Source organism: Miscanthus floridulus, chromosome 6, assembly GCF_019320115.1.
Source record: "Miscanthus floridulus cultivar M001 chromosome 6, ASM1932011v1, whole genome shotgun sequence".
In the NCBI taxonomy this organism is placed as follows: Eukaryota; Viridiplantae; Streptophyta; class Magnoliopsida; order Poales; family Poaceae; genus Miscanthus; species Miscanthus floridulus.
The window spans coordinates 34857478-35001054 of NC_089585.1; the positions used below are offsets into that span (position 1 = coordinate 34857478).

Consider the following 143577-nt stretch of genomic DNA (forward strand, 5'->3'; position numbering starts at 1 on the left):
AGGCGGAGCCAGCCCCTGGACGTCGAGCAAGGCGGAGCCAGCCCTCGGGGGTCGAGCGAGGTGGAGTTTCCCCTCAAACGTCGGGCGAGGCGGAGCTAGCCCTCGGGAGTCAGCTTGAGGCGGGGCCCATGGTCTCGGTGGACGGATGAGGAGTGGTCTGGCAAGCGGTGTAGTCGCGCTCTTGATTGCGCGGATGAATCAACGCTGGTGGTCATTAGCTCCTTTTCTTTGGGTACCCTAATATTCGTCCCCGACAGTAGCCCCCGAGCCCCCGGACGATTCGAGTAGAATTGCCTAGGGGATTTTTTACTTGCCAGCGGGTGCGCGCGAGCGCAGCCGGTGGGTGTAGCCCCTGAGCCTACGGAGGAGTAGGATACTCCTTTGAAGGGTTTTCTGAAAGAGAGGATTCTGAGAGCCCTGGCCCTCTTATTGTCGCCCATGGCATGCCCTGAAGATGGTGATTTTTTCTTCGCCAAGGTCGGATCCTTCACGGGTATGGTCGTGAGATTTGGGGGTTTGTTTAGCCGGATAGCTCAATTGGGATCCTGGTATCCCATTCGCGGGGATCCGACCAGGGTCAGCTCGACTAGGACTCGATCATGGGCCGAGACTCCCGTGAAGCTCGTGCGCTAGAGTTTTGGCCGCTCGCGAGCCATCCTTCGTTGTAAGGGTGTCTTGGGACGGCCATCGAAACCGTTGATGGGCTAGCCCTTAAAGTCCTAGGCCTAGGTGGGCCAGAGGAATGCTTTTTGACCTGTATCCCTTTTACTGGAAAAGAGTCCTAGTCCGCCCGGGGAGGCGAAACGTCCGGCGCATCTTTGGAGGGAAAGGATAGGGATTGCGGGCGCATATCCCACGACGTGATGTGGTGGCGGATCGTGGTAGGCGCGGAGATTCAGGAGGACGGTTGCCTTCCTCGCATCCGTCGCCCCTATAAAACCAAAGGGTTCACCCTCAGGGTTTCGTACTTTTTCTCCTTGCCTTTGCATCTACAACCTCTGCCGCCAATCGCCTAAGCTTCCCGCATCCGCGTCCCAGCCATCGTCGAATTCGCATCCACCCACCCCAATCCTCCAATGGAGTCATGGTGCCACTCTAACATCACCCTCCAGTGCCTGGAGGGCCTCGTTCGCCACGGTCTTCTTTATGCGCGGACTGCTACCGAGGAGTGGCGGTTGCCCAGCGATGAGGATGCGTCGTCGCCACCCGATGGCTGTGTCATTTCGTTCACGCGCTTCCATGAGCGTGGGTTCGCCACCCCTGCCCATAAGTTCCTTCGAGGGCTGCTGCACTTTTACAAGATAGAGCTACAGCACCTCAACCCTAATGTGATTCAACACATGTGGCGTTTGTCACCCTATGTGAGGGATTCCTGGGGATCAGCCCCCACTTTGATCTGTGGTGGCACTTCTTTGCCGTCACCCTCTAGAAGAAGCGGGGGAAGAGGTAGGAGCTGGACATGCTGATGGGATGCGCCGACATCCAGCTTCGGAATAACTGGGTCGGCGACTACCCAGCAATGTGGCTGTCGACCTCCAACAAAGGGTGGCATTCGCATTGGTTTTACCTCAAGAACAATGTTGCCGCCTCCTTGCCAGAGTTTACCAGACGCTTAATCGAAGAGGCCCTAGATTCATGGAGGAAGTGGGTGTCCTAGAGAAGGACAAGAAGAGGATCCAGGCCCATCTCGCCACCGTCCGCTTCCTTAAGGAGAGGGGGCTGAAGGGGTCGAGAATCATCGGTGCCTACCATGCGAGGAGGGTGGTGCCACTAATGAGGCGCGCGCTTCCCCTGTATGTGATGGCGCTCAGGGCGTCATTCGAGGGGATCGTGCTTGCCGAGGAGGCGCTCTCCCTGTCTGAAATTGCACAGCGCATCAAGGAGGTGGTGGAGCCTTCTCAGGACAGCACAGGCGCCCCTTGTGAATTTGTGTACCCGGTGCCGAGGCATCCCCCGATGCGGCTGGAACCAGGGTACATTGTCCTTGTAAGTTTTCTCTTCCTCGTGCCTTCTTTTTCAATTGAACTTCCGACCCCTTGATACTGACATTGTGATTGGGGGACCAACCGAGGGACCTTATCCACATGGATCTCCTAGCTCTATTGCCGAGGGATCCATCCATGAGAGCGGTGAACCGCGCCGAGGCCGAGTGGTAGAGGAAAGCAAAGGAGGACAAGAGGAAGAAGAAACAGCAGAAATTTCATGCGTGGGAGCGCGGGGAGGAAACCGAAAGTGACAATGATGACGATGAGGAAGAAGATGATGAGGTTGTTGACGATTCCGAGCGTGAGGGTCAGGAGAGCGTGGATATGCTGATAGGTATCCACTCGTCCTTGTAGGGACCCTTTCCATTTCATGCAGGGGGAAGTGAGTCTGTGAGGCTGACGGAGATAGGCCAAACTATCGGCTCGTCCTCAGAACCAGTAGGGGCGCGCAGATCTACCATCGCGCCCAAGGTGCCAGCAAAGGGGGGGTGGCCCTGCAACTACGCCTCAAGAGTCAGCAAGGGCGGACGTATCTACCGCCGCTCCTGAGGTGCCGACGGAGGGGGGTGGCTCCGCCGCCATGCCCCAAGAGACGATAGAGGTGAGTGGGCCTACCGCTAGGTCCGAGGCACCAATGGAGGGGGGTGGTTCTACCGCCGCGCCCTGGGATGCAAGGGAGGCAAGCCCCTCTGCCTGAGAGCAGGGGTGGGCTCAAAACAGCCCTGCCCTAACGAGGCAGAGCAAGGACCTAGGGGTTCATCCCCCAAACGTATCCTATGCCCAACGGCGCCAATGTAAGTCATTGACTTCTCTGTTTTTCTATGTTTTTAGCATTACTCATGCCTTTTATTTCTTGTAGCATCCTGAGACGGGGCCACTCTTTGGCGTTGGCGCCCAAGAAGAGTGTCGCCATTCAGGCAAGACGGCGGCCGTCGCCCGACGTCGCTCCCATTTCAGGCGGGATCGGAGCTGGCGTCACAGCCTCGTCGGCCGGTCAGGAGCCGCCTATGGTGGTGTCCGTGCCCTCGGTGGGTCAAGCGGACGCCAGGGCTGAAGGAGCGCCATCGGAGGTCGCCGAGCAACCGGCGACGAAGGTGATACCGCTGCCGACATTGGAGCGGACGGAGTTGCCGCTCGTGCTTGTGGCGCCAACTGTGATGGTCATGATGCCACCGGTTGAGGCCCCACCAACATAAGCGGAGGTGACTGTGACCATGACAAGTCGGCGTAGCGAGACACAGCCGTGGTGGTGCTCGAGGATGCGGCATGATCCGTGCCACCGATGGCCCAAGTGATGGCGCCCGACGTGGGCTGGACAGAGGGGGACACGACCGAGGGATCCCCGGGCGTCATGGCGGTGGCAAAGAGGACCAACGGGGGGTCGCCCTTGGCCCTGACATTGGGGGGCAGCCACTCACCCACGCGGGGCGAGCCACTGCTAAAGTGGATGGATCCACGAGACCCAACGTCGATACTCTTCTCACTCAATGATGCTACTAAGAGCATAGAGCGGGAGAGTCTCAATGAGGGGATCTCGGCCGTGCTGGAAACTCTGAACCAGGCTAGGGGCACCCTGCGTGATGTCATCATTCCTACTAGTTGGGTACTCACTTAATCTCTCCTCTCGCTTTCTTCTTTCTTCATGTATTTTTGTGTTCTAACATTGATCTTCTTTCAGTCCCTTATTGCTCGTAGCCGGGAGAAATCCCGGTTCCTTCGCGAGCAGAGGGAGAAATGGGACTGCCTCACCAAAGAGGCCCAGCTGCACAGGGATGTGAGCGCCCAGCTTGCTGTCGCCCAATAGAGGGTGGCCGAGCTGACTCCCCTGGCTGAGGAGGCAGCCAATCTCCGGTTGTGGGAGGTCGACGCCCGTCGGGACATGGAGGATGTCGAGAAGGCATCTAGGATCTATCGGCAAGGGTGCGGGAGGATGAGGAGGCCACCAGAGTCTGGAAGGAGCGGGATAAGCTGCTCTAGAGGGACGCCGCGGCCTGCCAGTGGATCCTTGACCTCCTGGCCAAGGCAGAGAAGAAGCAGGAGCTCAAGCTAGGAGCCAAGGAGAGGTTCGTGGCCCTACAGTAGAGGACAAACCTAGATGCCAAGGTGGTTGCCCGGCTATGCAAGGAGCGGGACGAGCTACGCCAGACTGTGGAGAGGCTCCGCTCCGAGCACGGCGCGGCCCACGGGGAGCGTGACCAAGCCGTCCGAGAGCGCAATGAGGCACGGAGGAGCCTTCAGGCAGAGAGTGATGAGCACAATCTCCTGTGCGCTGTCCTTAGAGTGGTCTACGACTACCTAGAGTTGGCACGGCCAGAGGGGACCAGCTCACTTGTGGCCCATGCCGTAGATATCATGGCGTGGGTGCACTAGCTTGAGAGGGAAGCTCTTCACTCTAGGATCACCCAAGCCTTCTCCATCACCCGCTCTCACTACACGGATAGTATTGACTTGGAGACAATGAGCCTTGGCTTCGCGCCTAGCTATGAAGCCTTCGAGCTGGATGAGATAGAGACGGCGATGTCTCCTCTTGTATAGAACTTGGCGGATAAAGTTGAAGACATTGTTCTCCCCCGGAGGGGATAGTTAGTCAAATAGGTTGGGTGAATTCGAATGAACGTCATTGTACTCTGTGGACAATTGCCGATCCTTATGTATCACAAGAACATATTTGTAACTTTGTTATTTTGTTTTGTTTGATTGAATTTGTTTCCTTCCCATTTTGTATGCGAAATGAGAAGGCTCACGTATTCTGACCCTTCCATTCATTAAGACCATAGGGCCTGAGGTGTAAGGGGAGAACTTTGGTCACGCTGGTGAGCAAAGACACCGCAGCTGCCGAGGCATAGGCATTTTGTAGTCCAACCAGACATGATCAATTATTCATTTCCACAAACCTTGCCACTAGGCTTAGTGTGAAGAAGAGGTTTGATGCAGTGACTATTTCAGAAAAGATATACTTATGCTTTTATCATCCCCCAAGTGGGTTCGGACCCCTTGCCATTGCTGAGGTTGGATGTCACTAAAAATCGAGGGGAGGATAGCAAAACTTAGGAGAATGCATCTCTTGTATTCGCACGTACCCTCTCCCTAGGATCTTAGCTATCATTCTACGACCGTGCATTAGGTCTCCTTGCAAGTCCTACCTTCCTCGAGCCCCATGCATGGTAGGGATTTGGTCAAGGGTCAGCTCATTTTTGTGACTATCGCCCCATCCACGGTTCCCGCAACTAGAGGGGTTGAGTTAACGTTACTTGCCTCGGTGGCTCGAGTGACGTGCTCAGTGAGCTCGCTAACAGGCACATTCGAACAGAATCCGGTTTCGTCGCTTGTGATGGGGTCAACAAAGCCCTCGTGTGGCACTCCATTGCTCCTTAACCCGCCTTCCAACAGATTCCCCCTCAATGGCGATTCTATGGGCTCAGCTAGAGGCTAGGATTGAATGAGAAGGTTGAGATGACCTTGTCCGCTTCTAAACGGGACGAGCATAGGCCACTGAGGCTCATCTACATTTTCCTACCTGGCTCTTTGTTTGACATGAGGCAACCTCAGGCCATTCGGCCTTCGACCCTCGGTCTTTTGATCTAGGATTGGGCGGCTCGAGCTCCCGAGCCCTATCGAGTCGGTAGGGGTTGGCCGTGTTTCATGCGTCACCCCATCCTCAGTTTTTGCAACCAGAGGGGCTGAGCTAACGACGCTTGCCTTGATGGCTTGAGTGTCGCGCTCAGTGAGCTCGCTAACGGGCATGTTCGAGTGGAATCCGGGTCCATCATCTGCTGATGGGGTCGGCAGAGCCATCATGAGGCATTCCACTACTTCTTAACCCGTCTCCCAGTAGATGCTCGAGCCATTCGATAGGTCAGGTGGCCCGTTGGCCTCTCCTTGATGGAGATTTTGTGGGCTTGGCTCAAGGTTAGAATCAAATGAGAAAGGTTGAGATGTCCCTATCCGCTTCTGAGCGAGGTCGGGCAAGGCCGCTGGGGCTCATCTTAGTTTTTCTCCCCTGGCTCTGTTTGACATGAGGCGGCCTCGAGCCCTTCGCGGGCCGGCCTTTGAACCTCAGTCAGTTGCTACATATATCGAATGAGACGACTACCGCTTCATGATGCGACGCAAAGCATTGCGATGTAGCAATCGCATATGTGATGCTTGGATGTACGAGATAAGTGTGTGAACAATTATATAAAGAAATAGCAAGATCGGTAATGTTACCTCGATGGCCCAAGTGACGGGTTCTGGGAGCTCTTACCGGATATGTCTGTATGGGGATCTGGGTCCAATGTTCATGACAGAACCTGTGTAACCTGCATGAGCCCCCCATTCTTCCATATTTGTCATTCAGCAGCAGCTCGAGCTGTTCGATTGATTGGGGTGATCCGACAGCCTTGCCTTGATGGAGATTCCATAGGTAGGCCCCTCTAAATCCTTCTCAAGAAGGTAGAGGTTAAGGTTTGGAGTACGGAGACAAGGACTCTGATCACGCTGGTGGATAAAAAATGCCATAGCCACTGGGGCGTAGGGTCCTAGCGGTCTGACTAGGCTTATTGAAAGTTTGTGCCCGCACACCGTGCCTCTAGTTTTTTAAACGTAAGGAGGGGCTAGGCAAAGAGAATGTCTAGCGAATAGACACCCTCCCCATCCCCCGAGCAATCCCTGACCCTCTGCTATTGTTGGGGTCGGAGGCTCGGTAATGAAATTAATATGTAAAGTAAGTAAGTGAGGATACTTATCTTTTGGTAGCGGTCTTGAGCCGTCTGATCGACCTGGGCACCGGTTTTACCTCGATGGTAAGAGCGATGGGTTTGGAAAGCCTCCCTAGATATGAGCGTGATATTGTCTGCTCCTTATCTGCTTCTTGTTGGTGGCCAAGCCGTCCGATCGACTCACATTACCTATCGAGACAAGATTTCCCTACGGAAATAGAGGATGAGAACATCTCGCACAAGAATTTAGTTAGGCAGATAAGCCAAGTGTTGAATTTATGCAAAAATGGATGAGCTCTTTGTTATAGCAAACAGCTGTTTAGCTCTTCTCCCTCTTTTTGTAAAAGAGGTTTTAGTGCATTCCGACCCTTCCCATAATTAAGGTCATAAGAGCTCAGAGTGCGAGTGAGCTAGATCTGACCACGTTGGTGAGCAAAGGCACCATAGCTATTGGGGCATAGATTTCCCGTAGTCCGCCTAGTTTTACTCAGAGCATGTTCCCGACAACCCAACTCCTAGGACTTAACGTGAGAAAAGAGGGCAGGTACAGAGAATTTTTGCAGGATAAATGTACTCATATCAGCCCCCGAGTGAGGCCCGACCCCCTACTATTTGCTAGGATTGGCTGTCATGAAGGATCGAGGAGTTTTGATAATGAAACTGATAAGTAAAAAGTGTTCATTTATTAGGGGTAAAAGCGACATAGCTGCTTGATGTTCTAGGCATTGGTGAAGACCTCGTCGTTGAAGGTTTTTAGCTTGTAGGCGCCTGGTCGGAGCACCTCCATGACCACGTACGGTCCCTCCCACGGTGGGGAGAGCTTGTGGCAGTCCTTGTTACTCTATATGAGGTAGAGGACCAGGTCCCCGATGTTGAAGGCTTGGCCCTACACTCGTCAGCTGTGGTACCATCGCAATGCCTGTTGGTGCTTGGCCGAGCGGAGGAGGGCGACGTCGCGCGCTTCGTCCAACTGGTCCATGGCATCCTCGTGGGATGCCTCAGCTCCCTGTTCATCGTATGCTCTAATCCTTAGTGCTCCATAGTCGAGGTCGGTTGGGAGGACGGCCTCGGAACCGTAGACCATGAAGAAGGGCATGTAGCCAGTGGCTCGACTAGGGGTTGTCCTCAGGCTCTAGGGTACCAAAGGAAGTTCGGTGACCTAGCTCGCATTGAATTTGTTCAACCGGTTGAAGATCCTAGGCTTGAGGCCTTGTAGGACCATGCCATTTGCGCGCTTGACCTACCCGTTCGTTCGGGGATGCACGACGGCGGCCCAATCGACCCGGATGTGGTATTCATAGTAGAATCGAAGGAACTGAAGACTAGCCCCACGTTGGTGCCCTTCTTCATCAGCGACCCATCGAAGTACATTGTCCAGCACTCTTGATCGATGATCGCCGGTGGTATCTAGACCTTGGTCCATTCTGCGATGAAGTCAGCCAGCACCTGAGACTTGATCGCCGTTCAGGGGGCATACATGATGCCTTGATCCATCAGCTCGAGTGACAACTTTGCGGTTCTTCTTGTGGCATCCTGGCTATGGACGACCTCATCGAGGGGGAATGATGTTACGAAAGTCATAGGGCGTAGCTTCTTCTTGGTGATGAGCATGGCGTATAGGAGTTTCTAGATTTGGGAGTAGCAGGTTTTGGAGTCGGATAGTACCTCGCTGATGAAGTACACTGGGCGCTACACCCTAAGGGTGTGCCCCTCTTCTTCCCACTCTACTACCAGGGCAGTGCTGACAACTTGTGTGGTGGCCACTATGCATAGCAGGATGGGTTCTCCATCGCTTGGAGGAACTAGGACCGGGGTTTTGTCAGGAGTAGCTTGACCATGTCAAGCGCCTCCTAGGCCTCGGCTATCCACTCAAAGCGGTCGGCATTCATCAAGAGTCGATAAAGGGGGAGTCCTCGTTCACTGAGGCATGAGATGAATTGGCTGAGGGCGGTGAGGCACCCTGCGATCCGCTGAACCCCCTTTATGTTCTGGATCGGGCCCATCCTTATGATGGCTAAGATTTTCTCCAGGTTGGCTTCGATGCCACGCTCGGAGACAATGAAGCCGAGCAGCATGCCCCTCGGGACCCCAAAAACACATTTCTCAGAATTGAGTTTGATGCAATTTGCCCAGAGTTTTGCAAAGGTTTGCTCAAGATCGGCGACAAGGTGGTCAGCCCGTTTGGACTTAACTACGATGTCATCGATGTAGGCCTCAACGGTCCGCTAGATGAGGTCCCCGAACTAGTTGAGCATACAGCGCTGGTAAGTTACCCCAGCGTTCTTCAGACCGAATGGCATTGAGATGTAGCAGAACGATTCGAAGGGGGGCATAAAAGACATCATGAGCTGGTTGGACCCTCTCATCACAATTTGATGGTAGCCAGAGTACGCGTCAAGGAAGCAGAGGGTTTCGCAACCTAAGGTAGAATCGACTATTTGGTCTATGCGTGGTAAAGGAAATGGGTCCTTTGGGCATGCCTTGTTGAGACCCATGTAGTCGACACACATCCTCCATTTCCTGCTCTTTTTTCATACAAGAACGGGATTTGCTAACCACTCTGGGTGGTGTACTTCCGTGATGAATCCGGCGGCAAGCAGTTTTGCTATCTCTTTATCGATGGCCCTACGCTTTTCCTCGTCGAAGCGGCGTAGGCGTTGCTTCACTGGCTTAGAGCCTGGGTGGATTTTCAAGGTATGCTCGGCGACCTCCCTAGGGATGCCTAGCATATCTGAGGGTTTCCACGCAAAGATGTATTTGTTGTCGTGGAGGAAGTCGACAAGCGTGCTTTCCTATTCAGAGGAGAGCGTGGTACCAATGTGTACCGTTTTACCCTCAGAGCTATAGGGGTCTATGAGGACCTCCTTGGAGCCCTCTGCTGATTCGAACGACCTAGTTGATTTCTTTGCGTCGGGCGCTTCTTCGACGACCTCCTCCTTGAGGGCGGTGAGTTCTCTGGAGGCGACGATTGTTGTGGCGTGGCCGCAGCACTTGACTTCACACTCGTAGGCCCGCCGGAAGGAGGTGCTGATGGTGATGACCCCGTGTGGGCCTAGCATCTTCAGCTTGAGGTATGTGTAGTTGGGGATGGCCATGAACTTTGTGTAGCATGGTCATCCCAAGATGGCATGGAAGGTTCCGGGGAACCCTACTACCTTGAAGGTGAGGGTCTTAGTCCTATAATTGGACTGATCCCCAAAGGTAATGGGCAAATCAATCTATCCAAGTGGCATGGCCTGCTTTCCGAGGACAACACCATGGAAAGGTGCTCAGACTAGGCGGAGGTGCGTTCAGTCAACGCCCATTACGTCGAGCATCTTCATGTACATGATGTTGAGGCCACTGCCTCTGTCCATCAAAACTTTGGTGAGGCACTTTGGGCCTATGATCGGGTTGACAACAAGCGGATACCTTCTTGGATGTGGGATGGCATCCTGATGGTTGGTTTGATCGAAGGTTATGGCAGACTCCGACCACCGAAGAAAGAGATGTGTTGGGCCATGTAGACTTGGCGGCGTGCGACCTTCTGACGATGTTTAGAGTCATAGGCCATTGATCCTCCAAAGATCATGAGGCAGCCATCTGGCGTTGGAAAGCCATCATCCTTCTCCTCGGCGTCGTCGGCAGTGGGGGCGGGTTTCTTCCCCTGCTCCCCCTTGTTGGTGCTTCCAGCCAAGAACTTTCGCATGAGGCCGTAGTCCTTGAGCAGATGCTTTATGGGGAAGGCATGGTTTGGGCACGGCCCCTCAAGCATTTTCTTGAAGTGGTTCAAAGCGCCCTCCATGGGCTTCCGACCACCCTTGCGGTCAGCAGCAGCCACGAGTGGGTCCTCACACTGTTGCTTCTTGTTTTTCCTTTTGGCGGAACGATTGGAGGTGCCTTCGCCGGCACCCTCGTCCTGCCTTGCCTTGCCCTCGAGGTGATCAAAGATCGCTCTGACCGCCTCTTCTCCTGAGGCTTGGCTGGTGGCGATGTCTAGGAGCTCCTTGGTGGTCCACGGGCCCTTATGTCCTAGGTTATGAACCAAAGACTCGCAGGTTGTCCCGGACAGGAAGGCTCCTATCACATCGGCATCGATGACGTTAGGGAGCTCATTGCACTATTGGGAGAAGCATTGGATGTACCTACAGAGGGTTTCGCTGGCCTTCTAGTGATAGTTCTTAAGGTCCTAGGGGTTCCTAGGACATTTGTATGTGCCCTAGAAGTTCCCCACAAATATCTCCCTTAGGTCCGCCCAACCCTGGATGGCGTCGAACGGAAGGTGCTCCAACCACGCTCGTGCCGAATCGGCGAGGAACAGTGGAAGGTTGCGGATAATGAAGTTGTCATTATCTGCACCACCGGCTTGACAGGCAAGCCGATAGTCTTCAAGCAAAAGTCTGGGGTTTGTCTCCTCAGAGTACTTAGGGATATTGGTAGGTGGTCGATACCTTTGTGGCAACACAATGTTGAGGATGTGATGGCCGAAGGCCTAAGGGCCTGGCAGGTCGGGGCTCAGGCTCTAGTCCTCGCCACTATCGTAGTGTCCACCATGTCGAGGATGATACTACGGTGGGTTCCTTCCCTCGGGTCACCGTAGGTGCGCCTGCGGGCATCGATGGTGTTGCGCGCATTGCGGTTGTGGCCGAGACGTTGATGTACTGGGATTGCAGCGCGCTGTCTGCCGCCTTGCGGCGCATGGTGGACCGACGCATCCCTAGTGGGACGCATCGAGGGGGTACGCTGGCTGGCGTTGGGCTCATGTCACCAAGACATCGAGCTCTTCACCTGTTGTGCTGCCGCACGCTCAAGTAGCGTGCGAATCTCGCGGTGGACCCGGCGATCCTTTGTTGTTGCGGTCTCTGGAAGGCCATGAAGTAGGGCCATCATGGCGACGATGTTCTGGCTTGCACGAGCAAAGCAGGGAAGGGTTTCATCATCGGCGATGATCCTTTGGTTCACATCACGGGCCACGGCGCGTGCGTGCCCTCCATCTCCGTGGTGCCTGATCTCCTCATCGATCTTTTTGTACTCCCGAACAAGCTGTTGTCCGGCTTCATCTATTTCCCGCTTTCGGGCTTTCAGCTGCTCCACCCCTACATGAGGTGGGGCCGCTGCTCCCCCTTTGGCTCCATCGTTGAGGTTGCCCGCTGGGGTGACCTCCTCCTCAAATGCGCTTTCGACATGTCCCTTAGAGGTTTCCGCCATGAAGCATTCCCAAGAGGGATGATGGCTCCCCCTACCGGAGTTAGAACCAGAGTCTGACCTCGGGCCTTCCACGAGGAGGCCATGGAGGGATTCTATGACGCCTTCGATCATCCCCATGAACTCGTTGTTCATGGGAAACAGGATCACGCGCTAGGCCACCAGGTGGCTTATGGTCGCCATGGCGTTGCGGAGACCGAATAGAAACATTGTCGAGGCGCGCCATGTGGAGCATTCCAGAGAGAGGCTAATGCGGCGTAGGGCCTCCTTGGGCGGCTGGGGTCCAAGGGAGATGCCGAGCTGGCCCTCAAGCCTCTGGTAGCTGAAGTTGGCGGAGGGGAGAGACTGGACGGCCGTATGGGCCAGCGCCAACTCTCCTCCTAGTGTGACAACGAAGTCTAGGTCACCGAAATGCACGTGTGTGCCCGGGACCCAGCTAATTGCATGGTTAGCCATCTGATGCCAACTGTCGATGTTTCGAACAAACGCCGGCTAGTGAATTTATGATTACTGCGCGTGAGGCCTGGATGGTGCACTAAAGGACATGAGGTTTATACTAGTTTGGGTTGAACGTCCCTATGTCTAGTTTGTTGCGGCTACTCATGTTATTAATACCGAAAATGGTTCATAGTAGGGGGTACAAATAGTCGAGAGAGGGACGGGTCTCAAGTCTGATGGAATGGACGAAAAGGACGCTGAGAGCTTGGTCGCTGCTCAGCTGTATGTGAAGTGTCGTGTGTGTTCAACTTGTTCATTCAGAGTCGATCCCCTTAGTGGGGGGCCCTGCCCTCCCTTTTATAGACCAAGAGAGGAGCAGGGGTTATAGATGGTAGAAAGGAGAAAAACCAGAGGCCAAGAAGCCCTGCCGAAGGTGTTGAGCCCTCCTTTTCCACTGAGCCAGCCTTGCTGACATGGTCAGATGGTGTCAGGGATTGGCACATTTGTCGGGTGTCCATGTCCTTGCGACGCCATGACCTTACCGGATCAGCAAGTGGCCGCGTCCTGTCCTGCCCCTCCGGGCGGTGTGTCGGACAAGGGTGTCAGCCTGTGGCCCTATGGGGAGTGGGCAGCGCGGTAACAATACGTCTGTCACTATAGATGGCACGAGTCTCTTCCTGGACCATAGTGGTTGTCATATGCCGATGTTAGTATCCACGCCCGAGGGCTGGTGGCGGCGCCTACAACATTGTGGGACAAAAGTCGGCACCTACAACACTATTCGAGTACTGTTAGGTCGGATAGGGCTTAAAGCGCCCATCCCATTGTATCCTGACGGTACCTTCCCATAGGCATGCAGGGCATGGTCCTCAGTATGGCGGTTGACTCGAATGTCTTGTCATACCCTCTGCTTGTCAGCATGAAGGAGCAAGGTGCAGTCATTGGGTGAGGCAGAGCTAGCCCTCAGTCGTCGGGCGAGGCGGAGCCCACCCTCGGACATCGGGTGAGGCAGAGCCGGTCCTCAGCCATCGGGCGAGGCAGAGCCCATCCCTGGTCGCCGGGTGAGGCGAAGCTAGCCCTTAGGGGTCGGATGAGATGGAGCTAGCCCTTAGAGGTCAAACAAGGCAAAGCCAGCCCTTAGGGGTCGGGCGAAGCGGAGCCAACCCTTGGGGGTCAGGTGAGGCAGAACCAATCTTCTATCGTTCGGACAAGAAGCGTAGTAGCATTCTTGTCTGGCCGAAAGCGTCAACGTTCGATGGATATTTGTTCCACCTCATTGGGTACCCTAGTATTAGGTCCCTGACAAAGGGTTTCATCGTTGGCGATGGTCCTTTGAGTCACATCATGGGCCATGGTGCGTGCTCGCCCACCGTCTCCGCGGCGTTCGATCTCCCGATCGACCTCCGTGTATTCCCGCACAAGCACGAGTCTGGCTTCATCGATCTCCTGCTTTTAGGCTCTTAGCTGCTCCACCCCTACATGAGGTGGTGTCATGGTCCCCCTTCGATTTTGTCACTAGGGTTGCCTACCGGGGTAGCCTCCTCCATGGAGACGCTTTCAATGTGTCCCTCAGGGTACCCACCATGAAACATTCCTAGGAGGGGTGATGGCTCCCCCTGCTAGAGTCAGAGCTAGAGTCTAACCCCAGCCCCTCCACGAGGAGGCCATGGAGGGATTCTATGATGCTTTCGATCATCCCCACGAACTTGTTGTTCATGGGGGACGGGATCATGCGCTGTGCCACAAGGTGGCTAACGATCGCCATGGCGTTGCAGAGATCGAACGGAAGCGCCATTGGGGCGCTCTATGCAGAGTGTTCTGGAGAGAGGGTGAGGTAGCGCGGGTCCTCCCTAGATGGCTGGGGTCCAAGGGAGACATCGAGCTAGCACTCAAGCCTCCCGTAGTTGAACCTGATGGAGGGGAGAGACTGATGGTGGCGTGGGCCAACGCCAACTCTCCTCCCACCGTGACGATGAAGTCTAGGTCATCGAAATGCACATGTGCGCCTAGGACCTAGCTGATTGCGTGGCTAGCCATCCAAGGCTTGATCTGGAACGCGCAAAGGCCCCTACCTGGTGCGCCAACTGTCAGTGTTTCAAACAAACACCAACTAGTAAATTTATAATTGTTGCACGTTAGGCTCGGATTTTGTACTAAATGACATAAGGTTTATACTGGTTTGGGCAAAATGTCCCTACGTCTAGTTTGCTACTATTCGTGTTATTAATACCGAAAAAGGTTCGTAGTAGGGGGTACAAACGATCAAGAGAGGGACAGGTCCCAAGTCTCTGATGCAAAGGTCAAAAGGACGCCAAGAGCTCGGTTGCTACTTAGTTGTGTGTTGTGTGTTGAATTTATCCCTCTCCCTAGTGGGGTGCCCTGCCCTCCCTTTTATAGACCAAGGGGGAACAGGGGTTATAAATGGGAGAAAGAGGAAAAAACCAAAGGTAGAGAAGGTCCTTCGAGGGTGTTGGGTCTTCCTTTTCCCTTGAGCCTGCCCTGCTGACATGGTAGACCATGCCAGGGATAGCATGTTTCGCTGATCCTGATAGGGCCAGGCCTTGACTTCGTTTCAGCGAGTGGTCATGTCCCATCCTCCCCCAGCGGATGGTGCGGTGTGTCAGGGCACTGAGCCATGACTCTATAGGGAGTAGATGGGGAAATGACTGTACGCCTGTTACCATAGATGATGTGAGTTCTTCCTTGGATTGTAGCGGTTGTCATATGCATGTGTCAGTATCCATGCCTGAGGGCTGATGGTGGCGCCTACAACACTATGGGACAAAAGTTGGCGCCTACAACACTGTTCGGGCTCTATCAGGGCAGAAAGGGCTTAAAGCGCCCATCCCATCATATCCTAATGGTACCTTCGTATAGGCATGTAGGGCATGGTCCTTGGTACTACGGTTGACTCGAATGTCCAGTCGTACCATGTGCTTGTCATTATAAAGGAGCAGGGCATAGTCGTCTGGCGAGGCAGAGCCAACCCTCAACCGTCGGGCGAGGTGGAGCCAGCCCTCAGCCGTCGAGCGAGGCAGAGCCTACCCTCAGACGTTGAATGAGGTGGAACCTGTCCTCAGCCATCGGGCAAGGCGGAGCCAGTCTTTAGTCCTCTGGGCAAGAAGTGTAGCTATGTTCTTGTCTATTCGAGAGCATCAACATTTGATGGTTATTAGTTCCACCTCATTGGGTACCCTAGTATTAGGTCCCCGACATCGGCCTTCTTCAGAAGTCGATAAAGGGGGACCTCATTCACCGAGGCATGAGATGAAGCAGCTAAGCACGATGAGGCACCCCATAACCTGTTGTACCCCCTTTATGTTCTGAATCAGGCCCATCCTCATGATGGCTGAGATCTTCTCTGGGTTGGCTTCGATGCCACACTCGGAGATGATGAAACCAAGCAGCATGCCCCTCGGGACCCCAAAAACACACTTCTTGAGATTGAGTTTGATGTCATTGGCTCAGAGTTTTGCAAAGGTCTATTCAAGATCGACTACGAGGTGGTCAGTCCATTTGGATTTGACCATGATGTCTTCAACGTAGGCCTCAACGGTCTGCCCGATGAGGTCCCCGAAGCACTTGAGCATACAACGTTGTTATGTAGCCCTAGCGTTCTTCTAACCAAACGGCATTGTGACATAGCAGAACGATGCGAAGGGGGTGATGAAAGATGTCGTGAGCTGGTCGAACTCTTTCATCGCAATTTGATGGTACCCGAAGTACGCATCAAGGAAGCAGATTTTTTTGCACCCCGAGGTAGAATCAAATATCTAGTCTATGCACGGCAAAGGAAACAAATCCTTTGGGCATGCTTTGTTGGGACCCATATAGTCAACACACATCCTCCATTTCCCACTCTTTTTCGTACAAGAATGGGATTGGCTAACCACTCTGGGTGGTACACTTCCTTGATGAATCCAGCCGCCAAAAGCTTTGCGATCTCATTGATGGTCCTACGTTTCCCCTCATCGAAGCAATGCAGGCATTGTTTCACCACCTTGGAGCCTAGGTGGATCTTCAACACATGCTCAGTGACTTCTCTCAGAATGCCTGGCATGTCCGAGGGTTTCCACGCGAAGATGTCTTTGTTGGCACGGAGGAAGCCGACGAGCGCACTTTCCTATTCAGAGGAAAGCATGGTACCAATGCGCATTGTTTTGCCCTCGGTGCTTCTGGGGTCTATGAGGACCTCCTTGGAGCCCTCCACTGGCTCAAAGGACCTGGTCAACCGCTTGGGGTCGGGTGCTTCTTCGGTGACCTCCTTCTTAAGGGTCACGAGCTCTGTAGAGGCGACGATTGCTGTGGCGTGATTGCAGCACTCAACCTCGCACTCGTAGGCGCACTAAAAGGAGGTGCCAATGGTGATGATCTTGCCTGGGCCTAGCATCTTTAGTTTGATGTAGGTGTAGTTGGGAACGGCCATGAACTTCGTGAAGCATGGTCGCCCCAAGATGGCGTGGTAGGTTTTGTGGAACCCAACCACTTCAAAGGTGAGGGTCTCCATCCTATAGTTGGATGGACCCCCAAAGGTGACAGGCAGATCGAGCTGCCCAAGTGGCAAGGCATGCTTTCTAGGCACGACACCATGGAAAGGCACTCCGATTAGCTAGACACGCACTCGGTCGATGCCCATGGCATCGAGCATCTCGGCATATAGTTTGTTGAGGCTGTTGCCCCCATCCATCAATACCTTGGTGAGGCGCTTCATACCGATGATCGAGTCAACCATGAGCAGATATATCCCCGGTTGCAGGACGCTCTCTGGGTGGTTGGTCTGGTCGAAGGTTATGGTGGATTCTGACCACCGAAGGAAGGCGGGTGTGGCCGGTTCGGTCGCATAGACCTCGCGGCGTGCGATCTTCTGGCAGCGCTTGGAGTCATAGGCCTCTGGTCCTCTGAAGATCATGAGGTAGCCATCCAGTGTTGGAAAGCCATCATCCTTCTCCTCAGAGTCATCCATGGTAGGGTTAGGGTCCTTTCTGTGCTCCCCTTTGTTGGAGCCTCTGGACAAGAACTGCCGCATAAGGCTGCAGTCCTTGTACAGATGCTTGACTAGGAAAGCATGGTTTGGGCATGGCCCCTTGAGTAGTTTTTTTAAATGGTTCAGAGTGCCCTCCGTGGGCTTCCAACCACCTCTCCGATCGGTGGCGGCCATGAGTGAGCCCTCGCACCATTGCTTCTTGTTCTTCTTTTTGGCAGGACGATTGGAGGTGCCTTCACCGGCATCCTCGTCTTGCCTCACCTTGCCAATGAGGCGATCAAAGATGGCTCCGACCGCTTCTTCACCCGAGGTGTGGCTGGTGGCGATGTCTAGGAGTTCTTGGTGGTTCATGGGCCCTTACATCCTAGCTTGTGAATCAGAGACTCGTAGGTGGTCCCAGACAGGAAAGCTCCTATAACGTCGTTGGTGACGATGTTAGGAAGCTCGTTACATTGTCGGGAGAAGCATCGGATGTACCCATAGAGGGTTTCTCTGGCCTTCTGCCGATAGTTCTTGAGGTCCCATGGGTTTCCAGGGTGCTTGTATGTGCCCTGGAAGTTTCCCACGAAGATCTCCTTTAGGTCCGCCCAACTTTGGATGTTGTTGGACGGAAGGTGTTCCAACCAAGTTCTTGCCGAATCAGCCAAGAATAATGGAAGGTTGCGGATAATGAAGTCATCATTATCCACACCACCGGCTTGGTAGACAAGCCGGTAGTCTTCAGGCCATAGTTCGGAGTTTGTTTCCCTAGAGTACTTCAGGATATTGGTTGGTGGTCGAAACATTGGCGGGAAGGCTACATTGAGGATGTGTCAGCCAAAGGCCTGAGGCCTCGACAGGCCAGGGCTTAGGCTTTGGTCCCCTCGGTTGTCATAGCATCCGCCTCAACAAGGGTGATAGCCGTGTTTGGCTCCCTCTCTTGGGTCATCATAGGCGCGTCTATGGGCGTCGAGGGTGTTGCGCGCATCATGGTTGTGGCCGAGACGCTGATGCACTAGGACCGTGGTGTGCTGCCTACTTCCTTGTGGTTCCTAATGGACCGACGCGTCCCTACCGAGATGCTCCGAGGGGCATACGCTGGCTACCGTCGAGCTCGCGTCACTAAGACAATGAGCTTTCGCCCTGCTACGTCGCCGCACGCTCAAGTAGTGTGCGAATCTTATGGTAGGCCCGACAATCCTCGGGAGTCGCGGTCTCTAGAAGGCCATGGAGCAAGGCTACCATGGCAGTGATGTTCTGGCTCACCTGGACGAAGCAAGGGAGGGCTTCATTGTCGGCAATGATCCTCTGGTTCACGTCATGGGCCATGGCGTGGGGGCGCCCACTGTCTCTGTGGTGCTTGATCTCTCGATCGAGCTCCATGCATTCCTGCTCGAGCTAGAGTCATGCTTCCTTGATCTCTTGGTGTCAGACTATTAGCTGCTCCACTGGCATACGTGGTGGGGCCGCTGTATCCCTCTCAGCCTCGTCATCGAGGGCATTTGTTGGGGTAGCGTCCCCCTCGTGGATGCTTTTGATGTGCCCCTCGGGGTACCCATCATGAAGCATTCGTGAGAGGGGTGATGGCTTCCCCTACTGGAGTTAGAGCCAGAGGATAACTCTGGCTCCTCTGCCAGGAGGTCATGGAAAGATTCTATGACATGTTCAATTACTATGGCAGAACCTCCTGAGAAATCAAGCCCACGTGCACCTATCGTCGTCTCAACAGACCTTTGATAGCGTACACGAGTTCCCAACAACTTAAAAGGTCTATCGGGTGTCCTCGGGAAACCCGAATCATCCACGATTCTCTTTTCAAATAGGATCCCAATCACAGACATTGTAGATTACAACAGTTTATTCAAATATATACATCAGAGTAAAGATAGCAGAAGTCTTAAGGTAACATAGTTTACAAACCAGTTGTTTTCAAACTTACAATACCATAAGTGTCATACAACCATAGTAGCGGGATAATATTACATTAACTTTATTTATCATACAAACTAGTGCCTTGTCCAAAGGCCATTCATCATTCCTCATCGTCATTGATTTCAAACACAGACATGCAACAGGGACCAAAACAAACCTGCGCATGCGACTCACCTGCAACAAGGGTTAACAAACCCTAAGTACAAAAGTACTCAACAAGACTAACCCGACGTAAAGGGATGTAAGACTTTTAGAGATGCAGGGGGTTGGGTCAAGGTAAGGATGTAGCAAGATTCAAAAGTTCTTTGCCAAAAGCTTACTATTCTTGATTCTATTTTCAAGTTTTACCCCTAAGTACTTTAGTTCTTTATCTCAAACTAAGTGTTCATATCCCATGTTCCATTCCTTCTCATTCCATTCCTTTTTCTCATGTTTTAGTAATTCACTAGTCCTGCATTGCTTCTGTAATGAATCGAGTCTCCATATCCATGGAGCACCGACAATTCGAAGTGATTCAAGTCCCAGCTAGGGATTCCTTATCACACGACATATGTAGAACTTAATCTTGCATATATCAACCATGCTATCGAATCCTCCTATACTAAGCCATCTCCACGCCACCCGAGAGCACAGCACACCTCAAATCTGGCCACATTCTAGCCATGAGGGTACACGCTACTCCCTCCATCTCTCCACTCCCAGTGCACGGGCATTCGTCTTAGTATCGGATTAGCCGAAGTAGGCTTACCGGGGTATGTGACCAGTACTACAAAATGTCTCATTCAGAAAATCCACAATGAGTGGCCTTTAAGCGACATAGTCGGCAACATTACCCAACATTCAAGATAAGTCACCCGACTAGTCTCTAGTTCATTCTACCTTCTTTCTTTCTTTGGCCAGTATGCCATCTTTGATTGTATCAAAACTTGTACTTTGAAAGCCTACCATAAAGCATACTAAGCATACTACGCCTTTGTAAATGAAAACATCTTCAAGGATGGTAAACAATTAATAAGGTAGGCAATGCATCGAGTAGGTAACATTTGAATTAATCAACTTAATGCAATAGGCAACACATGTGATAAACTTTTTAAAGTAAACAAGGTAATGGTTTAATGCTTAAACCGGGGCTTGCCTTTGTTGACGATCTTAGGTTCCGGATCAGTACCACAATTATCGAATCCCGTGACAACCGGGGACTCTTCTAGAACTTGCTCAACTAGAATTGTTTCACTCTCGGGTTCTACATGAAATAATAGCATATGCTTCAACATGATGATAATGTAAACATGATGCTTTCATGGTGCATGAAATATAACAACACCTTGAATACAACTTTCCTTCATGGTACAGTTACAAGCCAAACTAACCAAACCATATTCGTAACGGATGTGACCACGCCAACACCGACCACTTCGGCGAGCTCTCCGACCACTTCGGTGAACTCTCTGACCACTACGGTGAACTCTTCGACTACTACGGCGAACTCTCCGACCACTACGGTGAACCCTCCGACCACTACGGCAATTCTCCGACCACTTCGGTGAATTCTCCGACCACTACGGTGAATTCTCCGACCACTACGGTGAACTCTCCGACCACTACGGCAATTCTCCAACCACTATGGTGAATTCTCCGACCAAACTATTCTTGAATCCTACTGGTCACAAGACATGACCAAAACAAGATCAAACACTAATCAAACACTTAGGGTTTGCTTTTATTTATTTTTGAATTAATTTGGAAATAAGCCCAAAAATGAACTTGTTCCAAATGACCTCAAAATTTTATGTAAGCTTCCTCATGACAAATTAGTGTACCAAAACAAATTTCATAATTTTTAGAATTATACAGTGGCCTACAAAAATCATGGAATATGCATTTATCAATTAAAGGTCTGAATATTTGAACATTAAAAATTTATTCAAATTTCAAGTTTCATATTTTTAAACCATACTAGAGCATGTACAGAAGCTACACACAAATTTTTAGAATTTTTGGAGCTATGAGTATTTTCCTACAAATTCCCAAAGATTCAGCACTATTCAAAATCAGAAAATATCAAAACCTTAGTGTTCTTCTCTTTCTCTCTCACTGACAACCCGACCCCACTCGTCAGTGTCACATAACAGGACACGGCGGCGCTGCCATCACTGACCGGCCCAAAATGCGCCGACGGTGACGCTCCAGCGAGGCAGACCGCACCCAAATGATCTACACCATCCTACGAATCCATGCCAGCCCTCAGATCGGTAGAAGGCGCACCGGAGAAGGCTCCACGCCGGCTATGGCGGCTCAGGCACGACGGCGCATGGCATAACCTCGGCAACGGTGTAGTAGAGTCTAAAACGAAGCGAGTATCGCATTCAGTAGCTCACCATGATCACGCCGGTGCGTTTGGTGAAGACGGAGACGGTCTGGAACAGCCTGGCCACGTCGAGTCGATGGTGGCGGAGCTTCAGCCGGTCTCGGGGAAGAAGACGTTGCGCCGCACGATTCTGGCCAACCCAAGCGACGTGAGCAAGCCGTAGAGAAGCGCAAGACCGAGGCGATCATGTTGGCGTAGCTGGGCACGACGGACGTGGCTCAACAGTGGCTATGGCGAGCAGTGGAGCTAGCTGGTGGTGGAGCAGAGCAGAGGGGAAAATGGAGAGCGACGGCGGCGGTTGCTGCTACTTATAGACAGGAAGGAGACACCCTGCGTCGACAGCGCACGAACAAACTCGCCACGGCACCGGCTGCGTGTCAACACACGAGGAAGTGGCGCAATTTGATCAGCGGTGACAACAGCGTGGCGCCGACGGCAAGCAGAGAGGTGGCGTTCAGCCGATTTTCAATTTTGAAGTATTTACATAATTGCCACTGTGTTAATTTTGCAAATTACTCACAAATTTTCTAAAGAAGTTGAAAATCTCCAAAAATGAAAGTTGCTCAACCTTTCAAACTTTACAACTTTGCTTCAAGGAACATTTTCAAATTCTACCCCCATTTTGAAATTTGAATTTGGGGTGCATTTGAGCATTTGAATTATTTCAAAATTACTCCAAATTTTATATGTAAACTTGAAAAACTTTGAATACCAAAGTTGATCCTTATAAAATAGTCTTCAACTTTGCTTTTTGCCTCAACCCCAAATTCCAAATGGATTTTGAATTAGTCAAAAGGGGCAAAAAGGACTTTTATGATTTGAATTTGAATTCAAATTTGATTTGTTTACCTTATTACTTTAACTTTGATTTTTGACCAGTAACATGGCCCATTAGGGTCATTTGAGTCAAATGACACATGGCCTCACATGATCACATGAAATTTGACCCTTGTTGTCATGATCTGTATTTAAAGTTTGAATCACATCACACATAAAATTACAACTTATGAAATAAAGCTTATTTAGTGAATGCATTCAAAATTTTTCTACTTCATGAATGCTTTGCAATGCATATCATGGCATGTCAAGTTTTAGTGCTAGGTCAGAACACCAGAGGTGTTACAACCCTTCCCCTTAAAGAAATCGCGTCCCGAGATTTAAAACCTAAGGCTAAGTAATGGAAAAGGAAATGTGTCAAGCTAACACATCATAACTTTATTCAAAAGGTTAGTGAGGGGGTTTTCCATTCTGTTGACAAACGAGACAAGTTATAATATAGACAAGGTATTGCAACTAGATAGAAGCAAAGAAGTCAGGAAAGTTTTCTTCTAAGTAATCCTCGGACTCCCAAGTAGCTTCATCTTCAGTGTGTTGATTCTATTGTACTTTGTAGAACTTGATTGTACGTCTTCGAGTGACTCGCTCTTTTTGATCTAAGACTCTAATAGGGTATTCTACATAAGTCAGATCAGGTTCTAGTTCTACATCACCAAAGTCGATCACTTGGTCAGGTACTTGAAGACACTTCTTTAATTGAGACACATGGAAGATATCATGCACCGTTGACATGTGATCTGGTAGCTTGACGCGATAGGCGACTGGTCCACATCGTTGTTGGATCTGAAAAGGACCGACATAACGGGGCGCCAACTTTCCCCGAATCCCAAAATGATGAACTCCTTTCATCGGTGATACCTCGAGGTAGACATGATATCCCACTTTGAATTCTAGCGGTTGTCTCCTCTTATTAGCATAGCTTTTCTGTCGTGATTGAGCTATCTTCATATTGGCTTGTATGAGTTTAACTTTCTCTTTAGCTTCCTTGACCACATCTGGTCCAAAGAACCAACGCTCTCCAGCTTCTGACCAATTTAAAGGGGTCTGACATCTACGGCCATACAGTGCTTCAAATGGTGCCATTTTAATGCTCTCTTGATAGCTATTGTTATATGAGAATTCAGCTAAGGAAAGACATTCATCCCATTTAGCACTACAGGAAAGGACACATACTCTTAACATATCTTCAAGAATTTGATTTACCCTCTCAGTCTGTCCATCTGTTTGCGGATGATAAGCAAAACTACGGATAAGTTTAGTTCCCAAAGACTCATGTAGACTTTTTCAAAACTTAGATATGAACAATGACCCTCTGTCAGAGACAATGGTCTTGGGTGCCCTATGCAGACTAAGGATTCTATCAAGATAAAGTGTCGACAAAATATGCTCGGCAGTCCACCGAGGGGTATCCCACGATGGTAGATTTATCGATGGGGATGCGCGTAATCAGGAACCAGATGGTGACACAAGGCGCAGAGACAGCAATTTAGACAGGTTCGGGCCGTCTGATCAACGTAATACCCTACGTCCCGTGTCTTTGGTGTATTGTATTGAATACATGATGATGAGTAGAGGATCCATGCCTCTCCTTATATACTCTGGAGGGGCAGGGTTACAAGTAAAGTATCCTATTTGGTACTATACAATGTCTTGCGGTGCACGCTGAGCAGTGCCATGCACGCCTTGATCTTATGGGCCAGGCCACCTCTGATGGTGCGGCCCAAGTCTTGGGGGCCATACCCCTATAGTTAGTCCCCAAGCCTGACAGTAGGTAATGCAGTCACGTGGTGCCAGGATCATAAAGTAGAAGACCAGCCGAGCAGGCAGCCAGTCTCCGAACATAGCCTCGAGATGAGAACAAACACATTCACCGTAAGGTGAAGTGTGCCCACTTAGTCCCCGAGCCTGCTAGAAGATGAAGAATGAATCTTGTAGCAGGGTCAAAGAAAAATAAGTCTGAAATCTTGCCAACGTCGTCTGACATGTACGTATCAAGACTCCAGATGTGCTGCCCAAGATCAGCACCCTGATCCGAATAGCATGGAGCAGCTTGATAGCACACCGATGAGACGTAACAAGATCCAAGCACCGAGGAGTCCCCGGTGTAGCTGGCGATATCCGACCAACCAGGGAGTTCCCGGCATAGTTGGCGGTGACTAAGAACCGAGGAGCGAGGAGTCCCCGGCGTAGGTGGTGATGACCGAGCATCGAGGAGCGAGGAGTCCCCGGTGTAGGCGGCGATGACCGAGCACCGAGGAGCGAGGAGTCCCTGGTGTCGCTGGCGATGACTGAGCATCGAGGAGCAAGGAGCAAGGAGTCCCTGGTGTAGGCGGCGATGACCGAGCACCGAGGAGCGAGGAGCGAGGAGTCCCCAGCATAGGCGGTGATGACCGAGCACCGAGGAGCGAGGAGCGAGGAGTCCCCGGTGTAGGCAGCGATGATCGAGCACCGAGGAGCGAGGAGTCCCCGACATCGCTAGCGATGACGGCGTATGCGGCGATGTCCGAGCACCGAGGAGCGAGGAGTCTTTGGCGTAGGCGGCAATGACCGAGCATCGAGGAGCGAGGAGTCCCCGATGTCGCTGGCGATGATGGCATATGCGGAGATGTCTGAGCACCGATGAGCGAGGAGTCCCCGGCGTCGCTGGCGATGACCGAGCATCGAGGAGCGAGGAGCGAGGAGTCCTCGGCATAGGCAGCGATGACCGAGCACCAAGGAGCGAGGAGCGAGGAGTCCTTGACGTAGGCGGCGATGACCGAGCACCGAGGAGTCCCCGGCGTCACTGGCGATGACCGAGCATCGAGAAGCGAGGAGTCCCCGACGTAGGCGGCAAGGTCCGAGCACCGAGGAGTCCCTGGCATAGGCAGCGATGTCCGAGCACTGAGGAGTCCCCGATGTTGTTGGCGATGACCGAGCACCGAGGAGCGAGGAGTCCCCGGCATCGCTGGTGATGACCGAGCACCGAGGAGCGAGGAGTCCCCGGCGTAGGCGGCAAGGTCTGAGCACCAACGTAGCTAACGACGTCCATGCGGTGAAGTGTGCCCACTTAGTCCTCGGGCACGAAGAACCCGAGGGCCGAGGAGTAACAGACGTAGCTGGCGATGAAGCATGAGCGGCGAACAGTCCGATCAACTAGTTGGCGACAGAGTCCGTGAACCGAGCAGGCCGACCAGTTGATCGGTGGGGAAGCCCGAGCACCAGGTGATTCGATCACCTAGACAATGATCCTGCAATGCAAATATGTAGAACGGGTAGTACATGATGCACAAATAAATAAACTCTGGAGAAAAAATAGCAATGGTGATGAAACGGCATATGCAGTTTGGCGATCAGTTTGCGAGAAAATATATTTATGTTTAATATAAATCGCCCGAACAGTTAGTGTGTAGCTGAGTCTCCAGCCCTAGCTAGCCCATAGTCCATAACATCGAGTGCGGAGCCCGTGCACATGTAGGAGGAACAGGCGTGACAAAGGAGCTGTTGCCGACCACCCATAACGCAGAGCGCGAAGCCCGTAGCACGTGTAGGGAGGAGCCGGAGACAGGGCCGTCTCTGGAGGCGTCCGAGCATCAACGTGACTGTTCGAGGGTTCAGAAAATCGTTTGGAGAGCAAATATGGAGAAAATAGTTCAGAAAAACATTATGGCGATATATGAAGATTGGAGAATATTTAGAAGAATATTAAAGCGTGACTTAGCTTTGGACGGAGCGTCTGGTCGGCGACGTATGATGCTATCTGGTCAGCATTGACGGCGAGCACCTGGTGGGTGGTGAGTTGTTGGTGAAGGCGACCTCGGAGGTGGTTCTGAGATTGAATCTGCTATCGCAGGGGCTGGTGTAGCAGCGATGAATCGTCATCGTGGACCGATATAGATCTCCACGAGATTGATGACGAGAACACGCTGTTGATTTGAGGTCCATCTGGCTCACCATGGATCAAGCGCACACCCCTACCTGGCGCGCCAACTATCGACAGAATATGCTCGGTAGTCCACCGAGGGGTATCCCATGATGGTAGATTTATCGGTGGGGATGCGCGTAATCAGGAACCAGATGGTGACACAAGGCGCAGAGACAGCGATTTAGATAGGTTCGGGCCATCTGATCGACGTAATACCCTACGTCCTGTGTCTTTGGTGTATTGTATTGAATACATGATGATGAGTAGAGGATCCATGCCTCTCCTTATATACTCTGGAGGGGTAGGGTTACAAGTAAAGTATCCTATTTGGTACTATACAATGTCTTACAGTGCACGCCGAGCAGCGCCGTGCACGCCTTGATCTTGTGGGCCAGGCCACCTCCGATGGTGCGGCCCAAGTCTTGGGGGCCATACACCCACATAAAGCTTTGCATACTGTTCCGCTTGATATTTATCTCTAACTGGTAAGAAATGAGCTATCTTGATTAGGCGATCAATAATAACCCATATTGAATTGTGGCCTACAGATGTCCTAGGCAATCCCACGATGAAGTCCATATAGATATCTTCCCACTTCCAAGATGGAACTAGTAATGAATGTAATGGACCTGTAGTCTTCATGTGGACCGCTTTGACTCTTTGACAAGTATCACATTTGGCCACATATTGAACTATTTCTATTTTCATTTTGGTCCACCAATATCTCTTTCTCAGATCATGATACATTTTGTTGCTACCTGGATGAATAGAATGAGCTTCATCAAGAATCTGCTTCCGCAGCTCCAGATTTTTGGGTACTACCAATCTATCCTTGAACCATACAACATCACATTCATCAATCTTGAAACATGTTGGCTTTCTAGATCTGACTTTATCTTTGATATGGACTATGCCCTTACTTTTCTGTTTAGCAGCAATGATCTGATCTTTGATAGTGGACTCTACTGCAATATTGGACAGGGAACCTTGTTCTATGATTTGTAAATTCAGATGCTCCATCTCTTGACACAATGTTCATTGCATAGGTTCTACAATCAGACAATGACAATGACTCTTGTGACTCAGGGCATTGGCAACCACATTAGCCTTGCCTGGATGATAATGCACTTCTAAGTCATAATCTTTGATAAGTTCTAACCATCTTCTTTGTCTCATGATAAGTTGCGTTACCACAAGTTGCCATCATGGTCTGAAGTTTAGTGTTCAGGCCTCTAAGAAAATGATTCTTCTTCTTCCTATCAGTATTCACATACTCAATAGCATACTACGATAGGTGATTGAAGCGCCCAACATAATGCATCACTGGATGCTCCCCTTGCTTAAGAGCCAAGAACTCTTCTAACTTCATGGTCATCACACCATCTGGAATATAGTGTGCCTTGAAGGCATCCTTAAACTCCCTCCAGGTGATTTGGTGACCATCGGGCTATACAGCTACCAAATTTGCCCACCAGGCACCAGTAGCTCCTCGGAGTTGCTGTGCCACAAACCTTGGTTTCTAAATCTCGGTATAGTGAATCAACTCAAACTTTTGCTCTATTGTCCTAAGCCAATCGTCAGCTTCTAAAGGCTCTACTGCCTTAGAGAACACAGGCGGACGTGTGTTAGTGAAATCAACATAGGTTGACTCATCATTTCCATTATTACGATGGCCACGATTAGGGTATGGTGCCTGTTGGTTATGCGCCAATTCCCTTAACAAGCTAGCATTCTCTGTTGTTGCATTGACGAGTGTGGCTATGGCATCTACCATAGTCGAAGGCATTGGTGGAGGATTTGGGCACTCATCATCGTCATGTGAGCCACTAGCACCAGTTCGGATGATAGGACGATGCATCTGTTAGAGAAACATGTTTACTTACATTATTCTTTATTGAAAGCATTTAAACGGTTTCATGCTACAAAGGGTTACTTATTTAAATTACATGTCTTGTATCCCACAAGACAACCCTGGTTTACTAGGAAGGCAGTAAAGGAATTATTACTACTCTAAGCTCTCAGTCTTCGGCATCCATGCCCATATCGGAAGAAACCTCATCTTCATCTAAGAAGTACACTAACTCCTCAGGATCCTCCTCCTCTTCTTCATTCTCGACTTCTCCTAGATCTACAATCATTTCTTCATCTATAACTTCACCATCCCCATGAGGAGGATAAAGTTGAGTGTACAGCATGTGGACATTCTCATGAAGAATGGCATTGTCCATCTCCAGGTCTTCTACGTAGAACTCCAACTCATGGACGCGTTCATTGGCCGCATCCTCTCATGTCTAGGCTTCATTCCACAGCTCCATGGTCATGGTGATGCCCCTTTGTATTTCTGCCAGCTCCTCTTGATCTTTGACATGAGCTCGATGAAGAATGTTGAGCTCCTTGGTAAGGTTCTTGATGTTGGCAGGATTGCTTGAAGATCCTTCATCTCCTAGGGTCTTGGAACTTCCTTCACCAAGCTCATGGTTTCACGGTGCCAACTGGTGACGAGGGACTCCATGAGGTCCGGTGGACTTGCGTGTGGTTACCTTGGTCTTTGCCATAGCCTATAGAATTTAGGGTAGGACTATAAGAATAGCTTCAGGATAATGGAGGTTCGCAAGAATGGGATTGACATTACTTACCCAACCACTATTAAGGGGAATTATTATGCAAGGTGCTCAAGCATGATGCATGAATCGATCTTACGAATCTAGGTACAAAAGATTTATATAATCATAAGTACTAGATTTTTAATACATAGGACAAACCTAAACATATTATCCGTCACGAACTTTCAAATAAGATAGGATTGAGTATAGATCAAAGGTAAGAAGAAAGAAATTTGAACTTTAAAATATCAAGTTTACTTTCTTTGTTCCAAATCAATTTGAAGGTTTTCCAAAGTAACCTACAACGATCTTAGATGGGAACTGCTCTGATACCAGCTGTGGCAGAACCTCCTGAGAAATCAGGCCCACGTGCACCTATCATCGTCTCAACAAACCTTTGATAGCATACACGAGTTCCCAACAATTTAAAAGGTCTGTCGGGTGTCCTTGGGAAACTCGAATCATCCATAATTCTCTTTTCAAATAGGATCTCAACCATAGACATTGCAGATTATAATAGTTTATTCAAATATATACATTAGAGTAAAGATAGCGGAAGTCTTAAGGTAACATAGTTTACAAACCAGTTGTTTTCAAACTTATAATACCATAAGTGTCATACAACCATAGTAGCGGGATAATATTACATTAACTTTATTTATCATACAAACTAGTGCCTTGTCCAAAGGCCATTCATCATTCCTCATTGTCATTGATTTCAAACACAGACATGCAGCAGGGACCAAAACAAGCCTACGCATGCGACTCACCTGCAACAAGGGTTAACAAACCCTGAGTACAAAAGTACTCAACAAGACTAACCCGACGTAAAGGGATGTAAGACTTTTAGAGATGCAGGGGTTGGGTCAAGGTAAGGATGTAGCAAGATTCAAAAGTTCTTTGCCAAAAGCTTACTATTCTTGATTCTATTTTCAAGTTTTACCCCTAAGTACTTTAGTTCTTTATCTCAAACTAAGTGTTCATATCCCATGTTCCATTCCTTCTCATTCCATTCCTTTTTCTCATGTTTTAGTACTTCACCAGTCCTGCATTGCTTCTGTAATGAATCGAGTCTCCATATCCGCGGAGCACCGGCAATTCGAATTGATTTAAGTCCCAGTTGGGGATTCCTTATCACACGACATATGTAGAACTTAATCTTGCATATATCAACCTCGCTATCGGATCCTCCTATACTAAGCCATCTCCACACCACCCGAGAGCACAGCACACCTCAAATCCAGCCACATTCCAGCCATAAGGGTACACGCTACTCCCACCATCTCTCCACTCCCAGTGCGTGGGCATTCGTCTTAGTATCGGATTAGCTGAAGTAGGCTTACCGGGGTACGTGACCAGTACTACAAAGTGTCTCGTTTAGAAGATCCACAATGAGTGGCCTTTAAGTGACATAGTTGGCAACATTACCCAACATTCAAGATAAGTCACCCGATTAGTCTCTAGTTCATTCTACCTTCTTTCTTTCTTTGGCTAGTATGCCATCTTTGATTGTATCAAAACTTGTACTTTGAAAGCCTACCATAAAGCATACTAAGCATACTATGCCTTTGTAAATGAAAACATCTTCAAGGATGGTAAACAAATAACAAGGTAGGTAATGCATCAAGTAGGTAACATTTGAATTAATCAACTTAATGCAATAGGTAACATATGTGATAAACTTTTCAAAGTAAACAAGGTAATGGTTTAATGCTTAAACCGGGGCTTGCCTTCGTTGACGATCTCAGGTTCCAGATCAGTACCACAATTATCGAATCCCGTAACAACCGGGGACTCTTCCAGAACTTGCCCAACTAGAATTTTTTCACTCTCGGGTTCTACATGAAATAATAGCATATGCTGCAACATGATGATAATGTAAACATGATGCTTTCATGGTGCATGAAATATAACAACACCTTGAATACAACTTTCCTTCATGGTATAGTTACAAGCCAAACTAACCAAACTATATTCGTAACAGATGTGACCACGCCAGCACCGACCACTTCGGCGAGCTCTTCGACCACTTCGGTGAACTCTCCGACCACTACGGCGAACTCTCTGACCACTACGGTGAACCCTCCGACCACTACGACAATTCTCCGACCACTTTGGTGAATTCTCCGACCACTACGGTGAATTCTCCGACCACTACGGTGAACTCTCTGACCACTACGGCAATTCTCCGACCACTATGATGAATTCTCTGACCAAACTGATCTTGAACCCTACTGGTCACAAGACATGACCAAAACAAGATCAAACACTAATAAAAAACTTAGGGTTTGCTTTTATTTATTTTTTGAATTAATTTGGAAATAAGCCCAAAACTGAACTTGTTCCAAATGACCTCAAAATTTTATGTAAGCTTCCTCATGACAAATTAGTGTACCAAAACAAATTTCATAATTTTTGGAATTGTATAGTGGCCTACAAAAATCATGGAAATTGCATTTATCAATTAAAGGACTGAATATTTGAATATTAAAAATGTATTCAAATTTCAAGTTTCATATTTTTAAACCATACTAGAGCATGTACAGAAGCTACACACAAATTTTCAGATTTTTTGGAGCTATGAGTATTTTCCTACAAATTCCCAAAGATTCAGCACTATTCAAAATCAGAAAATATCAAAACCTTACTGTTCTTCTCTTTCTCTCTCACTAACAACCCGACCCCACTCGTCAGTGTCACATAACAGGACACGGCGGCGCTGCCATCACTGATCGGCCCAAAACGCGCTGACGGCGACGCTCCGACGAGGCAGACCACACCCAAATGATCTACACCATCCTATGAATCCATCCCAGCCCTCAGATCGGTAGAAGGCGCACCGGAGAAGGCTCCACGCTGGCTATGGCGGCTCAGGCACGACGGCGCACGGCATAACCCCGGCAACGGTGCAGTAGAGTCTAAAACGAAGCGAGTATCGCGTTCAGTAGCTCACCACGATCACACCGGTGCGTTTGGTGAAGACGGAGACGGTCTGGAACAACCTGGCCACGTCGAGTCGATGGTGGCGGAGCTTCAGCCGGTCTCGGGGAAGAAGACGTTCCGCCGGGCGATTCTGGCCAACCCAAGCAACATGAGCAAGCCACAGAGAAGCGCAAGACCGAGGCGATCGTGTTGGCATAGCTGGGCACGACGGACACGGCTCGATGGTGGCTACGGCGAGCGGTGGAGCTAGCTAGCGGCGGAGCAGAGCAGAGGGGAAAATGGAGAGCGACGACGGCGGTTGCTGCTACTTATAGACAGGAAGGAGACACCCTGCGTCGACAGCGCACGAACGAACTCGCCACGGCACCGACTGCGTGTCAATGCACAAGGAAGCGGCGCAATTTGATCAGCGGTGACAACAGCGTGGCGCCGGCGGCAAGCAGAGAGGTGGCGTTCAGCCGATTTTCAATTTTGAAGTATTTACATAATTGCCACTGTGTTAATTTTGCAAATTACTCACAAATTTTCTAAAGAAGTTGAAAATCTCCAAAAATGAAAGTTGCTCAACCTTTCAAACTTTACAACTTTGCTTCAAGGAACATTTTCAAATTCTGCCCCCATTTTAAAATTTGAATTTAGGGTGCATTTGAGCATTTGAATTATTTCAAAATTACTCCAAATTTTATATGTAAACTTGAAAACTTTGAATACCAAAGTTGATCCTTATAAAATAGTCTTCAACTTTGCTTTTTGCCTCAACCCCAAATTCCAAATGGATTTTGAATTAGTCAAAAGGGGCAAAAAGGACTTTTATGATTTGAATTTGAATTCAAATTTGATTTGTTTAACTTGTTACTTTAACTTTGATTTTTGACTAGTAACATGGCCCATTAGGGTCATTTGAGTCAAATGACACATGGCCTCACATGATCACATGAAATTTGACCCTTGTTGTCATGATCTGTATTTAAAGTTTGAATCACATCACACATAAAATAACAACTTATGAAATAAAGCTTATTTAGTGAATGCATTCAAAATTTTTCTACTTCATGAATGCTTTGCAATGCATATGATGGCATGTCAAGTTTTAGTGCTAGGTCAAAACACTAGAGGTGTTACAATTACCCCCATGAATTCATCATTCATGGGAGGTGGGACCATGCGTTGTGCCATAAGGTGGCTAACGATCGCTGCGACGTTGCGAAGACCGAACGGAAGCACTATCGGGGCGCTTCGTATGTGGTGTTCCAGAGAGAGGGGTTCTCCTCCGGTGAGCCATGCCATGTTGTTGGCGTCAAAGAAGGTGAGGTGACGCGGGTCCTCCCTAGATGGCTGGGGTCCTAGGGAGATGTTGAGCTGGCGCTCAAGCCTCTCATAGTTGAGGCCGATGGAGAGGAGAGGTTGGATGGCGGCGTGAGCCAATGCCAACTCTCCTCCCACCATGATGATGAAGTCTAGGTCCCCGAAGCACACATGTGCGCCTAGGACCCAGCTGATACCGTGGCTAGCCATCCGTGGCTTGATGTTATTGTCGGAACACGCAAAGGTCCCCTACCTAACGCGCCAACTGTCGGTATTTCGAGTAAACACCAACGAGTAATTTTGTTTATTTGCGCATCTGGCCCGGATGGTGTGCTAAAAGACACAAGGTTTATACTGGTTTAGGCGGAATGTCCCTACGTTCAGTTTGTGGTTAGTGCTCGTGTTATTAGCATTGAAAAGTTTGTAGTAGGGGTTACAAATGGGCGAGAGAGGGACAGGTCTCAAGTCTCTGATGGAAAGGTCAAATGGGCGCTGAGAGCTTGGTTGCTGCTCAGCTCTGTGTGATGCGATGCGTGGTGTGTTGAATCGATCGGTCCCTTTAATGGGGTGCCCTGCCTTCCCTTTTATAGACCAGGGGAAAGCAGGGATTATAGATGGGAGAAAGAAGAAAAACCAGAGGCCAAGGAGGTCCTTCAAAAATGTCGGGTCTTTCTTTTCCTCTGAGTGAGCCCCGCTGACACGACAGACGGTGCCAAGGATAGCTCCATGCTAGATGCATGTCTGCTGATCCTGATAGGGCCGCGCTGGGCGCTTGTCCGCTGATGATGCCAAGTTCTGGCTAGATCAGCAAGTGGTCACATCCCATCCCACCCTAGCGGGCGGCACGACAGACCAGGGTGCTAATCCATGACCCTACGGGGAGCAGACTGCGTAGTGACCGCATGTTTGTTACTATAGATGATGCGAGTCTCCTCCTAGACTGTAGTGGTTGTCATGTGCTTCCATCAGGATCTGTGCCCGAGGGCAAATGGCGGGCGCCCACAACACTGTAAGACAAATGTCGACACCTACAACACTGTTCGGGCTCTGACATGCCTAGAAGGGCTTAAAGCGCCCATCTTGTCATATCCTGACGGTACTTTCCTACAGGCATGCAGGGTATGGTCCTCGGTATTGTGGTTGACTTGAGTGCTCTGCCTTATCTGCGCGCGTAGTTATGAAGGAGCAGCGCGCAGATGTCGGGCGAGGTAGAGCTAGCCCTCGGACGTCGGGCGAGGCAGAGTCTGCCCTCAGACGTCGGGCGAGGCGGAGCCAGCCCCCAGGCGTCCGGCGAGGAGGAGTCTGCCCTCAGACGTCGGGCGAGGCGGAGCCAGCCCTCGGGGGTCAGACGAGGCGAAGTCTCCCCTCAGACGTCGGGCGAGGCGGAGCCAGTCCTTGGGCGTCGGGCGAGGCGGAGTCTGCCCCCGGACATCGGGCGAGGCGGAGCCAGTCCCCGGACGTTGGGCGAGGCGGAGTTTTCCCTTAGATGTCGGGCGAGGTGGAGCCAGCCCACGGGAGTCAGCTTGAGGCAGGGCCCGTGGTCTCGGTGGACGGACGAGGAGTGACCTGGCAAGCGATATAGTCGCGCTCTTGATCGCGCGGATGAATCAACGCTGACGGTCATTAGCTCCTCTTCTTCGGGTACCCTAATATTGATCCCCGACGGTCAACTATGTCTATTTTCTTTTGTGACTTTAGACCATATATCATCTCATGGCATAGCCCTAGTGCCCTACGCCCCCTACCTTATCATCACATGCTCTCTCCGTTTTAACTAACTAATTTCACTTTCCGAGAAGTCAAACACACTCAATTTTGACTAAATATATATAAGAAAATATTAATATTTATAGTATTTATAGTACATAATTAATATCATTAGATTGATAGTTGAGTTTATATTTATAATAAACTTATTTGAATATATAAATGTTGCTAATATTTTTTATATGCCTAGTTAAACCTAAAAAATTTTGACGAGCATGACTACCATAGCAATACTTAAAAAGGCATTTAAAAAGGACAGAGGGAGTACAAATTAGAAAATTTAGGCTCCAAAATAGATATATCAATCTTAAAAGTCATTGTCTTAAAACCTCTGGAGACACAAAAATCCTGACAAAGCATTGTTCCAATGTGAAGTACAAATTTTGGGTGTTGGAGAGGGTTTTAAAACACCCGAACGAAGTTTCTGGAATCAATTAAATAAATCCTAAAATTCACTAAATATAAGGGCACTCCCTGCATTCCAAAACAAGTATCCATCTCATATTTTGAGGAGTCAACGAATCTTAAGGCCTCGTTTGGCAGGGCTTCTCCACCGACTTCAGGAGCCGTTTGGAGCCGTTTTTTACCAAACGGAGTAAAGTAAAATAGCTTCACTTGTGAAGTCTCTAAAAACATGCTCTCACAGTGATTTGGGGTGGGATGAAGCCAAAAAAAAGTGGCTTCTCCCGGCTCCTCCTCTAGGCCCCTAAAAACATGCTCACAGGGAAGCCATTTTGTCAAACGGTTTACCAAAACCGCTTCAGCTCCACCGGTGGAACTGTTCGTGGAGCTGAAGCTAAAAAAAATGGCTTCACTAGTGAAGTGAAACCCTGCCAAACGGGGCCTAAATTTAACTAAGTTTATAGAAAATAGTAACATCATTTGTATCTCCGAATATATTTAATATGAAAATTATATGATGTGATTAATCTAATAATATTTATCTCAATATCATAAATATTAGTATTTTTAAAATACATGGTCAAAGTTAAGATTGTTTTATTTCTCATAATGTGAGATGAAGACTTATTTTGAGAGGAAGGGAGTAAATTTGATAGAGATTAGATACCAAAACGAAAGAAAAATATATACAACGGGCTTGTTTGGTTTGCATGCTGAAGCAATTTTGCCTGGACCAACAGCTACAATATTGCCTAGTGCATTTGGTTGGAGCCTGGATACAGACGAGGGCACCCTCATCCAGGCCTCCGAAAACTATCGCCTGGCTGCAACACGTTGCTGCCTGAGCAAATCGATAGGATAATGTATTTTGTCTCTTTTGTTTTTTTTTCATTTTTTTGCTGCAGTCATTTACTCTTGTTTTTTTTTTCTGTTTGTCTCAACATCAAGATATAAAGTTGTGGCCATAACACCTTTCTATGTTTCCTTACATATCTATTCTTTAATTATATGATAAATAGTTATTAAGTAAAATAATAAACTTTTTATTTTTATATTATTGATTTATAAGAGTGTTTGACTGTGTATATTACTTGAATAATATAAGTAAAGTTATATACATAAGAAAATATATATCTCTTTATTAAACTTCTCAGACACAAGCTTTCAACTAAATCTAAACTATCTTTCTACTTACCTGGCAAGACAAATTTTATTAAAAAATCTGAGATAACTTTTAAGCAACACTTTGTACCGAGCAACTCTTCAACAAACAGGTCCTAATTCCTTCACTAAGTACCATGGAAGTGCCGTGCCTGCCTGCGTGGCGAGAGAAAATGGAAATTTTGCCATCTTCTCGCCCGTTTGCCATCCCACAGAAGCGATTCGTGCTGGGGCCATCCGGCAAAAAGGGATCCCGCAAAAGGTGGAGGTCGGTAATGTCGTGTAGCTGCGATGGGATGGCTCGAGCTAGGGCCCCGAAGGTGGACGTCTACTCAGTCATGGATGGCGCGTGCCTACTCGGGTTGGCGGCGGCGGCGGCGAGCTGGCGTTGGCCGATGGCGGCGCGGCGTCGGACGGCCGCGGCGGTAGGGTGGTGGCAGTGGGGCTGTGGGGGGCATGTGCGGCGCCGGCGAGCTGGCGTTGGGGCGAGCGGCGGCCTGGGGAAGAGCAGGCAGCAAAATGGCCAGGAGCAGCGCCGCACATGCTGGTGTCGGGGCGGCCGTGGCGGCCTTGCGTTGCTGCTGGCGCACGGCACACCGCCCAGTGTCGGGCGTCGGGGCGGCCAGGGAGTTGGCCACGGCCACATTGGCACACTCGGCAGTGGGTAAAACAGGAATGAAAAAAATAGATGTAATAAAAAAATTATTATATTTTGGAAGAAAACGGTTTAAGGGTCTGTTGGGATACGTGGAATTGAATTCATTCTAATAATTACAATTTAGCTATAGATTAATTAAGCTAATACGGTTATATATGGAATATATATGTATATTATTGTTAGCCATACAAGAGATATACTTTGTATGTTGCATTTCTATGGTAGGGAATCGATTGAAGAGTGTGCTATAAGTTGGAAAGTAGAAATATAGCATGACGATTTATAGAATTCATTTCTAGCTTTCAACCTATGAATTTGAGATAGGCTTGTTTGTGAGCTTAAAAAAGTTATGGAATATCAAATTTCAAGCAAAATAGCCTAATCAATTAAGTAGATTTTGATTTCTCTAAAATAAGGAGATCCAAACGGCCCATAAGAGTATTTCAGCAAGTAAACTCGGTTTGATAATGGTATTGTAGCTAATCTCTTATTACGGGATAGCAAACGGACGTTTAGTGATGGCAAAATTGCCATTTTCTCGCGTGGTGATGCCTTATCCCCCACCGCGGAACAAGCAAAACCCTCTTCTCCCTCCAAACCCGCTGTAGCCCTTCGAATTGGGGACATCTAATTATTTGCCACTCTTACGGAGGCCGCCTCTCTGATTGCCAACTTTATGGTGGCAACTACAAAAATGTCCTAAAAATAGTAACTCGTCTAATATTTTGCCATTTTTGCTGATGTGGCTTGCCAGATCAGCCAGCCAGCTTGGGAACGGGCCGTTGACGCTCGAAGACCGAAGGCAAAAGACCATTCTGCCCCCGCCGTGTATTGCTTAACAAGCGCCGTCTCCTCCCATCTGCTCAGTCCACTCACTATTTTCCCGTCCCTCCCCTTTCATTCCCCATGGCGGCGCGAGCTCGAGGTGGGCAGGCGGGAGCTCGACAGCAGCGCCAAGTCGCAGGACGGCACGACGCCTGCAAGGTTAGATCTACTTCCTTCTTCTACCTATGCACGACATCTGTGAATGGGGGGATTCCTGATGCTAGGGTTTCCTAATTTTCATGTGTTGATGTAGGATTCGGATGTAGAGCAAACCATTAGCCACGATGGTGTTGTCTCCGTGCCCCCCGTGGTATGTTTCATTGTTATGGCATGTATGTGAGGGGATCCCGTATGTGAGGGATGTCCTAAGTCCCAATTTGTTTGTTTTGCTTGTCACTGTCAGGATTGATCCTGGCAATGCTTTTAGAATCCATGTTAGCGTTGATAAATACACTTTGGTTAACGACTATGGAGTGGTTGACCTAGATGCTCAAGAACATGACATGTGGTTTGACAGTAGCAATGTCTACACACTAAATGGCTTTGTAGATGATATGGCCAGCAAGATCATTTAGGGCCGCAGTCAGCAACTGGTTATTTGGGGTGTTGACATTGACAGTGGAACATAGTGGAAGGTTACTAGTAGTGATCAGTTTGAGGAGATGATAATGTCTAGGATGGATGAGAAGGTAATGCATGTTAGCTGTGATGTTGTTGAGAAAGATGCAGTTGGTCTGAATGATGTTGTTAGCAGAGCAAACAAAGGTGGGTCTTCTACTACTACTACTGCCCAATCTGGTGTGACAAATGCAGGACATGCAGAGAATGCAAAAGGCTTAGGTGACACTTGTAGTACTCCTGAAGAAGGTAGAGCTGAAGAAAATGTGGTTGATTGGAACACATTGACTATATTGGCTGATGAGAACTGTGATGGTGAAGCTAATGCTATGGTAGATGAGGATCAAATCTATAAGGCTTTTGGATTCAAGGCAGCAGATGAGGCTCCTGCAGATGAGGTTCCTATTCCTAACATACCTGCTAATGTGGAGGATGAAATGAATGAGGCAGCAATCCCTGTTAATGATGACCTAGGAGATGAGTCAATGTTTGGTTGGGATAGAGACAACCCTGACATGAGTGTTGGGACACTGTATCCTTGCATGGATGATTTTAGGATGGCAATTAGGCAGCATGCTATTGTGAATGAGTTTCAATTGGGGACAGAGAAGTCTGACAAGGAGAGGTTTAGGGGCTACTGCAGTTCCAAGGGCTGCCCATGGAAAATTAGAGCTAGGACACAGAAGGATGGCAGTGTCAGGGTACCAATACTAACACTTTTTTTGTCCTTTTGATGTAACCTTATTTCTGATATTTGCATGTTGTATATGAATTTATCTTAACTATTTCTGACATTTCTTCATGTATGTGTAGATCCAAATCAATAAGGGTACCCACAAGTGTCCTTCAAAGAGTAGAGTTCTTGGGAGGATGGCATCCCAGAAGTGGATTGTTGAGAGGGCTATACCACTATTAAAGGATAATCCTGAGATGGATCCCAAAGCTGTGAAGGAAGAGTTAGAGAAGAAGTACAACATAAAGATTCCATATCAGACTGTATTTTATGGGAGACAGAGGGCTGCAGATAAATTATTTGGTAAGAGGAATGATTGTTTTGATTATTTGTTTAGATTCAAGGCTGAGATTGAGCTTAGGTCTCCTGGTAGTGTAGTTGAGATAGATACAGTTACTGTGGAAGCCAAGGTACACTTCAGTAGATTTTTTTGTGCCTTCAAAGCAAGTATAGATGGATTTAGAGATGGCTACAGACCCTATATTAGTGTAGATTCAACTACTCTCAATGATGAGTGGAATGGCCACATGCCTGCAGCCAATGCAATAGATGGCCACAATTGGTTGTACCCAATTGCTTTTGACTTCTTTGATTCAGAGACCAAGGATAATTGGACTTGGTTCATGGAACAGTTAGGGAAAGCTTTAGGGCCAATGAACCACTTGGCTATATGCACTGATGCCTACAAAGGGCTAGAAGCAGCTGTGAAAAAGGTTTTCCCTAGAGCAGAGCAGAGAGAGTGTTTCAGGCATCTCATGGAAAATATGAAGATAAGGTTTACAGGAAATGCCTATGCCAAGTACATGTGGCCAGCAGCAAGGGTATGCACAGTAGAGAAGTTCAATAAATTGATGGACAAAGTTATTGAAGCCTATCCAGGAGTTGTTCCATGGTTGAAGGATCATCACAATTTACTGTGGGCCAAGAGTGGATTCAAGGAAGAGATCAAGTGTGACCATAAATAACAATTTGGCTGAATCTTGGAATGCATGGATCCAAGCACACAAAGATCTACCATTACACATTCTAGCTGATGCTATCAGGCACAAGACAATGGTACTTTTTGAGAAGAGAAGGAAGATATCCAAGGCCCTAAAAGGATTCATACTACCAGCAATAATTCATCAGCTAAATGCAGCCTCAAAGGGACTGAACCATCTGAAGGCAACTAAGGGTGGACCCAACCAAGCAGAGGTGATAGTCATGTACAATGATGAAGTTGTCAAGAGGCATGTTGTCTACCTGGACCAACATGAGTGTACATGCAGAGAGCGGCAAGTGAGTGGCAAGCCCTGTCCCCATGCATCGGTAGTCATAACAGCTGAAAGGCAGCCAAATATGGAGCAATATGTGGATGTGGCCTACTCAGTGCACAAGTTCCAAGCAGCATATGCAGGAATGATTCCTGTCATCACTGATAAGAGCCAGTGGCCGGTAGTTGAGAAGAGATTCAAGCTTCTTCCACCAATTGGGAAGAAAAGAGGACTTGGGAGGCAAAGGAAGAAGAGGGTTAAGGGATGCCTGGAGAGAAGTGGCAAAGCCACAAGGCAGGTTACTTGCAAGGGCTATGATGAATTAGGCCATAGAAGGACTAGTTGGAGGTGCCCACTAAGTGGCACCAAAAAAAGGTAACTTACTAACCTACCTTTGCTGAAATCCTTTCACCATTGTTAACTAACTTAATGAAATTGTAGGAAGAGGACAAGAAAGACAAAGACCAAAAAGGGGCTAAAGAAGGGTGCTGACAAGGAGTATGAACCTGCTCCAGCTAGTGAAACTGCAGCAGCACCACCTGAGCCTTCACCAGCTCCACCACCAGCTAAGCCTGGGCGTTCGGGTTACCCGATTTTTTTGGGTCGGGTAATTCGGGTAATTCAAAATTCGGGTAATGAAAATTGCTACCCGATATTACCCCCGAAAAAACACTACCCGCAAATTCGGGTACCCGATAATTCGGGTTCGGGTTCGGGTATTACCCGATATACCCAAATTTACAGAAAACAACAAACTACACTAAATTTCAGTAGCGATCTATACATAATTTCAGCAGCAATTTGTATAGAATTTCAATAGCAATTTGTAGAGAATAATATATTACAGTCACTCATTCAAATAGAGAGAATTATATTCTAATAAAGTGATAAGTTAAATGGTTCAACTAACAACACATGATAAATACAAAGACAAAAATAAATCTTTGGGTAGTCGGGTAGTTTGGGTACCGGGGGATATTACCCGAATTACCCAAACTAATTTCGGGTAATCAAAATCGCTATCCGAATTTAGGATCGGGTACCTCAGGTTCGGGTAATTTGGGTCCGGGTTCGGATAATTCGGGTATGGGTAATGGGTATCGGGTATTTTGCCCAGGCTTACCACAAGCAGCAGCACCTAAGCCTTCACCAGCTCCACCAGCAGCAGCAGCACCTGAGCCTTCACCAGCTCCACCAGCAGTAGCACCACCATCACCAAGGACTCCAAGAACAAGGGCAGCAGTAGCAAGGGAAAGAGAGGGAGAGGAAGCAGCAGCAACAGCAAGGTAAAATCTAAACCTAAATTGTGACTCAAGAACTTGCCATCTTGACAATAGCTCACTAAACCACTTTCAAATGCAGGAGGTTGAACTTGGAAGCTCCACAACCCCTTGAAATGGTCATTCCAGAGGCTAAATCTCTGCCAAACCCTACACAGCCAAGAAGATGACTCCTAGGAGGAAGCAGCTAGCCACAAAGGTGAAGAAGTCTTCTGCCAAGGGAAACTGATGAAGCAATGAATCCTTGTGATCTATATTTTGGGAACTTTGTTATGTCATTGAAAGGTGCATGAACAATTTGTTATGGTATTGCAAGTTGAATGGACAACTTGTAATGTATTGCCTTATAGGCCTGAACAACTTGTGATGACTTTGCTAGGGTTGTGTCATGTATGCAGACTGAACTTGCTATGGTTGTTAAGAGCATATCAGTGGTCTTGTAGTGATGATTTTTGGATATCATGTACAAGTGGAATAACAGAAACAATATTCCATTAACCATTCAACATTTTCACACATATATGCCCACTGATTGGTCAGACTCATACTGAAACACAGAGCTCATTACTCAACTAAGATACAGCTTGAAGTAGTTCAACTAACAAACAAGGGAACTAACAACTAGTGAAACATACATAGCTCCAACCACTACACCAGCACCCATGACCAAGCTCAAAGCCTTCACTGCACCAACCAAAGCATCTAGCTTCACCTCCATTGAGTTCTGCTGCACACGCACCAGTGCCCTTGAATCAGCTTCTTCCTCTACTGCGCCATGTTGTTCTAGATTCATCACAATCTTCCCCTGGTCCACCAATATGGCCAGGTACTCTCGCTGCCACTCAAAAAACCTACAAGATCCTGGAACCTAAACATATGAAAACATATTTGATGTGACAATCGATTCAAAACCCTAACAATCGGAACCCAAAGAATGTGGCTTACCCCTTGCATGTTCCTGGGACATTTGAAGAAGACACGGCCCTTGTTGCCTTTCTCATCTGTCTGGGCCACGAGCTCGAGCACCCTTTACAGCCCACACTCCTCCACATGATGAGGGGGAGCCCTGTCTACCTCCCGAGTGGGTACTCCCCTATCCTATCCGGCAGCTACGGACGCCTATTGCGCATTGATGAGCTCACTCGAGACATGATGGCTAGGGTTGGGGAGGGCAATGGAGGGAGGGGCGGCGGCGACAAGGACAGGGAGACGAAAGAAGAAGAAGTGCGAAGAGAACCGTTCGGACTGAGCAGATGGGAGGAGACGACGCTTGTTAAGCAATACACGGTGGGGGCAGAATGGTCTTTTGCCTTTGGTCTTCGAACGTCAACGGCCTGTTTCCAAGCTGACTGGCTGATCTGGCATGCTACGTCAGTAAAAGTAACAAAATATTAGATGAGTTATTATTTTTTGAAACATTTTTGTAGTCGCCACCGCCAAGTTGCCAATGCGTCCCTTCGAATTGTGGCAGCTGCCGCCGCCGCGGCCGGAGCTGCATCGGCCGCGGTCGCCAACCAAGACCCCATGAATGCGCTCCGCACAGCCGTCCTCCGCCGCTCCGCGCCGCACTGGTCCGCAGCCGCCACTTCCTTCTTTTCCCCGCCCTTCCGCCCCCGCCGCTGCCGCTGCCGCTGCCGCCGCGAGCCCGCTCCTGCAGCCGCCGCGCGTACCCCGAGGTCCCGCGCGAGTGCCAAGGCCCGGGCGAAGCTCCTGGCGGAGGCTGAGCCCCGGGACCCCTGGCTCGCCTCCCTCTCGCTGCTGCCGACCGACGACGTAGCCGGTGCTGACGCCGCCCCCAACGGGTGGGCGATTGGGGTGGATCCCGACACCCGAGGCGCCATCGCCGTCCTCTCGCCTGACGGCTCCTCTCAGGTTTGACCGGCAGCCATGCTCGGATAGTCGTATAGGCTAGCATTGATATGTGTTTTGCGCAAGCGTGCTTTAGTTAGTAAAAGCAATTGGCATCATGCAGGTGTTCGACAACCCGTTTGTGCACATTGTGGTGTCAGATGTCATCCGTAAGCGCCTGGACACCAAGTCCATTATCCAACTGCTCCGCGGCCTTGATGCGCCTCCTGGTAACTGTCCCTGGAGAAAACTTAGTGGCATTATGGCCACCCTTATAAGACTCAGTAGTTGTAGTAAATCAGTGACCATATTCTCTCATCATTATACCCATTATGTCAATACACAGCTGTTTACAGTATTTTTCTGTCATTTTTGAAGGAACTATGGCATACATTGAGAAGTCTAGCCCATTTCCAACTGATGGAAAGCTGGTTTGTTCCTTGTCTCCCGAACAATATGCCACTAAATGCTCGTTCTTCAAGATTATTGTAGTTAGTAAACCGATTTTTTGTGCGTCAATTCTTGCAGAAGTTATTGTCAGGTAGTGCCTATGAGAGTAATTTTGAGGATTATAGTGCTATCTATATCTATACTTAGTGGAACAGGCTGATGACCAATACTACTGAACAATGTCCTTGGCATTTGTATATTCATGTTTTCTAAGCTAATTCTCGCATAAGCCGAAGCTAGGCATGCCACTAAGATAATGGGATCTAGCTACACCTGGTCCATGATTTTATTGAACATGGAACCTAGTCATGCTGATTGAATACTGAATTTCATGTGTTTTGAATTATTCCAGAATTTGCCAATAATCTCCCTTCTATTGTTTTCTGCCATACAGGGATGGTGGAGCACTGGTTTCTCATATGGCTTGTGGATTGCTTCTCTAGTGGCTTCTGGGTTTTCAGTTGTTCCAGTTGCATCCCAGACATGGAAGGCTTACTTTGGGCTATCCCGAAGTGAAACACCAAAGGTTTGTCACCCTTGTTATGTAGCATATACAATAGCTTCATGCCCCTCATTTAGTAGAAAGTTTGTCTGTTTTTGTTAATTAATATATGCCACTAAGGCCAACTCCAGCCTACTAGACCTGATCAAACTCCAGGTCGGGTCGGGCTAGAAAAAAAAATGTCTAGTCAAAATCTTTGGCCTGAGCCTGACCTGCCAGCTATTTCTCAGGTTTTCCTACTTTGGGTTGGGGTTTTTTCAGGTTGGGTCGGGTCATGGATTGAAAATCATGTCGGGTCACTTCAGGGTTTTTTTTTGGGGCGGGTCAGGTCAAGTGCCCCATGATCAGGTCTACTCCAGCCCAACCTTTCCTTCACTATTCTGGTTATATGTCAGTAAGGTTGTGCAGCAAGATGTCTACTTAAAAGAACATAAAGAGAAATGCTAGTTGAATGAGTAAACCTTATTGTAGGATAGCCAAGTCTTATAGAGAAAATGAATGTTTTAATCAAATTCTGGTGTAACCCATTCGTTATACATTGATGTCAGAGTCAGATAAAAACAAACGTATTTGTAGATTTTTGTTTACTTAGGCATCTGAACACAATTTTGTCCTTTCGTCTGAAGTGTTTGTCTTGCGGTCTTGCCAGCATCGATCTTCTGTTAGTCTGCTAATTCCAGATCCAACATAGTTCTCTTATATTTGCACTGTATAATTCTTACAGGATGATAGCAGACAAGCTGCTTCAATTTTGTTCCCTGACAAAGCTTGGTCCTTGAAGTTGAAAAAACACCATGGTATGCATCCTCCTAACGCTAACTGCCTATCTTCTTCAAGTAGTTTTGATACTGAGGGCTAACATTATTGTTAGCGTCTCTCTTTTCTGTTAATGCTTATTCTGCCTGACCATCTGGAAGAAATTTGATGCAAATATGTTGTATAAATGTTGCTTTTCTGTGTGCTGTCGTGCAATGTGCCCTGAAAAAGTAGTCAAACCAAAATTGGTCTGGTTTGCAATGCACATTAGCTAATATTTGTGACAAATTGGGAGGGAGGTATGCTCTTGTGGATTTAATGCACATTAGCCAAAGTAGAGATGAGTTATATAGTTTTTGACCAATGGGTAGCATAATCCATTTTATTCAAAGACACATCGAGAGTAGTTGGTAATATATTTTGTATAGTTTGACTGAGGTCGGTGATGTGTTTTTGTCCTTACACAGGGCGAGCAGAGGCTCTTCTGTTAGCAGCCTATGGGAAAGGCCTTGTGCTGCCATCGGGGAAGTTCAGCAAAGCCCCCGTTTGATGGCTATGGTGGTTGCCGATTGACTTGCCATTTGTAAGGGTGAGCAGAGGCTCTTCTGTTAGCAGCCTATGAGAAAGGCCTTGTGCTGCCATCAGGGAAGTCGAGCAAAACTCCAGTTTGATGTCTATGGTGATTGCTGATTGACTTGCCATTTTCTGTATTGAATTGATTGATGGTACTGCAAATATTTCAGTTCGCTTAGGAGGTCCCAATCAGGTACATAAGATATTGAGGTTGAATCTGCTGTAAGTTTGCAAACCGCAATAGAGATCATAGCTAACCCATCAACTTTCGTAAAATGCATTAGACATTTTCCATTGTGTACTGAGTGTGACAGGCTAGCGTAGATGAGATCTGGATGTTGTAAACATGTAATGACTGGAAGCTGGAACGAACTGATTCCCCGTTTCGGTTTGCTGAGTGAACATGTAATGATTGGGAGCCAGAACGAATTGACGCACCATTTCCGTTTGCTGATAGTGTTGGGAGTCTTTCCTTCACGTTTGCTCATTTTGCTAGACTGACATGATTGGCAATGCTGCGCTTATTTTGCTAGATGGACATAAATAGAAATCTACTAGCTCTGAGGGCAGAATTAAATTGCTGTATTTATTTGCTGCTGTCTTGAATAGCCTCAGTCTACTTATTAATGGGCGTACCCAGTGTAGAGAGCTCTCGCTCTGTGCGGGGTCTGAGGAAGGGTGTCAGTGGTAAGTCTTACCCTCACTTGTGTAATGCGAGGAGACCACGACTCGAACCCGAAACCTTCCGGTCACAGGCAGTAAGACTCTACCGCTTGCACCAGACACGCCCTTCCCTCAGTCTACTTATTACCTTTCGCTAATTTTACTGCAATTATCTGCAGTAGGGGATCATGGTAAATAGTCTAGCATCAGAGTTTCGAGGCGTTCGCGGTAACTTTGCTCAGAGCGGTCGCTGCTTTGGACCCAGACTGGCGTCCCAGGTGCTCGCAGATGAACTCGCCGGCGGCCATCACCTTGCCCAGGTCGACGCCCGTCTTGATGCCCAGCCCGTTGAGCATGTACACTACATCCTCCGTCGCCACATTCCCTGACGCACCCTTTGCGTACGGGCAGCCACCGAGGCCGGCGACAGAGGAGTCCACCACGCTGACTCCCATCTGATTGACAAGATGGCATGGTTTGGTCACGTCACTTTAGATTGTGTAAATGGTATTCTCAGTTTGTTACCTGGAGAGAGATGAGAATATTTGAGAGGGACTGGCCATAGGTGTCGTGGAAGTGGACAGCAAGCTTCTCCACGGGAACGACGGACATAGCTGCTTCAAGCATTGGAACCACGGTACCTGGATGGTAGATGAGAAAAGCTGAAATTGTTCAGAATCTTCACAAGACCACAAGGTTGCTGTGGTCTGTGCAGCTGGAAATGGAAATCAAGCAAAATAACAGAACTTGATCTGATATGAAAAGAAGATTGTGGTTGGCGCATGCTTGATGCTTTACCATCATGTTTTTCCAAGTGATGATATGTGGTCTTATAAACGGATCCATCTTTGAAATTATGTAAGGGTCGGCTTTGTTATTTGTTCAAGGATCTAATGAAATAGAGTAGCATCATACCAATAAGCATCTCCAAAGTCTAGCTCTAGTTATAGAAAGACGGCGTTATCTAAGCAAATCAATGTCTAACAGAAGCAGAAACAAATTAGCTCAGACGAAGAAAATATGAATATTTTTTAAAGAAACAAAACTAGGCATGCAAACTTAAGTAATATCACCTGGAGTACCGACTCCAATGGTATCACCAAGTGAAACCTCATAGCAGCCCATGTCATAAAGTTCTTTCGCTACATAAGCTACGTTTGAAGGTGGTACTGGTCCATCTACTGGGCATCCAACCACACAAGAAACATACCTACATTTTTGCCACACAGAGCAACATTATATCAACTTTAGCACATATCTAGCAAACCCAAATTATTGCAGTGACGTTAGTACAAACATCAAAACATATGTGGCACTATGCCAATAATTCTTTTTTAAAAAAAAATCCATGCACTCATCAAAATTCTCTCATGATCACATTAATATATGAGTTAAATGCATCAGCGGCCCTCAAACTTATAAGCTTGTGTTACATAGGTCCATGAACTTTGAAAATTCATTTCTAGACCCCCTAAACTTGTCAAGTGGTGCACCGCAGGCCCATACTAGCCATGTGGCTCTTTTTGCTGATGTGGCATGTAGCATGGCATGTATTTTTCCTTTACCCCCTCACATTTATTTTTCTCATTAAAAAAATAGACCTTTCCTGTGGGGGCAACTGGTTCAGGCACTTTAGGAAGTCCACGGCAATCCTCTTCTTGCCAAATTCCGGCCAGGACCCGCCGGAATTTTATGGAAAAATAGATGTGAGGGGCTAAATGAAAAATACATGCCATGCTAGCATGCCACATTAGCAAAAAGATGCCACATGGCTAGCATGGGCCTACGGTGCTCCACTTAACAAGTTCCGGGGTACAGAAATGCATTTCCAAAGTTCATGGACCTATGTGACACACGCTTACAAGTTCGAGACTAGCAGCGAAAGTGGGAAAGTAACATGGTTAGAAACATAAACATTATTGAAGATAGGTGCAGGCTGAAGAGTTAACAAACTGGGAGTAAAGATTGAAATCATGAATTGCTCAAACTAGCAGGATTAAAGGTGTTAGTGTGCCTCTTCTAAGGCAAGTTATATTCATGATTCATGCTAGTGTTTACTATTGGTTTGGCCCATGAGTTATTGTTTAGCATTTGTCTACAAAGTCTAGTAGACTGTATTTGCAGCAAGCAAATAATAAATCGTGTGCACAAAGTAGAAGAGCTCACCCTCGGACAAGAATTTCTTTCTCTTTTGCAGCAAGAGCAACATCATTATAGCGGGCAATGCTCTCTTTGATGGTGCAGTTTATGTTTGACTTGGAAAATCCTTCAGAAGCTGATGCAAATATTGCAATTTCTTTTGCCCCTGCTGCAATAGCTGACTCAAATCCCTGATGAGTGGTGACCGCAAATAACAGGGTACTGATGAGGCAAACGTACAATATATAATAATACCATAAAAATAGTAATAAAAGCCAGTTGAATGAACATAGTTCACCTTAAGGTTTGGGGTCAATACAGGAAGACGTACACCCTCAATAGTCCGAACTGCTTCCATAACATCCTTTGCATCAGCTAACTGTAATAATAAAAATAGTATTATTGAGATTGACTGGTCATGACATAGCAGCATTAAATTAACAGTCAAGAAAAAGAAAGGTAATTTTAGTGAAATAAGGACTGGATAGAAGAACTTAAGAAGACACCAATGCCTGTAAATATAAAAAGAATGATGAATCAATCATAAAAGAGTACAATCAAGAGATTCACTTCGATCCTTAATTCCGATAATTACCCTGCCCGAAACTTAATTCCAATAGTTTTCTCATGGTGCAGTGAAAGTATAAAAAGGGCGTACCCAGTGCAGAGAGCTCCCGCTCTGTGCGGGGTCTGGGGAAGGGTGCAGTGAAAGTATATGTTCAGTAAATGTAAATCTTTTCAGAGCTTGTGCATCATCCTTGTGATGTTTCCTCTATTTATATAATTCCTTTAAAACAATACAAGTGTCCACAATCCCAAGATTGTAGATCCATTTTATTGGAAACTCAAATTCATATCAGGGTACTTTGCCCAGGCAACAGTGCCAATCTCCAGCAGCACAACATATACAGAATCAATTAAACTGGAGAAGCTGTTTATTAGTTCACCTTTGAAAACAGATGTACTCTGTCTCAATGGCTACGATACCAAAGGAATATTAGTTGTGAAGGTTAGAAGTTCTATAGAAATAGGATCCAAGGTACCAACTGATTGTAATGGCATGACCTAACATCACAAATTCCATTCAACCTTTGGAGAGTTGCATATCCCTGCCAAGGATCCTCATATTCACAGACAAATCACCATATTGCAGCAATCTTCTGGTGACACTGGAATGGTTTGTGGCGCGCCTGTTTTAGTTAAGTGAGTGGGTGTGTGTTGGTGGTGTTTTTGTACTCGAGTAGGGTCTAACCAGACTCGTGTATTTTATTTCTACCTTAATGAAATGACGCATAGCTCTTCTGCTTAGTTCGAGAAAAAAACTAACAAATTTCCACGATGGAGACACTCCAATGAAAGAGTAAGTTTATGCTCACTCTCATTTAAGCAATGTAAACAAGTCAGAACCCAATCCAAATGACTGTTCTGATGTGGATGACCTCACCATTTCTAACTTTCTACTCAACAACAACAACAACAACAAAGCCTTTTAGTCCCAAGTAGGTTGGGGTAGGCTAGAGTTGAAACCCAACATGAGCCCCTAGTCACGGTTCAGACACGTCAATAGCTGTTTTCCAAGCACTCCTATCCAAACAAAGATCTCTAGGTATATCCCAACCCTTTAAATCTCTTTTAATTGCCTCCTCCCATGTCAGCTTCGGTCTTCCTCTACCTCTTCTCACATTGATATCTCGATTTAGAACTCCACAACGCACTGGTGCTTCTGAAGGTCTCCTTTGGACATGGCCAAACCACCTCAACCGATGTTTACTTTCTACTCATTAAAACAAAATACCATGCCAGTTTACTTTAGGAGGAAAAAATCTTTAATACTTTGGAAGAGATACAACAGTACTATGACATATTGGCACAAGAAAATCATGTTTATGATAAACAGGAGCATTAATTGTTTCACAACTCTGGAATGCTACACAACATAACTAGCAGCAACAAATATATCTCAAAAGATACAGCCTCAATCCTGCTTGCTCCATGAAAATTCAATAACATATTGAAGAAAAACCCAAGTTGTAAATTGGATTCCTGAGAAAACCAATGTGTATGATAGGTGCAGATAAAACAGATGTCTAATCTGTGCAATCTCGAGATCTTTTATAAAGCACTATACCTGAGGTACCCATTTTGGAGATACAAAACTTGTCGCCTCCACAACAGGTAATCCGGATGTGGCCAATCTTCGTATAAGCTCAACCTTTACAGGTGTTGGTACAATGTCCTTTTCATTCTGTAGACCATCTCGCGGCCCTACTTCCACAATTTTTACATACTCTGGCAGGTCATGTAGAACCTGGAATAGGAACTTACTTAAAATAATAATGATTGAAAGTCTAATGTAAAGCACATCATCAAGTTGTTTGGAACAAGTATCTCAAAACAACAGTCAAATCATCTCCGAAGTCTACAAAAGAATAGTAAGTAAACCAAACCAATGAATGGGTGTGGATACTTGAACACACCTTGCTCCCGGCCCATATCCTCCCTTGATGAGAAGACGATGAAAAATATCTGTAATTGTGCTGATTCCGTGAGGAACCACCTGCACCAAAAACATGGTGGCCCAATACAGCAGTCACTTTGCCTCGATGCAGCGTTGACTGCCTTTGATTCACCAGATTCGTCCATAAATAATATTCCCTATTACAAAGTAGTGCAGATTTAACTGAACGAAATAATGATGAGGAAACCAACTGTTCCGTCCCTGAGAAATCACTAAGCACATTTCCCTTGTTTGCAGGGTGTGAGTTAGGAGTTGATAAATTATTGGGAAGCTAATTCCTGGCACTACCCAAGTCTGGCCCTCGGCGGTTCTGAATTCTGAAGTTAGATGCTCACCTTGAATCGCCCGAGGAACTGCAAGGCGGCGGCGGCGGCGCGTCCGCCGCGTGATGACTCCCCGTCTCGCCGAACCCGGCGCCTGGGAGCATCCCAGAGCCCAGCACGGAGGAGCTCGCCAGGCCCGCCGCAGCAGCAGCAGCTGCGGCGGTGGACGAGGAGGCGTGCGGAGAGGCCAGCCTAGAGCCGACCTTGGTGGACGCCGCCAGCATCCTGCCCGCCGGTGAGCTCATTAGCTCGGGCTCAGCCGATGAGCTCCTAGAAGCTTCAGCGGGTGGGAATGGGAGGGAGGAAGCGAGGCGCGAGTCCAGGACGGAGAGGGCAGAGAAGGGGTTGGGTTGCGTCTGGGGTTTGGGCTCTGACCTCCGAGAGCAGCTTTTTGTTTTGCAGCACTGGGAGCCGTTACTACTGACGTGTGGAATCTGGCGGGGCAAGATAAAAGAAGATAAGCCATCCTTCTGATCTTGTGCAACTAGTCCCATACTCATCCCATGTTCCCGTGTCGTCCTACGATTATTCTTGTAGAAAACTGAACAGGTGCAACGCCGATCATTCAGAACTCATCAACAAACAAAAGACTATCAGGCTGAGAGATAAAAAAACGTCACTATAGGCTCGTGTAATGCCACCAAATTCTGCAAGGTGAAGACCAAAACCTCACCTGAAACAACCCAAAACAAAGAAATATACTGTGGAAACGAAGTCTGCGCACCGCTTTCGCCGTCCAAAAATACACTCAGCAGTTTAACTACCCTCAGGAGAAAAGAAGTCTTTTGAATACCCTTTTACCCTCTCTCTCGTTCAAATTACTTTACTGGGGGAATTATATCGAGCGTTCAGCATGTATCCCCAATTTGCTGTGATCCTGTGTACAACAAGGTTTGTGAGTCCATACGAGGCCATTTGCACCGAGCACTACACTCAGCATTTGGTGAATATGCTACCACATCCCTCCCTCCAACTGTTTCCTACTAATGCAATATATGACCAGCCAGTGGCCACCTGTACATTGGAAATCCGGCACAACTGTTCATCAAGCCCACAGGCCACAGGCTCCCCTTGCGACGCTCTTTTGCCCCATGAACTTCAAGGAACACCACGACGCAGAGGATGATGCCTTCATGCATCTTCAGTGACAGCGTTCTCCAACCAAATGATGAAGCCCTGTCAGTATTGGGGAAAAAATATATTTAGTGCGCAAAGGATATGTTCCACACAGCAGATTCTTAGCAATAAGCACTTTCATATTTTGCATTGGTCACAGCCTTGTTCTCAAGACAATATACAAAGATTCCAGGCATCCCAAGCTGTCAGTATCGCAGGCTGATGGTTTCTGCGGCTAATAAGTCGGCTGAAGCTGATTTGTTGTAAGAGAAAAACACTGTTCTATGGCTGCAACGGTGAGTTCACCCATTGTCGTTGTTCATCGTGCTTTAATTCTTATGCAGAAATGGAGCATTCTCCTCAAGGCAGAATAACAAGGCTGGGTGCAAAGGGTAACGGAGGACATGATGGATCGGCTATAATCCCTGCAGCCGGTTAGCTGAAGCTCCTGTTAGCTATAGTGGGAGTGTGTCAGCTTTGAATTCAATGTTGGGTATCTTATCTTTCAGGTTTTGTTTGAGGAAGAGGGAGTTTAGAGAGAGATCCCGTTTTAAACTTGTAATGGTATAACTTAATGCTACCCTTTGTAAGCTGGTCTGCCCAGCAAAATGTTGCTCTCTATAAAGCAGGGCCTATCGGTCTGGAGTCTAAAAAAATTGTTAAAAAATTTTAATCACCAAAATTTATAGCCGGTGATAATTTCATCAATATGAACAAATGGCACAAAGTTCAGCATGTTAAGACATTTATATTCCAATGAGCAAAGATACTAATATTTCCATATGCTGTATGTTGCATAGGAGCAAACATTGTCTCAGTATCAGAAAATATTTTCATATGTAATAAGTTAGAATGTGAGCTCCTAGTGAAAGTTCCATATGCAAAGCCGTACCTCTAGAAAGATGGTTTTACTCTGCAGAATCAGAGTCATCATCGGCATATACAGGAGCTGACTTTTTAGGTAAGAACTCTTCATCAGGATAGATACTTGCGAATAACTATAAATGAAAATAAGAAAACAAATTCATCAGGACAGAGCTAGTGGTTTAAATGAAGCATCATCCATTCTAAAGCTGTCACAAAAGAGCGTACTCTTGATGTACATTACGAAGAAAATTGTTATAACCATCTGATACTGAGAAGTACATATCACCCAGAGTTTCAGACCTAATTTCTCATGCAGGTACATGTGTACATCATACAAGAAGCAGAAAAAGGCCACAGAATGTAATACCTTTTTTGTTGATCCCAGTATGTTTCTGTAGTCCAGGTATTCATCAGGCATGGAGCATGACAATAAAGAACCGGATGTTCCCTGATTTTTTTCCTGATAGTGTAAGACAGGACACCAAATGCTTTAAATATAAAAACACATATATATAACCTGAAAAGCCAATGCGTTTCTAGTACTGAAACCAACATGAATACAGTCCATATTGATAACAAATAGAAATGCACCTGTGTGATATCTTGAACATACACACAGCTCCAGATTAGTGTTGGCTTCACATCCTCAGTGCTTTCACTGGCTGTCTCAAGATGGCCTTCTGAGCCATCTGAAGCCTGAGGACTGAAAAGAGCATCTATTGCTTTTTTTATGCATTGCTTTCCGGCTGAGACATCAGTACAGGGAGTAGACAGATATGACATAAACCTGCAAGTGAGATTAGCTTGTGAGGTAAGTTACTTGCCTACATTATAGGGCAATTTTGAACATACTGGTCCCTGGCGGTAGACCGGTAGATATAACAAGTACATGAGAAAATTACATTGATGCATACTATGATGATAGGATAGATAGCTTACATCCCAAGAGGGCATACTGCGAGATTGCTGCTCAACTGAAGAAGCCGAACAGCTGCGACCTGCTGCTCTTCTAGTGCTAAATTAAGAGTATGGGATCAACAAAGAGAAACAAATCACCAATACATCAACAAGATCTGGCATAAAGACAAGTAAAAGAATAGTTGTCCTTACATTTTGGAGGGAAAATAACCAAAACATTTGATGATCCCTGTTTCACAGACTTGCTAATTATGCATACCCCTCTCGCAACTTTTCTTGGAGAGTGAGAATCTGAACCATCAAATGGTACATCCAAGGTAGGAATCTCATAAGACGGGTCAATTATCAATTGTTGGCACAAAATATCCTGACCAGATGCCAATCTGGCACCTACAAAATGCTTCTTTTCCTGATCAATAAAATATAAATTATTTTGGGTTAGTAACCAAATAGAAGCTGTTCATAAAGATGAAATAAGCAAGACTTCAAAAGGATCCAGTGTATGATAATTACATCAGGCAAAAACAAATTTGCAGGAATATGGCCACCATAGATTTTAGTTTATTATCATACCTCATCCATAAGAAGTGCAGACACTGGAATCCGCAACACCTGAATAATAAAATGTGTTGTTAAGGCTAGGTATGAGGAAACCGGCACAAGTTATTAAAAAGAAAGAAGTAAAGAAGGTGTCAGATGCCATTCCAGCAGAGAGATGTCAAGCCCATGACTACCACATCACTGTTCCTAAATGTTTGGGTTGCAATCAAATAGCAATGTACCAATTACAGATAATTGGGATGAAAGATGCTAAAATCACGTCACAACAATAGCCAAAGCTAGAACACAAAAATCATTGCCACGCATACTTGTGAAGATCATCTTACATATAGGGCGCCCTTAACCGCAGCACAGCGACAGAAAGCTTGAGGCAGCTCACCATGCCCATACATAGGATAAATGAAAGCGCCTTTTGCATTAGCGAACCTGGTGTGGTGAAAAATAAGATGTAAAATTATACCGCCACAGCTATGTTATTTTAAGATTTTACATGTTAGATTACATCTCCAAAGCTAAATGAAAGATGGATTAATAAACAAAGCATTATATAATATGATATATATGGTTTTCCAAAGTGGACAAGGAAAAGTTCAGACAAGCTAATTCACCTCCCAATTGATGAGGAGTACAAAGCAATGGTCTGGATTCCCTCCCTCGTTGTAATTAATTTCTCACAAGGGTCAGCACCATCTTGATCATAATCCGCCATGGCAATCGCATACAGCACAACCCTGCAAACACCACACAGAGCCCAATCTTAGTCATGCTGCTAAAAATAGCACATACTCGACCAATTCAGAACACCCTTAAGCTCTCATCTTGGGAGGAAGCCCCTGTTTCTTGAGGAACTTAACAAAGGGAAGATCCAGGTCCCCCCTACCACCGGAGGAGGTCCACTGCCTCATCGGCGCAGTACAGCACCCGGGGGCCCACCAGGTCAATGGTGAACCGCCTCGCCGGCTCTGGCACCGCCCCCGACGTCTCAACATCGGAGTACACGCTCCGTCGGTGGAGATCGACGCCGGTGCGCGAATCAGAGGCGGCGGCCGCCGCGGACGAGGTGGGCGGGGAGGCCTCAGGGGATAGGAAGGAGGCGAGGGAGGAGAGAGGGATGGAAGAGTAGAGGGAGCCGTACAACGGGCTGGGATCGACGTGGAGGACCGTCTTCCCAGCGGCGGCGCAGGCGGCGGCGAGGACAGACTCCGGAAGGCCCGTGCCGCAGAGGACCACGTCGAACGAGGTTGGGTCAATGGTGGGGTAGTCGTTTTGGACGCTACCGCCGCCGCCGTCGACGACCGAGTTGGAGGAGTCGGCAGCCGCCTCCGCCATATTCGTTGGGAAATCTAGGGATCGATAGAGTACCGCAGCAACGAGCGGCAGTTCACCGTGCTGGCGGCACACTACCTCCCGCCGTCGCAGCACTCTGCCGCCAAATCGCGAACCCGTGCCACTATCGGCCACTGAGGCAGGCCCTGTTTGTAGTAGATTTATCTGACCACGCTTTGATTGGAAGCTGGCTTCGCTAGGAAGCGAGCTTTGAAACGAATCGTGGTCAAATAAAGGAGAAGACAAGCTCGGACTGGGGCACGCAGCTGGAGAGGAAGACGAAGAAGCGAGGTCGGACCGGATCTCGACCGCCGGTCATCCCTGGGGGCGGGCGCACGCGTCGTCAGCTTTGCGCGCCGAAAGCGGCCGAACACCCGATGAAGTCGACGCCGCGCCTGCTGACGACCCACGAATCCGTCTCCTACTCTCCTTTCCGTTGAGCAGGGCTCGAAACGGCTCGGCGACAGCCCAGATTCCGGCGCCTCCTCACCCGCGCTGGCAAGAAGGCCCCAACGGCGGCTACGGCGATGCAAGGGTCCGGTCCGAGAGGGCGGCGGCGACGGCGAGACAAGGGGCCGGGCCGCGAGGAGCAGCGGCGACGATGCGGCCGGGCGGAGGGGTGGTGCGGGGATGGCGAGGTGGGGAGCGGGACCGAGCGGGAGACGGGAGACGGGTCCGTGAGAGAGATTCAAGTGAACGTCCAGCCCTTCAATTCAGATCCAACGGTTCAAATCAGATTTAGCCCTTCAGCACATCAGACTTGGCTTAGGGCGTGTTTGTTTCACGCCTCCTAAAGTTTAACCACCTCAGCTTCTAAAATTTAATCACTCCTCTATTTGGTTTGGTGGACTAAAAAAATCTTTTAGTGCCTTTTAATTAGGGTGTTTGATCCAAAGTGACTAAAAAGTGAGACTAAAAGATGGGCTTTAATCTCATTTAGCAATACTTGTGTGACTAGTTGGCTAATGCACTTTTTAGTCTCATTTAGTCATAGTGTTTAGATAAAAGTGACTAAACGAGACTAGATAGAAGTAGATTTAGGAGGTGAGGAGTGAACCAAACACCCCCTTACAGCAATCAGAGTGTTTGATCCAGGGACTAAAGTTTAATCCCGGTCTCATCACACATTTAGATGATAACTAGAGTATCAAATATGAGCTAACTATAAAACTAAGTGCGCAGATGTAGTCTTTTAACACATAATATGTTGGCAATATCTTTATATTAGCTAAATCACAAACTTTCAAAACATGTGCACTCAATATTCCTGTCGTATTGAACATTGCACAACTACATCAAGCTGTTTGGCTCATCAAAGAATTGTTTGTGCTCATCCTCAAAACTCAAAACACCATGCAAATCTATTCCTATCCCTAATAATAAAAAGATTAAATTTTAGATATTTTTTCGTCCAGCCCATTCAATTAGGCCCACCAGTTCGATTCACTCCTTCGTTTCTGCTCTAGGCCTATTTGGTTGGTGATCAAAACTTGCCACGCCTAACCTTCGGTAAACTGTGTCTGTCCAAGAAAGTGTGGCGGCCAAAATTGAAGCCATACTTGTGATAAGGTTCGGCATAAAAAGAAGTCTACAACATGTGAGATAGAGTGCTAAAAAAGTTTGACATGCCATAAGTATGACAGTGAACCAAACATCTACCAACTTAGGCACACACACCCGGTCCGTCGTTCTCCCCTGCCCCGTCCCGTCGTTGCTTCGTCGTCTGAGAGTCGGAGGGCGTCGCTTCAACAGGTGGCCGGCGCGCGCGCCGGCAGATGGATGGCGGCGATGGACGTTGCTCGTCCTCTGGGTCCATGCGGCCTCCGCGACCACCCACGCCGCCATCGCGGCCACAGCCAGCTGCCCGCCCGCCCGTCTTGGAAGTTGGAACCCGCAGCCACCCAGGGCGGAGCCCACAGCCACCCAGTGACCCAGGGCGTTCCCCTGCAGGAACCCAGGCCTCCCGCCTAGGCTAGCCGACACCGAGGTCCGCCCCCGCTAACTGCTGCTGCTGGCTTCGCGCCTCCGGTCTGGTGCCACGCCGCGGCATTTGGGGTACTAATTAATTATGTCTTACTTCATTGACACGGCGTGCTATGACGAGCTAACTGATATGAGTAGTGCATTAGTGATTGTACAAGTTTTTGTGAGCATTGTGATTTATGTTGGTCTTTTCATTCTTGTATTATTATTACAGTTTTGAATCATGGTAAATGTTATTTTGTATATCGTTACCTTTATTCACACTATTATCATATTAGCGCATCTGATATACGTTCATACTTCAAAAACTTTAGGCACAAACGTGAGCCATGTTATTTTTTTTCCTCATTTGAGCACATGATTCGTGGTAGTAGGGTACCCGTAGCTGATTTGTCGTGAGAGAAAAAATATTAATAAGTTAGGCTGGTCTCTTAAACACATGAAGATGCATGCTAAAGTTCTTTAGGCTATCTCCAACAGCACGAAGACCCATTCAGCGGTTTGGGTCACGGACAGTAAAAGGAGAGGGCACCCAAAACTTGCCTTCTCCAACCGTCAAATGCATCTTCTTCCCCGGCGCTCCCTCCCCTTCTTCTTCTTCCCCGGCCAACCCATCTCCCGGCCGGATCCGGCGCTCCCTCCCCTTCTTCTTCTTCCCCGGCCGGATCCGGAGCTCCCGCCCGCGCTTAGCGAAGCCCACGCCCGGCGGAGCTCGCGCTCGGCGGGGAAGGAGCTCGCGCTCGCGGCCGGCAGAGCCGCGCCCCGCGGAGCTCGCGGCCCGGCAGAGCTCGCGCTCGCGCTCGGCGGGGAAGGAGCTCGCGCTCGCGGCCGACAGAGCCGCGCCCGGCGGAGCTCGCGCCCGCGGCCGGCAGAGCCGTGCCGGGCGGAGCTCGCGGCCCGGCAGAGCTCGCGCCCGGCGGAGCTCGCGTCCGGCAGAGCTCGCGCCCGGCGGAGCCGCGCCTGCGGCCCGGAGCTCGCGCCCGCGGCAGAGATTTGCGTCGCCTGCAGTCGAAGACGCGTATTTGCCTTTCGCTTCGGCTAGTAGGCAAAATGGGTCCGGTGTTTGGGTGTTCTGTTGGACCGGTGTTTTGGCTACGCAAAAACACTGTGTCCAACGCATTTTGCGTATGTAACGTTATTGGAGACAGTCTTGGTAGTACTCTACAAGAAATAGGGTGCCATGTTGCTTTGTTTCTGTCACTAAGCAAGTACAGTGCCAGTTGGGACTTGGGGAAGAGAGATTCGGTGCTGAGCGCGTGAGCTGGATAGTATTTGAACAGTAGAACACTGATCCCATGACTAATGCACCCAGGCCATGTGATGTAACTCCGGGCTAATCCCTGGTCTCGTCTGGTCAAGGCGATGCAGTAGGACCACGCCCTCTGCAAAATAAAATAAAAATAAAAATAAAACAAAATAAATAGTAAGAAATTCTAACAAAAACGATGCCCTATTGTCACTAAACTAATACGGAGGAGGGCCAGTAGTAAGAAGGATCTCGGAAGAGAGGAGTATCTAATCTAATCTAAGCTGTGGTGGGATGGGATCCTGTTTAAGTAATGAACCCAATGATGGACTGTTCACCGAGCCCGCGACTAGCAGATGCAGAGCAGACTGCAGGCAGCCACATCATGGAGGCTGCCGTGGTGAGCTCCACGGAGGGCGTACTGCGGATCCTCCTGGGCAAGCTCGGCACCGTCCTCGCCGAGAAGTACGTGCTGCTCAGCGGCGTCGGCCGGGAGATACAGGAGCTCAAGGACGACCTCGAGAGCATGAACGCCTGCCTCCGTGACCTCGCCGCTGGCAGCGATTACCACCACAGCGAGCAGGTACGGTGACTCGATATATATATTTCGTCGGATTTTTATTCATGTTTGTTAGATTGCGTTTGAAGGGCAGGGCCGGTGTAGTGATGAGGGTTGTCTTACTGTCAGATTGTGGGTTCAAAGTAGTCTCTCTGTAAATTTTGCGGTAAAGATTTATCTCGATTTTTTCCTTTCTCAGACCTCACTCATATGGGAGCCTTCGATATTAGATCTGTCCTTGTTATGTAGCCTTTGCTTGAGAAAAAAAAGAGATAAGACGGATTTAGAGCTTATTTGAATGAGCTAGATATATGTCTGGTTCGCTTGGCTGATAAGTCACGGCTGAAAATACTGTTGGCTGATTTATTGTGAGAGAAAAATACTAATCGTTGGCTTAAAAAAGTACGACTTATAAGCCAAGCGAACAGGACGATAAATTACGTTTGCTTGAGAAGTGAGAACAAAAAGAGAGAGGACGGATTTAGACCTTATTTGAATGAGTTAGATCTAGTTATTAGTTAAAGCTAACAACTAGTTTAAATTTTGGTTAAAAAATTTCCAACCTATTTAGCTTTCTATTTGGATGGGCTAAAGCTAATATCTTTACTTTTTTTAGATAAATAGATTGAAATCTAGCCTCTATATCTATACACAACTAAAGTTTACAAGGGTCTTTATGCCAAAACTGAGATACGCAAAAAAAAAATACGAAGGGCAATAAGTTCCACTACGCTAGAAAGACTAAACTTCCAACTTCTATATTTTTGTTTCAAACTTGCTAAACTTCCAACTTCTATGCTCTTGTTTCAAAATTGCTTTGATCTTGTTCAGTAGCAATCCTTCGCATCGTAGTTTATTTACAAACTCTTAATGTTGGACCTCAAAATTCGATCTTGTACGGTAACAATCCTTCGTATTCTCCTTTACTTAGAAACTTTGATGATAAAATGAAATCATCAAAATGGGAATCGTACGTGAAACTACAAAGACAACACGTTCACGAAGCAACACGACATAGACTTACCGTCATCTTCTGTCCAACATGGACAAGGATTTTAGCTGCAAGATCCACGGCAAGAAAAGAGGGGCTGCATGGACACGCCTCCAAGAAAGAATACGTAGGCTAACAGCTACGCAAAGGAGCATTTATTCCAATACTTTGGTTGAGATGATCATGTGTTTATTTGATTGAGACGAAAGAATAGAGGTAGGACTGTAGACGAGACAGAGAGGGAGACCATCAGTCTATTTGCCTGATGCTGATATGATTATATATGATTGTGGATTATTACTGATGACTGATTTTGTGTGAGAAAAAAATACCTTTCTCGCCGGAAATTTAAGATAGTTTAAGGGAACAGCGGCACGGAGGACGGTTTCAGATCTGTTAACTGCCGTCACGTGGGCCCTGCTTGTCAGCCTCCGGTTAGCTTGTTCCTCCTTGTTTGGTCGCAGCGAGCCCGCCCGGCCAGAGCGCCCGCCTTGCCCGGAGGCGCACCGCGCACCGCGCACCTCCGCCCCCGCCCCCGCCCGGAGCAGAATCTCCAGCCGCCGCCACTGCTGTCAGCCCGGCCGCCTACCTCCCGCTTGCCTCGGCTACCTGCCTAGTGCCTACACTCGCTAGGCCGCTACCGACCGGCAGCGCCGGCGCGTCTCCTCATTTCCTGCCCGCTCCCTCCCAGTGGCGCGCCTCCACACGCCCCTTCCTCTCCCGCCCGGCGGGCGGCGGCGCATCTCCGCGTGCCCCGCGGCTGCCCCTGCCTGGAAGGCGAGAACGGCGTCGATCGGGGACGAACTCGTCCTCTCTTTCGTGAGGAACAGGGACGCCCCGAATCTCACTAGAATATTCCATGTTGGAGCCCTAATGTCGCTGCGCCAGCGGCGCTGCGCGCCAGGGGAGGAGCCTCCCGTCATCTCATATTATGACTGAAACAGATCACTAACTCGTCTGATGTGCATGCTTTCTGTCAACTGTTGCTTAGTTTGTTCCTCCTAATTATTCTGTCTGTACGTTTATGCGAATTTGGTACCAAAATGTTACATTCTAGTTCAGTTTTTCTTCTTGGTTGTGAACCACACATTTTTATGCATATGGAACCAGGAACCAGACGCAAGCTTAGCTTAAAGCATTTTTATTTTGCGTGTTAATCTGACAGCTAGCTATATGTGAATTGTAATGACATCATTCTTAGCATTTGTGATCGATATTTCCTCATCCCTTTGCAATTGCATATCTAGGTAGATGAAAACAAGTTATTATTAAATAGTTATCGCTGGAATGCCTGCTAAAAAGTAAATGGCTAATTGAATTTGTTTTGTAGACAAGAACATGGATGAAACAAGTCAGGGAGGTGGCTTATGATGCGGAGGACTGCATTGACACCTTCTGGCATCACCACGGCCACCGCCGTTTCGATCACAATCTCATTGCGGGCTGGCTACGCAAGATAACCCGGCCACTGAAGACGTTGAGAGCTATGCACAAGCTGGCCATCGAGATCCAAGACCTCAAAGCCCGTGCACTGAAGGTGAGCGAGTGGAGGCTGAGATACAAGGTGGAAGCATCATTTGGAGGTGCAAGCGATGCGTACGCAGCTGGCCGTTCTTCTCCCGACTATGATGATCTAGATCGCTGGCTGCCTGCACTCAACATTGATGAATCCCGGCTTGTGGGAGTGAGTGAGAAGACCGAATCGTTTATCGAGCTCCTGGACGATGGTAACTTGGCTTGTCTCAGAGTTGTCCCCATTGTTGGTTCCGGTGGCCTGGGCAAGACAACTCTTGCTATGAACGTTTATAACACCCCAGCAGTGAGAGGAATCCAGACTCGGGCTTTCCTAGCAGTGTCCCAGCATTATGATCTTCGCATACTACTAGAATCTTTACTGAGGCAGCTCATACAAATATCATCGGCAGTGGGAGATCCGAGCAGCTCTGAGGAAGAAACCATCGAGGATCCACTCAAAGGCATTGAGACCTGGCACATATCCCAACTCATTGGAAGGTGCATAACGCATTTGGAGGATAAAAGGTATTTCCTGTTCCTGTTAATATCAAGAAATACAAGTTTCAAGGACATGTTTATTATCTTATTAGGTAGATTTTGGTTGGAGAGCAAGGTGGGTTAGGATGGCACAATCCCTGTTTTTAAGAATCGCTCCATCTCACTTTAACACGTTGGGCTCACTATAACATTCTCATGTCCCATGTTGCCAAGATGGCTGTATTCTAGAAAATTTTTAGGATTAGTTCATCTAGCATCCATAAGAATATTCTCACTTATGAGCAATTTCATCCCTTTTCATCTGTCAACCAAACATATGAAAAAACTGAATGGGATGATACCATCCGATCTCATCCCATGAAACAAACACACCCTTAGTTCCGCCTCCACTTAAAGATTGCAACAATTGCGAATTAATTTTTGGGAGTTGATTTTGGTTTGCAAATGAAGACTTCAAATCTTTCTTCCTTTCTTCCAAGTATCTATGGAAGGACCAGGAGCATCCTAATGTCGAGTGAATTGGGTCTCTAAAAACTTAGACCTAGCATGTCGTGCACTTAAGATTTTCTAATGTGCTCTACTTAACCACACCTACGAAGAGTCTTGTAACCTAGAGCCAATCCTATCAACTAGCATATGCCAATCTAGGAATGGTAAAGGCCACACAAAACAAGCACAATGCAAAAACTTAAATGCCGTAAGTAAAGAGTAAGTCGAGAGAAGATAAACTCCGGGAGACGAGGATGTATTTTGTTGTATCAGTTGCCAGAGTGCATCCCTTAGTCAACGTTGGAGCTCCACCAAAGTATGCTTCCAGTCACCAAGCCTTTCCTCGGGGCTAAGGCTCACAACAAACGGTGACTATCCCGTTCACCTTGACGTCATCCACTACGGAGCTTCTTATTAAGGAGGGAGTCTCCTTGTCCCACGCACACCAAGTCGCTGCTGCTCCAAACCAAACTCGGAAGGTTGACACTGCCGAAAGGCCAATGCCTCGAGTGCTCCGGCTCATCAAGATATAAGATCACAACAGCCCAATCACTCAAAACTCTCAAACTAAATCACCAAAACTATACAAAATCATGCACATGCCTTACAATCTATCTATTAATGTTGGTATTTTTTTTTATCTTGGCACAACAATGCAATTGTGAGCTTCTAAGCCTTTTCATAGTGCATTGTATTATATCATCGTTTTCAACATTGACATGTCATATAAATACAAGTATGATACAACTCACACCAGTGCACAGTATCTTGATGTTGTTTCTTAGTATCCTCAAAACAATTAATTCTTGTATCTGTTTTATCTATGACAATGGGTCCAAACTTTTCCACGGCTTTCTAACTTTTGATATAGCCCACTAGGATGATACTGCTTTATCTCTCTCTTCATTAGTTTGATGCCACATCAATGAAAAGTCCTACATGGCATCTAATAGTGAGTATGATACAATGATACTACCTAACGGGGTTAGCCTAACCCTTGATGATCCTAGATTCTTTGTTCGTTAACATTTACCGTCTAAAACAACTTTTCAAACTTGAATCATGGCCGCAGCTTATTTTCCACTTTTAACCATAAAACCTTTCATTTTCTACCATAGCTATAAGCAAATAGTTCATTCTTCACTTGGTTTTCTCGTGGTGGACACATACATTTGTGTTGGTTTCAGCAAATGTTGAAGTGATTGTTTTCAGTAAATACTAAAGTGGAGTTGTTATGTTGGGTAAGACGATAATTGTTATGTTGGGTAAGACAATAAGTACTATCTAATAGCATTTTCTAAATGCTAAATAGTCGGTTCCCTACTGTTTAACCATTATATGAACTAAACGGACATTTAAAGGGGTGAAATGACCATTTAAACGGGATAAACGGTAGATTAAATAGAAATAATGTACCATCATGTAGAGTTTAGCTGTGTTTAAAAGGCCTAATGACCGTTTAGGCAAACAGTAGATCAAACTGATGATAGACGGGGGGCAGACCTTTTGTTTAATCTAACATTTAGTATGATAAAGATTTCCCAATCTATTATTTACTACTTTACTTTCAAAATTTTTATTTTTTTCTTAAGTGTTGTATTGAACCAAACACCTAGGTGTTCCTCGTTTAATCCAATTGCAGAGGTTTGACATTGATTGGAATGTTGCACATCTCTATCTTACTCATTCTAGTTTGATGGATAAGTCTCATGTGTGGCTGGTCTTTGTGGGGTTGTGCTGCTCACATGGTCCTTGTGACTGTTTTTCTGTTTTTAGGACAGCATCTTAGACTAGAGGACAGCATCTTAGAGGACAGCATCTTAGACTAGAGGACAGCATCTTAGCTAGGACAGCATATTAGCATCTTAGACTAGCATCTTGGCATATGCTTGGCTGGCTAGCAGCCTATAAATATATAACCCCAACCCCTCAGGTTGGTATGGCATTTGTGTGAGCTTGTGTGAGAAATAGACAAGAAAATTACTTCAACTTCTAGTGCCATCCTCTCTCGATGAGAGTAAGAATTCTCCTACTACCAAGAGTGAGAATTCAGCGACTAACAACTGGTATCGGAGCCGTATTATCCTGTAGCCTGAGCATCTCTTGCTCATCTTCTCTCCCAGCCCCACAACAGCCCTAGCTGTTGGCAGCAGCAGCTCCTCCGGCCGCTCCTGTTCACTCCTCTCCCAGCTCGTCTGAAGCAGCCCTCTCCCCACGAAGCAGCCCCCCGGTAGTGCGTCATGTCCGCAGGGCAGTCTCAGCGCTCGGTCGCCTCGAGCACGCGGCGTCGGCAGGAGGCCGAACTTGCCGCGGCAGAGGAACGCGAGCGAGCGGCGGCAGAGACCGCTGCAGCGGCGGCAAGGGCGTCGAGGCTGGCAGCGGCGGAGCTGGCAGCAGCCAGAGCGGAGGCGGAAGCAGCGGCGGCGGCGAATGCAGCGTGTGCGGCGGTAGCGGAGGTCGAGGCTCTGCGCGGCAGCATCGGCAGCTCCATTTCCGCTGACGACACTGCCGACGCGGATCTCGAGCTGCTAGAGAGGGAGGCAGCGCGAGCGCGGGCGGCGCAGTGGGCAGCCGCGCACGCCCACGAGCGTGGCGGCAGCCCAGACAGGCGCGGACGCGCTGGCGGCGCTCCTGGGGCAGCCGCGCACGCCCACGAGCGCGGCGGCAGCCTAGACAGGCGCGGACGCGCTGGCGGCGCTCCTGGAGGAGGCGCGCACGGCGACGGTGCTCCTGGAGGAGGCGCGCACGGCAACGGTGGCGGACGGGTCGATGGAGAGCGCGGCCTTCACAAGGAGCGTGGCTCTCTCTCTCCGGATCGGTACCGACGGGTCGATGGAGAGCGCGGCCTTCACAGGCAGCGTGGCTCTCTCTCCCCGGATCGGTACCGTGGTTACCACGGGCTCCAGGCTGTTGTCAGGGACGTCGGTCTCGGCGGTGGGTGGCCTACCCTCACCAAGACCAACTACGTCGAGTGGGCTGCGGTGATGAGGGTAAAGCTCTAGGTGCGGCACATGTGGGAGGCAGTCCGGTACGACGACGTCGACTACGACCTAGATCGACGGGCGCTGGATGCTCTCATCGCTGCAGTCCCGCCCGAGATGCAGTTCTCGCTTACCAGCAAGCGGACTGCCAAGGAGGCTTGGGACGCCATCGCTGCGGCACGCATCGGCAGCGACCGCGCCCGCAAGTCCACACTGCAGGCACTTCGCAAGGAGTGGGAGAACCTGGCCTTCAAGCCAGGTGAGGACGTTGATGACTTTGCTCTCCGTCTCAACACTCTGTTGCAGAAGATGGTGCAGTTCGGCGACGACACCTACGGCGAGGAGAGAGCTGTCGAAAAGCTCTTCCGCTGCGTCTCCGAGAAGTACAAGCAGATGGTTCGCTCGATCGAGTCTCTGCTGGATCTCTCCACGATGTCGATCGAGGAGGCGATAGGTCGCCTCAAGGTCGTCGACAGCGATGAGCCACAGTCCCTCTCGGGGCCCATCACCACTGGCGGGAAGCTCCTTCTCACTCGGGAGCAGTGGCTTGCCAGCCAAGGTGACCGGAGGAAGGGGCAGCCTTCTTCCGCGACAGGCGGCCGCAAGCGTGGCAAGGCGTGCAGAGACGCCTAAGCCGGGGCGCGAGGACGTGCCGAGGGTGATGCCCGCGGAGGCGCCCAGGGCGGCGCCGCCGGCAGGCACAAGCCGGCACGAGACGACACCTGCCGCAATTGCGGCCAGCTTGGCCATTGGGCCAAGGACTGTCGACAACCACGACGCGGCCAGGCCCACGTCGCACAGGCGGAGGAGGAGCCGGCTCTGTTCATGGCACATGCCAGCATCGAGCTACCTCCAGCGGCACCGGCCGCAGCGGCTCTCCTCCACCTTGACGAGCCAAAAGCACACGCCCTCCTCGGCGACAGCTCCGGCAACGATAAGACTGACGGGTGGTGCCTCGACACCGGCGCCACCCATCACATGACCGGTCGACGGGAGTTCTTCACCGAGCTTGACTCTAGCGTCCGAGGCTCCATCAAGTTTGGGGATGCCTCCGACGTGGAGATCAAGGGCGTCGGCTCCGTCATCTTCACCACCGTGTCTGATGAGCACAGGCTGCTCACCGAAGTCTACTATATCCCCGCGTTGAAGAACTCCATCATCAGCTTGGGACAGCTGGATGAGAACGGTTCACGCGTGGTGGTTGAGGACGGAGTCATGAGGATTTGGGATCGTCGTCGTCGCCTTCTTGCCAAGGTATCCAGAAGCGCAAATCGACTCTACGTCCTTAACGTGCAGGTGGCACAACCCCTCTGTCTCGCTGCTCGTCGGGACGACGAGGCGTGGCAGTGGCACGAGCGTTTCGGGCACCTTCACTTTGAGGCCCTGAAGCGGCTCAGTGCCACGGAGATGGTGCGAGGCCTGCCGTGCCTCGACCATGTGGAGCAGCTCTGCGACGTCTACGTGTTGACGAAGCAGAGGCGACTCCCCTTTCCACAGCGGGCTAGCTTTCGAGCCAAGAAGAAGCTCGAGCTTGTGCACGGGGACTTGTGTGGCCCGGTGACACCGGCCACACCGGGAGGACGACGCTACTTCCTGCTGCTCGTCGACGACCTCTCCCGCTACATGTGGGTGATGGTCCTCGGCAGCAAGGGAGACGCTGCGGACGCCATCAGGCGCGCGCAGGCTGCTGCGGAGGCGGAGTGCGGCCGCAAGCTGCGCGTGCTGCGCACCGACAACGGCGGCGAATTCACGGCGGCTGAATTCGCGTCGTACTGCGCTGACGAGGGTATTCAGCGCCACTACTCCGCGCCGTACAGCCCGCAGCAGAACGGCTTCGTCGAGCAGCACAACCAGACGGTTGTGGGGATGGCTCCGGCCCTCCTCAAGCAGAGGGGGATGCCGGCTGTCTTCTGGGGAGAGGCGGTGGTGACGGCCGTCTACATCCTCAACCGCTCGCCTACCAAGGCGCTCGACGGCAGGACGTCGTACGAGGCTTAGCATGGGCGCAAGCCGGCGGTCTCCCACTTGCGGGTCTTTGGCTGCCTCGCATTCGCCAAGGAGCTTGGCCACATCAGCAAGCTCGACGACAGGAGCACTCCAGGAGTGTTCATCGGCTACGCGGAGGGCTCGAAGGCCTACCGCATCCTCGACCCGAAGACACAGCGTGTGCGCACGGCGCGCGACATTGTGCTCGACGAAGGGCGAGGATGGGCGTGGGACAAGGCGGTGGACGACGGCTCGGCTTCGACGTACGACGACTTCTCTGTCGAGTACGTCCACTTCGAGGGAGCTGGGGGAGTAGGCGGCTCTTCTTCGGCGAGCGCGTCTACCCTAGTCCTCGAGCCTCCACCGACCCCGGCGCCTGCTACTCCGATAGCACCACGCTCTCCAGCCAGGACCTCGGCTGCGATGAGTTCTTCGCCGGCTCCACCACAGCCGGCAACGCCACACTCCAGCACCGACAGGCACCACTCCGGGCACGTCTACTCCACCACCAGCTCGTGTCGAGCACGGCCCGGTTGAGCTCGCTACTCCGCTCTCTCACGACGAGGAGTGCGTCGACGCGTACCACGACGGCGAGCTGTTGCAGTACCGTACGATGGAGAACCTTCTCGGCGACCAGCCGGTGCCGGGATCGGTGCCTCACGACCTGGAGGCGCAGTTGCACCTTGCGTGTGACGACGGCGAGCCTCGGTCGTTTGCAGAGGCCGAGAGACACGCGGCATGGCGCGCCGCGATGCAGTTGGAGATTGATGCGGTTGAGAAGAACCGCACCTGGGAGCTTGCTGACCTTCCTCGTGGTCATCGCGCGATCACCCTTAAGTGGGTGTACAAGCTGAAGAGGGATGAAGCCAGTGCCATCGTCAAGCACAAGGCTCGCTTGGTGGCACGAGGTTTCGTGCAGCAGGAGGGTGTCGACTTCGACGACGCCTTTGCTCCCGTGGCACGGATGGAGTCCGTGCGACTCCTCCTTGCGCTAGCTGCCCAGGAGGGCTGGCGTGTTCATCACATGGACGTCAAGTCGGCGTTCCTTAACGGCGACTTGAAGGAGGAGGTTTACGTGCACCAGCCGTCGGGATTTGCGATCCCCGGCAAGGAGGGCAAAGTGCTCCGCCTGCGCAAGGCCCTCTATGGCTTGCGGCAGGCACCGAGGGCGTGGAATGCCAAGCTGGATTCCACGCTAAAGGGGATGGGCTTCAAGCAAAGCCCGCACGAGGCGGCCATCTACCGACGGGGCAATGGAGGTAATGCCCTGCTGGTGGGTGTTTACGTCGACGACTTGGTGATCACCGGCACCAAGGATGCGGAGGTGGCGGCATTCAAGGAAGAGATGAAGGCCACCTTCCAGATGAGTGACCTGGGGTCTCTCTCCTGCTACCTAGGAATCGAGGTGCACCAGGATGACTCTGGGATCACGCTTCGACAGACCGCCTACGCCAAGCGTGAGCTAGCTGGGCTCACCGACTGCAACCCAGCTCTCACTCCGATGGAGGAGAGGCTGAAGCTGAGCCGCGACAGCACGACGGAGGAGGTGGACGCTACGCAGTACCGGCGTCTTGTGGGGAGCCTTCGCTACCTCGCCCACACACGGCCGGACTTGGCATTCTCCGTCGGCTACGTTAGTCGGTTCATGCAGCGACCGGCGACGGAGCACCAGCAGGCTGTGAAGAGGATCATCCGCTACGTTGCGGGGACTCTCGACCACGGCCTCTACTACCCGAGGTGCCCTGGGGCGGCACACTTCGTCGGGTATAGCGACAGCGACCACGCCAGCGACATCGACACCAGCAAGAGCACGAGCGGGATCCTCTTCTTCCTCGGCAAGTGTCTCGTTAGCTGGCAGTCGGTCAAGCAGCAGGTGGTGGCCCTGTCCAGCTGCGAGGCCGAGTACATAGCGGCCTCCACCGCTTCGACTCAGGCGCTCTGGCTCGCTCGACTGCTTGGTGATCTCCTCGGCAGAGACACTAGAGCGGTGGAGCTTAGGGTGAACAGCAAGTCCGCTCTGGCCCTGGCAAAGAACCCCGTGTTCCACGAACGCAGCAAGCACATCCGGGTGAGGTACCACTTCATCCGAGGCTGTTTGGAGGAAGGGAGCATCAATGCGAGCTACATCAACACCAAGGACCAGCTTGCGGACCTGCTCACCAAGACCCTTGGGAGGATCAAGTTCCTTGAGCTCTGCTCCAGGACCGGGATGGTTCAACTCTCCCACAAGACGACACACAAGACTTAGGGGGAGAATGATGGATAAGTCTCATGTGTGGCTGGTCTTTGTGGGGTTGTGCTGCTCACATGGTCCTTGTGACTGTTTTTCTGTTTTTAAGACAGCATCTTAGACTAGAGGACAGCATCTTAGCTAGGACAGCATATTAGCATCTTAGACTAGCATCTTGGCATATGCTTGGCTGGCTAGCAGCCTATAAATATGTAACCCCAACCCCTCAGGTTGGTATGGCATTTGTGTGAGCTTGTGTGAGAAATAGACAAGAAAATTGCCCCAACTCCTAGTGTCATCCTCTCTCGATGAGAGTAAGAATTCTCCTACTACCAAGAGTGAGAATTCAGCGACTAACATAGTTTATGCCAAGATAAGTGCAAAAATATAGCTCAAGTTGTACAAAGCTAATGTCTGAGTACCCTTGGATCAAGATTATTTTACTACATTCCCCATTCTAAATACATCGATAACATTTTAGAATGAGCGCCCAGTAAGATTCTGAAACCATGACACAGTTAAAATTGTTTAGGTTTGCCCGCATAAAACAAATATTGGTGGATTTGTTATGAAAAGTGCGTCCATAACACCTTCTGAGTAAGTTCTTCCATTACATCATTAGATGAAATAATTGGCTGAGGCGTGTACTACTTGAAAATTGCTGCAGTCATATTTTATTAGATGAAGTCAAATCATTCAGTAAATTTTTACAGTTTCACTTGCTAATTGTTTTCTTGTTTGATAAGCATCTTTTTTCATCCATAGGTACTTCATTGTTCTGGATGACTTGTGGAGTCCAAAGGATTGGGCGAACTTGAAGGTGGCTTTTCCTGATAATGACAAACAAAGTAGAATATTAAATACTACTCGTGATCTCAACGTTGCAGAAAGTTGCTGCTCTGGTCCCCACGATCTTGTTTACAGTATGAAACCTCTACCCTTTGAAGAATCTAAGAAGCTATTTTATAAGAGAGTATTCAAGCCCAATATATGTCATCATATCATGGTTTGGAAGTAATCTCTGACAGCATATTGAAAAAATGCAGTGGTTTGCCACTAGCCATAGTTTGCATTGGAGGAATGCTAGCTCGAACGAAAAATAAGATGAGAGCAGAATGGGAAAAGCTGTGTGACAGATTGGGTTTAGGGTTAGAAACAAATCCAACTATAGGAGGAATGAAAAGGATACTCGCTCTTGGATACCATGATTTGCCCTACTATTTGAAGGCTTGCTTCTTGTATCTTAGTGTATTCCCTGAGGACTACGAGATCAAGAGTGGACCCCTGGTTAGACGATGGGCAGCTGAAGGTTTCATCAGCGGAATGCACAAATCAAATTTAGAGGAGGTTGCAGCAAAGTGTCTCGATGAATTCGTGAGTCGAAGCATCGTTACACCGACCCGCATTGCTAGCACTGGTTTGGTCAGGTGCTGTAAGGTTCATGACATAATGCTGGAAGTGATCACCTACAAGTCTATCCAAGAGAACTTCATTTCTTTCATGGGTAGTAGACAATACAGCGCAACGGGGCACGACAAGATCAAGCGACTTTCAATTCATGCTGATGTCAGTGGCAATGATAAAGAGCAAAATGAAGATGCTGATGACCCCAACATTAACTTTTCTCACACCCGTTCACTGTTAATTCTGCGGTGCAACAAGAAACCACTGCCCATCACCTTTGCTCACTTAAAACTGTTAAGGGTTTTAGACCTTGAAGATTGTCAGTGGCTGAGTGATGAAGATTTGAAGGAAATATGTAAACTGACTCTGCTAAGGTATCTTAGCCTTAGAAGAACAAATGTTACAGGTCTGCCCAAGCTAGTTGGAAGACTGAAGGAGCTGGTAACACTGGATGTAAGGGAGACATCCATTAGGGACTTACCTGAAACCATCACTTGGCTGGGAAATCTGAAGCATCTACTTGGCGGCTGGTATAGGCACTACACAAAGATGAGCCGAGTCAAGCTTTTTGAACCATACAAAGCTCTTAGGATACCGCATGGCTTGAAGAACATGAAATGCATTCAAAGGATTACCCATATTGACATTGTAACAAGCTCCGCCAGCGCGATGCAGGAAGTGGGTGTGTTGTCCCAGTTGACCAAGCTTTGTGCTATAAACCATGAGTGGTGGAGAAAAATGGGAACCTTTTGCTGCGTCACTGAACATGCTATGGAAGTCCATTCGGCACCTGTCTATCATCCACTGGCACAACAGGGATATCGGACTTGAAATCTTCCTCGAGTTAACATCACCCCCCGTCTTCCTTGAAACGTTGTACTTGTGGGGAAGACTAAGTGTCCTGCCTCCATGGATTTCATCCCTTAGCTACTTAATTGAACTATCCCTCCGAGAGAATTTTCTTGATGGGGAATTGCTGCGCCAACTGGGGAAGCTTCCAAGTCTTGTATCTCTCAAACTCTACCACGAATCATTAATGGGAACACACCTCTGCTTTGAGAAAAATCTATTTCCCAGGCTCAAGCAGCTGATTACACCAAACCTTGATGAGCTCAGATTTGATGGAGGTGCCCCTAATCTCGAGAGGCTCACGCTGGCTTTTGAGAGACAGCCTGCAAATGGTATTTTCGGCATTGAGAACCTCCCGAGACTCGTGGAGGTTGAGTTCTTCGGTGAAACTATTGTTGACTCCCTAGTGCAGGGAATGATAGCTGAGGCCAAGTTCCATCTAAACAGACCAAGAGTTTATATAGAGAAGATTGAGCTATCCAGGACAACTCCAAATAATCCAGTTGACATAATAGACCCAATGTACGTTGACAATATATACATTTCTTTCTGTGGCTTTTAGATTGTTTCTCTATATTCTTTGCTCATAAAACTGGCTGGCAATCATACACTTACTATTGCTGACTTATCTTACTAGCCATAGACCAACGTAAACGTATGAGTATAGTATAATGTCAACAGGCTTTTGCTGTTAGTTGGTTTCTTTTGTAAGTATGCTCAGTACCTTTTTTATCCTCGTCACTTGGTGTTTGATCTTTTTTAGGAGATCCAAATGCTAGTTGCCGCAACTGATTCTTTTGTGAGATTGTTTTTGACATACTACCATTCGACTACCTAAATATTCTTGTAGGGTTTTGCTCTGAACTGTTATTGTTCTGTCTCGGGCACAGGTGCTGATGGGTAATGGTGCACTTGGTGGATGAGAGGACCATTAAGTTGACGAAAACATCAAATCGCCGCACCCATACGCCTGAGAAAAATTGTCATTTAGCACCTGGACTATTTATTACCAGCCATGCATCTCTGTTGGCTTGTTGTGCGGTTACCTTTTTCATTTGGAGATTGTTATACAGTTCCTAATACCATGTAATAAGGTACTCGGATGCTGCTGCCGCCTATTCGGCCGAACCAGTGCCTCTGATTGATTATATATCGTGCTTGTACCAGGATGCAGTTTTTTTTTCCCCCTAAACCTGTTGTCATGTGTATCTGTAATCCTATGAACCATGCGAACTGTTACTATTCTATATGTGAATACGTAATTGTCTTGTTCCTGGAGCTGGCATGATCACACACTAGAAAACCACCAGTGCGCGGGAGAATACTTTGAAGATATGTATCTGATAGTGACATTGGCAGCTTAAGCTAACTTGGCATACACTGCTCGCAAGCAACCAAAAGGCAAAGTGTAGTGGCATAACATATATCCACATACGATCCATCATATTAAACAATACAATACGAACAGTTAGCTCCCGAAATTAACAAGTTCCAATGCCTATTATAACGGCAACAGCAACAGCAGGTATGTCTTGCAACGAGTTGGAACAGCACCGGGCTGCCTGCTGCATTCGGAAGCCAAGCCGCCAGCAACGACCATCGACCATACACGATATCCAGATAAAACAGGACTGGCCACGTTTTCTCCTTATTTTATGTAACACAAACTACATTACTACAGCTCTCAGTTACGTCAGTTCACTGGCTGCTCGACTCATCATGCTCCGCCGGCTGATGCTGGTTTAGTACAAAAGCCCCTTCCAGGCTCTTATGGACCTCGGCTTTGATCTTCTCCTCCTTGCTGCCTCTCTTCAGTTTCATCAGAATGTCAAATTTTGTGAAGTCCTCCACAACCTAATCATAGAAGTGGCATCAAACAAAACTTTAAGCTATAACTGGAAAGGTTTGAAAAAGACTCAGTTTAAGAACCAATTTGCAGCAACTAACCTGTGCCTTGGCACGAACGATCTCAAGAAGTTCATAGGGAAACAGGGAGTTGGACCTCTCTTGGATAGATTTCACAGCATGGTGTGCAGCATCTTTGACCACAGGATCCTCTACAGGAACCTCACGCCAACCAGGCTCATGTCCACCTGCAGTATCCTCAATTAAATGCCAATTATAGAAGTTTTAAAAAATATATATGCAACATAATCTCCAGCTTTTTAGTATGTCATGGGCTAGGTTCTAGCATGCATGCCACAATCAACATACTGAAACAAAAGGACTGCAACTTTAACATGATCAAAAGGCCAAGTACCACTTCGTAATTAAAATTTACATCCTATGAACATCAGAACGTCAACACTGTGACTAGGGCTGAAGTTAAGGTGGGGCACATTTGCGATTTATCAGCTTTCATGACCAGTGATCAACTGAATGTACATCCAGTATCAAAATTAAACACCAAATAAAACTAGAAATAACTAAGTAATCAAATATATCAACATCCATGGTCCCTATACGCAACTAGGCAAAGCAGTGTATGCGGGATCAATGCTCACCATTTGGCAGTGGTTTGACTCAGTTGTAGTGCTATAAACTTTGTGTGGGAGGAGTCCATTTCATTTCCCAGAACCATGTGTACAAGCAGACCAAGCTGTCTTGCCTAGCCTAGCTATCAAGTTATCTTGTGTAAGTAACTGAGCTGATAGAGTTGTAAACGCTAAACTTCCAAGTCGTAACTCTTCTGCACAATGTGACTTAAAACCTGTTACCCTTGAGGCTTCAGACAGTTAAAACTCGGCCCAAATCCCATAACTACTGGTAGTGCTTATGAACGCACACATCTGATTGCAACCTAGGTCTTCCTAAATATGGTTTCAAACCCCTCCAGCAAGAGTTCAGACCCGCTATGTGCTTGAAGGAAACTTATCATGGTTTCCCCATTCAGCAAGGATGACTGACCTATGCCAATCAGTTTTTAAGTGAATCAGCTATTGACCTAAACTCTAAGAAGATACATCGGATGCTATCATGCTAATGCTGTTTCCCTTCTTGTTTCACAATGGTTACCCCATCACAACTTTCCACAATTTATCGAAATAATTTTGATTTGAAATAATGAAGATCCCACCGGTCACTATTGTCATATTTACTCTATTTAGAATCCAATGGGATCTATAATTCAATCCCACTCGCCATTCCAAACTAGATCGGCACCTACCCTCTTACTACTCCTGAGGATCTGTTTCCTCCATCCAAAGCACAATGATGGCCCAGGTCGAACAATCAGCACTGAGGCATCTCTACAAACACTTTGCACAGACCACACAGGCTCCAGCCCTTGTACTCGCTATGCAGTTACAGTTAGAGGACAGGAGTCATCAACAGTAGTAGCAATGTCCCATCAATTCATAGGCGGGAGCGCCAACCTTTCTTAGCGCCGAGGTCGGCGTTAGTGAAGGTGGTGGCCTCCCCTTTGTGGCTGAAATCCTGGAGCTCCTTGAAGTTGAGCCATGGCTTGACCCAGACCTTGGCCTCGTAGAGCTTCTTCTTCCCTGCCTCGATGGCCTCGAGCGTGAGGTGGTGCAGCGTGCCGGCCACCACCTGCTCCTTGGCCTCCACCACGCGCACGAACTCCAGCAGCGCGTTCTGCAACCACGCACATAGATACATGGGATCAAATAAAACCCCAAATCAGCACAGGAATCAAGCAAATCACGGAGCACCCGAAGGGGACGAGGAACCCGGAAGGGAAGGGAGGCCACCGACCTCGCGCTTGTTGTGCTCGTCGACGGCGAAGCGGCCGAGCCCGTCGGATTCGGCGCTGTTGGCGGCGGCGGGGTTCTCCTTCACGCCGCCGAGGACGTGGGCGGCCATGGCTGCTCCGATCGCGAGGGACGCGGAACCGAGTAGTATCAGGAGGAGCAGGAAGCGGCTCGGAGGGGGAGCGGCGGCGAGTCGAGTCGCGGCAACGCGCATGCTGTGGTGGTGGAGTACGGCGAAGTCTGGCGGTTGCTTTGCTTCGTGGGGGGGTTTTACCTTCGCCTTTTGCACTTGCGGAGGCAACCAACGGGCAATGGAAGAAGGGGAACGGCCGAACGGGGGTAGTCGGCCGGGTGGGGCCAGGCCGTCAGCGCCTCAGTCCTCAGGGGCGGTTGCGGGACACGTGCAGGGACGCGTGGAGGCTACGCCGCGCGGAGACGCGTGGGCAACGGCGGTTGCTTAGGATGTAAGCGACGCATCAATATCCGGTTGGGCTGGGCTTTCCTGGCTAGGACGGAAGCCGAGAAATAGAGAGAGAAGGCCCAATGACATTTAGTAGTCCGCATCCTGACTCTGACAGGAAGAACTTCGGGTGCGGGCCCATAGTAGTGGCCCATGGTGCAGTAGGCCTGAATAGGAATAGTGGACTGTGACTGTACAACCGAAACGCACTGCGGGCCTTAAATCTTGCTCACGCTCTGTGATTTGGGCCGTATTCACAGTTGTGAACCATGAACCATCGTCGCCCGATCGATGAGTGAGAGCATAGACATCGATGATGGATGTAGATAGATTCATCATCGTCTAACGGATTATTTACATATTTACCATCATTACGATGTGAGTGGTATAAAAAGTACTATATCAGTGACTCATGTGCGATGCTGCCTAGAGCAGTACTACACGACAGGCACTGACGGCGCATCGGGATTGCAGCACTCCACTCCAGATCTCCGCAAATTAAAACCACCCTGACGCTTTCCCTTTCCGCTGGCCGCAGCCGCATAAACTTTGAAGTGCAAGGCGCCTCGTGCTAATTCCAAGGTGTTTAGGTTCCTCATGTTCGTTCGTCATGACAGCACGCGCCCCCTCGTGATCGCCTGCAAGATCTGCAAATGCGCTTTGCGTTGATCCAATCAGGGGGCAATCATGCAAGCCCCGTCGTTCCTTCTTGGAATGGTCTCACGGGAATTTCGAATGGTTTAGGCCGGGCTCCGATCCCTTGCACTGCATTGCAACTTGCAAACAGCCATGAGCCATGCTGTAGTGTCAAATTCTTCTGAATCTGCTATTCTGCCTGTGTTGGTAATGTCCAAGTTTTGGTGACGCTACTTTACCTTATCTCCATTTCCGGGTCGGGCCACGTTGAATTGTTCTCTTCTTCGTTTAATTACCTGATCCATGCATCTCCTTGCTACTTGACCGGTGCATGGCTGTGTTTTGGACTTGGCATTGGACGTACCAATGGCGACACCGGCCGTCACGCGACAGGTCACGTCCTCATCGGATTCCCTCTTGATCCACGTAGGACACACCTGCTGGTGTGGACTCGGCGTTCGTTCATGCACGCGCGCTGCGAGCAGATTAAAAAGGAAGAGACGGAGCCTCTACCGGGGCAACCATATTTTGCGAGAGAATATCGGTATCGCAGTAGAATATCTCTGTAGCCTGTCTGCTCCGGCCGGCCACATGTGTTCGCAGAGCAAGAGCTCATGTGCCACATGCTCCTCCCTCGCGCTCGTGGTCGTCGTACTCTCTGTCTAATGCATGACCTCTTGAATCTTGATGCCCAATCAAACCACGGCCCTGACTGATCGCAGTGTTTAGCGCGCGGCAGCAGCGACCGCTCTGGTTTAATCATGGAAAGGACAGCGGCGGGTTAGGCGACTGCGGTCCGCGGGCTCCATGAGAGACCCATTAATTTTGCAATTATACTACCTAATCCGTCCCGGCCCGGGCAAGCTCTGATCATGCTTTTGCGTGCAAATGGTCGCTGGAATCTTGACCTGTGCCACCGAACTGCCGATGCCGTCGCAGCGATGGCGCGACGGATACACCATCAATGCTAATGCTAACGAACAGGAGATAGGACACATGCGCACGCATGCTTGCCGGTGATCAGCCTCGGACTGCATTGACTTATAAACCATAGTTGAAAGTATTGATTGTTGATTTGATGTGAAAAAAAATTATTTCTTAATTGATAAACCAAGGCTTATAAGTCGAATACATGCTGCCGAACAGGCTGAATGAGCCGACGGTCCAGCTTGTGTTCAAACTAGGCAATCTCACCCTGGGGCTACCCAAGCTGGTTAATTTTTTTCTTTCTTTCTGAACAACGAACAAAAAATATTATTATTGAATGAATGCAATAAGATAGTGTACTACAGTATGATTTAGAGGGGGCATTAGCCAAGGGAGCTAGTATAACCTTGGGTTACGCCTTGATCTCCATCGCCTGATGACCTAGGGATGGGATTGTATAGGATAGATGTCTAATGCGGACAGGCCCGTCGATACGTCTATGCTGCTCCTATATTTTGTTCTCTTTTCTACTACTGCTACTAGCTGCGGACCACCTACACGGTAGACCATTAGAGGGAGTAGCAGTAGTGATGGCAGCTTCGTGGGTCTTTGGAGTTTGGAGTGGCCGCATCGTCCAGCAGTAATAATCTTTCGAGGTGTTCGGCTGGTACACAAAAGCACTGTATATTAGCTAGTTCCGAATAATTTAATAGTATTCTGTGAGAGAAAATAAACTGAAACAAGTCCAGACAAGAACAACCGAACATTGGTGTGGCTCTGCCGGCCGGTAGCTCTGCCACCAGAGGAGGAGCTATACCAAACGAGAAACACTTTTGTACTCATGGAAAAGGAGACAGCCATTTTTTCCATATTCCAAGGTGAAGCTAGTTTTTTTTTTCTGTCAAACTTAAATTTATTTAAAATATTTGGATAAACTTAGATTGATTGACTAATCAAAAAATGAAAATTATACTCCCTTTTTTTTACATAGAAAGTATTTTCTCTGGTGTTTTTTTTAGAAAAGGGAATATATTAATATCCCAGCTTCTGCATCGATCAATGCATATGGTTGTTTCTTATTACAATCAGGAATAAAACGGTCTAGGAAATCTCAAATACATATGTCGGTGCAGAAAGTGACCAACACGTAAATATTTATAGTTTTGTTGTACTTTATGATCGGATGTGGCCTAGCACTCAATGACGCATGGTTTATACTGGTTTAGGCAACGTGTCCTACGTCCAGTTTGAGTCGGTCGGTGACTTTATTCCTGAGCCCAGGTGCTCAAAGTTTGCTGTGGGGTTACAAACGAAAGGAAGAAAGATAGGGGTACAAAAGGTCCGATTGGACTCTGGTCTGAAGGGTCGAGAGTGACAGGAGCACCGCTATGTGCTAAGTGTTCGAGCATGTACTTATGGTTTGAACCTGATGGTTCTGTTGTTGTGTACTAGTAAACTTAATCGATTTCTTTGTTGGGAGAGAGCGCATCCCCTTTTATAGATAAAGGGGGTGGCCTTACAAGTGAGAGGGTGAGAGTACGTATGCTACTAAGTCTTGTTGCCCATGCCGACAAGTACAAGATGATAGTAGACGCCCACAATACTGTTTAATGTTAGATGCACGTGGGAGGTTGCATCTTCTTCTTCTGGTATGGCAGACGTCGGTGCCTGCCATATTGTTGATACCGAGAGGCATACAGGGGGTTTTACCATGCTCGTCTGGTATGGTAAATGCCAATGCCCACAACACTGTTCGATGCCCAAAGGCTTGTGGGGGGCTTACCGTGTTTGTCCGGTATGGGAGTTGATGGCTCCCACAATACTATAGAGAAAATATCGGCACCTACAACACTGCTTAGGTTCTGTCATGCCAGGGGGTCACAGGGTATTATCCTGCAGATGTACAGGGTACGTTTCTTAGTATTGCGGTTGACTTGGGTGCCCTGCTTTACTTTCTCTGTCCGTTCTCTGGTCCTTATCGAGCGGGCATCCCCGGTCGGTTGGTCCCAGTCGGCTCTGATTGCGCCAGTCAAAGAAGAGCTGTAAGCAGGGATTTAGATCAGATTCAGAAAGTGGTGTTTGGCTATTCCCTCCGGTCGGAGAGGTCATCTAGAGGTGGGCCGATGTCAACAGCGAGCGTTGTTCCACCTTTGTGAGGCCTTCCGATCGGAGAGGCCGACTAAAGTCAGAAGCGGGCGTCGTTCCTCCTCGGCCAAACCTTCTGGTCAGAGATTGGATTGTCCTTCTGGCCTGTCGTTTAGGTGTTTGGGCCAGCCCATGAGCTGCGCGTTGTTCGCAATGTTGTCTGCTGGGCCGAGCCTTTATTGGGAAGCTGACCCATGAGGGACCCCGGGTTTATGAACTCGACAGGAGCCCCCGAGCCCCCGAACGATTCGGGTAGAATCGTCTAGAGGATTTTTTATCTTAACGGCGGGTGCGCGTGAGCGCACCCCTGGGTGTAGCCCCCGACCCCCTGGGCGATTCAGGTAGAATCGTCTATGGGGGGTTTTCACGTTGCCAGCGGGGACGTTTCATTTCGTTAGCGGGTGCGCGCGAGCGTACCCGTGGGTGTAGCCCTGAGCCCTTGGGCGATTCGGGCCGAATCGCTTTGGGTTTTTTTGTCAGCAGGCGTGTGTGCGTGTATTTTAGTCGAGACAGAGTCATCAATCAAGGTGTCGTGTGTAGCCGAGGCAGTTGTTTTTAGGGATCGGATGAGACAGAGCTCGCGGATCTTGGAGTCGGGCGTAGTCGAGGGATCGAAACAAACTCGTGGATCCAGGCGTCGGGCGTGTCGAGGGATTTGGGCGAGTCAGAGTTGTGGTCCCAGGTGTAGCCGAGGTGTTTTTTGGTGTCTTGAGCCCCTGAGCCCCATTGGCCTTTGATAGAGGTCGGTTGAGTTTTGTGCGTTACCCCGTCCACAGTTTCTCGCAACCGGAGGGGCTGAGCTAGCGTCGCTTGCCTTGATCGCTCGGGCTCGAGTGACATGCTCGGTGAGCTCGCTAATGGGTATGATCGAGTGAAATCTGGGTTCGTCGTTCATGACGGGGTCGGCATAGCCCTCTTGTGATATTCCAATGCTCCTTAACCTACAACCCAGTAGATGCCTGGGTCGTTCTAGAGATCGACCCAGTGAAAGCTCTAGTTTAGTTTTGGTTAATTGATGGAACCCTAAGTGCTAACCTAGTATATCAAAGTGATTATGAGATAGGTAGCACTATACCAAGTAATGAAGCAATGATGAAGATCATGATGATGGTGATGGCATGGTGATCAAATGCTTGAACTTGGAAAAGAAGAAAGAGAAAAACAAAAGGCTCAAGGCAAAGGTATAAATAGTTGGAGCCATTTTGTTTTAAGTGATCGAGACACTTAGCGAGTGTGATCACATTTAGGATCGATAGCCATACTATTAAGAGGGGTGAAACTCGTATCGAAATACAGTTATCAAAGTGCCACTAGATGCTCTAACTCATTGCATATGCATTTAGGATCTAGTGGAGTGCTAACACCCTTGAAAATGTTTGTGAAAATATGCTAACACATGTACACAAGGTGACACACTTGGTGGTTGGCACATTGGAGCAAGGGTTAGGAACTTCACCGGTGGAGTATCTGCCCGTAGAGTGCGGACAGTCCAACGGTGCCACCAGTGCTCTAGACAGAAAAGATAGAGGTCATTGTAAGTCTATAAGTGACCGGACATTGGTCTCGGTTGGACCAGCACGTCTGATCAGGTGAAGCATGAAGACGCTGGCGTCGGTCTCTAACCGGACGCTGGGTCACTTAGTGACTGGATGCTGGAAGGTTACGCCCGGTCCTGCTGACGTGGCAGCACATAGGGGAGTTGTCATGTTACCGGACGCTAGGTGTGTCTGGTCGAGCATGACCAGACGCGTCCAGTCGTGAAAAGTTATCTCTAGATGCTTACTAGAAATGACCGGACGCTAGGGTTCAGCGTCCGGTCACTTTGAGCTACTGCTTCTGGTCATCACTTGACCATTGAGATCAGGCGATCAACATTTGAAGAGAGGGGACACGTGGCACGTATCGCGTGACCGAACGCTGAGGTCCAGCGTCCAGTCGTTTTGACCGGAGCGTCCGGTCACCCCGTGTTGTGCCCAGTGAAGGGGTACAACAACTCTATTTTGTGGGGACTTCTATTTAAGGCTCATAGCTGGCTCAAGCTCACTCTCTTAGCCATTTGCATTGACATAGCAACCTTGTGAGCTTAGCAAAAGCCCTCCCACTCATCTCCATCATTGATCCATCATCATTGTGAGATTGAGAGAGAATCCAAGTGCATTGCTTGAGTGATTGCATCTAGAGGCACTTGGTATTTATGTTTCGCTGTGGGATTCACTTGTTTCTCTTAGTGGTTGCCACCACCTAGATGGCTTGGAGCAACAGAGGAGGATTGGCACGAGTTGGTGATTGTTCGTGGCCATCTCTGGCGATTATGAGGGGATTTGTACCTTCCCTAGTGGAGTGTCAAAAGGTAACTCTAGTGGATTGCTTGTGTCATTGAGTTACCTCACTTGTGGGTAGGTTCTTGCAGTGTCCAATTGTGTGGACGAGGTTCGTGCAATACCTCTTAGCCGCTGGACCACCAAGTGTTGGTCGATATAACGGGGACATAGCGTGTTGGCAAGCACGTGAACCTCGGGGGAAAATTAGCTGTCTCTTGCCCTTTGGTATTCTCCTAGTGATTGATAAAGTATTCATCTTGTGATTGGTTCACTCCTCTACGCGGCGGTATAATCACCTCACTTACTCATTTACATTTCCACAAACTAGGTATAACAAGCTCTTTAGTGTAGCTAGAATTTAGAGCTTGCTTTGTGGATTAAGTTCATCTAGTGGAGCTCTTTAGTGTAGCAATTGTGAGAGCTCTTAGTGAGTAGTGACCTTATAAATTGTGTGCCTAGTGATCATAACAACTAGAATTATTGGATAGGTGGCTTGCAACCCTTGTAGAGCTAGAGCAAGTTTGCATTTCGCTATTTATTATACTAATCAAATTGCTCTAGTCGGTTTGTAGATTTTTAAATAGGCTATTCATCCCCCCTCTAGCTATATTAGGACCTTTCACCTAGGTGGCCTACTGGCCTTCCCTTGATGGAGATTCTGTGGGTTTGGCGAGGTTTAGGATCGAACGAGAAGGTTGAGATGACCCTGTCCGCTTCAGGGCAGACTAGGCGAGGGTCGCTCGGGGATCATCTATGTTTTCTCCCCTGGCTCTGTTTGACACAAGGCGGCCTTGAGCCCTTCATGGGTCGGCCTTTGAACCCCGGTCGGTCGTTGCTCATGTTGAATGAGGAAACTGCCACTTCATGACACAACACGGAGCGTTGTGATGCATTTAACCGCATATGCGATGCCTTAGCATCCGAGCCACCGGGCGATTTGGGTAGAATCATCGGGGGGGGGCGTGGGCATTTGAAATGAACACGTGTATGAATGTATGAATGATTATATAAAGAAATAGTGGGGGTTTGGTAATGTTACCTTGATGACTCGAGTGACAGGGTTTGAAGAGCTCTAATAAGAAATGTCCGACCGGGATCCATGCTCGTCGTTCATGACAAAGTCAGCATGGCCCCCATAGGGCATCCCTTTCCTCCTTACCTATCTCTCCGCATTTTTCTAAGCCATTCGATTGACTTAGGAAGCCCGACGGTCTCTCTTGGACAGAGATCCCGTAGTTGGGCCTTTCCAAGTCCCGCCTGGGAAGGTGGAGGGCCGCCTACACATGGTGGTGCTTTGTTTCTCACGCCCGGTCATGCGGTAGTGGTGAGCCATACCTAGGCCACGTCCCATCTGACCAGGCACTGTTCCATCTGGCAGGGTGCATCCCATCGGTCAGGGCGTGTCTCATCGTTTCCCATCCACATTGAATGGGGAAGGGAGAGGGTTTCTCACCCCAATCCTTTTGCCTTTCCTGAACTGATCTGCCTTTTCTTTAAATAGGGGAAGGGAGAAGAAAAAAGAACTCATAGACCCTTTCATGATTCTAGAGCGTGATGTCGAGTTGGAGGTTCCCCAATGTAGATGAGATGGTGCTGGCTGCCTTCGCCGAGAAGGGGCTGGTTTCGCTGAAGGAGGTGGCGCACTGGAGGGTGTCGTACATCACTGACTTCATCACTGTCTACGAGGCTTTCATCGGGATGGAGCCATACGTGGACTCCTTCCAACGAGTCTTCTCTGGGCAAGCCTTGTCGGAGAGGAAGACTCTCAGGACTGCACCTGTGGGAGGTTTCGCCCTTGCACGTCGGTGGGTAGCGTTCCTGCCCAGGAGCTGCCTCGACTACATGAGAAGGTTAGGAGCTCCATGCTCTTCTGCTGAGCATCTATAGGTGCGACGCCCTTGAGGTACCCATTGCACTTGCCGAAGTTGAGGGAGCAGAACCAGGCGGGGTCCTTGAGGTACCCATTGTGCTCGCCAAAGTTGATGGAGCAGAACTGGGCGAGGCCCTTGAGGCAGTGGTTATATCCGATGGCATGTGTTGTGGCTTCTCCTTTGGCAACAACTAATGTCATCGAGCGGCCACAGTAGTATTTGGAGTAGAAGTAGTCAGCAAATGTAATCGTTAAGTTCACGGGGGAGCCCCCGTGTGAACAACTTTTTGTATCAATGAATACATCAGTTCTATTTTTGTGATAGAATCACTATCCATTTGTTGTTTTTATCCTAGCATTTCTTTGTTTTTATCCTTTCTTTTTTGCACCTGCCTATTCATTCCATAGGCTGTAGCTTTTAAGAACCTAAGCATGGCCCACGGGGCTCGGCTGCTCGTAACCGTAGGTCATGGCAGGGTGCGTTCGGTTGGGAGTAAGAACAAAGTCATATAGGGTAATCAAAGGAATGGAATGCACTTTTGTTTGGGGACAAAGTTTTTACCATGTGATAGTAAAAAAGAGAGGTAGTATTTAGTATTGTACTCTCATGGAGCCCCCAAGTGACCCGGGCTGAAAGTGTTTAGGCTAGGGTGCTTTACAGGAGCAAGTGTTGAATAAAAGCGGTAAGACCGAATTTAGGGGGAAAACGACGTTGTTGTTCAATGTTCCAAGTGTTGGTGAGAACATTGCCATTGTCGTCCTTCAGTCGGTAGGCGCCCGGTCGGATCACTTCGGTCACCGTATAGGGTCCTTCCCATGGTGGAGAGAGTTTGTGTTTTTCCTTCATTGATTGGGTCCTCTGGGGCATGAGATCGCCGACTTTGAGGATCCTCCCCCTGATCTTCCTTTCGTGGTACTTGTGGAGAGTTGTTGGTAGTGAGCGAAGCGGATGACAGTTGTCTCGTGGGCTTCCTCGAGCAGGTCGACTGCATCTTGCTAAGCCTCCACGGCTCGGTCGCAGTCGAAAGCCTTCACTCTTGGGGCACCGTGGTCGAGGTCAGAGGGCAGCACTGCTTCAACTCCGTAGGCCATGAAGAAGGGTGTGAACCCTATGGATTGGTTTGGGGTCGTTCTCAGGCTCTAGAGAATCACTGGGACCTCTGAAACCCATTGCCCGGCGTACTTGTTGAGTTGGTCGAAGATGCATGGCTTAAGTCCTTGGAGGACTATGCCATTGGCATGCTCGACCTGACCGTTAGTACATGGGTGTCCGACCGAGGCCCAGTCGATCCTGATGTCATATCCATCACTAAAGTCTAGGAACTTCTTTTCGGTGAAGTTAGTCCCGTGGTCAGTGATGATGCAGTTAGGAACGCCGAACCGGTAGATGATGTTGAGGAAGAATTTGGCCACCTTTTCCGAGCGGATGTTGGTGATGGGTTTAGCCTCTATCCACTTGGTGAACTTGTTGACTGCTACGAGTAGGTGAGTAAAGTCGCCCGAGCCCTTTTTGAGGGGTCCTACCCGGCAAATGAGTTTGCCGAGCATAGAATTGGCATCCCTCACACCTGTGGATGACCTCCTCTATATCTCGTAGTGCGGTGGCCCAGTAAAAACCTTAGCAAAAGGCTTTTTTGGCCAGTGACCTCGAGGTTACGTGATGTCCGCAAATCCTGGCATGGACCTCAAGGAGGAGCTGCTTCCCCTGGTTGGTGGGGATACACTTCATGAGAACCCCCGATGGACTCCATTTGTAGAGTTTGTCACCAAGGAGGTAGGTCTTGGCGCATCGAGCGATCCATCGGGCTTCAGTCCTTTCGGGCAGGAGAACCTCCTCGAGGAGGTAGGCGAGTAGCAGCGCTCACAAGTTGGTTTGATCAAGTGCCAATATGGTGACATCAGCGGGTAACGTCGTCATAGAGGCAATAGGGTTAGAGCCCCCGAGCGTTGGCTTGGCGTCGGGGTCGGAGCCCCTAGGAGCTGGCTTGGCATTGGGGTGTGTCTAGATCAGACCTTCTAGGACGTGGGTAGATGGCTCGTGGAGATCATTGATGAAGATCCCGCTTGGAGATGGATCTCGCCTGGCGGCCAATTTTACAAGAAAATCGACAGCATCATTGTCCTTTCGGGGGACGTGATGCAACTCGATCCCCTGGAATTTGTCCTTGAGCTTGCACACCTCCTGGCAGTATGCCGACATGAGGGGGCTTTTGCAGGAGGACTCGTTCATGACTTGGTCAACAACCAACTCCATGTCGCCGTGGACGTAGAGTCACGTAGCGCTAAGCTCGATGGCGATGCACAGCCCGTTGATGAGGGCCTCGTATTCCATAGCGTTGTTTGAGGCTGAGAAATGGAGACGGATGGCGTAGCAGAGCCTACTCCCATCCGAGGAGATCAGGACCACTCCAGCCCTCGAGCTAGGCGCCATTATGGACCCATTGAAGTACATTGTCCAGTACTCGTGGGTGATGTCCGGGGTCGGTAGTTGCACCTCTATCTATTCGGCGACAAAATCCATGAGAGCCTAAGATTTAATAGCGGTATGGTGGATATACCTAATGTCGTGGCCCATGAGTTCGAGTTCCCACTTGGAGACCCGTCCTGCGGTGTCGCAGTTATGGATGATGTCCCTAAGTGGGTATGAAGTGACGACCACGACTTCGTGGTCGGTGAAGTAGTGCAGGAGCTTCTGGGTCACCATCAGCACGGTGTATAGGAGTTTCTGCACCTGGGGGTACTAGACCTTGGGGTCACTGAGTATGCCCCCGATGAAGTATACGGGCCGCTAGACCTTAAGGTGGTTTCCTAGCTCCTCCCTTTTAATGACCAGGGCGGAGCTTACCACATGGTTGCTTGCCACGACGTAGAGGAGGAGGGGTTCTCCCCGTTCAAGAGCGACGAGGATTGGGGTCGACATCAGTGATGCTTTGAGGCTCTCTAGAGCCAACTGAGCTTCCTTAGTCCAGATGAAGGCATCCATCTTTTTGAGGAGCTTGTATAGTGGCATCCCCCATTTGCCGAGCCAGGAGATGAATCGACTCAGGGTAGCCAGACAGCCGGTGAGCCTTTGCAAGCCCTTGACATTGCATATAGGGCCCATGTTGGAGATGGCCGTGATCTTTTTGGGGTTGGCCTCGATGCCGCACTCGAACATGATGCATCCTAGCAGCTTCCCCTTTAGAACCCCAAAAACACATTTCTCGGGATTCAATCTGATGTTGAACCTTCGGAGGTTCATGAACGTTGCGGCCAAGTTTGCGATCAGGTTGCAAGCTTGAGCCGTTTTGGCCACTATGTCATCAACATTGACGGCGATTGTTGGTTTTGGTTGCTCGGCTTGATCGGGCTGATCAAGCGGGTCAATTTGGTCAGTGAAGCATTGCTGCATGCACCTTTGGTAGGTGGCACCAACGTTCCTCAGGCTGAAAAGCATGGTTACATTGTAGTACGAACCATATGGGGTGATGAATGAGGTTGCGAGCTGATCGGACTCTTTCATCATGATCTAGTGATAGCCCGAGTAGGCATCCAGAAAGGAGAGGATCTCGCAACCCATGGTGGAGTCGACTATCTGGTCTATGCGCGATAAAGGAAAGTGATCCTTTGAACATGCTTTGTTGAGGGCAGTATAATCAACACACATTCTCTATTTCTCGGTCTTCTTTTTAACAAGAACGAGATTGGTGAGCTAGTTAGAGTGGAATACCTCTTTGATGAATCCAGCTGCTAGGAGTTTGGCGATCTCTTTGCCTATGGCCCTACGCCTCTCGACGTCGAAGCGGCACAAGCATTGCTTAGCGGGCTTCGAGCCTAGGATGAGGCGCAGTGCGTGCTCGGCGACGTCCCATGGTATGCCCGGCATGTCAGATGGCTTCCATGCAAAGACATTGTGATTGGTGTGCTGGAAGTCGACGAGCTCGCATTCCTATTTGGCTAAGAGTTGGGTCCCGATCCGCACCATCTTGGTTGGGTCGGTGGGGTCGATTCCCACCATCTTGGTTTCCTCGAGCGGGTGGAAGGTCGTCGAGGAGGTTGGTTTATTGCAGTCCAGGACTGCTGGGGTCGATGACTCCCCAAGCCGTGGGAGCTTGGATGAGTTGATGACCGCGGTGGAGTGTCAACCCATAGAGTGCAGACAATCCGATGGTGCTACTAGCGCCCTGTATAGAAAAGATAGGGTTTCACAGAGTACATCAGACGCTGGTCACACAGTGATCGGGCGCTAGGGTCCTACGTCTGGTCAGTGGCAGCAAAGAACACGTAGGCGTCGGTCTTTGACCGGACGCTGGCGTTGAAAGTGACCAAACGCTGGCTGGGTGCGTCCGATCGTGCTGGTGTGGCGGCGCACAGAGGAGATAGTGAGTGATTGGATGTGGGGCGAGTGTGGTCAGGGGTGACCGGGCATGTCTAGTCATGAGTGGAACATTACTGGAAGTGACCGGATGTTAGGGTCCTGAGTTTGGTCATACACTGTGCTGCATCCGGTCACAACTTAACCATTGAGATCAGGCGCTTAGTATTTGAAGCTAGGGATGATGTGGCAGCCATCTATTGACCGAACGCTGGCAGGGTGCGTCCGATCAATCTGACCGGAGCATCCGGTCACCCCGAGCTATGCCTAGTGAAGGGGTACAACGGCTCTATTTTTGTGGGGGCTATAAATAGAAGGGGTCTCAGCCTTGGGCAGGTTGCTTAGCACCCTCACGCCTATATGGCTTGTGTAGGAGTGCTTGGATGCCCTCTAACTCACTTGTGCTTGCAAGGGTGCGAATCGATTGCGAGTGAGTGTGATTCTAGTGCGTTGCATTGTGAGATTGCATCGAGTGGCACTACGTGATCGAGTTGCAAGCCGGTGGTGCTTGTTACTCTTGGAGGTTGCCACCTTCTAGACGGCTTGGTGGTGGTCTCCGTTGAAGCCTGTAAGAAGCTTGTGCAGTGCTCCGGAGAAGAGCTTTGTGAGAGGCATTATGCTCGCCCCATGGGAGCCGCGAAGAGCAACACTAGTTGAGCGTGTCATTAAGCTACCCTCACTTTTGGGGTAGGTTCTTGCGGTGCCCGACGTGCGGGCTTGGCAGGTGATGCAAATTAGCCACCGAACCACCAAGTGAGCGGTCGACACAATAGGGACGTAGCGTGTTGGCAAGCACGTGAACCTTGGGAGAAAATCACCGTGTCAACCTTGTTCTTCCCATTGGTTTGCAATCCCCTTACACAAGCTTGTGATTACTTTTATATACATTGTGCTTGTTTAGTTGCTCTTATACTTAGTTAGCTTGTATAGCTCACTAGTTACCTTCTTGCTTGTGTAGTATAGAAGTAGCTCCCTTGCGTGGCTAATTTGGTTTGTGTAACCTTGTTAGTCATTTTGCTTAGTTTGTGTAGCTAAGTATTTGCGCTCTCTAATTTGGCACTGGTTGCCTTCTTATTGAGCATTGCTAGTGAGCTTAGTTGGCTTTTTTGCTTTTGCTTACTAGCATATGTAGGAGCTCCCTCATTGCTTGAAATACTAGTGGCATAGGTTTGTTTGATCTTGCTCCTAGAATTGGTTAGGTGAGCTCTAGTTAGCCCGGCACCTTTGCTGCTTAATTAGGATCTTTGCAAGGTGCTAGAGAACATAGATAGAGGAGTGTAGTCTTGGCTAGACCGATAGTTTTAATTCCGTACTTATTTTGGTTAGCCGACATGATTAAGTTTTAGAAATGACTATTCACCCCCCACTCTAGTCGCCATATCGACCCTACAGCAGGCGAGCCATAAATCTTTGAGCCAAATACTAGGGTTCGTCTCCCTGGTGTACTTGGCGATGTTGGTGGGCGGTCGGAAGCGTTGTGGGAATGGCGCTCTCTAGATACGCCGACCAAAGGCCCGTGGTCCTGGGCTCTCAGGGCTAGAACTCTGGTTGTCTAGCCAGCGACCATGCCTGGGGCGCGTTTCACCGCTCCCATCGATGGTTCAGCTAGGACCCGTATCGCCTGCCCTTATCATCAATCGTTGGACATCATCATCATGCCAGGCCTAATGCTGGCCGCTGATGACGCTGCGTGTGTCTTGGTGCGGACCAAGCCATTCGCGTACCGGCGGTCGATGTGGAGCAGGCACCAGGTCGGACCACGGTGCAACCATGGCCTCCTGAGCCATGCTTGGCGGCTATAGCGGTGAGCGGATGGAGCAATCCATCTGGTGCATCCCCACTCCCCCAGTGGGAAGAGAGGGCGTGTGTCGGAGTCGCGATGCCGAGCTTTCCGCCTGTTGAACGGCGGTGGCTTCTACCAACGTCCAGAGGTTCCGGTAGATCGCTCGCTCCTAGGGGTTGACGGGCTCAGGAACGCCGTGCAGAAGCATTGCCACAGCAGTGATGTTCGGGCTAGCCCGAGCAAACTGTGGGGGAGTTGTTCCCTCATTCATGATGTCACGCTGGACCTGGCGGGCGTGACCTCGGGCACCGCCTGCTGGGTCATGCGCATAGGGCGCAACATGCTGCATCGAGCGTGCCGACATAGGTGGCGACTGGTTCTGCCGCTGTCGTCATAACTCCTCGATGTGCTCTTGTGCAAGTGCAAGGGCCCCCACATGCGGGTCTAGAGGGGTTATAGTCTGCACAGACTCTGCAACAACCGACGGTTATCCTAGAGCGTCCGCCATAGCACACTCCCGGAACAAACGGTGGCTAGGTGCCACATCACCAATGTTGGAGTCGTTGCTCTCAACCTCATCATCTAGGAGTTCATAGAAAGTGGTAGGAGCATAGCTCGCTATTCCCACAAATTCGGATGTGAGAGGGGGCGGCGCTAGCGCCCTTTGGAGCCCCTGAGCACACGCGTCTGTAGGGGACGTGAGGCTATAGGGGAACCAGTCGTACGGTGTTTGTGGTGCAGATAATACGGTCCCTCTAGATAATCAGTGGGAGATAGTCAATACATAGTAAATAACAGTATGCACATTACTCACAGCGGGGTTTGAGCAGAGAGTTTGCTCGAAATGATGCGCAGACACCTCATTGTTGAAGTCATCATGCGTCTCGGAGCCGAGGGAGGGCATCCCTCTGATGGGCGCCGAAACAAGTGCCTCCTCACGGAGGTGTACTACGTCGAGTCGGTCGGCGATGAAGTCTAGGCTTCCGAAGAGGAAGGCCTGGGACGGCTCGAAGACGGGTGGAACCCACATCCCAACAGGTGGGAGTGTGAGAAACTCTAGTGAGCCAAAGCGAGTCGTATCGCTTGAGCCTGCCATGATGAAGGTGGAAGAAAAGTGGCCATCCGATGACCAAAAGTGTGAACATACATCGTCTTCCCTACGGACGGCGCCAACTGTCGGTGCAGAAAGTGACCAATATGTAAATATTTATAGTTTTGTTGTATGTTGTGATCGGAGGTGTCCTAGCACTCAATGACACAGGGTTTATATTGGTTCAGGCAACATGCCCTACGTTCAGTTTGAGTCGATCGATGACTTTATTCCTGAGCCTAGGTGTTCGAAGTTTGCTGTGGGGTTACAAACGGAAGAGAGAAAGATGGAGCATACAAAATGTCTGGTCGAACTCTGGTCTGAAGGGCCAAGAGTGATAGGAGCCCCGCTATGTGCTAAGTGTTCGAGCGTGTGCTTGTGGTTTGAACCTAGTGATTCTGTTGTTGTGTACTAGTAAATTTGATCGATCTCTTTGTTGGGAGAGAGTGCATTCCCTTTTATAGATGAAGGAGATGACCTTACAAGTGAGAGGGAGAGAGTACGTATGCTACTAAGTCTTGTTGCCCACGCCGGCGGATACAAGATGATGGTAGGCGTCCATAATACTATTTAATGTCAAATGCACGTGGGAGGTTGCGTCATCTTCTTCTGGTATGGCAGACGTCGGTGCCTACCATACTGTTGATACTGAGAGACATACATGGGGTTTTACCATGTTTGTCTGGTACAGTAAATGCCGGCGCCCACAACACTGTTCGATGCCTAGAGGCATGTGGGGGGAGCCTTACCGTGTTTGTCCAGTATGGGAGTTGATGGCGCCCACAATACTGTAGGGAAAATGTCGGCGCCTACAACACTGCTTGGGTTCTGTCATGCCAGGGAGGTCATTGGGTACTGTCCTACAGGTGTACAGGGTACGTTCCTCGGTATTGCGGTTGACTTGGGGTGCCCTTCTTTACTTTCTTCGTCTGTTTCCTGGTCCTTACCGAGCGGGCGTCCCCAATCGGTTGGTCCCAGTCGGCTCTGATTACGCCAGTCGAAGAAGAACTATAAGCAGAGGTTTGGCGCATCCTCAGTTTGAAGACGTGGGTCGGAGTCAAAAAGTGGTGTTTGGCTAGTCCCTCCGGTCGGAGAGGCCGTCCGGAGGTGGGCCGATGTTAGAAGCGAGCGTTGTTCCTCCTTTGTGAGGTCTTCCGATCGGAGAGGCAGGCCAGAGTTGGAAGTGGGTGCCGTTCCTCCTCGGTCAGGCCCTCTGGTCGGAGATTGGATTATCCTTCTGGCCTATGGTTTAGGTGTTTGGGCCAGCCCATGAGTTGCGCGTTGTTCACAACGTTGTCTGCTGGACCAAGCCTTTGTTGGGAAGCTGGTCCTTGAGGGACCCTAGGTTTATGAACCCGACTACATATTTTTGCGCCATATTAGAAAACAACACCAAAACCCACTATTGAAAAGCAAGTCTATTACTAAAACTCCAGTCGTGTCTTGCAAACACTTGCATCACGACTGTCTCAATGGTCTTGCAACCCATCTTCATCATATGGCGATCCTCCTCCTTCTATAACAGGGACCAGAACCTGGTCCAGTAAGTCCCTCTGAAGATAGCCTGCAAATAAGATGGTGCTACAACCTTGTCAAACACAATGTCATTTCGTGTTAACCAAATCGCCCAACAAATTACACTTGCACCCACGAGAATCTAAGATTTCAGTTTCTTATTTATCCCATCCAACCAGCCTGTAAACAGATTGTGTACACTAGTTGAAGGTAATATATTAAAGGAAACATGAACAATTCTCCAAATAAACTTAGTAAAATGACAGTCAAAAAGTAGATGTTGTATAGACTCGTTCGAAGAACAGAAACAACACTTCCTATCTCCTTGCCACTACCGTCGTGCTAAATTATCCTTGGTTAGAATTACTCCCTTGTACAAGTACCACATAAAGACTTTGATTTTGAGAGGTAGTTTTAGTTTTCAGATTAATGTGTTATATGGTATAGCTTGTGCTCCTAATAAAGCTATGTACATCGATTTGACAGAAAACAACCCATTCTGATGCAACCCTCACACAAAGCGGTCTCTCTAATTTGTTAGTTGTACATCTGCCACCATAGCCACCACAATGTGCCATGTTTGCAAGTTAACATCCATCAGAGATCTCCTAAAGGCTACATTTAACGGTGTCATAGACAACACTGATCTTACAGACGCATTTTTCCTTATTACAATGTTATATAATGCAGGAAAGAGCGATTTTAGTGGACGCGGTCTTATCCACGAGTCCTCCCAAAATCGCACTTGAGACCCGTCACCTAGATCAAACTTGCTCAACGATAGGAACTCCCTCTTGACCTTCATATGGCCAGCCCAAAACTGAGAATCCCCGGGGATGTATTGAGCCTGCGTCAAATTTTTGTTCCTTAGATATTTATTCCTAAGCAATTGTTGCCAAACACCGTCTCCATTCATCAACATAAACAACCATTTGCTTAAGAGGCACTTATTGTGAACATCTAAATTTAGTACTCCCAACCCTCCTTGGTCTTTCGGTGTGCAAACTACCCCCACTTAGTCAATCTATACTTTTTCTTATGTTCATCACTCTGCCAGAAAAATCATTATCTAAAGTAGTCCAACTTCTTCAAAACCCCTCTAGGAATTTCAAAAAAGGACAACATGAACATGGGAAGACTACTCAAACAGAGTTAATTAGAACAAGCCTCCCTCCTACTAACAACGTCTTACTCCTCCAACAATTGAGTCTTTTTTGAAATCTTTTCTCAACATGTTTCTAGTCCTCATGAGTTTTCTATGGTGCATCAAAATTCCTAGGTATCTAAACGGGAATGACCCTACATTACACCCAAAATTTTTGTGCATGTTCATTTTGATTGGCTAAGGCAGCCCCGTAGCAAAACAATTCACTCTTATGAAAATTGATCTCGAGTCCTGATAATTGTTCAAAAGCACAAAGCAAAAGCTTCATGTTTCTGGCCCTCTCTAGATCATTGTCCATTAAGATAATAGTGTCATCCGCATATCGAAGGACTGAAAGTCCCTTATGTACCAAATGCGGAACAACCCCTTTGATTTGTTCAGCCTCTTTAGCTCGTGAAATAAGGACAGCCAACATGTCAACCATTATATTAAACAGGATCGGAGATAACGGATCCCCTTGATGCACTCCTTCCCTTGTTTGGAAATAATGGCTTATATTATCATTGACCTTTACTGCAACACTCCCTCTAGAGATTACTTTCGAAATCCATTCACACCAAGTTGATGAGAACCCTTTCATTCTAAGAACTTGTTGTAGCGAAGGGATGCATTACCAATTAGGACATGTTTGATGGAGCTCCACTCCTTGATTTTTGCTCTAGCTACATAATTTTTCAATGGGGTGATTTTGATATAGAAGCATGGCGGAGAGCAGGTGCGAAATGATTCAAGTGGGGATTGAATAGGAGGCGAGTTTTTTAGCTTCCAATCTCTAGCGTAAATTGGAGAAACGATTCTTATCTGATCGCCATGATAATCTAGTTATGTTTTACTAGTTAGTTTGTTTAAAGGCAATTCACATGGAATATATAGAATTGGGAGCATTTCCAAATGGCCTTAGAACATCATTAACAGTTTGTTAAACCAGTTCCGAATCTTGTTCTTTGATATGATGGAAAATAGACAATCAAACAGTTTCTTATTCTAATTCCCAATTTATCCACGCTTGGGAAACAAGGGCATCCACGTGGAAAGATAGGCAAATGATCGATGCTTCCTTTTCGTTTTTTCCTAGGCGATCTCTGTTGCCCTCGACTGTTGTCGCCATTGCCTTAAGGTTCACCGGAATTGCATCTCCGGCTACTATTTTCATATCTGATAATACTGGGAGACATATATAGCAAGTAATGGAGATTCAGTTTTAGAGGTTGTGGGTGTGAGTTATGGTGCTGGGATGACCGGCCATGGCCCGACCGCCATCGCCTAGGAGGTTCCCTTCAGCCATTATTTTCGGATTTGAGAAAATTAGGAGGTAAAGCAGCCAACGAAGATTCTGTTGTTTTGAAGGTTCGAGGTGTGAGCTAGAGTATCAGAGATGGCTACCCATGAAGGCGAGATATTTTGTCCATGGCCAGTGCATCGGTATATAGAAAAGACAATGGCGTGTAGAGTATGTTTTATGATCGAATAAAAGAAATTTGTTGGTGGAGTGTATTTTATTAGACCCAATGTTTTTAGAAGAAGTTCCAAAATTAAAATTTTGAAACTCAATTTTTCAGATAATGTTTGCGTTGCTCTTAGTCAGGCACCCAGCTCTTCCCGTAACAAACTCCAAGTTGGTGTATTGCGACGTGCAGAGACACGAGCACGGTCGCATGCATGTTATCCGGCGGTGGTAGCTTTCAATCATCCGTGGCGCGCAAAGTGAACATGCAGGTTTTATTTAAGGCCCCGTTCGGCTTACCCAGAAATCGGCTTGTTCGACTCAGTTTTTTCAGGTAGAACAATGTTTTACTCTCACAATAATTCAACTAGATCAGTATTTTTCAGTCAATTTCAGTCCAATTTCAGCAAGCCGAACGGGGCCCTTACTCGCCAGCATGACACGTTCCTGGGTTCCTTGTAGCGCCTGATCAGCAGCGAATCCGCAAATTAAAAGAAAAAAGACACGGCCACCGCATCGTTAATTAGTCCGTTTCTGGCGCCATTTCTGCAGGGCTTTGGCCACGGAACCCGGAAACAAAGCCAAGCAAAGCAGCGCGGTACGAGCACCTCCTGCCCCACGCGCTAATCAATCCAACCACTGCCGCGCAGCACGGCAAGAGCACCGCGGTCTGTCACTCTTTCTTTCATTCTTAGTAGCAGGTGCCACCCGTGGCGCAATGGCATGATTACGTCTGCGCTGGGGAGAAGAACAGGGCATGCACGTTTCCCTCCGACACGGGCATACCGAGCGGATTACGCGACGACGACGGCCGTCGTCGTTCGTTCGTGGTGGTCCAGCGGGACCACTGCCCGAGAAGGAAGGACGCGCTCGCGGCCCGTGGTTTCCTGCGGCTTCACGGCCGCCGCTGCGCGCTTCACGCCCAAAAAGAAACACCCAAATATTTCCCCCCCAAAAAAAGAGAAAGAAACACCCAAACCGTGGCCACATCAGACAACGAACCCACGCGGCGACCGCGCGTAGGAATGTCGGTCACCGCGGTAAATGAAACGGGGCAAACAAACAAGCTTAGCCGCGAGTCTGCGTGGAGTATTCTCGATCTCCTTCTCCCGGCACGGCCAGGTCTCGCGCCGCCCACCCCGGCTGGGTAATGGGCAAACGCGGCAGCTGGCTGGCCTTGCCCGGCGGGCGAGGGGCAGGCCGGACAGGGGTCAAACGCCCACCGCCCAGCGCCCAGCGCCCAGCGCGCGCTCGTGGCGGCGGTCGCCGGCCTGCCTGGCTCGCGCGCGGCACTGTGCGGCACATTCTGTAGCTGATGCAACGCGCTTCATTATCAGAGTTAAACTAACAGTATCATTCGAAACTCAATGAAAAAACTAAAAAATCAGAGGGAACCTAAACTGCTCAGGAACGGGGTCCGGCGCGGGCCGGAAAAGGCCACCGAACGCGTCGTCTCCTTTGCGCACATGCGCCCTGACCCACATGTGGCAATCCATGTGTACTTCTACGTCGCCCCCAGGCGGATGGATGGCGCTCGTTCGGCCGTCCATACATCACCCTCACGCACTGGCACTGTGTAGGATAAAAATGGTACGGATATTTTCCGACCGTATTCGAAACCGAATCCGTTTAGAGTGGTTGAGATCTATCCGTATTCGAGTTGGATATCCAACATCCGATACCGTATCCGTATCCGAATACTCACATCGCATATTTATGATGTCGATATCTAATCGTATTCTATCCGACATAGTTGACACTATCCGTATTCGAATCCGAATCCATACAAAAATATGAAAACAAATATAATATCGGTGATATCCGTCCGTATCCGAACCGTTTTCATCCCCCAGTAACACGGCACGGGCTCGATAAGTAGGCCTCGCTAGCGAACAAACGAATTAGCCAGTTTCTTATTGCGCTCGTGAACATGAATTTTACGCTTGTTGTATCCGTTGCTAAAAGCTAATAGTTACTCATGGCTAGCTAATATTAGTTCTATTAGCTGGCTACCTACTAGACATCTCCAAGGAGCCATTTATATAGCCCTTTATTACAAATTTCAGAAAACAAAACAAAAATCAAGCTCCTGCAGGCTCTCTAAATCATTATTCCTCTTTTCGGTTATTCAAATTCACCCTTCTTGCTCTCCGCTAATGTAGAGGGTACATCGATCTCTAAATTCAATATATGGTAGTTATCTCAAGAATTTATTCACACAAGGAAAATTTATGATGAACAATTGAAACCGAATGAAACTTAGACAATCCGACACGACAAAAAAAAAAGAGATTCATATGGGATGACTCTCCAAATGAAGATATAGAGATCGAGGTTTAGAGAGACTTTTAGAGTTGCTCTTTTGCTCAGTGCTATTTTTAGATCCACCAACTAAAAGGTGGATGCATTGGTGGCCCTTCCTTTTCTATGTGCTATTGGTAGAGCACGTGGAAAGGGAGAGGTCGGAGCGCAATAATACTATTTTGCAACATATTAGAGCAAGTATATCGATGAGTTGTAGGTGGATTGTATGCTGAGGTGGAGGAGAGATGGAAGGAGAAATAAGAGAAGCAAACTGTAAGTTTATAACTAGCTTATGTACAAGAACTAAGAAGTTTTATGAGAGAAATAAGTGGAGGTGAGCTAACTACTATATCAGTGAGTTGATAGATTGGCTGTAAATTTACGTATAGCCAGTAGCAGGTTGTATTATTAACTGCACTCTTAGCTAGAACATTCGAATAGTTTTTTTAACCAACAGGTTGTTGGGATAGCTAATGAGATAATTGTTAGTTGGGTGCCTAGCTAGCTGACTTATTAGGTGGTTATTTAGATCCACCCTAGCTGATGGTAACAGCTAAGGGCGTGTTTGGATACTAAGACCCAAAAATTTGTCCTAGGCCATCGAAACAGGTGAAACTGAAACAATCTTAGGGCAGAAAATGAAATAACCCTCATGATTTTGGGCAGCGTTTCTCTTTCGTCATCGCCATGCATGTTCATGAACATAGCTGTATTAATAGCATCTACTGGTACGTGCACATGGATAAACAAGTTGTTAGCGGATGATGGTGATATATGGGCCCAGCAGCTAAGCCTTACAATGACACTTTTTTCTTTTGCGATTTTTTTCCTTTTCTTTTACCCAAGAATCACGCGTATATATCGTGCTGCAGTGCTGCACGCGCCCCTTGTCCGTGTGCTCGCCAGCCGGTGCTCTCCTTCTTCCAATTCTCCCGGTCGGTCACATGTACGCCGTTGTCGACTTGTACTGTTTCGTCGGGGAGTAGAGTGTAGTGCAACCAAGAAAGAAACACTGCCATACCTTGCAGGTATTGATGTATCAATACATCTCACATTCGCGCGGCTTCTGCCTGTCACCACGGGAAAATAAAGACGACTATCTCACCGAAAAAGACGTGCTACACATTCTCAAACTTTTTTTTTTGCAAAGTTCGAAATTCATGGAATTATATGGTTTATGTTTCAAGGAAATTATGTAACTGTGATCTGTCAAACAACGAAACAATTAATGGCCCAGTCAAAAACGACAATAAAGGTTCATGGTCCTATTCACCATTCACTTAGCTTATAAGCTGTACTTTTTCAGTCAATAAATAATATTTTTCTCTCGCAACAAATCAACCCACAGCTATGGGCAAGCGAACAGGCACATGTATGCACATTTCGTTCGGCACACACCGTTCCAAGGGAGAGGGACACTATGCATGGCTCTGCCCAGCAGAGCAAGGTCACCAACCCGACACCCCTTGAAGTGCCCAGTGTTGTGCAGTTGTGCTTCGTGCCTGGTACTATAGACAAATGATGGCGTTGATGTTCCAGCCAAAATCATAAACAAAGCTTGCAAGTTGGGTCAAGGCACAGCTAGCGAGACCACCCGCCGCAGCCCGCATCACTGTCCAGGCTTGGCTGGCTATGCGAATGCATGCGAGTGAGCGAGCCGTGAGCCATTTGCATTCACGCTGCTTGACATCACTTTGCTTTCGCGCAAAGCTGCCGGGACGCGCAGACGGACACTCGATGGACGGCCCGGCCTGGGGGCTGGGGGGCTATAAAAGGCATCGCCCCCCAGCCGCCCCTTAATGACACTGTCATCACCAAACCAAACGCCGGTGGAGTCGAACCCCTCCCGTTCGCCCCTCTCTCCCCCTTCCAATGCATTCAAGATCACTGTTGCGCTGCAGAATCTGACTGACCACCAGCTAGCCATTCATTCATTCATCCGTTGAGAAGAGCGAGCGAGAGAGAGAAAGAGAAGGGGGAGGGGGAGAGAGAGGCCGGTGGAGATGAGGAGGCAAACAGCAGCTGCTTCCGGGGGCCGGGGGCGAGGAGGCGACGGCGTTGCGGCGTGGCGGTGGTGGGTGGGCGTGGTGGTCCTGGGCCATTTACTGAGCTGCGCGCGGGCGGGGCTGCTGGAGTCCAACCCGGGGCTGGCCTACAACTTCTACCAGAAGAGCTGCCCCAGCGTGGACTCCATCGTCCGCAGCGTCACCTGGGCGCAGGTCGCCGCCAACCCCGCGCTCCCGGCTCGCCTCCTCCGCCTCCACTTCCATGACTGCTTCGTCAAGGTCCGTCCGGCTTCCTCTGCTCGTCTCTCTCTCTCTCTCTCTCTCTCTGAATCATTCATTCATTTGTTCATTCATTCGCTCATCCAATCCATCGCCTCGCCTCATCAAACAAATCAATCATGCGCGTCGTCAGGCGTCGGTGCGATAGGATAGGATACATAATCATTTCGAGTTACTTCGCCTGTGCATTTACTCTTGTCGGCAGTCGGCACGGCGCGCGCCCGCCCGTCCGGCTTCGCCTCCAGATCGAAAACGCCTCGGCTTCTTCACTCCTGCAGCTCCAACAATCCCGCATCTCTAACCGCATTGACCTACCCGCAGCACCAGGCAGAGAGAGTATCTGTGGCGCCCATGCGAGATTCAGGCGCCGGCCACGGCCAGCCGAACACACAGCAGAACCTTCAACTTTCTTGCATACTCCTACATGCATGTCCGCATACATAGTGCGGCCGGTGTCGTTCGTTCGTAGTAGTAGCTTATCCGGATCCTGCACTGCACGGCGGCAGATTTTTACCGCGGATGGGCTGGTATGCCATGCAGTGCACTGGTCCTTTCCATCCAGTTGCCAGTAGTTTTCCAGTTCTTTTGGTGGCTCACCTTTGGAGTGGGTACCCAGCGCACTTTGTCGGTTTTTACCGAGGACAAAGCAGAGCGCTGCAGAACAACTCGACCCTCTTTCTCTCCTCGTGTTCTGTTCCCACGGCCACGGTGTACGTAAGCATTACGGCACACCACCCCCTTTGTTTTTGTTTCCTTGCCCGGCCGGGTTGGCACGCACACAGACACAGGACGACGGGAAAATTTCACGTACGGAGTACGCACGAGTACGAGCCGCGAGGGGAGCAGCGCGAATCTTGTCATTTTGCCCCCGGCCCACGGCGCTCACATGCCCCCGTCCGGATTCCGGTGCCGCGCGACAGCTATCAAGGCTGCCGCGCCCCGTACGGCGGTCGCCTTGGCCTGGCCCCGTGGCCCCATCCCGGCATCCCCTCCCCATTGCGCGCCAGGCCAGGCCGCGAGATTTTCAAACCCCAGGCCATGGGGAGGGCCGAGGGAGAGTGGGAGACGCATCATGCACGCATGCGTTCGTGCCGCGTCCTGTCCGCCACGCCATGCTGGCTCGCTGTTGTAATTGTACTGACCACCGGCTCCGTCTCATGGTGCAGGGCTGCGACGCGTCGATCCTGCTGGACAACGCGCAGAGCGAGAAGACGGCGGCGCCGAACCTATCCGTGGGCGGGTACGAGGTGATCGACGCCATCAAGGCCCAGCTCGAGAAGGCGTGCCCGGGGGTGGTGTCCTGCGCCGACATCATGGCGCTGGCGGCGCGCGACGCCGTCTCGTACCAGTTCAAGGCGTCGCTGTGGCAGGTGGAAACCGGCCGCCGCGACGGCACCGTGTCGATGGCGTCCAACACGGGCACGCTGCCGTCGCCGTTCGCCGGGTTCGCAGGCCTGCTGACGAGCTTCACAAACCGCGGGCTCAACCTGACGGACCTCGTCGTGCTGTCGGGCGCGCACACCATCGGCGTGGCCAGCTGTTCCAGCGTCACCCCGCGGCTGTACCAGGGGAACGCCACCGCCGTGGACCCGCTCCTGGACTCAGCCTACGCCAAGACGCTCATGTCGTCGTGCCCCAACCCGTCGCCGGCCTCGGCGACCGTCAGCCTGGACGGCGGCACGCCGTTCCAGTTCGACAGCGGGTACTACACCAGGGTGCAGCAGAACCAGGGCACGCTCGCCTCCGACGCCGCGCTGGCGCAGAACGCCGCGGCGTCGCAGATGGTCGCCGACCTCACCAACCCCATCAAGTTCTACGCCGCGTTCTCCATGTCCATGAAGAAGATGGGCCGCGTCGACGTGCTCACCGGCACCAACGGACAGATCAGGAAGCAGTGCCGCCAGGTCAACACCTCCTGACCTGATCCTGATCGGGCTACGCTCGCTCTCACTCATCAGGACATGAATGATTCGTCTTCATTTTCTCTTTGCCTTGCCTTTGCCTGCCTGCCTGACATTCGGTTCGGCGGGCATCAATATATTGAGGCCTCTCCTCCCAAAATCTATTGGTTTGTTACTATTACTCATGCGTTCGATTATCTTGTCTTGTCTTGCCATTGCCGCTCAAAGCAAGAAAAGAATGCGGCTCGTCAGGCTCCTTCTCTTCAGTTATTTACAGTGAAGGCAGACAACGGTTACTGATTGATTCGTGAACAGAGTGTACCACACTACTCTACGCAGAGCAAACTTTATGCGACTCAATCAAGAATTAATTATCCGCGACCACTGAATCACTGATCCACTAGACCTCTAGCGATTGGTGTTGGAGATTTACGCCTTGGTGCTCCACTAGCACTGATCCCGCCACTAATCGCCCCCATCCTAATCAATCCCACCACGAGCTGCCCCACTTCGGCACAACAAACGAATGACCTCGCGACCTGCAAAATATCCTCAGAGTGGTCCGTGGATGCTTGGCCCGCGCAAGGCTTTGCATTTTGAATGCTACATTCAGGTCAGGAAGACTACTACTACTGTCTACGGTGTGTGTGTGGATCAGTGGACAAAATCCGGCCAGGGAGAGCAAATTTGGAGCCTGTTCGATACGCCGTAAATGATCGTGAATTATTTACTGCTGGCTGATTTGGTGTAAGAAAAAAATATTATTCTAGCTTATAATCTACGATAGTATACGAGCAAGCGAACATGCTGTTTGTGCACATGGAAGTTTTGGAGCGGTGTGACTGTGTGTGCGCCTTCTGAGACTTGAACCATGCGTCCAAAAAGGAAAAGGTATCGCATCAGCATGAGACAATATATGGTAGAGGTACGACGACATTATTCACTCCATTTTTCTACTGCCCCAGCCCCAGATGCGATACGGTCGATATTCCCTCTCGACAAAAGCGAAAAAGAGTTCGTGGCAGCACCCCAAAACTTTGCTTGTCCTTTGCACCGAGATTCACGCAGCCGAACGACAGCCCGAGATGGCCTTGCCCCACGATTCCACGGACCTTAATGTTTTGTGTACAGCACATGGCTCACCGCCTCAGCCGTCGCCGGGGCCTGGCGGTGGTAGGCCCCGTTCTCCGGCCTCCGCGTCGGATCAACGACTACACCTGCGCCTGTCACGGCCACGTCGCTGCAGGATGCCGACGGGCAGGTTCACGGTTCGCTTCGCCCGTGACCCTGACGAACATGCCGCTGGCGAGCGGCGAGCGGCGAGCGGCGAGCGGCGAGCGTGCGCACACCCATGTTCCGGTGTTGGATCTCCCGCTCAGGTCACTAGCGCGCCGGGGCATTTCGGGTGGCTTGTTCGACTGCCCGAAAAAATGGATTAGGCTGAACATGTGGGATGCAGGGGGAATATGAGCTCGATTGATTTTGTTTCGTATTTCGTTCTAGTAAAACTGATTAGAGTTACCAAAATCAATATGTGATATTCCATCAGGTATGGATGCATGATAAATCATAGATGTACCTCTAATTACACTACAATTATTTCCGGGATTCACAACTATACTGAATCATTTATTATTGATCTGATCCTAAATGTCTGCGTGCATCCAATAGGTCTATTATAACGATATTTTAGGTAGAATCTGACTACTCGCCTTTTGGGGAGCCTTGGAGTACACACACCATGATGCCATAACTTCCCGTATCTTTCGGGGCTCCTTTTCTTCTTAGGGCACGTTTGGAACGCGGGGAAAAATTTATATTCCCATATTTTTCTTGTAAAGTTAAACTAATTTATATGAAATTCCTACACGATTCTATGAAATTCCTATGTTCCCCTTAGGGTGTCCCAACGATAATAGCCGACAGCTGGCGATTTGATGCCATGTTACCTTATGTGAGTCCCGCATGTAAGTTTATTTTATTATACAATCTATCCTCCCCATGCTTCTTATCTCTTCTCCCCCAAATCGCTGCCTCCCGTGCCATAGGCTGCCGTCGTCGCTCCCACGTTGTCGGTAGCCGCTTCCGCCTCCCACGCCGCCGAACACCACGCGCTTCATCCTCCTGCGCCGCCGGTCGTCGTCAACCCTCTTCCCGAGCCCCAATCTCGAGCAGATTAGATAAGGACTCCGATCCAGGGCTACCTCTCTGATCCCTCAATCCCTCTTGTCTTCCTAGGCACCGGTGCGGCCGCAGTTCGCCGCATGCTAACTCGAGTAGTCCAAAGCTGATTCCAACATCCTATCAATCATGCATCTGCTCACCATGCTGAAGCGGCTTTGCAAGATGCACCGAGATAGGAGAGAGACAGAGTAGCAGTATGGGCTGTGGAGGACGACATGTTGCGCCCTCGTTTTCTCTACAAGACTACTGAGGAAGGAGTCGCTAGTTGATTTGTTTTTCTACTTTCTCTCACATCCACGTCGGATTTTTAGCCGACATCAGCTGGCAACTTCGCCAGCCGTTTGCAGTTGACAAGAGTTCAAGCATGCTACCTGACCGAGTTCGGATCTTCCTAGGTTCTTGCAGAGATGCTTATGAAAGATGGTGCTTTAGAGAACTTCTATGAAAATATAAATGCTACCTCACTATATTGTATTTGTAGAAATTGAGATGCTGATATATATAGTTGATGAAATTAGTGGATGATGATTCGAATATGTAGCTTACTCTCTGTCGGTGTTTCGTACAAGCACCGGCAAGTAAATTTATAGTAATGCGCGTTAGGCTCGGATGGTGCGCTAAAGGACACAAGATTTATACTGGTTCGGGCTGAATATCCCTACGTCCAGTTTGTTGCTGCTCGTGTCATTAGCACCGTGAATGGTTCGTAGTAAGGGATACAAACGATCAAGAGAGGGACATGTCCCAAGTCTCTGATGGAAGGGTCGAAAGGAGGCCAAGAGCTTGGTAGCAGCTTGACTGTGTGTGTGTCTTGTGTCGTTCGGTCCCCTTTTGTTGGAGGAAGCGCATCCCCTTTTATAGATGAAGGGGACGGCTTTACAAGGGTGAGGGCTTAGGATGCGTGCTCTACCTAGCCTTGTGGCTCACGTCTACCCAGCTCGGTTACCCATTCTGATGGGTGTGAAAGGATGATAAGCGCTTACAATACTGTCGATGCCTCTGTAGAATGTCAGGTCGGTTATAGAATGCTGCCCTGCGCAGGGTACGGCTGTAGTACAGTGGTTTTGACTTATGAGCCTCCCCCAGCCTTGCTCCGCACGCCTTCTGGTTCCTATGAGTCTCTGTCGGAGGGACGCGGGGTCAGGGTCCGGAGTAGCGCCATGGGCAAGGTCTTCTGATTTGGTGGACCCGAGGGGTCAGGAAGCGGGCGCCGCTCCCTTGGGTCCATAGCGTGGTGACGGAATATCCGTTATTCGTGGAGATAGCAAATCCTTTTCTGGAACGTAGCGGTTGTCGTATATCTTCGTCGGGTTCTGTGTCCCAGAGCTGAAGGCGGTGCCTACAACTCTACAGGGCGAGGAGCACGTGCCTGCAATACCTTTTAGGCTCTGCGGCGCCTGGAAGGGTCTAAAGCACCCGTCCAGTGGCTCCCTAGCAGTACCTTTCCTGCGGGGGCGTAGGGTATGGTCCTTGAAGCCGTGGTTGACCCGAACGTCTTGTCTTGCTCTGTACCCATCATCATGAGGGAACGGGGGAGAAGTTATCAGGTAAGATGAAACCAGTCTTTGGACATCGAGCGGGGCGAGGTTCGTCCTCGGTCGTCGGGCGAGACAGAGTCTAGTCCTTATCCCTTGGGCGTGACCGAGCCCACCCCTTGAGGGTCGGTCGAGGCGGAGTCTATCCCTCAACCCTCGGGCGAGGCGGAGCTGTTCCGAAGGCGTCGGGTGAGGTGGAGACTAGCCTTCAGCCCTCGGGCGAGGCGGAGCTGTCCTGAAGGCGTCGGGCGGAACGGAGGCCCGCCCTTAGCCCTCGGGCGAGGCGAGGCTGGCCCAAAGACGTTGGGTGAGGCGGAGACTAGCCCTTAGCCCTCGGGCGAGGCGGGGCTAGCCCAAAGGCGCCGGGCGAGACGGAACCAAACTTCCATCATTCGGGCAAAGAACGTAGCGGCGCCCTTGTCCGTCTAGAAGTTTTTAATGTTCGATGGTTATTGGTTCCACCTCCTGGGGTACCCCAGTATTAGGTCCCCGACAGTAGCCCTCGAGCCTCCAGGTAATTTGGATAGAACCGCCTGGAGGGTGTTTTTGATTTCGTCAGAGTTACTTTGCCAGAGGGTGCGCGCGAGCGCACCCGATGGGTGTAGCCCCCAAGCCCCCGGGTGATTCGAGTAGGGTCGCCCAGGGGGTTGTATCGGACCCTTCACGGGTAAGGCTAAAGGACTTAGTTTTTCGTCAACTAGATATTTTTTCGAGGGGGTCGTGGTATCCCGTTCGTGGGGATCTCATCAGGGCTGACCTAACTGAGGCTTGATCGTGGATCGAGATCCTAGTAATGCTTGCGCCCTTGATTTCGGATCATTCACGGACCCATCCTTAGTTGGGCCGGTCGCCGAGCTTCTGGGCCCTAGGTGGGCCAAAGAGAAAAAAAGTCTTCGTTACCTACGTTTCCCAGGTGGGTAGAGAGTCCAGATTCGCCTGAGGAAGGCGAACCGTCCACCGTGATTTTTGGTGGGAGAGGATAGGGACTGCGGGCGCGTGTCCCGCGACGTGACGCGGCGGTGCGCGTGGTAGGCCCAAAGATCGAGGCGGACGGTTGCCCTTCTCGTGTCCGTTGCCCCTATAAAACCACGGGGTTCGCCCCCAAGGTTCTATATTTTGCTCCCTTGCCTTTGCGTCTGAAACATCCGCCACCAATCGCCCCAGCCTCCTACGCCCGCACCACCACCATCGACCAGCTTGCATCCATGTTGTAGCCGCCATCAAGCTTGCGCCTGCCTTGTAGCCACCGTCGAGCTCGCGCCCACCTTTCTCCCCAATCGCTTTAATGGAGTTGTGGGGTAGATCTAGCATCACCTCTCGGCGTTTGGAGGGCCTTGTCCGCTGTGGCCTTCTCCGTCCACTATCCGCCGTCTAGGAGTGGCTGCTACCTGGTGATGAGAGTGAGCCGGCACCGCCCGAAGGGTATGTCGTGTCTTTCGCCATCTTCCATGAGCGGGGATTTGCAGTACCCACGCATAGATTCCTTCGGAGGCTACTGGATTATTATGAGGTGGAGCTGCAGCATCTAACTCCCAATGGGGTTCAACATATGGTGACATTTGTTGCCCTATGCGAGGGTTTCCTAGGGATCAATCCCCATTTTGATCTATGGCGGTATTTCTTTACCATCAGTTTGTCGAAGAGGCGGATTGGGGGGAAGGAGGTGAATGTGCCGATGGGATGTGCCAGCGTTCATCTGTGCCATACCTGGTCGAGGGGTTACCCGTTCATGCGTCTAGCGACCTCTAACAAGGGATGGCACTCGCAGTGGTTTTATGTCAGGGATGATGTGAGTGCCACCCTGTCGAGGTACACCGGGCGCCTTATTGAAGAGGCTCTGGAGTCGTGGACTTGGGGCGTCTAGCTCAAAGACAAGAAGCACCTTTTCGACCTTCTTTCCGCCCTCCAAGTCCTGAAGGAACGGGGCATAAAGGGGGCGGAGATTATTGGCGCCTATCATATGAGGAGGGTGGTGCCGCTGATGGCGCGCGCGCTTCCCCTGCATCGGATGATGCCCAGGATGTCATTCTAGGGGACGATGCTTGTTGACGAGGCGCTCCCTTTCTTGGAAGTGGCGCAACGCATTAAGGAGGCAACGGAGCCGATGAAGGATTCCGCAGGTGGCGTCCTCGACATTGTATATCCGGTGCCCGGACATCCCCCAATGCGCCTGGAACCTGGGTTCTTTGAATTCGTAAGCCTTCTTCTCCCATGCTCTTTCTTTTTCCTGAATCTCCATATTTTTGATACTCGCTTTTGCGACGTTGGGACCAGCCGGGGGGGCTAGTCTTCAAAGATAGTCCAGTTCCACTGCCAAGGAACAGGGCCCTAGCGGCAGTGAATCGCCTCATGGCTGAGTGGGACAAGAAGGCAAGGGAGTAGATGAAGAAGGAGAGACGACTGAAGTAGGAAGCACGGGATCGGGGAGAGGACGTGAGCAGTGATGATGATGACGACGATGATGACGAGGTAGCCGTCGACGTGGATTGGGGTGTCTTGGAGGACGAGGACACGCTGACAAGTGCCCACCCGTCTATGCAAGGACCCTTCCTATTCCACGTGGAGGGAAGCGAGTCAGTGGAGGCCGGAGAGTCCACCGCTTCGCACGGCGTGCCGGCCGAGGATCGGTGGATGGGGGAAGGCGGGCCTGCCGTCGCTGACCCCGAGGTGATGGTGGTGGGGAGTGGCTCTGGTGCCGTGCCCCATGAGACGGTAGAGGGGAGTGGCTCTGGTGCCACGCCCTATGAGACGATGGAGGGGAGCGGCTCTGGTGCCGCGCCCCATGAGACGGTGGAGGGGAGCGGCTCTGGTGCCATGCCCCATGAGGCAAGGGAGATGAGCCCTCCTGCTTCGGAGCAGGGGGCAGGCTCGAAACGGTCCCGCCTAGATGAGTCGGGGTAGGGATTTGGGGATCCATCCCCAAAATGCTTCCACTGGCCGAAGGCGTCAGCGTAAGCCGCTGATTCTCCTGTTTTTATCCTTTTTCCCTTTCTATTTTGACCTAATGGCTTTTACCTTTGTGTAGGTTCTTGCGGACGGGCCACTCCCTGGGGCTGGCGCCCAAGAAGAGCCTCGCCATTTAGGTGGGACAGATGGCGCTGCCCGGTGTCGCCCCTATTTTGGGCAGGAGTGGTGCCGATGTTGGAGCCGCATTGGCCGATCCGACAGCGCCTGTGGTGGCGCCCGCGCCCTTAGTGGTTGCCGAGCAGGCAGCATCCTTTGTGGTGGGCGTGGTACAGCCAGCCAAGGGTCGCATATCACCGGTGGAGGTGGTCGTGACCATGCCAAGTCAGGATCAGCCGGGCGCAGCCACGGTGGCGCTCGAGGGCGTAGTGCAGTCCGCACCACCAGGGGCCTAGGTGGATCCGCCCGTGGCGCTCGAAGTGGCCCAGATGGAGGAGGATCCGGTTGGAGGGCCCTCGGGCATTGTGGCGGTGGTGCGGAGGACCAGGAGGGAGTCGCCTTTGGCCCCTCTGTCGAGAGGTAGCCGCTCCCCCACATGGGGCGAGCCGCCGCTTCAGTGGATGGCCGCTCAGGACCCAACGTCGACTCTCTTCATGCTCGACGACCATGCTGAGAGCATGGAGCGAGAGAGTCTCGACTTCGGGCTTTTGACTATGATGAATGCTCTGAACTAGGTCAGAGGGGCCCTGTGTGAAATTGTCATTCCTACTAGCCAGGTATCTGCTCGTTCTTCCTCGTTTTCCTCCTTCTCCAAGTATTTTTGTGTTTTCGTATTTCTGACACCGGTCTTCTTTTTAGGTCATTGTTGCTCGCAGTCGGAGGAAATCCTAGTTCCTCCATGAACAGAAGGTGGAATGGGATCGCCTTGCCGAGGAGGCCCGGTTGCGAGGAGATGTGGGTGCGCAGCTTGCCGCCGCCTAGCAGCAGGAGGTCCAGGTGCGTCAGGATGCGGAGGATGCCCATGGGATGTTTGAGGACTTGTCGACGAGGACAAAGCTGGATGAGGAGGAGATCGGCAGGCTCCGAAATGAGCGAGACAAGCTGCTACAGAAGAATGCCATGGCTAGTGAGAAAGCCAGTGAGCTCCTGGCAGAGCTACAAACAGAGCGGGACCTCAAGCTGAAGGCTGAGGAGAGGTCTGCGACGTTGTAGGAGAAGGCAAACTAGGATGCCGCAGTGATCGAGCGAACGACCTGAGAGCACGACGAAGCGCGTCGAGAGGCTAAGGCACTTCAGACGGATCTTGGAGTCGAGGTGACCCGACGGTTGGATGCCGAGGAAGTTTCTGCCGGTTTGTGCATCGATCTTACCGAGGCGTGGCGGCTTCTTCAAGCTGAAGGTGATGAATATGATCGCCTGTCCCTCGCCATTCTGGTGGTCTGCGACAACCTATAGGTGGCACAAGAGGAGGGGACCAGCTCGCTTGCGACCCGTGCCGCTAGTATCATGGCTTGGGTGGGCCAGCTTGAGGAGAGTGCTTTTCACACCGGGATCACCCAGGCCTTCCCCATCGCCCATGCTCATTACGAGAAGGAGATCAACCTGGAGGTGATGAGCGAAGGTTTCCCGCCTACCTATGAGGATGATGTGCTGGACACAATTGAGAAGGTGGTGGCTCCCCTTGCGAAAAACCTGGCGGATAATCTAAAAGAAATGGTTCTCCCTTCGCAGGAGTAGTTAGTCGAATAATTTTGAGCACAACTTATATGTAATATGTGAACAAGTGTCGGTACTTTCGAGTCTGGATGCAGTTTCGTGATTTTGCTTTGTAATTTCATTTTGTTTGATTTTTTGCGATCTTACCAATCTGTTCCCCCGAATCTTGCCACTGATTCTTGACGCGAGGAGGGAATCTGATGTAATGATTGTTTTGAAAAAAGGAAGGGAGGTAGCCATACCTTAACTAGCCCTCAAGTAAGGTCTGACCCCCTGCATTTGCTGGGGTCAGGTGTTACTGGAGATCGGAACGTTCAGATGGAATCCCATTCCGTGGTTTTTGTGACAGGGTCGGCGAAGTCCTTGGATGGCGTTGCAATATTCCCTGCCCTGTCTTCCAATAGAATTCCCCAAATGGGGACTCTATGGGCTCGGCAAGGGAGGGCCTTTGAACCTGTGTCCCTGTATTGAGCGGCTCGAGCCCCCAGGCCTTGTCAGGGTCTGATAGGGGTCGGTCGTAATTTGCGTGTTACCCTGTCCTCGATTTTCATAATCGAAGGGGCTGAGTAAACAACACTTGCCTCGGTGGCTTGAGTGTTGTGCTCAATGAGCTCGCTAACGGGTACGTTCGTGTAGAATCCATGTCCATCATTTGCTGATGGGGTCGGAAGAGCCCTCTGGTGGCATTCCACAACTTCTTAACCCGCCTCCCGACAGATGCCCGAGCCGTTCGATAGGCTCAGGTGGCCCAATGGCCTCTCCTCGATGGAGATTCTATGGGTTTGGCTCGGGGTTAGAATCGAACGAGACAAGGTTGAGACGTCCCTGTCCGCTTCTGAGTGGGGTCAGGCAGGGCCGCTGGGGCTCGTCTCAGTTATTTCTCCTTGGCTCTTGTTTGGCACGAGGCGGCCTTGAGCCCTTTGTGGGCCAGCCTTCGAACCTCGGCCTACTGCCACCTATATCGAATGAGGCGACGGCCGTTTTGTGACGCGACATGAAGCGTTGGGATGCAATGTTTTGCATATGTAATGTTTGAATGTATAATTTAATCGAAATGAAGGCGGGGTCAGTAGCGTTACCTTGGTGGCATGAGTGATGGAAAGCTCCTACCAGATGGGTCCGAGCTAGGTTCTAGGTCCGATGTTTCCAACGAGTCCAGCGTAAACTGCATAAGTATTGCTACTTCTATTTTTGCGATTGATTTTTAGGTGACCTGCTAGCTTCCCCCCTGAAAGGGAGGGCTCTGTGGGTGGACCCCTCCCAAAATCCTTTCAGGAAGGTAGGAGCTAAGGCTTGCAGTGTGAGGAACTGTGAACGCGATTATGCTGGTGAACCAAAAAGACTCCGTAGCCGATGAAGCGTAGGGCCTGGTGGTTCGTCAAGTTGTATTCATCATTATATTCCCACACGCCATGCTTTTGGTTTCCCAAACGTAAGGAGGGATCGGGCTAAGAGGGTGTTTAAACAAACATGCACCCTCGATAGCCCCCGATCGATGTCCGTGTCCCTGCCATTGCGGGGGTCGGAAGCTCGGCAAAGAATTCAATACTTAAACTAAATAAACAAGGGTGCTTATCTTATGGCCGGTCGTTCGTTGTTCGTTGTTCGTTGTTTTGCCTGGGCCGACCGATCGACCCAGGGGGCCCATTGGGCTTCCCCCTAGATGGAGGTTCCATTGTTGGATCATCCCTGGTCCTGCCTGGGGAAGCGGAGAGTCACCTGTAGGTGAGTGTGCCTCGGTTCTTGCGTCCGAGGCACGTTAGTGGTGGGCCATGCTCGGGTGATGTTCTGGCTTACCAGGCGGTGTCCCGTCAATTAGAGCGCGTCCCGTCGTTTCTAGCGCATCACCTTAGATTCCTGTCAGCATTGATTTTGCATTTGTATTGAATAGGGGAAGGCAGAGATCTTTTCGGCCAAACCTTTCGCCTTTCCTCACCTACTGAGCCCCTTCTTTAAATAGGGTGGAAGAGTTTTTGTCCCACCTCCTTGCCAACCTCTGAGCCGCCACCCGTTTTCCTCATTCCTTTCCACCGAATGCCTCGGTTCCTAAGTAAGAGAGGGTGATGCCAGGTGGAAAGAAAACTCACAGATCCACTCGTGAATCTAGAGCATAATGTCGAGCCAGAGGTCATCCAATGTAGATGAGATGGTGCGAGCCACCCTTGCTAAGGAGTCACTGCTGCCGAAGAAGAAGGAGCGCTAGAGGGCGCCATACGTCGTCGACTTTGCCGTCGTTCGCTGTGTCCCTCCTTTGGCAGGAGGTGTTTCCTGCCCTGATGCCGTTGTCAGGGTTGCGGCTGACGACGATGGCGTAGTCCCTGGATGCCCCGGCGGAGGTGTCGCTGTCGGGGTTGCGGCTGACGATGATGTCATAGTCCCTGGAGGTCCCGACGGAGGCACTGCATTTGCCTGCATGGAGCTCGACACTGCAGGTGACGACGCCTTCGAGGACCCTGCAAAGTGGTAGGACGCCATCGATGGAGAGCATGGTGCGGTGGCCACAGTAGACGGACTGGCCCATGTACATGCCCGGACGTTGCCGATGGAGAGCTTGGCGCGGCAGCCGCAGTAGTACTTGTAGTAAAGCTAGGCAGAGACTGTAATTGAATAAATTTGTGGGGGAGGCCCCGAGTAAACAGTCCTCTAAATTTACAAGTATATTAGTCCTTTTTGTAATGAAATCACTTTGTAAGTGGCGAATTTGTGCAAAAATGAACAAATTTTCATCTTTTGTTATGGCAAACGGCCTTTCAGCTTCCTCTTTCTGTAAAAAAAGGTTTTCATGCCCTCCGACCCTTCCCATGGTTTAAGTCGTAAGAAACTAGGAGTGTGGGTGAATTAATTCTGATCGCGCTGGTGAGCAAAGAGGTCGCAGCCACTGGGGCATGGGTCTCCCGCAGTCCTACCAGTTGTACTCAGAATTTGTTCCCAAAATCTTAGTCCTTAGGATTTTTTTACGAGAAGAATCGGAAAACTTAGAGAACGTTTGCAAATATAACACAAGAAGTTTTTGCAAGTGTACTACTTGTATCACTCATGTCAGCCCCCGAGTGAGGTCTGTCCCCTCACAATTTGCAGGGGTCGGATGCCACTAAGGATCGGGGTTTTGTAATGACAAAAACTAATAAGGAAGAGTATGTGTTTATTTAAGGGTAAAAACGACGTAGCTGCTCAATGTTCCAGGCGTTGGTGAAGACCTCACCATTGATGGTTTTCAACCTGTAGGCGCCCAAGCGAAGTACTTCTGCAACAATGTAGGGCCCCTCCCAGGGCGGTGAGAGTTTGTGGTGGTCCTTGTTGCTCTGCACAAGGTGGAGGACGAGGTCCCCGATGTTGAAGGATCGACCCCGCACCCGTCGGCTGTGGTACCATCGCAACGCCTATTGGTACTTAGCTGAATGGAGGAGGGCGATGTTGCAGGCTTCATCTAGCTGGTCCATGGCATCCTGGTGGGATGCCTCGGTCCCCTATTCATCATACGCTCTGATTCTTGGTGCTCCATAGTCAAGGTCCATTGGAAGAACAGCCTTAGAACCGTAGACCATGAAGAAGGGTGTGTAGCCGGTGGCCCCGCTAGGAGTTGTCCTTAGGCTCCAGAGCACGGCCAGGACCTCAGCGAGCCAGCGCGCGCCGAACTTGTTCAACCGATTGAAAATTCTGGGCTTGAGGCCTTGTAGGAGCATGCCATTTGTGCGCTCGACCTACCCGTTCGTCTATGGGTGCGCGACGGCTGCCCAATCGATTCGGATGTGTTGTTCATCGTAGAATCAAATGAATTTCCTACCGGTGAACTGTGTGCCGTTGTCTGTGATGATGGAGTTTGGTACTCTGAAGCGATGGATGATGTTGAGGAAGAATAACATAGCTTGCTCGAATTTGATCATGGAGATCGGTCGAGCTTCAATCCATTTTGTAAATTTGTCTACAGTGACAAGTAGGTGGGTGAAGCCCCCGGGCGCCTTTTTGAGTGGCCCAACCAGGTCGAGCCCCTAGACCGCAAAGGGCCACGTGATGGGGATTGTCTAGAGCGTCTAGGCTGGGAGGTGAGTCTGCCGACCATAGTACTGACATCCTTCGCAGGTGCGTACAATTTGCTCGGCATCGGCTACCGCGGTGGGCCAGTAGAAGCCATCGGAATGCATTCCCAACCAAGGTCCTTGGTGCGGCATGATGACCGTAAGCCCACCGTGGATATCGCCCAGCAGGAGTTTTCCCTATTCGCCAGGGATATAGAGCTGCAGGATCCCGATGTGACTCCATTTGTAGAGTTCGCCCTCTACAAGAATAAAGGACTTGGCTCGACGTGCGAGCCATCAGGCTTCCATCTTGTCCACTGGTAGTATGTCGCGGAGGAGGTAGTTGAGGTAAAGCATTCTCCAGTCATCGAGAGGGTCGGACTCCGCTGCTGGGTCCTCTTCAAGCTCCATAACCTCAGGGTCAAGTGGAGCAGTTGGCGGATCGGCCCCTGGGGTCGGACTAGATGGGCCATCATTGGCTTGTTTCGACCCCACGTAGCGTATCAAGGGTTTGTGTTGATCGCTGGCAAAGACACCTACCGGGACTGGCTCTCGGCCAGATGTTGCTTTCGTGAGCGTGTCGACTACTTCGTTGAGGCACCTTGGGATGTGATTGAGTTTGAGGCCATCGAATCTATCCTCCAGCCATCGGACTTCTTGATAGTATGCCTCCATCTTGGCGTCATGGCAGCTCGACTCCTTCATGACCTGGTTGACAACCAGCTGGGAGTTGCCCCTGACGTTGAGGCGTCGGACGCCCAGCTCGATGGCGATTCGTAGGCCGTTGATGAGCACTTCGTATTCTGCGATATTGTTTGATGAGGGAAAATGGAGCCGAACCATGTACCTCATGCGGACCCTGAGTGGAGATACGAAGACTAGTCCCGCACCGGCACCCTTTTTCATCAGCGATCTATCGAAGTACATCGTCCAGTACTCTTGATCAACGATTGCTGGTGGCATCTGGACCTCAGTCCACTCTGCAATGAAGTCAGCCAGCACCTGGGATTTGATCACTGTTCAGGAGGTATAAGTAATGCCTTGATCCATCAGCTCGAGTGCCCATTTTGCGGTTCTTCTTGTAGCATCCTGGCTACGGACGACCTCGCCGAGGGGGAACGACATCACGACTGTCACAGGATGTGACTCGAAGTAGTGGCGTAGCTTCCTCTTGGTGATGAGGACGGTGTAGAGGAGTTTCTTGATTTGGGAGTAGCGGGCTTTGGAGTCGGATAACACCTCGCTGATGAAATATACAGGGAGTTGCACCCTGAAGGCGTGCCCCTCTTCCTCTCGCTCTACCACTAAGGCAGAGCTGACCACTTGCGTGGTGGCCGATATATACAGTAAGAGGGATTCTCCGTTGCATGGAGGAACTAGGATCGGAGGTTTAGTTAGAAATTGCTTAACCATGTCAAGCGCCTCCTGAGCCTCGGCTGTCCACTCGAAGCGGTCAGATTTCTTTAGGAGTCGATAAAGGGGGAGTCCTCGTTCGCCGAGGCATGAAATGAATCGGCTGAGGGCGGCAAGACACCCTGTGATCCGTTGAACCCCCTTTATGTTTTGGATCGGGCTCATCCTTGTGATGGCTGATATCTTCTCTGGGTTGGCTTCGATGCCGCGCTCGGAGACAATGAAGCTGAGCAGCATGCCCCTCGGGACCCTAAAAACACATTTTTCGGGATTGAGTTTGATGCCGTTTGCCTAGAGTTTCACAAAGGTTTGTTCAAGGTCGATGACAAGGTGGTCAGCTCGCTTGGACTTGACTACGATGTCATCGACATAGGCCTCAATGGTCCGCCCGATGAGGTCCCCGAAGCAACTAAGCATACAGCGCTGGTAAGTTGTCCCAGCATTCTTCAGACCGAACAGCATTGAAATGTAGCAGAACGATCCGAAGGGGGTGATAAAAGACGTCGCGAGCTGGTCGGACTCCTTCATCATGATCTGGTGGTAACCAGAGTATGCGTCAAGGAAGCAGAGGGTTTCGCACCCCGAGGTGGAATCGACTATTTGGTCTATTCGTGGCAAAGGAAATGGATCCTTTGGACACGCCTTGTTGAGGCCTGTGTAATCAACACACATTCTCCATTTCCTGCTCTTTTTTTGCACAAGAACATGATTTGCTAACCACTCTGGGTGGTGTACTTCCCTGATGAACCCAGCAGCTAACAATTTTGCTATCTCTTCACCGATGGCTCGATGTTTTTCCTCGTCGAAGTGGCATAGGCGTTGCTTCACTGGCTTGGAGCCTGGGAGGATTTGGAGAGTATGCTCGGCGACCTCCCTCGGGATGCCCGGCATATCCGAGGATTTCCACGCAAAGATGTCTTTGTTATTGCGGAGGAAGTCGATGAGCATGCTTTCCTATTCAGGGGAGAGCGTGATCCCGATACGAACTTTCTTGCCCTCGGAGTTGCTAGGGTCCAAGAGGACCTACTTGGGTCCTTCCACCGATTCGAATGATTCGGACGACCTCTTCGCATCGAGTGCTTCTTCAACGACCTCCTCCCTAAGGATGGCGAGCTCTTCGGAGGCGATGACTGTTGTGGCATGGCCGCAGCATTTGACTTCGCACTAGTAAGCGCGATAGAAGGAGGTGCTGATGGTGATGACCCCATGGGGGCCCAGCATCTTTAGCTTAAGGTATGTATAGTTGGGGACGACCATGAACTTCACGTAGCATGGTCGTCCCAGGATGGCGTGGAAAGTTCTCGGGAACCCCACTACGTCGAAGGTGAGGGTCTCAGTTCGGTAATTGGACTGATCCCTGAAAGTGATGGGCAGATCAATCTGCCCCAGTAGTATGGCTTGCCTACTAGGCACGACGCCATGGAAAGGCGCTCGGACAGGGCGGAGGTTGGTTCAGTCGACGCCCATCTCATCGAGCGTCTTGGCGTACATGATGTTAAGTCCGCTGCCTCCGTCCATCAGTACTTTCGTGAGCCGCTTTGGGCCGATAACAAGCGGGTACCTTCCTAGGTGTGGGACGGCATCTTGATGGTCGGTCCGATCAAAGGTTATGGTGGATTCCGACCACCGGAGGAAGGCAGGTGTGGCCGGTCCGGCTGTATAGATCTCATGGCGCGCAACCTTCTGACGGCCCTTGGAGTCGTAGGCCACTGATCCTCTGAAGATCATGAGCGCGCCGGTCGACGTTGGGAAGGTGTCATCCTTCTCCTCTGTGTCGTCTGTAGTGGGGGTAGGTTCCTTCCCCTGCTCCCCTTTATTGAGGCCCTCGAACAAGTATTTGCGCATGAGGCCACAATCTTTGTATAGATGCTTGGCCGGGAAGGCATGGTTTGGGCATGGTCCCTCGAGCATTTTCTCAAAATGGTTCGGACCCTTACGTTCGGCTGTGGCCATGAGCGAGTTGTTGCGCCGTTGCTTCTTATTCTTTCTTTTGGCGAGACGGTTGGAAGCGCCCTCGCCCTCGCCGGCGTCCTCGTCCCGCCTCATCTTGCTGTCGGAACGATCAAAGATGGCTCCGACCGCCTCCTCTCCTGAGGCGTGGCTGGTGGTGATGTCCAGGAGCTCCTTGGTGGTCCACGGGCCCCTACGCCCCAGCTTGTGTACCAGAGACTCACAGGTTGTCCTAGATAGGAAGGCTCCTATCACGTCGGCGTCAGCGACGTTAGGGAGCTCGTTGCACTACCGAGAGAAGCACCAGATGTACCTGTGGAGGGTTTCATCGGCCTTCTGGCAACAGTTCTTGAGGTCCCATGGGTTTCCAGGATGTTTGTACGTGCCCTGGAAGTTCCCCACTAAGATCTCTGTCAGAGCCGCCCAACTTTGAATGGCGTTGGACGGTAAGTGCTCCAACCATGCTCGTGCCGAATCGGCCAAGAATAGTGGGAGATTGCGAATAATGAAATCATCATCACTCGCACCACCGGCCTGACATTCAAGCCGATAGTCTTCGAGCCAAAGCCCGGGGTTTGTTTCCCTAGAATATTTAGGGATGTTGGTAGGCGGTCGATACCTTAGCGGGAACACAACGTTGAGGATGTGTTGGCCGAAGGCCTGAGGGCCTGGCAGGCCAGGGCTCGGGCTTCGGTCCTCGTTACTATCGTAGCGTCCGCCACATTGGGGATGGTAGCCACGGCGTGCTGCCTCTCCATCGTCGCCGTGGGCGCATTTGCGAGCATCGATGGTGCTGCGTACGTCCCGGTCATGGCCGAGGCGTTGATGCACCGTGACGGTGGAGGGCTACTTGCCGCCTGGCTGTGTTTGGTGAACGGACGCATCCTTGGTGGGACGCACTGAGGGCGTGCGCTGGCTGGTGTCAGGTTTGCGTCGTCGAGACAATGAGCTTTCCGCCTACTGTGCCGCCGCACGCTCGAGCAACGTGTGAATTTCTCGACGGGCGTGGTGATCCTCGGACGTCGTGGCCTCCAGAAGGCCGTGCAGCAAGGTCGTTGCTGCGATGATGTTTTGGCTTGCCCGAGCGAAGTGAGGAAGGCCCCCGTAATCGGTGAGGATCCTCTGATGTACGGTGCAGGCCATGGCGCGTGCGCGCCCACTGCCTTCGTGGCGTTCAATCTCACGATTGATGTCCGTGTACTCCTAGACGAGCCCTTGTCTAGCCTCATCGATCTCCAACTTGTAGGCCCTCAGCTGCTCCATCCCCAAACAAGATGGGGGTGTTGCCTCCCCCCTAGATCTGCCGTTAGGGTCGTTTGTCGGGGTAGCCTCTTCCCTGGAGACGTCCTCGACGTGCCCCTCGGGGGTCCACGCCATAAAGCACTCCCGGGAAGGGTGATGGCTCCCCCTGCTGGAGTTTGAGCTGGGGAATGATCCTGGCTCCTCCGTGAGGAGCCTATGGAGAGTCTCCATATCAGGTTCAATTGTCCCCACAAACTCGCTGTCCGTGGGCGGCTGAACCATGCATAGTGCCAAAAGGTGGCCAGTGGTCGCCGTGGTGTTGCGGAGACCGAACGGAAATGCTGTCGGGGTGCTCCGTAAGGGGCCTTCCGGAAATAGAGCAATGTTGCGCGAGGCCTCCCTGGATAACTGGGGTCCAAGGGAGTTGCCCGGTGGGCCCTCAAGCCTCAGACGGCTGAGGTTGATGGAAGGGAGAGATTGTGCAGCCGTGTGGGTCAGCGCCAGTTCTCCTCCTAGTGTGACAATAAAATCTAGGTCGCCGAAATGCACATGTGCACCCGGGGCCTAGCTGATTGCGTGGGTGGCCATCTGAGGCCTGATTTGGAACGCGCAAAGCCCCTACCTGGCACGCCAACTGTCGGTGTTTCGTACAAGCACCGGCAAGTAAATTTATAGTAATGCGCATTAGGCTTGGATGGTGCGCTAAAGGACACAAGATTTATACTGGTTTGGGCTGAATATCCCTACGTCCAGTTTGTTGCTGCTCGTGTTATTAGCACCGTGAATGGTTCGTAGTAAGGGATACAAACGATCGAGAGAGAGACAGGTCCTAAGTCTCTAATGGAAGGGTCGAAAGGCGGCCAAGAGCTTGGTAGCAGCTTGACTGTGTGTGTGTGTCTTGTGTCGTTCGGTCCCCTTTTGTTGGAGGAAGTGCATCCCCTTTTATAGATGAAGGGGACGGCTTTACAAGGGTGAGGGCTTAGGATGCGTGCTCTACCTAGCCTTGTGGCTCACGTCTACCCAGCTCGGTTACCCATTCTGATGGGTGTGAAAGGATGATAAGCGCCTATAATACTGTCGATGCCTCTGTAGAATGTCAGGTCGGTTACAGAATGCTGCCCTGTGCAGGGTACGGCTGTAGTATAGTGGTTTTGACTTATGAGCCTCCCCCAGCCTTGCTCCGCACGCCTTCTAGTTCCTATGAGTCTCTATCGGAGGGACGTGGGGTCGGGGTCCGGAGTAGCGCCATGGGCAAGGTCTTCTGATTTGGTGGATCCGAGGGGTCGGGAAGCGGGCGCCGCTCCCTTGGGTCCATAGCGTGGTGACGGAATATCCGTCATTCGTGGAGATAGCAAATCCTTTTCTGGAACGTAGCGGTTGTCGTATATCTTCGTCGGGTTCCGTGTCCCAGAGCTGAAGGCGGTGCCTACAACTCTACAGGGCAAGGAGCACGTGCCTGCAATACCTTTTGGGCTCTGCGGCGCCCGGAAGGGTCTAAAGCACCCGTCCAGTCGCTCCCTAGCAGTACCTTTCCTACGGGGGCGCAGGGTATGGTCCTTGAAGCCGTGGTTGACCTGAACGTCTTGTCTTGCTCTGTACCCATCATCATGAGGGAACGGGGGATAAGTTATCAGGTAAGATGAAACCAGCCTTTGGACATCGAACGGGGCAAGGTTCGTCCTCGGTCGTCGGGCGAGACAGAGTCCAGTCCTTATCCCTTGGGCGTGACCGAGCCCATCCCTCGGGGGTCGAGCGAGGCGGAGTCTATCCCTCAACCCTCGGGCGAGGCGGAGCTGTCCCGAAGGCGTCGGGTGAGGTGGAGACTAGCCTTCAGCCCTCGGGCGAGGCGGAGCTGTCCCGAAGGCGTCGGGCGGAACGGAGGCCCGCCCTTAGCCCTCGGGCGAGGCGAGGCTGGCCCAAAGACGTCGGGTGAGGCGGAGACTAGCCCTTAGCCCTCGGGCGAGGCGGGGCTGGCCCAAAGGCGTCGGGCGAGACGGAACCAAACTTCCGTCATTCGGGCAAGGAACATAGCGGCGCCCTTGTCCGTCCAGAAATTTTTAACGTTCGATGGTTATTGGTTCTACCTCCTGGGGTACCCCCAGTATTAGGTCCCCGACACTCTCCAAGACGGATCCAATGGTGTTGTGTGTGTGTGTGGGAGGAGGGGGGCTCTAGCCCCCCTATGGCCACCGGACCCATGGAGCCCCCCTTAGCTCCGCTAAGATTTTTTTTGCCATGAATGCACCTTGTGAAGAGGCTGAAACAGTCTAGAGGTTGATGACGCCTCCCTAGACATTTTCCCAGATCCATCCCTGGTTGCACATTGTTATATGACAAGTATATAATCGTGGAAACCCCTTTGTCTGACAAACTTATTTTAGCAACTTTCAATTCATCATAATTATTGTGTGGTCTATATATTTTTATTAAATCAAAATAGACTGCGCGAGTTGATTTTTTTAGCTTGATCTGAAAAAGAAATCACCTATACATATGCTTACATGATATCAATGTTGTCTTACATAGACCTAAAAAATTATGTATCTGAGCAAAGCTAAAAGTGAGATTCGAACTGTGTCAGTTAGACACCATGATGGAAGGTTAATGTTAGGGCAGTTCCAATGCTAGAAACTATCTCTATTAATTTTTATAGACACTATATATAAAAACTATTGTTCTAATGGATAGTTTTTACAGAATAATTTTTTATCAAATCACATACATTCTCTCTTCATTCTCTACCAATCACATTTCTTCATGTCTTGATTCTTGTGTAGACATGGTTTCTAACTTAGATCCAGTTTCTATAATTTTTGCTCCATCTCTTCAATAACTACTTTGTCATGTCAACAAAACGCTTAGATGGCGGTGTAATTAATGTCCATAGAATTCATGATGATTTTTATATTGGGAGTGCCCATCGTAACCTGTGTAAATAAACATGTTTGAATTGGGAATATGTACGACGAGCTTTACACGCAGGAGGCCGCTACACAAATTAAGGCCTACTGTTTGTCCGTGTCGTGAAAGCTAGGCTAGATAGCACTGTTCGTGCAAGCTATCTCCGAGCTGTGTTTTGCTGATAACAACGGATATGATTCGGTGGCTCTTAGTTTAGGATGTCCCCATCAGTCCATCACCCACATACACCCGACTAAAGCCCCATTTGGCATGGCTTATCCAAAATGACTTTACCGGTGAAGTCAAAGTCGGTGAAGCCAGAAAAACTGACTTTTCTCGGCTTCTAGTTCATTTTAATCCTGACTTACAAAAACAGCTTCACGTTACAGTGCATCAATTTGCGCAAAATAGCCGAAGCCGAAGCCGTACCAAAGAGGCCATAACAAGCTCTCTTTAACAAGACCATGCTGCTACAGGACTAGCTAGGCGTCAGGTAGCTAGACACGAGCGCTTACGTTTCGCACCGCACCGCACCGCCACCACCACCACGGCGGGCCACGGGCCGGGGCTGGTCGCTTTCGCCAGGTTGGGAACCATTTCCGCGACCGCGCTTGCGTGAGCGCGTGGGCGTGAGCGTGAACCGCAGCATCCAGCTGCTGCGGGTTCGGGCGACTGCTGGCGCCGCCGCTCTCGGCGGGGGGAACGGCACATGGAGAGCGTTTATGCCGGCCAGCTTGCGTCCTGTTCGAGGGTCGCGGGCGTTTGCTGCATCCTGCAACCTGTATGCCTTCCGGTGCTCGGCACTTCTTCGGCACTCATCACTGTTGCAAATCACAGTCACTCAGGGACAGGTTTGCCTCATTGCTTGCAGCCACCCCCGTGCCAAACGGAAACAGGCGTGGTGACTCTGACGTGAAAAAAGCTCTTCTCACGTTGCTCCAAATAAACGAGATTTTTTTTGTCCTTTGATTTGGAAGTGCCGTCAAAGATTAATTCCTTTTATCTAAAAATTGCGCGACTCCTCACAATAGTATCACCGGTGACAAGAGGAAACATAATTCAACTATTCCAAAATTTTAATACGTTTTGTTTGGATGTAACCAGCGGCCAGGATTCTAGGCTATTTTATGCCAAATACTCTAGCGGTTTTAAATTATAAGTTATTTTGGTTTTTCTAGGCACGTCCTTGCTATACACCTAGATATATGTTATGTCTAGATGCCTGATAAAAGCAATGTACCTAAAAAATAAAAAAATGGTTTATAATTTGGAATGGAGGAAATATATTGTTGTTGTTTCATTGATTGTCTTGTGCATTGCTGTGTAATCGTAGATATATGTTATGTCTAGATGCCTGATAAAAGCAATGTACCTAAAAAACCCCAAATGACTTATAATTTGGAATTGAGGAAATATATTGTTGTTGTCTCATTGATTGTATCGTGCATTGCCGTCTAATTGTCAGATGATTGACAACAAACTCATATAATATATTGTATTTTAAGTTGTTGTAACACCTCTGTGTTAAGCATTGTAATTGGCACTTGCATTTCATGAGCACAAGCATCATCCAAGCATTCATGAACAAGAGCATATGAAATTTTATCTCCTTCTTATGCATTATCACATGAAATGTTGATTTATATATATGATTATGCTTGCAATCATGTATGATCAATGTATGAAATGGTTGTGAGGTCATGAAAACACCTTAGACACATCTAGGATGGTAAATGGAACAATGTTTGTATTCATGACCTAGGTCAATTTTGCTTCTAAGTGTTTGTTTCATTTAAAATGCTATTTTCATGATGCTAGTTTGACTAAAGTTGAACAGTAGCTTAGAGTGTTTGCATGGCGTATAACCTAAATAAAAGTTGTATTACTTGACTAGGGTAACAACTTTTATTTTTGGGTCAAGGTCTAATTCAGTGCAAAACTTGCTCAAAAATAGCTCACAACTATCAACAAAATGATGTTTTGAGACTTGCAAAAATTCTAACTGTTGAAACGGTTTTCAGTTTCAAAGTACCTCACTTTGGAGCAATGTAGTTTATTAACCAGTAAGAATTAGATGATGGTTCTTAAAGCAAAGTTGGAGATCTCATATAGCTCTACAACTTTCATTAAAGAAGTTTTTGCAGTGGACAAACGGATTAGGAAGTGTAGCATTGTTAAGTTGCACTGTCAGTCGACGATGACGGCGCCTGAACCCGCGCCCGCGCACGGCGTCATGGCTGTGGCAGAACCTCCTAAGAAATCGGGCCCACGTGCACCTATCGTTGTCTTAACAGACCTCGAATAGCGTACACGAGTTTCCAACAACTCAATAGGTCTGTCGGGTGTCCTCGGGAAACCTGAATCATCCATGATTCTCTTTTCGAACAGGATCCCAATCACAGACATTGCAGATTACAACAGTTTATTCAAATATATATATCAGAGTAAAAGATAGCGGAAGTCTTAAGATAACATAGTTTACAAACCAGTTATTTTCAAACTTACAATACCATAAGTGTCATACAACTATAGTAGCGGGATAATATTACATTAACATTATTTATCATATAAACTAGTGCCTTGTCCAAAGGCCATTCATCATTCCTCATCGTCATTGACTTCAAACATAGACATGCAGCAGGGACCAAAACAAGCCTGCGCATGCGACTCACCTGCAACACGGATTAACAAACCCTGAGTACAAAAGTACTCAACAAGATTGACCCGACGTAACAGGGGGTGAAAGTCTCTAAAGATGCAGGTGTTGGGACAAGGTAAGGATGTAGCAAGATTCAAAAGTTCTTTGCCAAAAGCTTACTATTCTTCATCCTATTTTTAAGTTTTACCCCTATGTCCTTTGTAGTTCATTATCTCAAACTAAATGTACATTTCCCATATTTCAATCCTTCTCATTCCATTCTTTTTCTCATGTTTTAGTAATTCACCAGTCCTGCATTCCTTCTGTAATGAATCGAGTCTCCATATCCGCGGAGCACCGGCAATTCAAATTGATTCAAGTCCTAGCTGGGGATTCCTTATCACATGACATATGTAGAACTAAATCTTGCATATATCAACCTCGCTACCGGATTCTCCTATACTAAGCCGTCTCCACGCCACCCGAGAGCACAGCACACCTCAAATCCGGCCACATTCCAGCCATGAGGGTACACGCTACTCCCGCCATCTCTCCACTCCCAGTGCGTGGGCATTCGTCTTAGTATCGAATTAGCTGAAGTAGGCTTACCGGAGTATGTGACCAGTACTACAAAGTGTCTCGTTCAGAAGATCCACAATGAGTGGCCTTTAAGCGACATAGTCGGCAACATTACCCAACATTCAAGATAAGTCACCCGACTAGTCTCTAGTTCATTCTATCTTCTTTCTTTCTTTGGCCAGTATGCCATCTTTGATTGTATCAAAACTTTTTACTTTAAAAGCCTATCATAAAGCATACTAAGCATTCTACGCCTTTGTAAATGAAATCATCTTCAAGGATGGTAAACAATTAACAAGGTAGGCAATGCATCAAGTAGGTAACATTTGAATTAATCAACTTAATGCAATAGGTAACATAGGTGATAAACATTTCAAAGTAAACAAGGTAATGGTTTAATGCATAAACCGGGGCTTGCCTTTGTTGACGATCTCAGGTTTCGGATCAGTACCACAAATATCGAATCCCGAGGCAACCGGGGATCCTTCAACAACTTGCTCAACTAGGATCGGTTCACTCTCGGATTCTACACGAAATGAGAACATATGATTCAACTTGATGATAATGTAAACATGATGCTTTCATGGTACATGAAATATAACAACACCTCGAATACAACTGTCTTTCACGGTACAGTTGCAAGCCAACAAAACCAACTTGTAATTCTACCATCAAGGACCACACATGTGACTTGACCAAACTGATCTTGAAACCCTACTGGTCACAAAACATGACCAAAACAAGATCAATTACTAATCTAACACTTAGGGTTTGCTTTTATTCATTTTTGAATTAATTTGGAAATAAGCCCAAAATGAACTTGTTCCAAATGACCTCAAAATTTTATGTAAGCTTCCTCATGACAAATTAGTGTACCAAAATAAATTTCATAATTTTTGGAATTATACAGTGGCCTATAAAAATCATGGAAATCACATTTATCAATTAATTGACTGAATTTTTGAACATTAAAAATTTATTCAAATTTCAAGTTTTATATTTTTAAACCATACTAGAACATGTACATAAGCTACACACAAATTTTTAGAATTTTTATAGCTGTGATTATTTTTCTATAAATTCTTAAATTTTCAGCACTATTCAAAATTCAGAAAATATCAAAACTCACTGTTCTCTCCCTCTTTCTCACTGACAGCCAGTCCCCACATGTCATCCCTAACCTCCAGCTTTGACCGCGGCAATGACGGCGCTGACCGGCGCTAACTCACCGACGGTGAGCCCAACAGCGACGGCCAAAGTACACAAACATTCACAAGAACTAGGCGCATCGATCTGTGGCATTTCGGAGGTTGATTACGACACGGAACAAGGCTAACGCCGGCCATGGCGGATGCGGTGGCACGGCAGCGTTACGCCGGCGAAACAAGGCCGGTAACGGTGAAACAAAGAGTTCAGGAAGCATCAGTGGCTCACCCCGAATGTGTTGAAGCAACGAGCGAGACTGGAGAAGCTATGGTGACGCGTTTCGACAGTGACAGTGATGACGGCGGAGTGGACCTCGTCGACGACGGCGTTCCGGCGACTGCAGTGGGCAAAATGACCAAGCAAGAGTAGATTAAGCACTACAGCATCGAGACGAAGCTATAGAGACAACAAACAAGGGCAATAGCTCATCGGATGATGCTGGCCATGGTGAATCGGAGTTTCGGTCGAGGTCGCCGGCCGCGAGGAAGAAGAGTCGCTAGCGGCGGTTCCCGGTGAAATCAAGTGGTAACAACAGGTCGGTTGGAGGCGCAAGGAGTAGGCAAAACTAGAACACTGCTTTTCTGGGGCTATCTTGCGCTGAGGAGGCGAGGGGAGCTCACCGGAGTTGAGGCGGCGGCGTCAGAAAAACAGAGGGAAGGAAGAAAAGCAAACGACGACGTCTGGGCTTTATAGCGCGGCCAGGAGCGCGCGGGAATGACATGCAGTGTGCACCCCGTGCCAGCGCGAAGCCGAGGGTGGCCACGGGCATGTTTGGAAGACCGAAGAAAGGACGTTGGCGGTGGGGCGGTGGCGCCCTGTTGCAAATCTTGATTTTTGAAATATTTATAGAATTGCCACTACGTTTATTTTGCAAATTACTCACAATTTTTCTAAAGAAGTTGAAAATCTCCAAAAATAAAAGTTGCTCAACTTTTCAAACTCTACAACTTTGCTTCAAGGAATATTTTCAAATTCTACCTCCATTTTGAAATTTGAATTTGGGGTGCATTTGAGCATTTGAATCATTTCAAAATTACTCCAAATTTTATATGTAAACTTGAAAAACTTTGAATAACAAAGTTGATCCTTATAAAATAAGCTTCAACTTTGCTTTTTGTCACAACCCCAAATTCCAAATGGATTTTGAATTAGACAAAAGGGGCAAAAAGGACTTTTATGATTTGAATTTGAATTCAAATTTGATTTGTTTACCTTTGTCCTTTAACTTTGATTTTTGACCAGTAACATGGCCCATTAGGGTTATTTGAGTCAAATGACACATGGCCTCACATGATCACATGAAATTTGACCCTTGTGGTCATGATCTTTATTTAAAGTTTTGAATCACATCACATAGAATAACAACTTATGAAATAAAGCTTATTTAGTGAATGCATTCAAAATTTTCTACTTTATGAATGCTTTGCAATGCACATGATGAATTGTCAAGATTTTAGTGCTAGGTCAAAACACTAGAGGTGTTACAACCCTTCCCCCTTAAAGAAATCTTGTCCCGAGATTTAAAACCTAAGGCTAAATAATGGAAAAGGAAATGTGTCAAGCTAACATATTATAACTTTATTCAAAAGGCTAGTGAGGGGGGTTTTCCATTCTGTTGACAAACGAGACAAGTTATAATATAGACAAGGTATTGCAACTAGATAGAAGCGAAGAAGTCAGGAAAGTTTTCTTCTAAGTAATCCTCAGACTCCCAAGTAGCTTTATCTTCAGTGTGTTGATTCCATTGCACTTTGTAGAACTTGATTGTACATCTTCGAGTGACTCGATCTTTCTGATCTAAGACTCTAATGGGGTACTCAGCATAAGTCAAATCAGGTTCTAGTTCTACATCACCAAAGTCGATTACTTGGTCAGGTACTTGAAGACACTTCTTCAACTGGGACACATGGAAGATATCATGCACAGCTGACATGTGATCTAGTAGCTTGACGCGATAGGCGATCAGTCCACATCATTGTTGGATTTGAAAAGGACCGACATAACGTGGCACCAATTTTCCCTGAATCCCAAAACGATGAACTCCTTTCATCGACGATACCTTGAGGTAGACATGATCTCCCACTTTGAATTCTAGCGGTCGTCTCCTCTTATTAGCATAGCTTTTCTGTCAGGATTGAGCTACCTTCATATTAGCTTGTATGAGCTTAACTTTCTCTTCAGCTTCCTTGACCACATCTGGCCCAAAGAACCAACGTTCTCCAGCTTCTGACCAATTTAAAGGTGTCTGGCATCTATGGCCATACAATGCTTCAAATGGTGCCATTTTAATGCTCTCTTGATGGCTATTATTATATGAGAATTTAGCTAAGGGAAGGCATTCATCCCATTTAGCACCATAGGAAAGGACACATGCTCTTAACATATCTTCAAGAATTTGATTTACTCTTTCGATCTGTCCATCTATTTGTGGATGATAAGCAAAACTGCGGATAAGTTTAGTTCCCAAAGACTCATGTAGACTTTTCCAAAACTTGGATACAAACAATGACCCTCTGTCAGAGACAATGGTATTGGGTGCCCCATGCAGACTAAAGATTCTATCAAGATAAAGCTTTGCATACTGTTCCGCTCGATATTTATCTCTAACTGGTAGGAAGTGAGCTATTTTGGTTAGGCGATCAACAATAACCCATATTGAATTGTAGCCTGCAGATGTCCTGGGCAATCCCATGATGAAGTCCATACAGATATCTTCCCACTTCTAAGATGGAACTGGCAATGAATGTAATGGACCTGCAGTCTTCATATGAACCGCTTTGACTCTGACAAATATCACACTTGGCCACATATTGAGCTATTTCTATTTTCATTTTGGTCCACCAATATCTCTTTCTCAGATCATGATACATTTTGTTGCTACCTAGATGAATGGAGTATCTTGTAGAATGAGCTTCATCAAGAATCTGCTTTCGCAGCTCCGAACTTTTGGGTACTACCAATCTATCTTTGAACCATATGACATCAGATTCATCAATATTGAAACATGTTGGTTTTCTAGATCTGACTTTATCTTTGATATGGGCTATACCCTTACTTTTCTATTGAGCAGCAATGATCTAATCTTTGATAGTAGACTCGACTGTAATATTGGATAGGGAACCTTGTTCTATAATTTGTAAATTCAGATGCTCCATCTCTTGACACAATGTTCGTTGCATAGGTTTCACAGTCAGACAATGGCAATGACTCTTGCGACTCAGGGCATCGGCAACCATATTAGCCTTGCCTAGATGATAATGCACTTCTAAGTCATAATCTTTGATAAGTTCTAACCATCTTCTTTGCCTCATATTCAACTCTGACTGAGTGAAGATATATTTCAAACTTTTATGATCCATATAGATATGACAGATGTTGCCCAATAAATAATGTCATCAAACCTTGAGTGCATGAACAACAGCAGCTAATTCAAGATCATGGGTGGGATAATGTTCTTCATGCTTCTTGAGTTGTCTGGAAGCATATGCTTTGACTCTACCTTCTTGCATAAGAACACAACCAATACCGATTCTAGATGCATCACAATAGATATCAAACGGCCTATCGATATCAGGTTGTGCTAAAGCTAGTGCAGTTTTCAGCAACTTCTTCAATGTCTAAAAGGCCTTCTCACATTCTGTTGACCATACAAACTTAGTTTGATTTTTTAACAGTGCAGTAATTGGCTTTGCAATTCTGGAGAAGTCAGGGATAAACCGACGGTAATAACCTGCCAACCCTAGAAAACTACGAACTTGATGAACAGTGGTAGGTGCTTTCCAGTTAAGGACTTCTTTTACCTTGCTCGGATCAACAGCTATACCTTCAGCAGACAACACATGACCCAGAAATTGTACTTCCTCTAACTAGAATGCACATTTACTGAATTTGGCATATAATTGGTGGTCTCTTAATCTTTGTAGAACAATGCGGAGATGTTCCGCGTGTTCCTCTTTGCTCTTAGAATAGATAAGAATGTCATCAATGAACACCATGACAAACTTATCCGACTCGGGTATGAAAACTGAGTTCATCAGGTACATGAAATGAGCCAGGGCATTGGTCAGCCCAAAAGACATGACTAGGTACTCATATAGACCATATCGGGTAGTAAACGTTGTCTTTGGCATATCTTCTCGTCTGATCTTAATCTGGTGATAGCCTGATCTCAAGTCTATCTTCAAGAACATCTTAGCTCCCGCAAGTTGGTCAAAAAGCAAATCAATTCAGGGTAAGGGGTATTTGTTCTTTATGGTGACTTCATTTAACGGCCGATAGTCAATACATAACCTTAAGGTTTGGTCCTTCTTCTTCATGAAGATAGCAGGGCATCCCTAAGGTGATGAACTGGGTTGAATAAAACCCTTGTCTAACAACTCTTGTAGTTGAATCTTTAATTCTGCTAGTTCTTTGGGTGGCATCCTATATGCTCTTCTAGACATAGGTGCCGTCCTTGGTTTCAGATCAATTCTAAACTCTACATCTCGGTCTGGTGGCAGACCATGCCGATCATTGGGAAAGACATCCGTAAATTCACATACCACCGAAATTTTCTCGGCTTCTTCAATAGTAGTTGCACAGACTATTCCAACCATACTCTTAGGAAAGGGAAGTTGGATGAGAAGTTGGGTTTTGCTGTCAGGTGCATTTACCCTTATGGTTCTACGTAGGACATCTATGATAGCCCCGTGTTGGGTTAACCAGTTCATACCAAGGATCACATCTATATCTTGATCCTTTAATATCAGCATATTGGTAGGGAACTCATAACCTCACAAATCAATAGGTACATGCTGAACTACCTCTCTTGTACAGATTTGTCCCCCGGGTGACTATATATGATATGGTTCTTTTGTTTCCCCAATAGCTATCCCATGCTTCACAACAAATGTACGATTGATGAATGTATGGGATGCACCAGAATCAAATAAGGTAATTGCAGGATGCTTAGCAATGGGAAACATACCCATCATTACTGGTTCTCCTTCTAGAATAGATTCCACCTGAGTATAGAAGACCCTTCTAGTTTTCTTCTCAGCCTAACCCTTCTGACTGTTCTGAGCATTACCCTTGTACTGATTCTAAGCTTGAGTAATAGGGGCTTTAGGTGCATCAGGATTATCCTTCCTAGGATATGGACATTCTTGGGAAAAATGTCTGGGTTTACCACAATTATAACATGGATAATTGTGATTCTGGGGAGTAGCAGTGCAGTTTGCATTATTTGTATTCTTTTGCTGCTATTGTGCTTGATGAGGATAAGGCGTATTAGTTGCAGGGCGAATAAAGATTTGCTGCCTGCTTTAGCTTTGTTGTGGGTGGAATGGCGCATGACCATGATTCTAAGGATGGTAGACTATCTTTTGACGCTTTCCACATGATGATCCGGAAGCAGATATTCTCTTTTTCTTCACCTCCTTGTGTCGGTGGTAATTCTCCTCGGAAGCAATAGCAATGTTGACTGTCTCATGATAAGTTGCATTGCCACAAGTTGCCATCATGGTCTGAAGTTTAGTGTTCAGGCCTCTAAGAAAATGATTCTTCTTCTTCCTATCAGTATTCACATACTCTATAGCATACTGCGACAGGTGATTGAAGCGCCCAACATAGTGCATCACCAGGTGCTCCCCTTGCTTAAGAGTCAAAAACTCTTCTAACTTCATGGTCATCACACCATATGGAATATAGTGTGCCCTAAAGGCATCCTTAAACTCCATCCAGGTGATTTGGTGATCAACGGGCTGTATAGCTACCAAATTTGCCCACCAGGCACCAACAGCTCCTCGGAGTGGCTGTGCCACAAACCTTGGTTTCTGAATCTTGGTACAGTGAATCAGCTCAAACTTTTGCTCTATTGTCCTAAGCCAATCGTCAGCTTCTAAAGGCTCTTCTACCTTAGAGAACATAGGGAGACATGTGTTAGTAAAATCAACATAGGTTGACTCATCATTTCCATTATTACGATGGCCACGATTAGGGTATGGTGCCTGTTGGTTCTGCGCCAATTCCCTTAACAACCTAGCATTCTCTGCCGTTGCATTGATGAGTGCGGCTATGGCATCTGCCATAATCGAAGGCATTGGTGGAGGATTTGGGTAATCATCATCATCATGCGAGCCACTAGCACCAGCTCGGGTGATAGGACGAGGCATCTATTAGAGAGACACGGTTATTTACATTATTATTTATTGAAAGCGGTTAAAAGGTTTCATGCTACAAAGGGTTACTTATTTATATTACATGTCTTGTTCCCACAAGACAACCCTGGTTTACTAGGAAAGCAGTAAAGGAACTATTACTACTCCAAGCTCTCAGTCATCGGCGTCCATGTCCATACCGGACGAAACCTCATCTTCGTCTGAGAAGTACACTAATTCCTCAGGATCCTCCTCCTCTTCTTCATTCTCGACTTCTCCTGGATCTACAATCATTTCTTCATCTATAACTTCACCATCCCCATGAGGAGGATGAAGTTGAGCGTACAACATATGGACATTCTCATGAAGAATGGCATTGTCCATCTCCAGGTCTTCTACGTAGAACTCCAACTCATGGACACGTTCATTGGCCGCATCCTCTCATGTCCAGGCTTCATTTCGCAGCTCCATGGTCATGGTGATGCCCCTTTGCATTTCTGCCAGCTCTTCTTGATCTTTGGCATGAGCTCGACGAAGAGTGTTGAGCTCCTTGGTAAGGTTCTCAATGTTGGCGGGATTGCTTGAAGATCCTTCATCTCCTAGGGTCTTGGAACTTCCTTCACCAAGCTCATGGTTACGCGGTGCCAACTGGTGACAAGGGACTCCATGAGGTCCGGTGGACTTGCGTGCGGTTATCTTGGTCTTTGCCATAGCCTGTAGATGTTAGGGTAGGACTATAAGAATAGATAGAGGATAATCGAGGTTAGCAAGAATGGGATTGACATTACTTACCCAACCACTATTAAGGGGAATTATTATGCAAGGTGTTCAAGCATGGTGCATGAATCGATCTTATGAATCTAGGTACAAAAGATTTATATAATCAAAAGTACTAGATTTTTTTGTACATAGGACAAACCTAATCATATTATCTGCCATGAACTTTCAAATAAGGTAGGATTGAGTCTAGATCAAAGGTAAGAAGAAAGAAATTTGAACTTTAAAATATCAAGTTTACTTTCTTTGATCCAAATCAATTTGAAGGTTTTCCAAAGTAACCTATAATGATCTTAGATAGGAACTGCTCTGATACCAGCTGTGGCAGAACCTCATAAGAAATCGGGCCCATGTGCACCTATCATTGTCTTAACAGACCTCGGATAGCGTACACGAGCTCCCAAGAACTCAACAGGTCTGTCGGGTGTCCTCGGGAAACCCAAATCATCCACGATTCTCTTTTTGAATAGGATCCCAATCACAGACATTGTAGATTACAACAGTTTATTCAAATATATACATCAGAGTAAAAGATAGCAGAAGTCTTAAGATAACATAGTTTACAAACCAGTTGTTTTCAAACTTACAATACCATAAGTGTCATACAACCATAGTAGCGGGATAATATTACATTAACATTATTTATCATACAAACTAGTGCCTTGTCCAAAGGCCATTCATCATTCCTCATCGTCATTGACTTCAAACATAGACATGCAGCAGGGACCAAAACAAGCCTGCACATGCGACTCACCTGCAACAAGGGTTAACAAACCCTGAGTACAAAAGTACTCAACAAGACTGACCCGACGTAACAGGGGGTGAAAGTCTTTAAAGATGCAGGTGTTGGGACAAGGTAAGGATGTAGCAAGATTCAAAAGTTCTTTGCCAAAAGCTTACTATTCTTCATCCTATTTTCAAGTTTAACCCTATGTCCTTTGTAGTTCATTATCTCAAACTAAATGTACGTTTCCCATATTCCAATCCTTCTCATGTTTTAGTAATTCACCAGTCCTGCATTACTTCTGTAATGAATCGAGTCTCCATATCCACGGAGCATCGGCAATTCGAATTGATTCAAGTCCCAGCTGGGGATTCCTTATCACATGACATATGTAGAACTAAATCTTGCATATATCAACCTCGCTATCGGATCCTCCTATACTAAGCCATCTCCATGCCACCCGAGAGCACAGCACACCTCAAATCCAGCCACATTCTAGCCACGAGGGTACACGCTACTCCTGCCATCTCTCCACTCCTAGTGCGTGGGCATTCATCTTAGTATCGGATTAGCCAAAGTAGGCTTACTAGAGTATGTGACCAGTACCACAAAGTGTCTTGTTCAAAAGATCCACAATGAGTGGCCTTTAAGCGACATAGTCGACAACATTACCCAACATTCAAGATAAGTCACCTGACTAGTCTCTAGTTCATTCTATCTTCTTTCTTTCTTTGGCCAGTATGCCATCTTTGATGGAATCAAAACTTTTTACTTTAAAAGCCTACCATAAAGCATACTAAGCATTCTACGCCTTTGTAAATGAAATCATCTTCAAGGATGGTAAACAATTAACAAGGTAAGCAATGCATCAAGTAGGTAACATTTGAATTAATCAACTTAATGCAATAGGTAACATAGGTGATAAACTTTTCAAAGTAAACAAGGTAATGGTTCAATGCATAAACTGGGGCTTGCCTTCATTGACGATCTCGGGTTCCGGATCAGTACCACAAATATCGAATCCCGAGGCAACCGGGGATCCTTCAACAACTTGCTCAACTAAGATCGGTTCACTCTTGGATTCTACATGAAATGATAACATATGCTTCAACTTGATGATAATGTAAACATGATGCTTTCATGGTACATGAAATATAACAACACCTCGAATACAACTGTCTTTCATGGTACAGTTGCAAGCCAACAAAACCAACTTGCAATTCTACCATCAAGGACCACACACGTGACTTGACCAAACTGATCTTGAAACCCTACTGGTCACAAAACGTGACCAAAACAAGATCAATTACTAATCTAACACTTAGGGTTTGCTTTTATTCATTTTTGAATTAATTTGGAAATAAGCCCAAAATGAACTTGTTCCAAATGACCTCAAAATTTTATGTAAGCTTCCTCATGACAAATTAATGTACCAAAATAAATTTCATAATTTTTGGAATTATACAGTGGCCTACAAAAATCATGGAAATCACATTTATCAATTAATTGACTGAATTTTTGAATATTAAAAATTTATTCAAATTTCAAGTTTCATATTTTTAAACCATACGAGAACATGTATAGAAGCTACACACAAAGTTTCAGAATTTTTGGAGCTATGATTATTTTCCTATAAATTCTCAAATTTCAGCACTATTCAAAATTCAGAAAATATCAAAACTTACTTTTCTCTCCCTCTCTCTCACTGACAGCCAGTCCCTACATGTCATCCCTAACCTCTGGCTTTGACCGCGGCAATGATGCTAAGCTATAAAAGATGGACCTTTGAAGCATGATATCAATCGGAGTGCACCAAGATACCATCCTTAGCACCATTTGTAACTAGACATACACAAAAACTTGAACACCCCATGAGATCAACATTAGAATCAAGGGTCTAGTTTTCATAATATGAGCATGAGTCTAGTTACTTAACCTATGCATGCTAGTTTTCCATTTTATCATTCAAACCTACAACTAGCATACACCACACAAGCATGGATATTGAAATTTAAAACTTGTGCCATGCAAGCAAACATATGAAATGCACATTCAAATGCATCAATCAAGTTTATGAACTTGCTCCCCCTACTTATGTGCTTAAAATTTTAATTGATCCTTCCTTTCTCATATCTCTCCCCCTATGTCAATTTCTCACTATTTCTCTTCTTATCACTTATATCTTTGTTTTTCTCCCCCTTTGTCATCAATGATCACAAGGGCTTTAAATTATAGATAGCTTAGGATTATCAATGTCAATCAATGGGGTGAGGATCATTTTCCCAAATATGGTCCAATCTAGATCATTTGCCAAAGATATTTAACTCAGTTTGATCCAAGGACAAGCTTCTTCATACCTCAAAATAAAGGTTATCTTGTACGATGTTGAGTTAAATATTTAGAGCTCATTTTCTAGATAAAACACAAGGTTTACAAGCCCACAAACATGTCATATGCTACCACTAGACAAAATTAAGCATAGAAGCAATAGTGGTACCATACAAACATCAAAATCATTTGATTTTCATGAATGAGTCTATTAAATGTGAAAATGACTAGATGCACTAAACATATCCTTAGTAAGGATGTATGCCATGCCAATCAACTTTTACCTTGTATTGCTCGAAGGAGAGGCATGTCATATAAGTGGGGGGGGGGGTGCATCGACACATATTTGAGAAATCCAATATGTTCAACTCATTCCTTAGCTTACAAAACCTTTTCTCATCTAATGGCTTGGTGAATATATCGGCAAGTTGATCTTCGATGCCTACACTCTCAATGCAAATGTCCCCCTTTTATTGGTGATCTCTTATGAAATGGTGGCGGGCATCAATGTGTTTTGTTCTTGCATGTTGAACCGAATTATTGGTTAACTTGATTGCACTCTCATTGTCATATAGCAATGGCACTTTCTTGAACTTGATTCCAAAGTCATTCAAGGTGGCCTTCATCCAAAGTATTTGTGCACAGCAACTACCGGCAGATATGTATTCGGCTTTGGTGGTTGATAATGTAACACTATTTTGCTTCTTTGATGACCATGAAACAAGTGATCTTCTCAATAATTGACATGTGCCCGAGGTGCTCTTATTTTTAACCTTGCATCCTGTATAATCCGAGTTAGAGTAACCAACTAGCTCAAACTTTGCTCCTTTAGGATACCACAGACCAATATTTTTGTATATGCTTCAAGTACCTCAATATTATCTTTGTAGCCTTCAAATGACTTTCTCTTGGTGAGGCTTGAAATCTTACACACATGCATACACTAAACATGACATCTAGCCTTACTGTGGTTACATAGAGTAGGCTTCCAATCATAGACTGATACAATTTTTGATCTACCATATTGCCACTTGCATCACTATCTAAGTTGCCATTTGTTCCCATTGGTGTACTAATGGCTTTGCTATCACTCATGCCAAACTTCTTAAGCATGTCTTTGATGTACTTGCCTTGACTCACAAATGTACCATTCTTCAATTGCTTGATTTGAAGACCAAGGAAGTAACTTAACTCTCCAATCATGGACATTTCAAACTCATTAGCCATCATCTTTCCAAACTCTTCACAAAAGTCTTGATTGGTTGATCCAAAAATGATGTCATCAACATAGATTTGCAACACAAATAAGTCTTTGCCAATCTTCTTGATGAAAAGAGTGGTGTCAACCTTGCCCATCATGAACCCTTTAGAGAGTTGAAAGTCCCTCAATCTCTCATACCATGCTCTAGGTTCTTGCTTCAAGCCATACAATGCCTTCTTCAACTTATACACATGGTCGGGTTTCTTGTCATCTTCAAAACTGGGAGGTTGCTCAACATATACTTCTTCATTTATGTAACCATTGAGAAATGCACTCTTGACATCCATTTGATAGAGTTTGATATTGTGGGCACAAGCATAGGCTATCAAGATTCTAATTGCTTCCAATCTAGCAATCGGGACATATGTTTCTCCAAAGTCAAGGCCTTCAATTTGTGTATAGCCTTGTGCTACCAATCTTGCTTTGTTCCTTACTACAATCCCTTCTTGATCTTGCTTGTTTCTAAAGATATATTTGGTTCCAATTGCATTGTGTCCCTTTGGTCTCTCTACCAATTTCCATACTTGATTTCTTGTGAAGTTATTCAATTCTTCATGCATAGCATTCACCCAATCAACATCCTTCAATGCTTCATCTATCTTCTTTGGTTCAATGGATGACACAAATAAGAAATACTCATAAAATGAAGCCAATCTTGATCTAGTGTCCAATGGATGATCCCTTGCAATATTGGTTGGTTGGAGTATTGGAACTTAATTGCTTGCAGTTTCTTGATCATTGGATTGAGATGATGCACTAGCCACTTGATCTTGTTCATAATCATGAGAGCCACTTGTACTAGCTTGATTTGTATCATCTTGCACATTTGAGTTAGAGAGCACTTGCACTTAATTGTATTCATCATCATTCACTTGCCTTGGCCTCAATTCACCAACATCTATGTTCTTCATGGCATTTGAAAGTTGAATGCCTCTAACATCTTCCAAGTTCTCACTCTCATCTTGGGAATCATTGGTTTTATCAAATTCAACATCATGAACTTCTTCAAGAGTACCACTATCCAAGTTCCAAACTCTATATGCTTTGCTAGTAGTTGAGTATCCAAGTAGGAATCCTTCATCACATTTCTTGTCAAACTTGCCTAATCTAGTGCCTTTCTTCAAGATATAGTATTTGCAACCAAAGACTCAATAATATGCAATGTTGGGCTTTCTACCATTCAAGAGCTCATATGGTGTCTTCTCTTTCAATAGATGACAATAGAGGCGGTTGCTACAATAGCAGGCAGTGTTGATAGCTTCGGCCCAAAAAGATTGACTCACATTGTACTCACTAAGCATAGACCTTGCCATATCAATGAGTGTTCTATTCTTCCTCTCAACAAGGTCATTTGATTATGGAGTGTACTTGGCTGAGAATTGTTGTCTAATTCCGAATTCATCACATAACTCATCAATTCTAGTGTTCTTAAACTCACTACCATTATCACTTCTAACTCTTTTGATGGTTGTTTTAAACTCATTATGAATGCCCTTGACAAATGATTTGAATGTTGCAAACACATCACTTTTGTCCACTAGAAAGAATACCCATGCGTATCTAGTGTAATCATCTACTATCACAAAGCTATATTTGTTGCCACCAATGCTAGTGTATTGTGTTGGCCCAAACAAATCCATGTGCGACAACTCAAATGCTTTACTAGTGCTCATCATGCTTTTCTTAGGATGGATGTTTCCAACTTGTTTGCCGGCTTGACAAGAGCTACAAAGCTTATCCTTATCAAACATAACATCTTTCAAGCCTCTAACCAAGTCATGCTTAACCAATCTATTCAATTGTTTCATTCCAACATGACCAAGCCTTCTATATCATAACTAACCCATGCTAGACATAGTGAATAAACATGTAGATAATTGAGCTTCACTAGCATTGAAATCAACCAAGTATAGATTCTCATATCTAAAGCCTTTGAAGATCGAGTTAGAGCCATCTACACTTATTATCTCTACATCATCTACCCCAAATATTCATTTGAATCCAAGATCACACAATTGAGCCACAGATAGCAAATTAAAGTTCGAGCTCTCTACTAGCAACACATTGGATATGCTCATGTTATTGGATATTGCAATCTTACCAATCCCTTTGACCTTGCCTTTGCCTTTGCTATTGTCACCAAATATAATACTATCATAACCATCATTGCCATTGGTGTTGATTGAGTTGAACATTCTTGCATGACCGGTCATGTGTTGAGTGCACCCACTATCAAGAATCCAATGCCTTCCTCTGGCTCTATAATTGACCTATAAAAGAAGATCCATTCTTTTTAGGCACCCAAACTTGCTTGGGTCCTTGAAGGTTAGTGACCAAGCTCTTTGGCACCCAAATTGCTTTATTCTTTGAGCCCATCCATGGTGTACCAATAAACTTAGCCTTTACACCATTTGCACTCTTGGTAAGCACATAGAAAGAATTAAATCTTAATTGAGGATACATTAGCATTTTTGCTCTTGTTCTTGCATTCATGCTCTTTATGACCAACTTGCTTGCAACTAGTGCAAAATCGACCATTGTTCTTCACAAAACTAGTCTTGTGAGGAGCAAAGGTTGCCTTGCCTTTCTTGGGGGTATAGCCCAATCCCTCTTTATAGAGAGAAGCTGTTTGGCTACCCAAGCACATAAGCAAGCGGTCCTCACCACCATAGGCCTTAGCCAAGGTGTGAGTGAGCTCATTGACCTCCTTCTTAAGGGTCTCATTCTCAACCATTAGTGAGGCATCACAAGTGAAACCATCACTACTACATAAGGTGGAAGTAGAAGTGCTACAAGAAGGGTTAGTGGGAGCAACAATGATAGGCTTATATAATGATTCATCAATTATATCACAAGTTAAGCCTACATTACATGTCTCAACATGCTTCTTCTTATTTTGTTCATTAAGCAAAGAGGAATGAGCTTTTTCAAGCTTCTTATGAGCTTTGCCAAGCTTCTCATGGGCTTTCTCTAGCCTCTCATGAGATGCTTTGAGCTCATCAAAGGCTTGCTTAAGGGCTTTTATTTCCTTACACAAGCTTTTTCATTCCCTTCTCTTAATGTTGAAGTGTTCTTTAGCATCTGCTAGCATGTCAAGTAGTTCATCCTTAGTTGGTTCATCATCATCACTATCACTTTCATTTTCATTTTCATTTTTATTATCATGTCCTCATCACTTCCATCATCACAAGTTTGTACCTTAGTGGCCTTAGCCATAAAGCATTATGGAGTGTCAAAGAGAGAAGGCTTCTCATTGATAGCAAAGCTTGCAAGTGCCTTCTTCTTGGTGGTCTTGTCATCATCACTATCATCATCACTTGAGGAAGCATCACTATCCCAAGTGACCACATATGAACCACCCTTCTTCTTCTTCTTGAAGGTCATCTTTTCCTTCTTCTCTTTCTTTTCCTTCTTATCCTTCTTCTTGTTCTTCTTGTCATCATCATTGTCACTATTGTATGAGCATTGAGCAACAAGATGATATTTGCTTCTGCAATTGAAGCACCTTCTTGACTCTTCCTTGTTCTTAGATGAAGATTTCTTTCTTCTAGCATGGTAGCCCTTCTTCATCATAAACTTGCCAAATCTCTTGACAAAGAGAGCCATCTTCTCATCATCCATCTCATCAAAGCTCAAGTCTTCATCTTCACTTCATGATTCTTGCTTTGCTTTGCCCTTGGATAATGTGGCCTTGAATGCCACACTCTTCTTCTTGTCATCCTTCTTCTCCCTCTTTTCTTCCTTCTCATCATCATCTCTATAAGCATCATCGGTCATGATATCTCCCAAAATTTGGTTTTGTGTCATTGTGTCCAAACTGATCCTTACTAACAAGGTGACCAACATGCCAAATCTTGCGGGTAAGCATTTCAAGAACTTATGAGAGAAGTCCTTGTCCTCCACCTTCTCACCAAGTGCTTTGAGATAATTGACAAGCACTTCCATCCGATGGAACATGTCTGGCACACTCTCATCTTTCTTCATCTTGAAGCTAGCAAATTTCTCCTTGAGAATGTATGCCTTTGCACCCTTCATTGCCTTAGTGCCCTCGAATGATTCTTCTAACTTCTTCCAAGCCTTATGAGCCATCTCAATATTCTTGATTTGATCAAATGTTCTCTCATTAATTGTATCATGAATGGCACTTAGAGCAATGCCATTATTTTGGAGAAGCACTTCTTCGGCCACGGTGGGATTCTCTAGATCATCAATCTCAATTTTGGTTTCTACCACCTTCCACACTCTTCTATTGATTGACTTGATATGTGTGGTCATCTTTGACTTCCAATATGGATAATTTGTGCCATCAAATTGGGGTGGCTTCTTGGTGTTTTGGATTTGAGCCATTTTTACACCGAAGGTTGTTAAGCCTCAAATCATGGTGACCACGGCTCTGATACCACTTGTAAGGTCCTAATGGCTAGAAGGGGTGAATAGTCTATTAAAATTTCTACAACAACACTTTGCAAACCGGTTAGACAAATATGAGGTGAAACAAGTGTTGCGCTAGCCTACTAAAAATGCAAGCCACCTACCACAATTCTAGTATTTATAGTCTCTATCCACACAATGGCTGTGTCACTACACTAAGTTAGTGTGCTCTCAAAGGCTAACTAAAGAGCCACACTAACCAAACTAACAAGCTCTCACAACTAGCTACACTAAAGAGCTTAACAACTAGTTTGCGGTAATGTAAAGAGAGAGAGCAAGATGGTTATACCGCCGAGTCGAGGAATGAACCAATTAATCACAAGAATGAATATCAATGAAGACCAATCACCTTGGAATCAAATGATGACACAATGATTTTTTACCGAGGTTCACTTGCTTGCCGGCAAGCTAGTCCTCGTTGTGGTGATTCACTTACTTGGAGGTTCACGCGCTAATTGGCATCACACGCCAAACCCTCAATAGGGTGCTACACAACCAACACAAGATGAGGATCACACAAGCCATGAGCAATTTACTAGAGTACCTTTTGGCACTCCACCGGGGAAAGGTTAAGAACC

The 143577-nt window shown here is 48.3% G+C and overlaps 4 protein-coding genes, 1 long non-coding RNA gene and 3 pseudogenes across 6 annotated transcripts; 4 read left to right on the forward strand and 4 right to left on the reverse strand.

The window, feature by feature from the left end:
* The first annotated feature begins 36945 nt into the window (after positions 1–36945).
* Positions 36946–41780, forward strand: LOC136460475 (uncharacterized; annotated as a pseudogene).
* Positions 41781–42082: 302 nt separating this feature from the next.
* On the reverse strand, positions 42083–42928 carry LOC136455919 (uncharacterized). The gene is made up of 2 exons (XR_010759296.1): positions 42802–42928; positions 42083–42724 (listed from the first exon to the last, which is right to left on the reverse strand). It is a non-coding gene; the product is annotated as an uncharacterized lncRNA (long non-coding RNA).
* A 193-nt stretch (positions 42929–43121) lies between these two features.
* Positions 43122–46414, forward strand: LOC136455917 (Holliday junction resolvase MOC1, chloroplastic-like). 2 transcript variants are annotated; one of them, XM_066455640.1, is made up of 6 exons: positions 43122–43728; positions 43829–43934; positions 44083–44135; positions 44549–44680; positions 45381–45453; positions 45880–46414. In XM_066455640.1, the coding sequence occupies exons 1-6, from the start codon at positions 43252–43254 to the stop codon at positions 45960–45962; spliced, it is 924 nt and encodes a 307-aa protein (XP_066311737.1). In that variant the 5' UTR covers positions 43122–43251; the 3' UTR covers positions 45963–46414. The 2 variants fall into 2 exon arrangements, with proteins under 2 accessions (XP_066311737.1, XP_066311736.1); XM_066455639.1 differs by lacking the exons at positions 45381–45453; positions 45880–46414 and adding an exon at positions 44918–45348.
* A 122-nt stretch (positions 46415–46536) lies between these two features.
* Positions 46537–52267, reverse strand: LOC136455916 (uncharacterized). Its single transcript, XM_066455638.1, has 8 exons — positions 51641–52267; positions 51265–51442; positions 50916–51095; positions 49086–49166; positions 48815–48978; positions 47722–47858; positions 47174–47289; positions 46537–47103 (listed from the first exon to the last, which is right to left on the reverse strand). The coding sequence occupies exons 1-8, from the start codon at positions 52126–52128 to the stop codon at positions 46855–46857; spliced, it is 1593 nt and encodes a 530-aa protein (XP_066311735.1). The 5' UTR covers positions 52129–52267; the 3' UTR covers positions 46537–46854.
* Positions 52268–52409: 142 nt separating this feature from the next.
* LOC136455918 (rab escort protein 1-like) lies at positions 52410–56826 on the reverse strand (annotated as a pseudogene).
* A 4796-nt stretch (positions 56827–61622) lies between these two features.
* LOC136455920 (disease resistance protein Pik-2-like) lies at positions 61623–74313 on the forward strand (annotated as a pseudogene).
* A 223-nt stretch (positions 74314–74536) lies between these two features.
* On the reverse strand, positions 74537–77158 carry LOC136455922 (cysteine proteinase inhibitor 12-like). The gene is made up of 4 exons (XM_066455641.1): positions 76862–77158; positions 76522–76741; positions 75095–75240; positions 74537–75001 (listed from the first exon to the last, which is right to left on the reverse strand). The coding sequence occupies exons 1-4, from the start codon at positions 77069–77071 to the stop codon at positions 74846–74848; spliced, it is 732 nt and encodes a 243-aa protein (XP_066311738.1). The 5' UTR covers positions 77072–77158; the 3' UTR covers positions 74537–74845.
* A 23497-nt stretch (positions 77159–100655) lies between these two features.
* Positions 100656–103238, forward strand: LOC136458059 (peroxidase 27-like). Its single transcript, XM_066458067.1, has 2 exons — positions 100656–101156; positions 102323–103238. Exons 1-2 carry the CDS (start codon positions 100875–100877, stop codon positions 103073–103075), a joined length of 1035 nt encoding a protein of 344 aa, XP_066314164.1. The 5' UTR covers positions 100656–100874; the 3' UTR covers positions 103076–103238.
* Positions 103239–143577: the final 40339 nt, after the last annotated feature.

Bases quoted from the DNA above. Each gene is read 5' to 3' on its own strand.
- LOC136455917 (XM_066455639.1), top strand. From the start codon at position 43,252: ATGAGTTATTATTTTTTGAAACATTTTTGTAGTCGCCACCGCCAAGTT. The intron at 43,729-43,828 runs GTTTGACCGGCA...GGCATCATGCAG, and splicing joins CGCCTGACGGCTCCTCTCAG to GTGTTCGACAACCCGTTTGT. The intron at 44,136-44,548 runs GTTTGTTCCTTG...TCTGCCATACAG, and splicing joins TTCCAACTGATGGAAAGCTG to GGATGGTGGAGCACTGGTTT.
- LOC136455916 (XM_066455638.1), bottom strand. From the start codon at position 52,128: ATGAGTATGGGACTAGTTGCACAAGATCAGAAGGATGGCTTATCTTCT. The intron at 51,096-51,264 runs GTGTGTTCAAGT...TTCCTATTCCAG, and splicing joins GGATATGGGCCGGGAGCAAG to GTTCTACATGACCTGCCAGA. The intron at 47,104-47,173 runs GTAACAAACTGA...CTTGTCAATCAG, and splicing joins ATATTCTCATCTCTCTCCAG to ATGGGAGTCAGCGTGGTGGA.
- LOC136455922 (XM_066455641.1), bottom strand. From the start codon at position 77,071: ATGCGCGTTGCCGCGACTCGACTCGCCGCCGCTCCCCCTCCGAGCCGC. The intron at 76,742-76,861 runs GTCGGTGGCCTC...GCGTGGTTGCAG, and splicing joins ACGAGCACAACAAGCGCGAG to AACGCGCTGCTGGAGTTCGT. The intron at 75,241-76,521 runs GTTGGCGCTCCC...AGGATACTGCAG, and splicing joins CGACCTCGGCGCTAAGAAAG to GTGGACATGAGCCTGGTTGG.
- LOC136458059 (XM_066458067.1), top strand. From the start codon at position 100,875: ATGAGGAGGCAAACAGCAGCTGCTTCCGGGGGCCGGGGGCGAGGAGGC. The intron at 101,157-102,322 runs GTCCGTCCGGCT...CTCATGGTGCAG, and splicing joins TCCATGACTGCTTCGTCAAG to GGCTGCGACGCGTCGATCCT.